This window comes from Phoenix dactylifera, unplaced genomic scaffold (assembly GCF_009389715.1).
Source record: "Phoenix dactylifera cultivar Barhee BC4 unplaced genomic scaffold, palm_55x_up_171113_PBpolish2nd_filt_p 000982F, whole genome shotgun sequence".
In the NCBI taxonomy this organism is placed as follows: domain Eukaryota; kingdom Viridiplantae; phylum Streptophyta; class Magnoliopsida; order Arecales; family Arecaceae; genus Phoenix; species Phoenix dactylifera.
Window position 1 is genome coordinate 29576 of NW_024068338.1, and position 129025 is coordinate 158600.

Sequence of the window (129025 nt, forward strand, 5' to 3'; positions counted from 1 at the left end):
AGAACAACCATTCCACTCCAAGCATTCAAGCTTTTAACTCTGCAACTTGTTCTTCAACGAAAAAGAGGGAAGATCTGTCTGCAATAACTGCATCCAACTACATCTTCTCAACATTAAAAGCTTCCTCCTCTGCATTCAAGTCGACCACTCTTGTCAAGAGGAGACCAGAAGTTCAGAAGCCATTCCTCATCTCCGATCTAAAAGCGTTTGAGGCTTCTTAACTTCATTTATTGTTCATATTATTTTTATCTGCTTTTTGAGAAGCTGTTTTCTGTTTTCTTTTACACACTGTATTTACTTGGTTCAATCGGGGGATTGAATCAAGGGGATTAAGGTTGGTTGGTGAGCCAAGTTAAAACCAACGTGTGTAAGGGTTTGATTGTGAGCCCGGGAAAACAATCGGGTTGGTTCTAGTCGGTGAGCCTGGGAAAACCGACCGAGTTCGTTGTGAGCTCGTAAAACAACAAGTTTGGTTGTGAGCTTGCAAAACAACCGGCTGTAATCCAAGGGGGTTATAGTGAAATTCCCAAGTGAGACTTGGGGAGTGGACGTAGGAGCAAGGGTTAGCTCCGAACCACTATAAAACTCTGTGTTTGTATTGATTGTCTTTCTCTTCTTCTCACATCACTCACAGCACTTAGCATTAATTAAATAACTTGCAATAGTTTTTAATTAATCATCCATAACGTTTTAATATCTAAATTAATTTTAAAACCCAATTCACCCCCCCTCTTGGGTTGTCTATCTGGGCAACAAGTGGTATCAGAGCCAAAAACTCTTCCACTCAAGAGTTAAAAGATCAAAATGACAACCCCATTTGGATCTTCTCACATTGAGGGTCAGTCCACCCAAAGACCCCCTTTCTTCAATGGATCCGACTACTCATACTGGAAGGCTAGGATGAGAATATTCATCCAAGCCCAAGACTATGAGATGTGGACCATTGTAGTAAATGGCCCATACATCCCATCCATATGTAGATGGTGTTAAGGTACCCAAACTAGAAAGGATTGGGATGAACATGACATGAGGAAGGCACAATTAAACTCTAAAGCTATGAATGTGTTTTATTGTGCCTTAGACCGTAATGAATTCAATAGGGTTTAACTTGCAATTCTGCAAAAGAAATTTGGGACAGACTTGAAGTGACCCATGAGGGCACGAATCAAGTCAAGGAATCCAAAATAAACATCTTGGTTCATAAATATGAACTATTTAAAATGGATTCAAATGAAACAATCACATGCATGTTCACTAGGTTTACTGATATTGTCAATGGCCTAAAAAGCCTTGGCAAGAACTATACTAACAGTGAGCTTGTCAGGAAAATCCTTCGGTGTCTACCAAGGTCGTGGGAAGCTAAAGTGACGGCAATCCAAGAAGCCAAGGACTTGAACAAGCTACCACTTGAGGAGCTTCTTGGATCCCTTATGACGCACGAGCTCACCATGAAACACACAACGAGGAAGAGTCTCCCATAAGAAAAAGGTAATAGCTTTAAAAATCTACTTCATCTAACAAAGACTTATCTTGCAGTAGCAGTAGTGAAGAAGAAGAAGATGAGAAGTGGTGGTGAGGCACTTCTTGTGCGCAAGTTCAAGAAATTCATCAACCAAGAAGTCCTATCATCAAAGGAGGGCCCCTCAAATTCTACGCCAAGGACAAGGTAAGGAAAGAGAAATGAGGGGATTGGGTGCTATGGGTGAAAAAGCCGGGACACATCAGAGCTGGTGTCCCTTACTAAAGAAGGGCAGCAGTACAAGAAGAAGAAGAAAGCCCTTGTCACCACCCTATCGGACTCCGACGCATCATCTTCATCATCGGATGAAGAACAAGAAGAGAAGGCCAATTCTGCTTCATGGCCAACGAAAACGAGGTAACTCCGATACGCATTTTGATTTTACATTTGATGAACTTTATGATGCGTTTAATGAATTAATGATTGAATATAAGAATATAAATGTTAAAACAGAACTAAAGTAACTAACCAACTTACATTCATAAGCATGATCATAATTAAGGATAAAGATAATCTTACCAAAGAAATCTAGAACTTAAGACAAGCAACCAACTCTTAATTAGAAGACTAACAACTTAACGAAAGATAATGAAAAACTAACTAAGGAACTTTCAGAACTTAAAAATCATAAACAAATCTTAAACAAGGATCTCACAAAAGAACTAAATGATTTAAAAGCAGAAAATCAAACATTAACTAAAGAACTTGGAAAATACAAACCTTTAGTTGAAAGGTTTACGTATCGTTCTGAAAGTTAAATATGATACTTAATAATCAACGAGCCGTATTTAATAAAGCAGGTTTAGGATATAAACCAAGAAATAAACAAAAACTTCTCAGTAACTTCTGTTAAAGCTGGGGAAACTAAAATTAAGAAAATAACTTGCTTTTGTGTGGTACAGTAGGTCATAAAGCAAATGTATGTAATTTTAGGAAAGTAAAACTAAAAGAAAAATTAAAAAAGGTATGGGTTCCAAAAGGAACCAACTGACTAACCATGAAGGACCCAAGAAAACTTGGGTACCTAAGATGACATGATTTGCTTGTATAGGAGTGTCTTGCAGCCAAAGTCACAAAAACTGCTGGTATTTGGATAGTGGCTGCTCAAGGCACATGACGGGTGATAAAGATCAATTTTTCACCCTTGAAGCTAAGAAGGGAGGTGCTGTGACGTTTGGAGACAACAACCAGGTCACATCATTGGTATTGGTAAGTTCAAATCACCCCTTCTACTTTTATAGATAAGTTAGATATGTTGATGGTCTTAAGCATAACTTGTTAAGCATTAGTCAATTATGTGATAAAGGATATGATGTTATGTTTAAACCATCACTATGCATTATAACAAATCCTAATGATAATAGTTTAGTTTTTAAAGGAATTAGACGTGGAAATGTATATGTTGTAGACCTAGAAGATCTTGCAAAATATAACCAATGTCTAGTTGTAAATGAAACTAAAGATAATATGCTAGTTGGTTATGGCACCGTAGTTAGGTCATGCAAGCATGACACAATAACTAAACTAGTTAAAAGAGACTCCGTGATAGGTTTGCCAAAATTAAAATTTGAAAAGAACAAAATATGTGAAGCATGTCAATTTGGCAAACAATCTAGGAACTCTTTTAAATCCATAAAATGTGTCTCTACTTCTAGGCCTCTAGAATTACTACACATGGACCTATTTGGTCCAACTAGAACAACAGCCTAGGTGGAAAATAAATATGGTCTAGTTATAGTAGATGATTACTCTAGTACACATGGGTCATGTTTCTAGCGCATAAGGATCAAGCATTTTCTATGTTTAAGAAGTTCCATAAGGAAGTAACAAATGCTAGAGAGTCTTCAGTCATAGCCATTAGAAGTGACCATGGTACCGAATTCGAAAATCAATTATTTGACGAATTTTGTAGTAAAAAGGGGATAACCCATAATTTTTCTGCACCTAGGACACCACAACAAAATGGAGTTGTGGAAAGGAAGAATGAACACTAGAGGAAATGGCTAGGACTATGTTATGTGAAAGTAACCTCCTAAGTACTTTTGGGGAGAAGCCATTAATACCTCTTGTCACATATTAAATAGAGTTTTATTAAGACCCATTATAAAGAAACACCTTATGAACTTGGAAAAAAAGAAAAACCAAAAGTTAATTACTTTCATGCCTTTGGATGTAGGTGTTTTGTACATAATAATGGGAAAGATAATCTAGGAAAATTTGATCCTAAATCTGATGAAGGAATATTCTTAGGTTATTCTACAACTAGTAAAGCCTATAGAGTCTTTAATAAAAGAACCCTAGTATAGAAGAATCTATACATGTTGTTTTTGATGACTCTAGTGACATCTCATCTAGTAGAAGGTTAATTTTGATGATGATGTTGAAATACTTGAAGAAAAGATAGATGAGATGGGATTACAAGATGATAATCAAAAATTGATTGAAGAAGCATCATCAAGCCAAGAGCCTATTGTGGATCATGGGCTAACAAAAGCTTGGAGGTATGCTCACGGGCATCCTAAGGAACTCATTCTAGATGATCCATCTCAACCGGTTAGGACTAGAGCTTCACTTAGAAATTTGAATAACCATCTAGCTTTTGTTTCACACTTTGAGCCCAAACATATAGAAGAAGCCGAAAATGATGTAAATTGGATAAATGCAATGCAAGAAGAACTAAACCAATTTACTAGAAACAAAGTGTGGGATCTAGTAGAGAGGCCTTCTGAATATCCAATTATAGGTACAAAATGGATATATAAAAATAAGCTAGATGAAAATGGAATTGTTATAAGGAATAAGGCTAGACTAGTGGCAAAGGGTTATAATCAAGAAGAAGGCATAGATTTTGATGAAACCTTTGCTCCCGTAGCTAGACTTGAGGCTATTAGACTATTATTAGCATATGCATGCTCTAAGGATTTCAAACTATTTCAAATGGATGTAAAAAGTGCATTTTTAAATGGGTATATTAATGAGGAAGTGTACGTAGAACAACCTCCTGGTTTTGAAAATCATTAATACCCTAATCATGTGTATAAACTGAACAAAGCACTTTATGGATTAAAACAAGCACCTAGTGCATGGTATGAGAGACTTAGTAAATTCCTATTAGAACATGAATTCTCTAGGGAAAATGTAGACACAACATTATTTCTGAAAAAGCAAAACAAAGATATGTTATTAGTACAGATTTATGTTGATGATATCATTTTCGGTGCTACTAACAATCGCCTCTGCGAAGAGTTTGCTGATTTGATGCAGAGTGAGTTTGAGATGAGCATGATGGGAGAGCTGAACTACTTCCTAGGGCTTCAAATCAAACAATCTGAAGGAGGAATCTTCATCAATCAAGCAAATATATCAAGGAGATGCTCAAGAAGTTTGATATGGAGGGAAACAAGTCAATCAGCACCCCCATGAGCTCATCATGCAAATTAGATCAAGATGAATCAGGTAAATCTGTAGATCAAAACTTTATAGAGGTATGATAGGATCTTTACTGTATCTTACTGCAAGTAGACCTGATATTATGTTTAGTGTGTGCATGTGTGCTAGATATCAGGCTAATCCTAAAGAATCACACCTAGCTGCAGTTAAGAGAATTTTTAAATACTTAATAGGAACTAAGAACATAGGGCTATGGTACTCTAAAGAATCTAGCCTAAACTTAATAGGATACACAGATTCAGACTTCGCTGGATGTAAGCTTGATAGAAAAAGTAGCAGCGGGTCTTGTCAATTTCTAGGAGAAAACCTTATCTCATGGTTTAGCAAGAAACAAAACTCGGTTGCATTATCCACTGCTGAAGCTGAATATGTGGCAGCCGGGAGTTGTTGTGCTCAAATCTTGTGGATTAAACAACAATTAGAAGATTATGGCATTAAACAAGATAAAATTCCCATTAATTGTGATAATACAAGTGCCATAAATCTAACTAAAAATCCAATTCAACATTCAAGAACTAAACACATTGAGATAAGACATCACTTCATAAGAGATCATGTATTGAATGGTGATGTGACACTCCAATTTGTTTGTACTGATAATCAATTAGCAGATATTTTTATAAAACCCCTAAGTGAAGAGAGGTTTAGTGTGCTTAGGAGGGGATTAGGAGTGATTGATCCATCCTAGTGGTGGTTTTCACTAGAATAATTGATTTTGATGATTACAATGTGGTTAAAATAGAGTTTCTTTTCAATGATCATCAAATCAGATCATAATTAGGTGATTTTCCCTCATTTGGCACGATTATAGCATGAGTTTTAGGTGCGTGCCAAAGTTAGAGACGACTCGAGTAAGTTTCAGAGCCGGCTCTTAAGGGGGAGTCGACTCGCGCATTTGCGGGAGTCGACTCGCAAAGATGGCAGCTGAGGGGGAGTCGACTCGCACATTGTCGGGAGTCGACTCGAAGTCTACAGGCGCATAAGGAGAGTCGACTCGCGCATATTCTGGAGTCGACTCGAGGTCGAGTCGACTCGCGACTCAGGGGAGTCGACTCGCAGTCGGGATCCGACTTTTTAACCCTAGGTTTGTCGTTTCGCAAACACTTTTCTTTCAAGCCGCCACTGTTCAAAAAGCCCTAGAGCCGACTCCTAGGTCGTCCCCGATCGTCTCCAACCTCTGTTCGGTCGATTTTTCACCGGTTCTTAGGGTTTTCGTCCGTTCCTAGGTCGTCTCCTGTCCGTCCCGAGTCTCCTCCGTCGACCTTTCTCCGTCCTTTAGGTGTTTCTTCCCGTTTAGGTCAAGATGCCTCGTAAGACCGTGGTTAGGAAGAGGTCCCGTCCCGAGGCCGGTCCCGAGCGGCGCTCCAAGGCGCGGCACGATCCCGCGAGGGAACCACCTCCGGCTCGTTCCCCGCCTAGGGCGGTTCCCGCAAGGCCGTTGGCCGGGAAGGCCGTCACCACCGGAGGTATGTCGACTTTGACTATCTCTCCCGGGAAGGGTTCACCATAGGTGATAGGCTTAGAGCCCAGGGCCTAGAGTACTTCCTCACTTTGGACCTTCCCACTTACCCTGGCCTTGTTCAAGAGTTTTATAGTACCGTCCATCGGGGAGATGGAGGTATCGAGGGCACAGTAGTAGGTGTCCCTGTGCGTGTCACGGAGGATCTCATTGCCCACATCCTCCACCTTCCATTAGTAGGGGTGGCTCCCGCACACCCTGAGGATAGAGTTGAGGCCCTTACGGTCGTCTTAGGGCATCCACCTCAGTCCCCCCTAGACGAGGTATCTGCTAGCTCACTTCCTATTGAAGTGAGAATCCTTTTGAGTATTCTGTCCAGGTCCATCTTCCCTAAGACAGGAAGATTTGATTTTGTAAATGAGAGGGACCTAGCTATTATGTCTTACATTCTTCAGGACACCCCGGTCAACTTCCCCAAACTCATCTATAGGTATATGTGTGAGCCCCTAGATAGACCTAGGCTCACCCTCCCATACGGCATGATTTTTACTCTTCTCTTTAGGGAGTACGAGATTCCCATTCCTGAGAGGGAACCCTCTCGTGCATTGCGATGGACAGATCGCTTGTGTACGGGGACCATGCACAGGATGGGGTTTCGGAAGAGAGAGGGGGTATGGGTTAGGAAGTCTACCCTCACCGCTCAGACCACCAGACCTTCACCCAGTCCTGAGCCCGATTCAGACTACCCAGACCTTCCAGACCATCCAGACCTTCCATCCACTCCTCCTGCTCCTACCACCTCCGCCGGACCTTCCTCCTCGGCACCACCCTCTATGGCGGTCCGGATTGATCCTGAGCAGCTCCGGGAGCTGCGACAGGAGATAGTCAGAGAGGTGAGGGATGAGCTGCTTCGGGAGCTCCGAGGTGCGGTGCCTGCTCCCACTCCTGCACCCGTATCTTTTCAGTTGGTCCCTTCCTTGACAGCCATGACTGACATGACGGCTCATGTACGGGAAGAGATCTACAATGTCCGGAGTTTGGTCCAGGCCCAGTTCCACAGCATGAGTGAGGTCACGAGCTCCACTCGACAGATGCGAGAGGAGATAGGTCGTGACATGCACACCACCACCGAGGGGGCCGAGCGCTTGTCGAATGTACTCATCGACAAGCTGGACGCACTTCAGACATCGGTGACTGGGCTTCAGGCGTCGGTGACAGAGCTCTCCACTACACATAGCAGAGCCACCACGTCTATCATCACACAGCTTGGCCATGTCACAGATGCAGTCACCCTCCTCATGGAGCAGAGCCGATTGAGAGGAGGAGCACCATCCTCGAGAGGAGGAGCCACATTCTCGAGAGGAGGAGCCACATCCTCCAGAGGAGGAGATGCATCCTCGAGAGGGGGAGCTTCATCCTCGAGGAGGACATAGATGTGTTTGAGTTTTATTTTGTATTGTTTTACTTTACTTATTGTATGCTCAAATCTACTTCAATTCATATCAATACAATGAGTAGACATCTTATCTTCAATTATGTGCCATTTGATGATTGGTTGTGCCATTGATTGTGGTTGATTACCTCCTTTTTGGTATGATGACAAAAAGGGGGAGAAATATGTATAAAATGTGTAAAAGGGGAGAAATATGAAAAAATATGTAAAAGAAATCAATGGAAATAAATAAAAAGATAAACTCTTAAAAACACACACAAATTTGTTCTAAGTGGATTCGGTACCTCGAGGCTCATTATCTCTCTTTTGGGGCTCCTAATGGAGTAATCTCCAGAATCTATTCAAGGGATATTCGGAGATTAGCTGAATCCTACTCAAGAACAAATTGACAGATTTTCCCTCTAAAAACAAAAAATTCAGTTCAAAAACTTCAAAGCATTAAAAGAAAATTCAGAGAATCAAAACATAGTTGAATGCATATGTTGAGGGGGAGAATCTAAATTTTAATCAAGCTAAATCATTAATGACATATAAGCCAAACAATTGATTGCATAATATGAAGGCTTATATAATTCCAAATGAAAGGGGGAGCTTTAACTCCGAAATTTGTTGTTTCACTCCTTTCAAACTTGGATAAATTAAATTATCAGACATTTGAATTCATTTATGGATTTTATTTCATTATTTATTGAGCAAGTCATTTTACAGATACTCAAAGTTTTGTCATCATCAAAAAGGGGGAGATTGTGGAGTGATTGATTAAAACCCCATTTGATTTTGATGAGCTCAAAGCATTTGAGTATATCTTGTGATTACTAATGAATTCAATTGAGTGTTTCAGTGAAAATCCTGTCCAAGTGTCTCTAGACTTGGTTCATAGTATTTTGGATAAGTTAAGAAGTCTGCATGAACCAAAGTCTGAGACTCGAGTCGACTCCCGAGTATCACGAGTCGACTCCAAGCGTATCAAGTTCACTGGCACGAGCTCGAGTCGACTCCAGACTAGTACGAGTCGACTCCGACTGAGAACAGAAAGAAGAACAGAAAGCCTCATCTCAGAACCTGTCAACGAGTCGACTCCTGAAGTGCGCGAGTCGACTCCAATGTTCAACGAGTCGACTCCAGGGTAGTAAGAGTCGTCTCCAAGAGGTACACCAAGAAAAGTCAGAGAGCAGTTTTTCGGGTCTGAGATTCGAGTCGACTCCAGTGGAATGCGAGTCGACTCCGATGGTTGGCAGGTCGACTCCAAAGAAAGCATGAGTCGACTCTCAGCGGAACACAAGGAAAAAGTCAGAGAGCATTTTTGGGACTCTGAGATTCGAGTCGACTCCCGCATTGCACGAGTCGACTCCGAGACTCCGCGACCATCGACAGACAGAAAACCATGTTACTGCCTCTGAGATTCGAGTCGACTCCCAGACAGCTCGAGTCGACTCCAAGACAAGCTTCACGTCAAAAGGCAGAAGACCAACTTTCGGAAACTAAGAGCCGAGTCGACTCCAAGGAAGTTCGAGTCGACTCCAAGACTGGATGAGCCAAAAGACAGAGGATCGGGAGTTCGGGCTCTGAGATTCGAGTCGACTCCAAGGACAGTCGAGTCGACTCGAGTGGACAAAATTCAAAAATTGGATCCACGGACTTCTGTGGATGAGCCGACTCCAAAATTGCCAGGTCAGCTCCAGAAGTTGGCGAGTCGACTCCGGGTCAAGACGAGTCGACTCCCAGTCGTGACGGCAACTTTAATTCAAATTTGGAACAGTTGCCGAGTCGACTCCGGAAAAGCTTGAGTCGACTCCCGCTACAGCCGAGTCGACTCCTGATCGCGCGAGTCGACTCCAACCCACCAACGGTCATATTGTCAGGCTGCGCAGAGTGTGCAGAACGGACAGAAAAAGCAGTGTAACGGCTAGTTTCCGTGGGGGTTGGCTTAAATAGCCACAGAAGACTGTAGCAAGGCAGAGAACAACCATTCCACTCCAAGCATTCAAGCTTTTAACTCTGCAACTTGTTCTTCAACGAAAAAGAGGGAAGATCTGCAATAACTGCATCCAACTACATCTTCTCAACATTAAAAGCTTCCTCCTCCTGCATTCAAGTCGACCACTCTTTCAAGAGGAGACCAGAAGTTCAAGAAGCCATTCCTCATCTCCGATCTAAAAGCATTTGAGGCTTCTTAACTTCATTTATTGTTCATATTGTTTTTATCTGCTTTTTGAGAAACTGTTTTCTGTTTTCTTTTACACACTGTATTTACTTGGTTCAATCGGGGGATTGAATCAAGGGGATTAAGGTTGGTTGGTGAGCCAAGTTAAAACCAACGTGTGTAAGGGTTTGATTGTGAGCCCGGGAAAACAATCGGGGTTGGTTCTAGTCGGTGAGCCTGGGAAAACCGACCGAGTTCGTTGTGAGCTCGTAAAACAACAAGTTTGGTTGTGAGCTTGCAAAACAACCGGCTGTAATCCAAGGGGGTTATAGTGAATTCCCAAGAGAGACTTGGGGAGTGGACGTAGGAGCAAGGGGTAGCTCCGAACCACTATAAAACTCTGTGTTTGCATTGGATTGTCTCTTCTCTTCTTTCTCTCACATCACTCACAGCACTTAGCATTAATTAAATAACTTGCAATAGTTTTTAATTAATCATCCATAACGTTTTAATTATCCAAATTAATTTAAAACCCAATTCACCCCCCCCCCTCTTGGGTTGTCTATTTGGGCAACAACTTTTACTTTGCTGAAGAACAAAAGTTGTTAATAAGCAATAGAGCTATTTTTCTAGAGAAAGAATTTCTTAGTGAAGGAACTAAAAGCTCTAATGTTGAGCTTAGGAAAGTTCCACATGCAGAAGACCCGACACCATCCCCTGAACCAATTGAGTCGGAGTTGATTAGATCAGATCCAGAACCCATCTTAGATGCACCATTAGGGCGATCAGGTAGAGTACCACGTCAGCCGGACAGATACTAAGGTTTCTTGGTCCGGGACGGGGATCCTATCGAACTTGATGTAAACGATGAGGATCCGATCACATATATGGATGCAATGCAGAGGTATGACTCTGATAAATGGCTTGGAGCCATGCAATCCGAAATGGAATCCATGAAGGTCAATGATGTATGGACATTAGTTGACCCACCCAAAGGGATTAAACCCATAGGGTGTAAGTGGATATTCAAAAGAAAACGGGGCGCAGACGGAAAGGTAGAGACCTATAAAGCCCGTCTGGTTGCCAAAGGATATCGTCAACGTTATGGTATTGACTATGACGAGATATTTTCTCCTGTGGCAATGCTCAAGTCCATTCGATTGTGCTTGCGATAGCAGCACATTTAGACTATGAAATCTGGCAAATGGATGTAAAGACCGCATTTCTAAATGGAGATTTAGAAGAGGAAGTGTATATAATACAACCTGAAGGTTTTACATCTGCAGATGAGTCTAAAGTGTGCAAGCTTCAAAAATCCATTTATGGATTAAAGCAAGCTTCACGGAGTTGGAATATACGTTTTGATAAGGTAATCAAAACATATGGCTTCATTAAGAATGAAGAGGAACCTTGCATTTATAAATGGGCAAATGGTTCAGTTATTATATTCCTTATTTTGTATGTGGATGACATTCTTTTAATCGGGAATGACATTCCTGCATTACAAGGAATAAAGGTTTGGCTATCATCTCAATTTGCCATGAAGGATTTGGGAGAAGCATCTTACGTCCTAGGGATAAAGATCTATAGAGATAGATCTAAAAGATTGCTTGGATTATCCCAATCCACATACATTGATACTATACTGAAGAGGTTCAGTATGATTAATTCCAAAAAAGGCTATCTTCCAATGGGCCATGGAGTTAACCTCTCTAAAAGGGATTGTCCGACAACCCCTCAAGAAAGAGAGAGTATGGATAGAATTCCATATGCTTCGGCAGTGGAATCTATAATGTATGCCATGACATGTACTAGACCAGACGTGGCATACTCACTAGGAGTAGTGAGCAGATACCAGTCTGATCCAGGTAGCAACCACTGGAAAGTTGTGAAAACCATTCTTAAGTATTTGAAAAATACTAAAGACCAGTGGTTTGTCTATGGTGATTCTGACTTAAAACTTGAAAGATATACAGATTCAAGTTTTCAGTCAGATCAAGATGATAGCAAGAGCGTGTCGGGATATATCTTTACTCTTAAGGGTGGAACCATCTGCTGGAAGAGTTCCAAGCAGCACACAGTGGCAGATTCTACAGAAAATTGATACAAAAGAAAATCTGGCTGACCCATTTACCAAAGTTCTCGGCATCAAAGAGTTCAACGAACACAAGTCGAAGATGGGTATTAGATACTGTGCCGATTGACTTTAGGCTAAGTAGGAGTTGTTGGAAATTGTATCCTAAAAGTCAATCGTCAGCATATTGTGAAAGTGAATCCTAGGTTCTTCGGTGTTTAGCATGCTGAATTTTTTTTTTTTTTTGAAAACCATGGCTGAACCTGATCGGGTTGCCTACGTACCCCTTCATAAGGGGGATCAAGCCATACGTAGTTCTTTTTAAGTTTTAAAACGCAGCGGAAAAACCGAATCAAACAATTTAATTCATGCATGCTTACAAGATCAAATCTAGAAATCAGCACCTTAAGAACACATAGGATTATGCCGGAATCGTTTAAACAATTATGCTAAAACTTTTATGCATGATTAACTATCAGATCTGAAACTTAAGAAGAGGAGGAGGAGGCGGGTGAGGAAGAAGGCTGCAATGGATGTGTTTTTGGTGCCCATGTTTGACCCCTTTTAATGGCCTCCGAATTTTCATTCAAAATTCGAAATTTATTTTCAGAAAACCTCTTTTAGTTGGAACATGCAAAGGAATAGGAACAACCCAAATCAGATCTCAGCCAAATCTGATTTAAATTCAAATTTTAAACACATGTGCAAGAGGGAAGGAATTTGAAATCCATGCGGCAAGGTAAAACACTTCATAATTTCGAAATCACCTCTTGAAATTTGAATTTAATCCATTCAAAAACTCAGACGCCACCTTGGCTGATGGTTTGAGTGATTAAAATCATTTAACACATTGCTTAATGTTTGAATTTAAATTCAAATAACAAACAATGTCGCCATGTGTCAAGCAATGGGTCCATGTGCCATGCAATAATTTTGGTTTATTTAAAATTCATAAAATCCAATTCCATGTCACCAATAATTGCCACATCATCTGAGCCTAATCCCCTTGGGTTGCACCTAATCAAATTTGGTCAAACCCGAATTAAAACAAAGCAATTTGGTTGAACCCAATCTAATCAGGTCAGACCCTGATTGAGCTCAAATTGAATCCAATTCAATTTTGGCTCATGCAAACTCAATCAAATTGAATTATTACTTTGTGTTGGACCTAATTCAATTAGGTCAATCCCCAATTAAGAACAAATTAATTTAAAATTAATTTGATCAGCTTAAGTCCTTTTTGGTTCTGACCTAATCCAATCAGGTCAAAACCCTGATTGAGCCCAAACTTGAATCCAATTCAATTTGGCTCATCCTTAGCACAATTACTCAATCAAATTGAGTTTATTAGTAATTTAATTACTAATTAATCCTTCAATAATTACTTTAATTATTTTATAAGATAATTTGCCAATCAAATTGACCAAATTACCCCTGAATGATTCTTAATCATTCATCAGCTTTCTTGATCAATCAGGAATCTTCTATGCGTGTGACCTCATAGGTTCGAACCTAAGCCGGTAGTATAGAAACAATTTTCTACACTAATCGATGTGACCATCTAGCAATGGTACCCGACGTCCGGATAGGTCGAATAATGCGAAGCAAATATTCTGGAACCCTGAACTATGGTACTGTATAATTCAATCCCTTTGACTCCTAATGCCAGGATGACTTAGAGCTCATTGTCAACCCTATAATTAGTACATCCATTATGTGATTAACTTTAGATATCCCGTGACTCCTCACTGGGATTACCCTGGCCAAGGTTTTACTAAATTAATCACAAGACATTATCTCCTGTTTTCAGGAGGGGTCAATTCCATCTTGACTCACAACTGACTACACAAGTACTTGACTGCACCCAGTGACCTTCCGTCACTGAATTAGAAATTCAGGTAGTCCGGTACCAAAATACAGTGAGTTGCTTGCTAGTCACAGGTTGCGGTCTCAGGTCAGAGGGCCAAACTTATACCCATATCCACTCGGAACATCTCTCGACAGTAGAGCGTTCCGGAATTGGTCACGTTTAGTGAAATGTACTTCTACACTTCACTTGTGTGGCATACCAGTGTCTCCATACTCCTTGGTTAAGAGGACAACCAACGTATATGTCACACAACGACCTAATCTCGATAATGTTGTCGTCCTAGTAACAACATATCATTTCGTCGCAAACAAGTTTAAGGACTCAAAGATAAATCCTCCTTTATCATAACATAAGTCCTAAGGACTTCATCATATAAGAGTTCATTTGAAGATGAAATGATGAATAATGCCAAATAACACTTTATTAATTTGTCAATTCATTTACAAAATTCAATCATCAATATGCTGACGATTGACATTTAGGATACAAATTCCAACAACTCCCACTTAGCCTAATGCCAATCGGCACAGTATCTAATACCCATCTTCGACTTGTGTTCGTCGAACTCTTTGATGCCGAGGACTTTGGTAAATGGGTCAGCCAGATTTTCTTTTGTGTCAATCTTCTGAAGATCAATATCACCTCGATCGATGATCTCTCGAACCAGGTGGTAGTGACGTAGAATATGCTTGGTCCGCTGATGTGCTTTGGGTTCTCTTGCTTGAGCTATGGCCCCAGTATTGTCACAAAATACAGGCACTGGACTATCAATGGAGGGTGTCACTCCAAGCTCGGTGATGAACTTCCGCAACCATACAGCTTCCTTGGCAGCATCAGATGCTGCGATATATTCTGCTTCACATGTAGAATCTGCCACTGTATGCTGCTTGGAACTCTTCCAGCAGATGGCCCCACCCTTAAGAGTGAAGATATATCCTGACACGCTCTTGCTATCATCTTGATTTGACTGAAAACTTGAATCAGTATATCCCTCAAGTTTTAAGTCAGAATCACCATAGACAAGCCACTGATCTTTAGTATTTCTCAAATACTTAAGGATGGTTTTTACAACCTTCCAATGGTTGCTACCTGGATCAGACTGGTATCTGCTCACTACTCCTAGTGAGTATGCCACGTCTGGTCTAGTACATGTCATGGCATACATTATAGATCCCACTGCCGAAGCATATGGAATTCTATCCATACTCTCTCTTTCTTGAGGGGTTGTCGGACAATCCCTTTTAGAGAGGTTAATTCCATGGCCCATCGGAAGATAGCCTTTCTTGGAATTAATCATACTGAACCTCTTCAGTATAGTATCAATGTATGTGGATTGGGATAATCCAAGCAATCTTCTAGATCTATCTCTATAGATCTTCATCCCTAGGATGTAAGATGCTTCTCCCAAATCCTTCATGGCAAATTGAGATGATAGCCAAACCTTTATTCCTTGTAATGCAGGAATGTCTTTCCCGATTAAAAGAATGTCATCCACATACAAAATAAGGAATATAATAACTGAACCATTTGCCCATTTATAAATGCAAGGTTCCTCTTCATTCTTAATGAAGCCATATGTTTTGATTACCTTATCAAAACGTATATTCCAACTCCGTGAAGCTTGCTTTAATCCATAAATGGATTTTTGAAGCTTGCACACTTTAGACTCATCTGCAGATGTAAAACCTTCAGGTTGTATTATATACACTTCCTCTTCTAAATCTCCATTTAGAAATGCGGTCTTTACATCCATTTGCCAGATTTCATAGTCTAAATGTGCTGCTATCGCAAGCACAATCCGAATGGACTTGAGCATTGCCACAGGAGAAAACGTCTCGTCATAGTCAATACCATAACGTTGACGATAACCCTTGGCAACCAAACGGGCTTTATAGGTCTCTACCTTTCCGTCTGCGCCCCGTTTCCTTTTGAATATCCACTTACATCCTATGGGTTTAATTCCTTCGGGTGGGTCAACTAATGTCCAAACATCATTGACCTTCATGGATTCCATTTCGGATTGCATGGCTCCAAGCCATTTATCAGAGTCATACCTCTGCATTGCATCCATATATGTGATCGAATCCTCATCGTTTTCATCAAGTTCGATAGGATCCCCATCCCGGACCAAGAAACCGTAGTATCTGTCCGGCTGACGTGGTACTCTACCCGATCGCCTTAATGGTGCATCTAATATGGGTTCTGGATCTGATCTAATCAAATCCGACTCAACTGGTTCAGTAGATGGTGTCGGATCTTCTACATGTTGAACTTCTCTAAGCTCAACATTAGAGCTATTTGTTCCTTCACCAAGGAATTCCTTTTCTAAGAAAATTGCTCTATTGCTTACGAACAACTTTTGTTCTTCAGCAAAGTAGAAGTAATATCCTTTAGTTTCTTTAGGGTAACCAACAAAGAAACATTTGTCAGACTTGGGTTCAAGTTTGTCTGTCTTCAAACGTTTGACGTACGCCGGACACCCCCAAATCCTAAGGTGAGAGAGCATCGGCTTACGTCCAGTCCACATCTCATGTGGTGTTTTATTTACAGACTTACTTGGAACCTTATTTAGAATATAGCAGGCTGACTCAAGAGCATATCCCCAAAAGGATATGGGCAGATTAGCAAACCCCATCATGGATCGAACCATGTCTAACAGAGTTCGATTTCTCCTTTCTGACACACCATTATATTGTGGTATACCAGGAGGAGTCCATTGGAAGAGAATCCCATTTTCTCCTAGATATGTCAAAAAATTCACTGGAGAGGTATTCACCTCCTCGATCTGATCGAAGAGTTTTAATACTCTTTTCAGTTTGTTTTTCTACTTCATTACGATATAATTTGAACATTTCAAATGATTCAGATTTATGTCTCATTAAATAGACATAACCATACCTAGAAAGGTCGTCTGTAAACGTAATGAAATATGAATACCCACCTCTAGCATCTGTGCTCATTGGCCCACATACATCAGAATGTACAAGGGTCAATAAATCACTGGCTCGTTCACCTTTTCCGGTAAAAGGTGATTTGGTCATTTTACCAAGAAGACATGATTCACAGGTTGTCAATGATTCACAATCATTAACATCAAGGATTCCCTCTTTACTTAACCTGTTCATCCTATTCTTGTTAATATGACCTAGCCTATGATGCCAAAGGTAGACATTCATGACATTATCTATTCTAGGGCGCTGATTGGATTTATACATTACATGAACAGGCTGTGACAAAATGTAAATGCCATTACTCAGAATTCCATTCATTACAACAACACCATTCCAAATGACATTGCAATAATCTTTTTTTATTGATATTTCATAACCATTTTTGGCCAAAAGGCCTACAGAAATGATATTCAATAGAAAACTTGGACAATAGTGACAATCACTAAGGACATTTACATGAGAGCTGAATTCAAGTTTAAGAATTCCTAAAGCTAGAACTGGAACTGGTCTTCCATCTCCAACATTCAGGAACCTTTCTCCTTCTTCAAACCTCTTACTGACTTGTAGCCCCTGCAACGAATTGCAAATATTAAAAGGACTACCGGTATCCAAAACCCAGGTCGAATTATCACAAATAGAAAAATTGCAAGGTGTTATCATATAAGTACCTTGATTGGCAACTGATTGCCCACTTTTCTTAGGCCGGTTCGGATCGAGGGATGCAATGTAAAGAGGACAGTTCCTCTTCCAATGTCCTTGCTTCTTGCAGAAGAAGCACTCCGCCTTGCTCTGATCAGCCTTTATATTCTTTTTCTGACTAGGCTGAGCATGGTGCACCTGTTTCTTTTGGATTTTATTTTTTTTTTCCCTTTCTTAAAGGAGCGACCCTTGGATGAACCTCCCACTAAATTCACCGTCTTCTTAAGAAGTTGGTGATCATTCTCAAATGTCTGTAGTAACCCCAACAATTGGTGATAATTCACTACAGGTTTCGTCATACGAAAATGAGTGAGAAAAGGACGGTATGATCCAGGCAATGAGTTTAGTATGGCATCCTTCCCCAATTGATCATGAAGGGAAAAGCCAAGAGAGCTTAGACGCTCGATCAACTCAATCATGTACAGTACATGATCAGTTACCGAGGTCCCATCTTTCATTTGGGCGCTGAAGATGGCACAACTAGTTTTGTGCCTCTCAACGTCGTCAGGAACCCCGAATGATTCATTCAACACTTGAATGATATCTTCCGGCTGCGTATTCTCAAAACGCCTACTAAACTCATCACTCATTGCTGCCAACATGATGCATCGAACAGTGATCCGGTCACTGAGCCACTTCTGATAAGTGTCTCTGGCCGATCTTGATGCATTAGCAGCGGGCTGCTCAGGTGCTTGATCCATTATCACATAAAGGATCCTCTCATGCTCTAGCACTATTTTTAGTTTTCTATGCCAATTATTGAAATTTGGACCAGTCAACTTGTCATTGTCCAACAATGAGCGAAGTGATAAATTAGTGGCCATTTCTGCATAAAAAGAAAATTTGGCTATTAGTATATGAATTGACTAAACACAGTAGACTTGGACTTTAGTCTAAAGATATTCCCACTATTTTATACAAATTGGTAGCCTCTACCTCTAATTCGAAAAATTACTCCTAATTCTTTAGTGGGCACTAGAACCCAATAGATCCCATATAGGCCCGAGTGTGGCTCGGCCAACCCATATGCACCTATTGGTAGGTTCTTAACCAATTGCTTCACCAAGCAACTTCTAGTGATGATTTTGTCCTAGGTTTTCCGGCAGGCGTGTGGCGCCTCCACCGAATACCCTAGTCAGGTCCAACCATTAAATGATAGGGTTAAGTCTAATCAACTAATAGACGACCAAGCTCGAGTGTGGCTCGGCTCACCTGACCGCCTATTGAAGGTACACTTAACTCATCATATATTGAATGACAATTCCAATGCTTGATAAGTACCAGGCGTGTGGCGCCTCCAATAATTATCAAAACATTGGACCCATTATCACCCAACTTAATTGGAGGCTATGACCTAGTTATCTCCATAACCATTTCATTTTAAGGACCTAATAATTTTAGAGGATTTCATAATTAGGATAGATGAGAAGATCCGGTTAGTCTAATTTCTCCCACTGACTTCACCCAATCAGATTAGACTCAAACCGGTTAAGGAGACACCTAAATCAGTCATACTGATTTTTCTTAAGGCATGGGCTAACTCGAATCATTAAGTGATCCAATCAAAATGTGATTGACCATGTCGGCCAGGTAAGTGAGATCGGTGGAAGGGATATGCCATTAACTCGACAAAGACGAATCAGTGCGAGTAGCTCCCAATTAAAAACCACCGGTCAAAACTGCCAAACTTACCTTAGACACCGACTGGTTAATCAATTTCGATTTGATTACTCAAATGACTCGGGCTACACCTCTGAGCCTAAATCAAGTTTCATCTTGGTCTAATCAAAGACATGGAATTGATCAATCTACAACTATTGTATTTAACCTAGAGTTTTCTTGACCTAATCTAGTTACTACTTAATTAGATTTGATCAATTAACTCTAATTAGACCATTTTGATTCTAACCTTAGGTCTAACCCAATCCTAAGAACTTGATTCAAGCTAACCCATATGCCCAAAGAATTATGCAATGTCAATTAATTGAGTTACAATTCTATTTCATAACACTTAATTCTCAATTAAGTTTAGACTTATGAAAGTTTTGATCATTGCATATTTCTTTTTAATTACACATTAATTACAATCTTTCAGTTCTTAAAACACATTTTCAGATCTGAGTTTTTGTAATTAATCACATGTAATCAGATTTAATTCATATTTAAGTCATTATGTTTTATGTTCATGCATCACATATACATAACAACATGAATTAATACAAACAACATACATCTTATGTATTTGTTTTTTCACTTTTATTTTCAGATCTGATTTGTTCATTAAAATCAGAGATCATATGAATCATAAACTTTATTTAGATCTAATCTAAACAATATTATGATTTCAGATTTATTCATGTTACTAATCCTAACACAAACATGCATCATATGCATCCAAAATTTCAGATCTACTTAATCATGCATAATCAGCAATTAAATCAATCATAAAAAGCACTTTAGATCTAATCTAAACATGTTAATGATTTCAGATTTAATTGTAAGAATTAAAACATAAAAGTTTAAACATAAACCTGGCTCTGATACCACTGAAAGTGAATCCTAGGTTCTTCGGTGTTTAGCATGCTGAATTTTTTTTTTTTTTTTGAAAACCATGGCTGAACCTGATCGGGTTGCCTACATACCCCTTCATAAGGGGGATCAAGCCATACGTAGTTCTTTTTAAGTTTTAAAACGCAGCGAAAAAACCGAATCAAACAATTTAATTCATGCATGCTTACAAGATCAAATCTAGAAATCAGCACCTTAAGAACACATAGGATTATGCCGAAATCGTTTAAACAATTATGCTAAAACTTTTATGCATGATTAACTATCAGATCTGAAACTTAAGAAGAGTAGGAGGAGGCGGGTGAGGAAGAAGGCTGCAATGGATGTGTTTTTGGTGCCCATGTTTGACCCCTTTTAATGGCCTCCGAATTTTCATTCAAAATTCGAAATTTATTTTTAGAAAACCTCTTTTAGTTGGCACATGCAAAGGAATAGGAACAACCCAAATCAGATCTCAACCAAATCTGATTTAAATTCAAATTTTAAACACATGTGCAAGAGGGAAGGAATTTGAAATCCATGCGGCAAGGTAAAACACTTCATAATTTCGAAATTACCTCTTGAAATTCGAATTTAATCCATTCAAAAACTCAGACACCACCTTGGCTGATGGTTTGAGTGATTAAAATCATTTAACACATTGCTTAATATTTGAATTTAAATTCAAATAACAAACAATGTCGCCATGTGTCAAGCAATGGGTCCATGTGCCATGCAATAATTTTGGTTTATTTAAAATTCATGAAATCCAATTCCATGTCACCAATAATTGCCACATCATCTGAGCCTAATTCCCTTGGGTTGCACCTAATCAAATTTGGTCAAACCCGAACTAAAACAAAGCAATTTGGTTGAACCCAATCTAATCAGGTCAGACCCTGATTGAGCTCAAATTGAATCCAATTCAATTTTGGCTCATGCAAACTCAATCAAATTGAATTATTACTTTGTGTTGGACCTAATTCAATTAGGTCAATCCCCAATTAAGAACAAATTAATTTAAAATTAATTTGATCAGCTTAAGTCCTTTTTGGTTCTGACCTAATCCAATCAGGTCAAAACCCTAATTGAGCCCAAACTTGAATCCAATTCAATTTGGCTCATCCTTAGCACAATTACTCAATCAAATTGAGTTTATTAGTAATTTAATTACTAATTAATCCTTCAATAATTACTTTAATTATTTTATAAGATAATTTGCCAATCAAATTGACCAAATTACCCCTGAATGATTCTTAATCATTCATCAGCTTTCTTGATCAATCAGGAATCTTCTATGCGTGTGACCTCATAGGTTCGAACCTAAGCCGGTAGTATAGAAACAATTTTCTACACTAATCGATGTGACCATCTAGCAATGGTACCCGACGTCCGGATAGGTCGAATATATGCGAAGCAAATATTCTGGAACCCTGAACTATGGTTACTGTATAATTCAATCCCTTTGACTCCTAATGCCAGGATGACTTAGAGCTCACTGTCAACCCTATAATTAGTACATCCATTATGTGATTAACTTTAGATATCCCGTGACTCCTCACTGGGATTACCCTGGCCAAGGTTTTGCTAAATTAATCACAAGACATTATCTCCTGTTTTCAGGAGGGGTCAATTCCATCTTGACTCACAACTGACTACGCAAGTACTTGACTGCACCCAGTGACCTTCCGTCACTGAATTAGAAATTCAGGTAGTCCGGTACCAAAGTACAGTGAGTTGCTTGCTAGTCACAGGTTGCGGTCTCAGGTCAGAGGGCCAAACTTATACCCATATCCACTCGGAACATCTCTCGACAGTAGAGCGTTCCGGAATTGGTCACGTTTAGTGAAATATACTTCTACACTTCACTTGTGTGGCATACCAGTGTCTCCATACTCCTTGGTTAAGAGGACAACCAACGTATATGTCACACAACGACCTAATCTCGATAATGTTGTCGTCCTAGTAACAACATATCATTTCGTCGCAAACAAGTTTAAGGACTCAAAGATAAATCCTCCTTTATCATAACATAAGTCCTAAGGACTTCATCATATAAGAGTTCATTTGAAGATGAAATGATGAATAATGCCAAATAACACTTTATTAATTTGTCAATTCATTTACAAAATTCAATCATCAATATGCTGACGATTGACATTTAGGATACAAATTCCAACATATTGATGATTGAATTTTGTAAATGAATTGACAAATTAATAAAGTGTTATTTGGCATTATTCATCATTGTACATCTTCAAATGAACTCTTATATGATGAAGTCCTTAGGACTTATTTTATGATAAAGAAGAATTTATCTTCAAGTCCTTAAAACTGTTCGCGATCAAATGATATGCTGTTACCAGGACGACAGCATTATCGAGATTAGGTCGTTGTATGATATATATACGTTGGTTGTTCTCTTAACCAACGAGTGTGGAGACATTGGTATGCCACACAGGTGAAGTGTAGGAGTACATTTCACTGAACGTGACCAATTCCGAAACGCTCTACTGTCAAGAGATGTTTCGAGTGGATATGGGTATAAGTTTGACCCTTTGACCTGAGATCGCAACTGTAACTAGCAAGCAACTCACTGTACTTTGGTACCGAACTACCTGAATTTCTAATTCAGTGACGGAAGGTCACTGGGTGTAGTCAAGTACTTGCGTAGTCAGTTGTGAGTCAAGATGGAATTGACCCCTCCTGAAAACAGGAGATAACGTCTTGTGATTAATTTAGCAAAATCTTGGCCAGGGTAATTTCAGTGAGGAGTCAGAGGATATCTAAAGTTAATCACATAATGGATGTACTAATTATAGGGTTGACAGTGAGCTCTAAGTCATCCTGGCATTAGGAGTCAAACAGATTAAATTATACAGTAACCATAGTGCAGGATTCTAGAATATTTGCTACGCATATATTCGGCCTATCCGGACGTCGGGTACCATTGCTAGATAGTCACATCGATTAGTATAGGAAGATGTTCCTATACTACCGGCTTAGGTTCGAACCTATGAGGTCACACGCATAGAAGTTTCTAGGTTGATCAAATGGCTGATTGATGATTAAGAATCATTCAGGGATAATTTGGTCAATTCGATTGATAAATTATCCTAAGCAAAAGTTGCATTAAAATAATTATTAAATTATTGAAGAATTAATTAGCAATTAGATTGATTGAGTAATTGGGCTTAGGTTGAGCCAAATTGAATAGGATTCAATTTGGGCTGCATCAGGGTTTGACCTAATTGGATTGGGTTCAACCCAAGTAGATTGAGCTTGACCCAATTGATGGGACTTGACTCAATTGGATTAGGCTTGATCCAAATCAATTAGAAGACCTTATTTGATGAGGATTATGAGTCCAAATAATCAGAATTGGATAAGGAGAAGAATCCCTAAATTTTAGGAACCCATCCTTATCTTCTTGGAGAAGAATGACATCTTGATTTATCCCCAATATTTTCCATGGGTATCCTCCTTATTTTTAGCCAAAAATTGGCATAAAAGAGAGGAGGCGTGGGGCTATATTTTCTATAAAAATGGCACCTTAAATCTTCCTAGAAAGATGTAGATGAATTTCCTAATTTGTAGGGATTGCATGGTGCATGAAATAGGGTGGTCTGCGGCTGAACTTTGGACGCATGAATTCCTATCTTTTAGGAATCCAAAATGCACAAAATTTGGATATGTTTATCTTCTCTTAGCTGCCAAACCACCAAAATTTTTTGGGGATTTTATCAGCTAAATTAGGTGTGAGGCGTGGGGGGGGGGTCTTTTGGCTATAAAAGATCCCCATGCCTTAGGTTCAAAATATACAATATTTAGAAGTTTCAAAAAATTCTGAAAAAATTCTCTGAAGGCCTCCATCCCTTCTTCTCCTTCTTCCTCAAGTCCATCCTCCATATCCTTGAAGAACAATCAAAGGTTGAGTGTTTAGAAGGAGAAAGCTTCAGCCATTGCAGCATTCCTTTGCGAGCTAGCACTCCCACGGAAGACGATCTACCTAGGGCTTCGCGTGTACTTCTTTTAGAGGCCATTCGTGTGCGTGGCTGCGAAGTCAAGAATCAGATCCACAAGTTTCTTTCATCATAAAAGATATTAATTCTATATTAATCTTTTATTTTGGAGTCAGGATCTAGGTCCGAATCTCCAAGGTTTTACCCTCCTTTGGAGCTTCTCACGGAGTTATCTCCAGAATCCATTCGATGGATATTCGGAGATTAATCAGAATAAAGTGTTCACCTTTCAGATCTGATAGTACATCATGCATAAAGTTTTAGCATATTTGTTTAAACGATTCCGACATAATCCTATGTGTTCTTACAATGCTGATTTCTAGATTTGATCTTGTAAGCATGCACGAATTAAATTGTTTGATTCAATTTTTCCGCTGCATTTTTGAAACTTAAAAAGAACTACGTATGGCTTGATCCCCCTTATGAAGGGGTACGTAGGCAACCCGATCAGGTTCAGCCATGGTTTTCAAAAAAAAAAAAAAATTCAGCATGCTTAACACCGAAGAACCTAGGATTCACTTTTAGCATATTCGCTGAGGGATTCCCTCTCCCCCTACTTGATGTCGAGCAGTGTATCCAAGCCGCAACGTCGTCTTCGGTTGGAGACGAAGTGTCCCATAAAGAGGCGGGCGAGCTGATCGAAGGAGTAGATGGATTTGGGCTCAAGCCCAAAGAACCAGAATTGAGCTGCTTTGTGAAGGGTCGTAGGGAATGCCTTGTAAAGAATGGTGTTGGTGGCTCTATGTAGCATCATAAGAGCCTTGATTCTCTCAAGATGATCCAAAGGGTCTCGAGGTGCCATTGTATGGCTCTACTTGTGGTATCTTAAACCCGAGGTGGGATCGACTCCTCCATGATCAGCCAGAAAAAAAGGAGGGCTCCGAGAAAAGTTGAGGTTGTTGCTCGCCCTCGGAGCCTGTGCTGTGAGGGCCTGAATTTGCCAGCCCATTTTTTTGATTCTTCTATTGAGTTTGGATTATCGCTAGGGCGGAGCCTCCATGAGGCGAACAGGCAAGGGGCTCTGAACAGAATTCCTGCCAGAATGAAGACTTGGAGTGTGTTGTTTCCCATTCCGGCCAAGGGCACTCCATTGAGTGTGTTGACTCTGACGCGACCGCTCGAGATCCCAGTCTTAAGAGCGGAAGCGGACCAAGTGCATGCAGTCGCCGATGGCTGAGCACGGGGGCTGGGTTAGTCAGATTCCGACCGAGCCGGCTCCATTTGCATTACCACTTGTTGCAAGCTCTGGACTGCGCGGTCAATACCTTGTTGGGAGTATAAGAGGTATGCCCAGATACCACTCGTTCTAAGATGAACAAATCAAGGAGAGCCCGTAATCCCCTGATGTTGTTGGAAGAATAGGAGGTATGCCCAGATACCAATCGTTCTAAGGTGAACAAATCAAGGAGATTCCGTAATCTCCATCAACTTCGACAACCTATTGGGGAGGACAATCTTAACGCGGAACGGCAGGATCTTACACCTTGCACAAGATGAAAGACAATACGAAACAAATCACTATGGAAGACAGTTAACACGACACACCAGAATTTACCGAGGTTCAGCAAAGCTTGCCTACTTCCTCAAGACCGCTCGATTATATTACAGTAGAACAATTACAATGAAGAACACAATCTCGAGTCAATCACAAACTGATTGCTCGAACAAAGGAGAAACAATCTTCTTCCCTTTTTACAAGAGAAAAAACTCTTTCCCTCAATCTCTCAAGTTCTTAGGGCTTTCTCTCTACCTCGTTGTAACCCTAGCCATCACAACCTTGTTGTATTCCCCAGAGTCTTTGGCCACGAAATTATATCCTTGAGATTTTCTAAGAAAATCGCACTCTTTTCGCCTGTTTCAGCAAATTTTCATAAATTCTGTTAGAGATGGAGTTGACTCCTGCACAGTGCGAGTCGACTCCATCACAACACGAGTCGGCTCGCTCTATGCGGGAGTCGACTCGCGCTTTACCGGAGTCGACTCGAGCTTTATCCAGATTTCGTATGTTTCTGTCTCGCCTGAGAGAGTCGACTCGCGCAATCTGGAGTCGACTCGCACTGTGTAGGAGTCAACTCGCGCTTTGCCGGAGTTGACTTGAGCTTTGTCCAAATTTCGGATGTTTCTGTCTCGCCTGAGAGAGTCGACTCACGCAATCTGGAGTCGACTCGCACTGTGTGGGAGTCGACTCGAGCTTTGTCCAGATTTCAAATATTTCTGTCTCGCCTAAGAGAGTCGACTCTGGCACAGCGCGAGTCGACTCCCGCACAGTGCGAGTCGACTCCTGTACTGCTGGGGTCGACTCCACTGCTGCTGAAAAATCTGTAGAAGCTTTCTACATCCCAGATTTCGATCCGGAATACATCCATGTGCAATCTGAAACACCTTGGGTCTCCACACACTCCAACAATCTCCCACTAGGAGACCTTAGGTGTGCCTTCTCATAGACTCTGGTTCCTTTGCTCCCACTGCGACTGAATCGGAATGGTACCTCCTCAATGTCTTCAAAAAAGACCAGCAGAAGCTGAATTCGCTTTCAGCTTCTCCACTGTGACAAACTTCGTCAACATATCCGCAGGATTCTTACTGGTGTGGATCTTCTCCAGCCTGACAAGCTTTTGTTCGAGCATCGACCTCACGAAGTGATATCGTATATCAATATGCTTCGTCCTCGCGTGAAAGACTGAATTCTTTGCTAGATGAATTACGCTTTGACTGTCGGAGTCCAACCTGCAATCCTTCTGTTCCTTTCCAATTTCTTTCATCAAGTTCTAAAGCCATATCAATTCCTTGCACGCCTTAGTGGCTGCCATGTATTTAGCTTCTGTCGTCGATAGTGCAACAACCGGCTATAACCTGGAGATCCAATTGACAGCCCCACCACCCAGGATGAACAAGTACCCTGTCGTGCTTCTCCTGCTGTCCAAGTCTCCTGCCATGTCTGAGTCTACAAATTTCTGTAGCTGAAACTCAGACTCTCCATAGCATAGTGTTATGCTTTCCGTGCCCTTCAGATACCTGAGTATCCACTTGACTGCTCTCCAATGCTCCAAACCTGGAAAGCTCATGAAGCGACTCACTACTCCCACTGCTCCAAATCTGGGCAGCTCATGAAGCGACTCACTACTCCCACTGCTTGAGCAATGTCTGGTTGTGTACACACCATTGCGTACATCAAGCTTCCTATTGCCGATGCATATGGAATTCTATACATATCTTCTGCTTCCTTCTGTGTCTTCGGACTTTCCCCCTTTGAAAGCTTGAAATGGGCACCTCGGTGTGCTAACTGGTTTAGCACCCTCCATGCTGAACCTTTTGAGTACTCGACGAATGTACTCTGCTTGAGATAGTCTGAGGATGTGCTTGGACCTATCTCTGGTGATCCGCATGCCAAGGATCTGCTTTGCTGCTCCTAGATCCTTCATTGCAAACTTTCTGGATAGCTCTATTTTCAATTTTGCAATCTCACGTATGCTAGAACCTGCAACTAGCATATCATCAACATATAACAGCAAGATAATATAAGATGACCCGAAGTCCTGAAAGTAGCAACAATGATCTTCACTGCATCTCTTGTAACCAATCTAAAGCATGAAGCTATCGAACTTGAGATACCACTGTCTGGGTGCTTGCTTCAATCCATACAAGCTCTTCTTGAGCTTACATACTAAGTCATCCTTAACGTATCCCTCAGGCTGTTGCATGTAGATCTCTTCCTCGAGATCACCGTGAAGAAAGGCTGTCTTCACATCAAGCTGCTCTAAGTGTAGATCTTCTGCAGCTACTATGCTCAGCGATGTTCGAATAGTGCTCATCTTCACTACAAGAGAAAATATTTCTGTGAAGTCGATACTGGCACTCTGCTAAAAACCTTTGACAACCAATTTGGCCTTGTATCTTTTCTTACCATCATGCTCTTCCTTTAGCCTGTAAACCCACTTGTTTGACAGTTCTTTCTTACCTTTGGGTAGATCCACCAGATCCCATGTCTGATTCTGCTCCAATGACTTCACCTCATCATCCATGGCAAACTTCCACTCCTTCTTGGCGTCAACCTGCAATGCTTCCTGATAGCATTTAGGTTTACCACTATCTGTGAGCAGCAAATAGCTAAAAGTCCTATCATATCGCTGAGGAGGCTTTTCTTGTGTGGTACGGATGGATCTTCTTAGCTGTGGAGGAGATGCCATAACTGTAGTTTTCGTCTCTTGCCCGGACTGAACTTTCTGATCGGAATTTGTAGACTCCTCTTCAGGATCTACAAAATTTGGCTCCTTAGGTTTTTCTTCTGAAACTGGGTTCTTCTACATCTCGTTCTCGTTGAAAATCACATTTTTTGCTTCTGATAATTTTTCTATTTTCTGGATCCCAAAGCTTGTATCCAAACTGATGACCACCATATCCAACGAAGATGCATCTTTTTGATTTGGCATCTAGTTTACCTCTTTCGGTGGAATCCACATGGACGTATGCGGTACAGCCAAAAATCCATAGGTGCGCCAAGTCAATCTTCTTCCCTGTCCATGCTTCTTCAGGAATCCCAAGTTGTAGCTTCTTAGATAGCCCTCTGTTGATCAAATAGGCAGCAGTACTAATCGTCTCTGCCCAGAATTACTGTGGCAATCCAGCATGTATCCTCATGCTCCTGGCACGCTCGTTGATTGTTCTGTTCATCCTTTCAACAACTACATTTTGCTGTGGTGTTCCTGAAATAGTTTTCTTCATAATTATTCTAGCCTCTCCACAATAATTTTCAAATTCTTTGCTGCAGTATTCACCACCATTGTCGGATCTCAGGCATTTCAACCTCTTCCCTGTCTCAAGTTCAACCGCTACTCGCCATCTCTTGAAGACACCAAACACCTCTGATTTGTGTCTCAAGAACAATACCCATAACTTTCTGGTAGCATCATCAATAAAGATCAGAAAATACTGAGCTCCACCAATTGAAGATACCTAAGCGGGTCCCCACACGTCAGTGTACACGAGATCAAGCTTTTCCAGCTTTCAAGGTTGACCATCTTTGCTGAAAGACACCTTTTTCTGCTTTCCAAGAATGAAGTCCTCGCAGACATCTAACTCGACCGCCTTAAGACCTTGCAGCTTGCCCATCTGATGCATAGCCATCATGCCTTGATGGCTCATGTGTCCAAGTTGGTGGTGCCACACCTTGGCATCCACAACTGCAGCTGCAACAGCAATGGAGTTTTGCATGTCGTTGGTGATATAGAGAGTCCCAACCCTTTTGCCACTAGCCACCATCAGCGAGCCTCTCGAGATCTTCCGCTAGTCATCCGTGAAAGTTGTTTTGTACCCATTGCTCGTTAACTATCCAACAGAATTCAGATTCCTTTGTAGCCGAGATACGTGCCTCACGTCCTTTAGCTCTAGTGAAGTACCACCATTGATCTTCACTTCCGCGCTTTCCTTTCCTTCGATATTGTAAGGCTCTCCATCCCCTCGGTAGACTGTGCCAAAGTCACCAATCTGATATTCTCTAAAAAATTTCCTTTGGGATGTAGTATGGAAAGACGCACCTGAGTCTATTACCCAAGACTCATCACCGGTAGATAAAGATAGGACTAGGGCATCAGAATCACTGCCTTCAGCGAGATTGGTCGAATCTCTGCTGATTCCTTCAGTGTGTTCGCCTTGCTTTCCTTTAGGAGCTTTGCAGTTCCTCCTAAAGTGCCCTTTCTTTCCGCAGTTCTAGCACGTTGCCTTCTTGTTCTGAGGTGGTCTAGATCTGCCTTTTCTCGACTTCGAGCCACTTCGATGTCGGCCGTCCTTCTTTTGCGATCTACCGCGCTCATATGTGTTCAATGCACTCCCTGAAGACTCTGCAGCACCTGTGGACTTTCTTCTTGCTTCTTCACTCAGAAGCACTCCGATTACGTCATCGAACTTTAGCTTACCCATCGGCGACGAGTTGCTCACTGCCATCACTAGGCCTTCCCAGCTATCCGGTAATCCAGACAGAATCAGCAACTCCCGAATCTCATCGTCAAAACTGATTTTTACTGATTCCAACTGAGCCGTGAGTCCGTTGAAGTCGTTGAGATACTCTGCCACGCTACCACCGTTCTTTATGCGCAGATTGAACATCCTCTTCATGAGAAAGACTTTGTTTGATGCTGATAGTTTCTCGTACATCTTCGATAATGTTGCCATCAAATCTATCATCAACTTTTCGTTCTTTATGTTGAAAGCAGCCTATGGAGAGAGAGTTAACCTGATTGTGCCAAGCGCTTTCCGATCGAGGACTTCCCAATCCACGTCGGACATCCTTTCTGATTTTTGTGCCTTTCCTCTGAGAGGTAAATAGAGATCCTTCTGGTAAAGGTAATATCTATTTGCATCTTCCAGAATCCGAAGTTCGTACCATTGAACTTCTCGATCTGCATCTTGCCTTCGCTCGCCATGTGTAATGAACCTTGCGCTAGCTCTGATACCGGTTGTTGGGAGAATAGGAGGTATGCCCAGATACCACTCGTTCTAAGATGAACAAATCAAGGAGAGCCCGTAATCCCCTGATGTTGTTGGGAGAATAGGAGGTATGCCCAGATACCACTTGTTACGGGGGAAATAAGCCGCCATGCCCCACGTGACCGGCACGCGCGCCCAGGAAGACTACGGCTGCCCTTTGATCCAGCGCTCCGACCCCGAGTCGGACGTCCTCGGCTCCGCAGCCCGACCCCGAGTCGGCTGCCCCTTGATCCAGCGCTCCGACCCCGAGTCGGAGATCTCTTGATAACGACAGGCTATTCCCCAGAGGCACGCCGCGGCCTCCTGCTCCACTACTCCCTGCAACGGCTGTATCCGATGCTGCTCCACGATCTCCTGCATCAGCCGTACAAAACGGAGCCCCACTATGCCCTGACGTGGCCGTACCCGGTGCTGCTCCACGACGCCCTGTAACGGCCATGTCAGTGGCCACACCATCGTGTCCCACGATAACGAACCCCCCTGAGAGACCCCCCAGCCAGGTATATATGCGGCTGGGGGGAGAAAGGGGGGGTGAGCAATATCTCCCAGAGCACTCTCTTACTTGCGATTATCACCTCTCCTCCTCCTCCAATCTCCTCTGACTTGACCGTCGGAGGGCCATCACCACCCTGGTGGTGGTGCAAGGCTTGTTTGCAGGTTTCTTGGCGGAAGGTGGAGCGCAACCAACACCAACCAAGACAACTCAGACGGAACCCCGTTCACACCGCAGTGCCAATCGTTCTCGGTTTGGACCACCAGCAACAGTTGGCGCTAGAGGAAGGGCCGAATCTTAGAACGATCGTAATGGCACGGCGAGGTGGTCGTGGAGCTTCCAATGCTTCCGGTCGCGGAGCCTCTCGCGCCTCCGGCCGAGAGGCTGCTGCGTCCCCAACGCACTCTCAGCAGCACTCCACCGCCCCTTCTCCCATTCAGACGGTCGAAGCTGCTCAGTTCGACCAGCTAGCCCAGCAGGTTCGCACCCTCGCGGAGGCAGTGCAGAATCTGCAGGGTGTGATCTCTCGGGTGCCGCAACGGGCTCAGGAGCCGCTGCCCCCCGAGCACTCGCCTCTTCCTCACAACCCGCGCTCCTTCCTCTCCCATGGAGAGGAGCGCCGGCGCGAGGAGGATTCTCGAGTGCGGTCCATTCTGCCAGGACCTTCTCATCGGAGCTGTGCGGGGTACGAGAGGCGGACCCGGGCGCGTTCTCAGACACCCCAGTCCTCGAGGGGCCCGCACTCCAGTCGGTCCCCCTCGCGCCGCTCCTTGTCCCCCACCCACCGGTCGCGCTCCCTGGACCGGCGGGTGGACGATCTCCACAGACAACTCCAGGTCCTGAAGGGCCACTCCAAAGATCCCTTCGCTGACTTGGAGATCTCCTCCCAGCCGGCGCTTGCCTCGAGGATCCTGCGGACCCCGAACCCGCCGGGGTTCAAAAGGCCGGCGATCGAACCCTACGACGGGGCGGCGGACCCGCGGGACCACGTGGAGAGTTTCAGGACTCTTATGCTCCTCCATGGAGCATCGGATCCGCTCCTCTGCAAGGCCTTCCCGGCGACCCTCCGTGGCCCGGCAAGGGCATGGTTCGCCGGCCTGGAGGCTAACTCCATCCAGTCCTTCGACCAGTTCACCCGCTTCTTCATCAGCCATTTCGCCGTCAGTAGCAGGCGGCGACTGGTCTCCGACTCCCTCTTTGATGTCCGGCAAAACGAGGGAGAAAGCCTGCGGGATTATCTCACCCGCTTCAACAAGGCTACACTGGAGGTCCGGAACCTGAGCCAGGAAGTGGCTCTCTCAGCCCTGAAGCGTGGCTTCCGGAAGGGCAGACTCACCTTCTTCCTGGACAAACGCCTGCCGCGGAGCTTCCCGGAGCTGTTATCTCGGGCAAACCAGTATGCAGACGCCGAGGAGGCAGCCTCCCACCGGAACAAGGAGGCCGCCGAGGCCCCTCTAAAGCCCGGGAAGAAAAGGCGAAAAGAGGCACCCCAGAGGAGGAGCCCGACGCCTCAACGCCGGCGCAGAAGCCCGTCACCAGCAAGGAACCACGGCGCCACACGCCCTCGTTCTCTGCACCGACGCTTCAACCGGTACACCCCACTCCTGGCCCCCCGGGCCCAGATCCTCATGGAGGTCAAGGGGCGGGAGGACCTCCCGGTCCCGAGGCAGATGAAGAAGATCCCTGGGAGGAGGCCTTCTCGGGCGTACTGTGAGTACCACCGAGACCACGGCCACGATACCGAAGACTGCTTCCAGCTTCGGGACGAGATCGAGGCTCTCATTCGCCGAGGGCGTCTCGGTCGATATGTAAACGACCGACGTCCCCCGGCAGACCCGCGTCCGGCCGACCCGGCCCCTCAGGAGCCTCGGGAGCAGAATCGACCCGTTGCGGGAGTGATCCACACCATCACTGGGGGCTGCTCTCGGCCCGTGAGGAACGCAGGGGGCTCGGCGGAAGCATCAGGAGTGGCCGTCGCGAAGAGGCAGCGGGTCGGAAATGTAATCGCTTTTTGTGATGAAGATGTAAAGGGGGTTCAGACTCCCCACGATGACGCCATGGTGATCTCTCTCACTATGGCGAACTATGATGTAAGGCGTGTTCTTGTGGATAGTGGAAGCTCAGCTGATATTTTGTATTACGAGGCCTTCCAAAAGATGAGCTTGTCCCGACAATTGTTGCACAAAACATCCACCCCCCTCATAGGATTCACTGGAGACGCTATCTCGGCCGAAGGTGTCATTGAGCTGCCTGTGACTGCGGGCGTTGCACCCGCAGAAGCCACGGTGCGACTCGGGTTCTTGGTCGTCCGTGTCCCCTCGGCCTACAACGCTATCCTCGGACGACCCGGACTGAACGCCCTTCGCGCGGTGGTTTCTACCTACCATTTGCTCATGCGGTTCCCCACGGCGGCCGGGATTGGAGAGGTCCGAGGTGACCAACCAACCGCACGGCAGTGTTTCCTAGCAACTCTCAAAGGGAAGAAGCCCATGGAGGCCCTAAGCGTCGAGTCCCTTGACGCCAGAGACGAAGTGGCCTTGCGGCACGGGGAGCCGGCCGAGGGCGTAATCGAAGTTCCCCTCGAAGAAGGCCGCCCGGACCGCACGGTCCGGGTCAGTGCCAACCTCGACTTGGAAGCTCGGCTCCGGTTAGTGGAATTCCTCCGAGCCAATGCTGATGTGTTTGCCTGGTCGGCGGCCGATGTACCTGGGATCGACCCGGAGGTCATTTCTCACGCCCTCAACGTCGACCCGACCCACCGACCAGTAAAGCAAAAGAAGAGACACTGTGCCCCGGATCGGATCCGGGTGGTCGACCAGGAGGTAGACAAACTCTTGGAGGCAGGTTTCATAAGGGAAGTGAGCTACCCCGAGTGGCTGGCAAACGTCGTACTTGTCCGGAAGGCGAGCGGGAAGTGGAGGATGTGCGTCGACTACACCGACCTGAACAAGGCGTGCCCCAAGGATAGCTTTCCGCTTCCGCGAATAGACCAACTGGTCGACGCGACTTCCGGATATCAGCTGCTGTCTTTCATGGACGCCTTCTCCGGCTACAACCAAATAATGATGGCTCCACAGGACGAGGAGAAAACGGCCTTCATAACAGACAGGGGGCTGTACTGTTACAAGGTAATGCCCTTCGGTCTGAAGAACGCTGGCGCTACTTACCAGCGCCTCGTCAATAAAATCTTCAAGGAGCAGATCGGCCGGAACATGGAGGTGTACGTGGACGATATGCTGGTAAAGAGCCGCCATGCGGATCAGCACATTGCGGATCTGGAGGAGACCTTCGCCACCTTGCGGAAGTTTCGTATGAAGCTAAACCCAGCGAAGTGCGCCTTTGGTGCTTCGGCCGGGAGGTTCCTCGGCTTCATTGTCAACCAGCGGGGGATCGAGGCCAACCCGAACAAAATCAAGGCCATCCAAGATATGTCCCCTCCGACCAAAGTGAAGAAGGTTCAGGAGCTCGCTGGGAGGGTCGCCGCGCTCGGACGATTTGTGGCAAAATCGGCCGAACGCTGCCAACCGTTCTTCAAGGTGTTGAAGCACCCGAAAGACTTCCTCTGGACGGCTGAATGTCAAGTGGCGTTCGACCAGCTCAAGGAGTACATGGCGTCTCCTCCCCTGCTGTCCAAGCCGCAAGAGGGGGAGATGCTCTACCTTTACCTGGCGGTCTCCCCAACCGCAGTCAGCGCAGTACTGGTTCGGAAAGAGGCAAAACTTCAGAAGCCCGTGTACTACACCAGCCGAGTCCTTCGGGATGCCGAGACGCGGTACACGAAGGCTGAAAAGATCGCCTTCGCGCTGCTGACTGCGACCAGGAGGCTTCGCCCCTATTTCCAGGCTCATTCTGTCACCCTTTTGACCGATCAACTACTGCGGCAGATCCTCAGCAATCCTGAGAATGCGGGACGGCTGGTGAAGTGGGCAGTAGAACTTGGTGAGTTCGACATCCGCTACCAGCCCCGGCCCGCCATCAAGGCCCAGGTGCTCGCGGACTTTCTCGCTGAGTGCACTGTGCAGGAGGCGGAACCTAGGCCGCCGGAAACACCCAGCCTCGATCTCCCGATCTGGACGCTCCACATTGACGGGTCGTCGAACCCTGAAGGTGGAGGGGCTGGGCTGGTCCTTACCAATCCCGATGGAGTGATAGCCGAGTATGCCTTGAGGTTCGGATTTCCAGTGACCAACAATGAGGCGGAGTACGAGGCCCTAGTCACGGGACTCAAACTCGCCAAGGAGCTCGGCATCCGGCGTCTGAAGGTCTTCACCGACTCCCAGCTGGTGGTCGGGCAGGTTCGAGGGGAGTTCGAGGCACGGAGCCCGACCATGCAGAGCTACGTCCGGAAGGTGCAAGCACTCATTCCCGACCTCGGCAGTATTGACATTCAGCAGGTCCCAAGGAGCGAAAATGCTAGGGCCGACAGGTTGTCCCGCTTGGTGGGCGCTGAGGCACACAACTTGTCAAGGGCGATATACCTGGAGACCCTAGATGCCCCGAGCATCGGCGAGGCTGAAGCGGTAATGGCAATTGATCCGGAACCATCTTGGATGGACCCGCTGGTAGCTTACCTCGCCGAAGGGATCCTCCCCGAAGATGAAGATCAAGCTCGGCGACTTGTTATGAAGTCCGCCCACTACGTACTCTACGAAGGGAGGCTGTATCGGACCTCGTTCACCGCCCCCTCTTAAGGTGCCTCCGCCCTTCGGAAGCGGCTTACGCCCTCAGCGAAGTCCACGAAGGCATCTGCGGATCGCACCTGGGGGCTAGGTCCCTGGCACATAAGATCATGAGGCAAGGCTACTATTGGCCGACCTTATTGGAAGACTCAAAGGATCACGTACGGAAATGCGACGCCTGCCAGCGCCACGCCAACATCCAGAGAGTCCCCTCTGTTCCCTTGGCGCCAATCACCGCCCCCTGGCCCTTTGCACAGTGGGGAATGGATATCCTCGGACCATTCCCCATCGCTTCGGCCCAGCGGAAATTTTTGATTGTCGCCATCGACTACTTCACCAAGTGGGTGGAGGCAGAGCCACTGGCCACCATCACGGAGGCGCAAGTCCGGAAGTTCGTAAAGAAGAACATCATTGTCCGATTTAGGGTACCTCGGGTCCTCATCTCGGATAACAGTCGACAGTTTGATAACAAGCATTTCCGAGACTTCTGCGAGGAGTTCGGGATCGAACATCGGTTCACGTCCGTGTCGCATCCCCAAACCAACGGCGAGGCCGAGGTCACAAATCGGACAATCCTCCAAGGTATCAAAGCGCGGATCGGACGGACGGGGCAAGCTTGGGTCGAGGAACTCGAGAATGTCCTTTGGGCGTATCGGACCACGCATCGGACTCCTACCGGGGAGACGCCTTTCAGCCTAACCTATGGCATGGAAGCCGTTGTCCCCGTAGAGCTCGGACTTCCCTCACCTCGGGTAGCCGCACACCGACCCGAGGCCAACTCGGAGCAACTCCGAGGGAACCTGGATCTCTTGGAAGAAGCAAGGAAAATGGCGCAGGTTCGGATGGCAATGTATCAGCGGAGGGAGGCCCGATATTACAACTCCAAAGTCCGACCGAAGCTTTTCAGAATTGGAGATCTGGTGCTGAGGCGAGCTAAGGCATCTCAACCTACGGAAGGTGGGAAGCTAGCGCCGAATTGGGAAGGCCCGTATAAAGTTCGTTGGGTAAACCGACCTGGCTCCTACCAGTTGGAAGCCCTAGATGGCCGAGAAATTCCAAGGGGCTGGAATTCCGCTAACCTGCGGATGTATTACCAGTAGAACAACAAGGCCAGAAAGACAATTTGAAAAGGTGCAACACTTTTCATTTCAATAATTTCTGGTTACAATGGCGTGCTCGTGTGATTACAAGGAATTCCCAGAGGGGAATTAGGGAGTAAAGAAAGCAAAGAAGAGGTGGAGAATCCGTGGAGCTGAGGACCGAGGATCCCAAACCCTCAACCCAAAGCAGCTGCAATCCCACCGGAAGTGGGTGCTTCTAACCGGAGGCGCCATCCAGCACCTCACCAAAAAGACGAGGAGCCGCCGCAGAAGAAGCTCCCGCTGCCCCCAGGGGAACGCCGCCTCCAAAGGATATTCCCATCCTCCCCAGTGGTAGGAAAGAGAAGGAATTCGAGGGGGAAGAGCATATGGAGGCGCGGTCCCGGACTGAGCGTCTGGTGCAGAGCTCAATCGGGAGGCTGAACTTCAAGGAGGGGAGATGTGATCCCGGATGAAACGCCTAGAGCGGAGTTCCGCCGGGAAGACCCTCCTTGTTGATCCCAGATGAAACGGCTAGTTGGCTGAAGTCGCAAGGGGAGCGCCTCCCCTTTCCTTCAACAGGAGTCTCTCAGTCATATGCCAAGGAGGAGGTCCGCGATCCATGGCAACCTGAACAGCTCCGGCTTGGCAAACTCCATCGTACCTGCACCTGTATTTATAGCCAAACTGCGGCCCCCTGGTCGTTCCGATGCGGGTGGCTCCAATAAATGCAGGCGCATTGAAACCGGAGCCATTCCGGCTCCCGAGGCGTATCTCCCCGCGATTTCCTAAGCGTCATTCTCCTTAAACCGCATTCTTTGTGCAGGACAATCCGGGTGTCATGTACCCCTAGGTCCACATATCTCCGCTCGCGCCCAGGCCGTATCCTCCTCGAAGAACCCGCGTATCGCGGCCGCTCAACTAACACTCCTCGCAAGCAGCAGCTGGCGATCCGATTTCTCAGGTAACGCATTAATTAGCGTTTAATGCCCTTCTCGTGTTCCCCCAGGCAACGCTTAGAGAAAAGGAGAAACATGATCGCGGCTGGCCACGGAGAAACCCCGTCGGGCAGCGAGCGACAAGCGCACGACCAGCGAGCGGAATTTCCCGAGGCTCGGCCCTCGGATGCCTGGCTAGCCCGATGATCATCCCGGGAGCAGACTAGCCGGAAGCCCCGACCGGTCGCCTCGGCTTGCGCCAGCCTTGGCCGACCAACGAGTGGAATGTCCCGAGGCTCGGCCCTCGGATGCCTGGCTAGCCCGATGATCATCCCGGGAGCAGACTAGCCTGAAGCCCCGACCGGTCGCCTCGGCTTGCGCCAGCCTTGGCCGACCAACGAGCGGAATTTCCTGAGGCTTGACGGCCCTCGGATGCCTGGCTAGCCCGATGATCATCCCGGGAGCAGACTAGCCGGAAGCCCCGACCGGTCGCCTCGGCTTGCGCCAGCCTTGGCCGACCAACGAGTGGAATGTCCCGAGGCTCGACCCTCGGATGCCAGGCTAACCCGATTGCGCCAGCCTTGGCCGACCAACGAGTGGAATGTCCCGAGGCTCGACCCTCGGATGCCAGGCTAACCCGACGATCATCCCGGGAGCAGACTAGCCTGAAGCCCCGACCGGTCGCCTCGGCTTGCGCCAGCCTTGGCCGACCAACGAGCGGAATGTCCCGAGGCTCGACCCTCGGATGCCAGGCTAACCCGACGATCATCCCGGGAGCAGACTAGCCTGAAGCCCCGACCGGTCGCCTCGGCTTGCGCCAGCTTTGGCCGACCAACGAGCGAAATGTCCCGAGGCTCGGCCCTCGGATGCCAGGCTAACCCGACGATCATCCCGGGAGCAGACTAGCCTGAAGCCCCGACCGGTCGCCTCGGCTCGCGCCAGCCTTGGCCGACCAACGAGTGGAATTTCCTGAGGCTTGACAACCCTCGGATGCCAGGCTAACCCGACGATCATCCCGGGAGCAGACTAGCCGGAAGCCCCGACCGGTCGCCTCGGCTTGCGCCAGCCTTGGCCGACCAACGAGTGGAAGGTCCCGAGGCTCGGCCCTCGGATGCCAGGCTAACCCGATGACCATCCCGGGAGCAGACTAGCCTGAAGCCCCGACCAGTTGCCTCGGCATGCGCCAGCCTTGGTCGACCAACGAGTGGAATTTCCTGAGGCCTAACCCTCGGATGCCCGGCTTAGCGCCGGAAGAATTTCCTGAGGCCTAACCCTCGGATGCCTGGCTTAGCGCCGGAAGAGTTTCCTGAGGCCTAACCCTCGGATGCCTGGCTTAGCGCCGGAAGAGTTTCCTGAGGCCTAACCCTCGGATGCCTGGCTTAGCGCCGGAAGAGTTTCCTGAGGCCTAACCCTCGGATGCCTGGCTTAGCGCCGGAAGAATTTCCTGAGGCCTAACCCTCGGATGCCTGGCTTAGCGCCGGAAGAATTTCCTGGGGCCTAACCCTCGGATGCCTGGCTTAGCGCCGGAAGAATTTCCTGAGGCCTAACCCTCGGATGCCTGGCTTAGCGCCGGAAGAGTTTCCTGAGGCCTAACCCTCGGATGCCTGGCTTAGCGCCGGAAGAATTTCCTGGGGCCTAACCCTCGGATGCCTGGCTTAGCGCCGGAAGAATTTCCTGGGGCCTAACCCTCGGATGCCTGGCTTAGCGCCGGAAGAATTTTCTGAGGCCTAACCCTCGGATGCCTGGCTTAGCGCCGGAAGAATTTTCCGGAGGCCGAACCCTCGGATGCCTGGCTTAGCGCCGGAAGAATTTTCTGAGGCCCAACCCTCGGATGCCTGGCTTAGCGCCGGAAGAGTTTCCTGAGGCCTAACCCTCGGATGCCTGGCCTAGCGCCGGAAGAATTTCGGGAGCCAGGAGTCAGCAAGACGCTACCGAGAGTTAAAAGAAAAAGAAGGACAAAGGCGAGATGAAGAAACATTCAACTTGCATTAATTTTCATTGTTTCAGGGCCGAGGCCCATACAATTTGGCAAAACGCCGGTATACAAAAAAAAAGAAGACAACGAAAGGTACAAGAGGTCAGCTTGGAGGAACTCCCGGGTCGGGAACGTCGGGCTCGTCCGCAGGAGGTAGGGAAGCAGCAGGAGAACCAACAGGCAATAGCGCCAGAGAGGAGTCGAGAAGGGAGATCTCGCTCAGGTCAACTTCGGGGTACTTAGCCGACATCCTTGCCAGGCCCTCCTCGAAGCCTAAGACAAAGGCTTCGGCCCCCGCGTCCGACGCGTCACGGACAAACTCGTCGGACTGACGATAGGTCTGTACTGCCTCCGACATATCATGAGCGAACTCGGCGGACTGGCGATAAGCCTCTACCGCCTGACGCCCGATTTCCGCACTCCTCTCGGCCAGCGCCGCCTCTGCCTGCTCCATAATCTGGGCTTTCGCCTCCAAGACCTTCGCCACAATCCGGCCTTCCGCCTCGGTGGAGACCCTCAGCAGCTCAGCCCGAGCCTCCTTGTGCTTCGCTTCGGCAGCAATGCGAGCAGCCTCAGCCTCCGTCAGGCGCGAATGAAGCTCCTGATCGCTCGCACGGGACTTCTCCAAGGCCGACTCCAATTCGCCCAGCTTAGCTTCAAGAGACCGGGTTCGGTTGCGGGCGTTGTCGGCTGACCGCTGGGCCTTCTCCCACCTCTCCCGGTAGTCGGCAGCCTTCCGGGACTGCTTCTCGGCCCGCTCATCCGCCTTCTTGACCTCGCCCTCGAGACCCGAGGCAACCTTGAGCTGCTCCTGAGCCTCCAACAGTTGCTTCTCGAGGGCAGCAAAGCCGAGTGCCCGCTCTTCGGCCTCCCGGAGCCTCGCCTCGAAGTCCCCGGTCGTCCTGCCTGCCACAGCCTGGCCTCCCTTTTCCACTGCTTTCAGCCGGTCCTCGGCCTTCGCCAGAAGCCCCGCCTGTTCCTTGTAGCACTCCTCCAGACGGATCAGGTACTGGGCGAGCTAAGAAATAGGAAAAATAAGGGAGTCAGGCGGAGAACAACAGAGCCAATAAATGGTGAAAAGCGGCCAGAAGAACACTCACCGACATGAGACAGACACAGCTGGCAGCCCCAACGTCAGAGACCTCCAACTCCCGGACCCGCCGACGGTCCTTCTCCAGCAGCACTGTTTCGATGAGATTTCGGGCGCCATCGGTAGTGAAGGCAGACCCCGATTTCTCCCCAGAGCCGGACGGTGGTTCTGCAGCCTTACCCCTATCCATCGCCTGGGGAAGAGTCCGGCCGATCGCGCTCGGGGCGGGGGTCACCCCAGGAATTGATAGGGTCCCGCTCGGTCGGGGCCTCGGCGCGTCCCTCCTCGAGTCATCAGGAGCCGACCGAGTCGAAGGCCGGGTCGGGGACCGATCACGTCCGACCCGTCCGTCTCGGGCAGGCTCGGATGATACCTCCGGAGTAGCGGCAATCTTACCACCGGAGGGCTGATACAGCGTCAGCTGCCGGTCCGTGCCCACGACGTCTCCCTGATCGGTGGGCCCGGACTCGTCGGTCGGCGTCGGAGGCACCTCCTTACGGGACTTCTTCGCCGGTGGGGCCCCGCTCGGAAGAGCTCGTTTCCTCCTCTGGGCTGCTTCCAGCAGGGACGCCCTACCAACAGCCTTTGTCTTCACCGACCGCATGACGTCGTCGATCTCTGCAAAAAGGACGGGATAGTCGGAGACGGAGAAACCAAAGGAAAGAACGGGACGAAAGAAGGGAAAAAGTCAAGAAAGAATCGGTGGCGGACTCACGGTCGGTGGGGACCGAGCTCAGACCGACATTCACCAAAGTATCCTCGGAAATAAGGCGGGCCACCGGGGGGAGCTGGCCCTCGGCAACCAACCCCTTCAAGGCGGCCAAGCCATCGGACTCCTCCCTTGACAGTCTCGATAGGCCGATCGGAGACTTCATCGGGGTCTCCCAGGTCGCCCTGATTTCCCAAGAGGGATCTGCATCAACAAAAAAAAAGCGCTCCTTCCATTTGTGAATGGAGGTAGGAGCCTCTTTGACAAGGCCGCATCCTCGCCGCGCTGCGAAGCACCACCACCCTTTGTCCTGGGGGTGGCCGCTCAGGCTGTAGAACTCCCAAAAAACATTCAGGGTGGCGGGGATCTCGTGCATACGGCAGAGAACCTGGAAGACCGTCAGGGCCCGCCACGAGTTCGGCACCAGTTGCGTCGGTGCCACTCTTAAACCCCGTAGCACCTGCATGACCAAGTCCGAAGGGGGAAAGCGGAACCCGGCCTGGAGAATGCCCTCATTGATGGCGATCTTCCCTGGAGGAGGATGGGACATCCTCTCCTCAGGCCCCGGGAGCGTGGCGTTGCAGGCCTCGGGAAGGTGGTACCGAGCCACGAGTCTGTCTAAGTCTCTGGCGACCAGCTCCGACTTAATTTGGTCTGCTCTCACTTCGCCCATTCCTAATGGCCAATAAACCTACGGTCAGGACGGGGACAGGAAGGGGGGAAAGACCGGAGCGACTGGAGTACACTAGTATAAGAGGGGAAAGTATGGAGAGCCCTAAGTAGAAGAATGGGGAAAACTCACCGGAAAAGAGGTAAGAACGGCTCCGAGAGCGCCAAAGGAGAAACAAGTGAACAGTCCGACGGCAGCAACAGCTGCGCAAAGGGGAAACCTGAAAATATCTGTAAAGAAGAAGACGGACGGGGAAAGGCCCCCGATTAAATAGGCGGAAAGGCAAGTGACGCCTCGATGACGCCAGAGGATGCCTGGCTGCCGAAGGGTCGCTCGCGCCCCAAAGGCGAATCGACACCATTAAGGAAGGATGTCCGCCGAAATCCTCAGACTGCCAGGTCAGCAATAACCGCCATACGCCATAAAAAGGGCGGGGAGCTCGAAGCGCGCGCGCCTCTCCGAGGAACGGCGGCAATCCCGAAACATCACTCCCTTCACCTGTTCCCCTTCTGGTTCCAGGCTCGGAAGTGGGGGGCTACTGTTACGGGGGAAATAAGCCGCCATGCCCCACGTGACCGGCACGCGCGCCCAGGAAGACTACGGCTGCCCTTTGATCCAGCGCTCCGACCCCGAGTCGGACGTCCTCGGCTCCGCAGCCCGACCCCGAGTCGGCTGCCCCTTGATCCAGCGCTCCGACCCCGAGTCGGAGATCTCTTGATAACGACAGGCTATTCCCCAGAGGCACGCCGCGGCCTCCTGCTCCACTACTCCCTGCAACGGCTGTATCCGATGCTGCTCCACGATCTCCTGCATCAGCCGTACAAAGCGGAGCCCCACTATGCCCTGACGTGGCCGTACCCGGTGCTGCTCCACGACGCCCTGTAACGGCCATGTCAGTGGCCACACCATCGTGCCCCACGATAACGAACCCCCCTGAGAGACCCCCCAGCCAGGTATATATGCGGCTGGGGGGAGAAAGGGGGGGTGAGCAATATCTCCCAGAGCACTCTCTTACTTGCGATTATCACCTCTCCTCCTCCTCCAATCTCCTCTGACTTGACCGTCGGAGGGCCATCACCACCCTGGTGGTGGTGCAAGGCTTGTTTGCAGGTTTCTTGGCGGAAGGTGGAGCGCAACCAACACCAACCAAGACAACTCAGACGGAACCCCGTTCACACCGCAGTGCCAATCGTTCTCGGTTTGGACCACCAGCAACACCACTCATTCTAAGATGAACAAATCAAGGAGAGCCCGTAATCCCCAGCAACTTCGACAACCTGTTGGGAAGGACAATCCTAATGCGGAACTGCAGAATCTTACACCTTGTACGAGACGAAAAACAATATGAAATAAATCACTATGGAAGATAGTTAACACGATACACCAGAAGTTATCGAGGTCGGCAAAGCTTGCCTACTTCCTCAAGATCGCTCGATTCTATTGCAGTAGAATAATTACAATGGAGAATACAATCCCGAGTCAATCACAAACTGATTGCTTGAACAAAGGAGAAACAATCTTCTTCCCTTTTTACAAGAGAAAAAACTCTTTCCCTCAATCTCTCAAGTTCTTAGGGCTTTCTCTCTATCTCGTTGTAACCCTAGCCATCACAACCTTGTTGTATTCCCCAGAGTCTTTGGCCATGAAATTATATCCTTAAGATTTTGCAAGAAAATCGCACTCTTTTTGCCCGTTTCAACAAATTTTCGTAAATTCCATCCGAGCTAGAGTCGACTCCCGCACAGTGCGAGTCGGCTCGCTCTTAGGCGAGACAGAAATATCCGAAATCTGGATAAAACTCGAGTTGACTCCCGCATAATGCGAGTCGACTCCAGATTGCGTGAGTCGACTCTCTCAGGCGAGACAGAAATATCCGAAATCTGGATAAAGCTCGAGTCGACTCCGGCAAAGCGCAAGTCGACTCCCGCACAGTGTGAGTCGACTCTTTCAAGCGAGACAGAAACATCCGAAATTTGGACAAAACGCGAGTCGACTCCGGCACAGCACCAGTCGACTCCCGCACAGTGCGAGTCGACTCCTGGACTGCTGGGGTCAATTCCACTGCTGCTGAAAAACCTGTAGAAGCGTTCTACATCCAAGATTTTAATCCGGAATATATCCATGTGCAATCTGAAACACCTTGGGTCTCCACACACTCCAACATACCTGCACCTATTGAGTAAGCAGGTCGAAATGCTCCTTGTCGACAAGCACGGCAGGTCGTTTCAGTGGAGTGAGTTTGGGGCTCTACAACGACTCTTGGGGGGTCGGGGTGCGGTGTTGCAAAGCATGCGATGCATCGTGGGCTCCTTGCGGCCTAATGCTAGTTGTCCCTCCCTCCGATTGAATTGATATAGCTAAAGGCTAGACTCTTTCTCTAGCACCAATCTATTGCCACCTTCAGACCGAGATGGGAGTGCAGCTCAGACGAACTTGAGATCAGCTAGACGCGAGCTAAATAGGCTGGTTAAGGCGTTGGACACTGGTCTCCTTCGCTGGTTGGCTTGCAAGAAGTCCACTTACTGGAGAATTTCCGGCGGAAGACCCTCGATTGCTTAAGTCAAAGTAACTAGGCATAGTGTACGTAGAAGGGAGAGATCTCAGCGGAGGATGATTTTTGTGAGTGATAGTGAGTGCTTATTACACATGTACCTGAAGTCTCTGGATTGTCTCCTTCATATAGGAGAGTCAGTTTTATCGTTACATGGGCCGACGTGAGGTGCAATGATACCATATAGAGACCGGTGGTAAGATCGTGATGTAGAGGTCAATCTGCATGGGCAGAGTGCGACGCAGGCTGATGTGGGACGTAGGGCTGCCACGACTGTGGAATGCCAGGACTGTCAGTTGTTAGAGCTATCATCCCTGGTCGACGCGTGCTGATGGTTCTCCTCGGCTGGCAACTCCTTGGTTGGAGTTAAAGTTGTTCATCTTGGTTCATGTCCGAGGTCAGGAGAGTCTGTCTGGCTTGAGGTCGTGGTGTCCCATAATTCCCCCATCCAAACTTGTCTAAGTTATGTGAAAAAATTGTGAATATTAATATTTTCATACGGATAGGTTAATAGGATTATAGAATTAGATTACTCATTTAGTCAAATGTTTAGTTTGATGATAAGATATTTTGAAGAGATCTATGCAATAGACGTCCTGCTGTGAATCTTGCCGCAATGACAATGTTTTGAGAATGCACTTCTTGGATAACTGAAATAGCATGCATTGTATGAAACTTACTGGATTTGCAAGAGTTTAACTATTGCCCATGGGCTCCAGCTAATATTATAGTAATGAAAAATGTATTCCTATCAGTGACTATGGAGATCGTCCTCATGAGTGGTATGCGAATCATAACCATCAATTATTTATTTTTCCAAATAGTTCAGTTGGTTTTATGAAATTCTCATTTACCAGTCTTTCTTTTTTATTATTTTTGAGAAATATAGTAAAGTTCCTAGCACTAGGGCTCAAAACCTATACCTCTCTCTATGCCAACAGCCTGAGCTGAGGATGCTTGGCTGAATTGTTAATCTTTCTTTTTGAAAGCTACCTCTTGTGTGATTGCAACATCTTACCGAATTTCTCTCTCTTGTTCTTAGACTTTTCAATATATGTTCTAGTACCTCTTGTAATTAGATACTCTTCTATTTTCATCTTAATATCCATATTATTTTAGTACATATGCCACAATTTTGTCTCCAGGAATCGCAAAACTCCTCAAATATATTGATTTCTCAACCCATTCTTCCTAAACGCCTAGTACTACCAAACCAATCTTGATATTTTTATTTTTATTAGATTTTTCTTCTTTTTTGGTAACCTTCTCTTTTCCAATATTTGAGCCATATAAATTGCAAATCTTGTTCTTATTTTATAAAATTTGTGCATAACATTTTAAAAGCATCCTTCCATTTCATTCATTTGGATCATATTTAATTGAATATGTCTTAATGTACACAAATCCTGAAAAATGAAACTAGTTGCTTAACAATTAACATCTCCTATCCACTATCTTTACCAAGGAACTCATTTTTACTTCTTTTTCTATATCTTTCTATTTCATGTAGGTCATTTTCATTTTGCTAATCTCTATATCATCGTCTTCTTTTGATAACTAGGAGGGGCAAATACTTAGCCAAAATTGTATAATTCAAATTGTCACTAGTATCAACACTCAGCGGCTTTACTAATCGACCTAGTTGGTATTTTAAGTCTATTTTTTAAAAAAATTCTTTAGATTCAATTAAATATTTAATCTTATACTTTTTATTAGTCCATATTATATAATCTAAAAGTCAATAGCATACAGCATGGTATATCCTCACCTATACTAAGAGGCTTTTGGAACCTTATAATTGAAGTTGCAATGAAGCTCAAGTCATGTTGTAACTTAAAATTACAGTAGTTGTCTTAAAGGAAGTTTTGTATGTAGAGGAGTGTTTGAGAAAAAATTAAAGAGGCATCCACTCTATTGAACATCTTGTTAGCTGACCTCAAGTCAAAGCACTCTACATACATAGAGATAGAGGTATTTTGGATGAAAATGTCAGTTTCTAAGTTGCTAGTGATGAGGATCTAGGCATAGACTTTAGCGCCCGTGGGGAGGAAGCGGGTAGTGGCACAGGCCTTAAGGGGGGCAGAGAAGTTAAAGGAGGGCCAGGGAGGGGCCAGCAACAGTGTGTGATAATATAGATCGGAGGTGGTGGTAAAGGAGGGGGAGGAGGCAAGGGAGAGGAGGAGGACGATGTCATGGATGAGAGTGATCCAGAAGAAGAAGTTGAGGCAAAAGAGCAGGTAGGGGCAAAAGACGGCATGGTGGTCGGCAAGGCAGTGGAGGCGGTAGGCAATGAAAAAGTTGCTGCAATGAAGATTGAGCTCGAGAAAGTGGTTGTGAGCCTGTCTAAGGAGTAGGAAGTCAATGGTGCATTGAGGGCAGCAATAAGGATGGACTCGAGAGTGAGGTAGGGGAGGAGAAGGGAAGGGAAGGAGGAGGAGGAAAGGCAAGGGAGAGCTTTGGTGGGTCTGGTGGGGCACGAACAAGGGGATTCTTCAGGAGGCAAGGTTAATTGGGATGGGGCACCAAAGAGGTGGGAGACAATGACATGGAGTGGGGTGCTAAGACTTTGGCCAAGATGAAATATAAAAAAAATATTTTTTTTAATTAAGATATCTATTTGAGTGGTTGTAACTAGTCCTATGACCATTTTGACCATGAGTTAACCTACCATAAGATAGTTCTGAATTTCATCTAACAAGCAATTCAACTTATGGTGCAACTTGATTAACATACATTCAAACAAAATGACTAGCTCCTACTTGGAACTTGAGCTGCATATAGCTCCACTTATAGGACTCCAAATAGTCCTCAATAATAAGTTTGACTATGACATTACCTCCAATAATAGAAAAATAAATTATGGCGCTGAATAGTCTTTAGTTTTTTTTCTAAGTATATAGTATTGATTCTGAGAGTATTGAGTGACAACTTTATCATCTATATCTATTTCATTATTTGTTAGCTAGTTAATGCCAAATTTTCTTAACCAATTATTGTATCTCTAGTAGAATAGAAGGCGCAAGCATGCCCATGATTACGGACTCCAGCTTCTTTACTCGATGGAGAGGCTGATGAAGATACTGACATAAAAGAGGAAAGTCAATACCTAATTTGCTATACGTTAACTAGTTATGGATTAGCTTTAGCATAATATCCTATAAATTACTAAGATTACAGTCAACCGAAAAAAAAAAAAATTACAATCTCTCTCTCTTGGGTAAATACATGCAAAGATCACCTGCTCATGATAGGGACATAAGAAAAGAGTCTCGATTCAACTTGGAACTCTTCCCTTCAGGTCTCCTTAAGCAGTTTGAGATGGTAAGCCTATACCATAGGTAACACTCTCCATCCGTTCGAGATATATTTCATAACATGATAGCAACGCTACGTTGACGAACAACACTTTTGGGAAAGAAACATCCGGAAGAAAACAAAGGGTGTTTATGATTGCTTAAGATAAAGGATGAACAATAGACATTGCAACTTAATTGAGTTCTCTACAAGAGTGCTAGCATCTTTTTTTCTGGGTTATTAACAGGAGTTTAGCTGATCAACAACCCCACCGATCAAGAAGCTTCAGTTAAACCCAAATGATGTCTATACCAGCATTTCTTCAATACTAAACAAAATATAAGCTGGGCTAGCTTCAGTTAGACAAATTTGAGGGCCGTCTTCTTAATGAAAGTGTTCAGGGATAACAACTTGCAGAGCTTAATATCATGTTGAAATTCTATCTAAAAATCTGAATGTTTAAATGAATGTATTTAAAAGTATAGGAGTAGCATAAAAGTTTTTTTTTTCATAGCGGCGGCTCATACATAACGGATGATGCAGTCCATAAAATTAAAAGAAAATAAGAGAATACAAAAATGATGGAATCAAAAATAGGTTGTTTGGAGTGAAACCATCGAAGCGGCGAGCTGTGAAAAAAAAATTGGTACAATGCGTGTGTCCTTGATGGACTATTAGTCAAGTCAATTCAGTTATTCAAGATTGCATTTTCTTTTACCACTCTGGCGTTCATTCAGTGGTATGAAAAGGGTTTGCCTTTCACTTTTTTTTTTTTTTTTTTTTTGCTAGTGAAAAGGGGTAGGGGGAGGAAGGGACAAGCCCACCCCCGCGTAGCAGCCCCCAACTAGGCCCCCGCCCCGCCAGGAGAATGTTCGATGCGGGCAGAAATGGCCGTGTGTTGGGCACCCCGACCGATTTTACTCATACCCTCCCCACCCGTGGGCCCGGCTCAGCTACTCCTCTGAGCTCTGGCTCGAGTCCCACGTGTGAGTACGTCACACCCGGCACCACCCCGGCTACTAGCGGTTCAAGAGCGGTCCTACACCACAAGTCCAAGCAGTGGCCAAAGTAGTAAGCTCCGGTCCACAATTTAATCGTCGCCGCAGCGATTCGAACTTGGAACCTTGTGGTTAGAATTGCTGCCCAGTACCACTAGGCTACCACCTTGGTGGCTTTTCACTTTTTCCTTAATGAGACTTTTTCACTCAACTCGCCTTCAGCCTTGCAAAGTAGTGGAAGAAAAAGATGGCCAGTCCCACAGGCGTTAATCACGAGAGGATCCTAAACAACTGAAAAAAAAGTCGAACATTTTTTTTTCCCAAAGGGTGAATCCACGGCATTCAAAATGGTTAAAAATTTGTACTGCTTCGCGAGGGTTGTCCTCCGTCCTCGGTCCGCAACGCGGTGCGGTAGAAAAGTTATTTTGATGATAAAAGAAAGAGATCCACTAACTAGGTTCCACTCGCTACCCGCGTGTCAGGTCCCGAAAGACGGCTCTGCGGGCCCCATGATAGGTCATTTGCCGGCCATGTTTTGGTTGAACACGTCATGCATGGGGGATTGCATGGAGATGCATGCATGGTGGGGATGGTCCGTGGGACTCGTGTCAGCGTGGAGATAACGCTGACCCACGAAGAAGTGAGCCTGGGGACGTGAGAATATATTCCAATGTGGGCTCATGATGCATCACTTCCGTCCATTCGTTAGTGATTTGGGAGATTAGCCTGCATGTCGTGTACGTAAGCTTGCATGCGCATGCAGGGACACGCTTCTGCGATTGTTTATGCGCTAACGAGCACGATGTTTGGCACGTGTTTCTCTGAAGTTCACACGCACGCACCCCCTTTTTTTTTCTACGCGTAGTGTCGCATCTTAGGATAGAGAATATCTTGTTTAAGAGGAATATATGTAATTAAGATAGGTTTGTATGAAATCTGTAACGAATCTAATGAAAATTCGCGTAAGGTTGTTTGCCTTTAAACTTGTTAATTTTAGGAAAATTGACGAATCATAAACTTGAGATGTGAATTTTATGAAGAAGATGCCTTTGCTTAATTTTCATAAAATATGTTATCAAATTTTTTGATAATTCTTGTAGATAATTAAACAACATGTTGTCCATTAAATATTTTTTTTAAAAAAATGGTGAAAGAGAGAGAGGGCATAAATATAATAATTTCTAACAAAAATACAACTAAATGCGTTAGTATTTACAAGATAAGACGGAAGTAACAGGCAGTTGATTTCATTGCACCTAAATTAAGTGTCCATTTGAACAAATCAGTCTGCATGTTAATTTCTATTCCTAAAAATATGCGAAGCATAAAACATATAAAAAGAATCCTTAATTGACCAAATATCATGTAATAATGGTGGAGCTTCATGAGTCATGGTCCATTGGACATCTTTTATTTAAAAATATCCAAACAAAAATGTAAAAAATTTTCTCCATGAAAGCCTTTTATTTTTGGGCACACATCTAGTAACTTATGCCAAGATTACTGTAAGGTTATTACTTGTGTTGATTAGGCACTAGACTTCTCAGACTCCACTCAAGGTTCAAATTTTCTTGATATTATTAGGGGATTAGGGATGTCTTTCCTCATTGAGATCAAGTAGATGTCATCGGTGGTGCAAACTTTGAAGATGCTATACAAGATTGGTTGGAAGGGCCCTAAAGTTGTGTTGATTCATGTGGGATCAATATTATAGCTAATTGGGTTCCATGATGCTTTTAACATAGGATTAAAAAGGGGAAAAGAAGAAAATATATAAGAGAAAAAAAAAAAAAAGGTATCAGCATTGGTAGACGCACTAGTATTTTATTGTTTGGCTTCCTCTTAACATTGTTTGGATATAGTTGTCTAGATTGTCAATCTGCTATAGAAGGAATATGCTGATAAACCCCCAAGTGCTCCTTCATCGATAGAGATTCATATTATTTCTATGCGTTGGGTCCTAACAATTCATTTGTTGAACCTTCGAAATGAGATTGATGCATTTGCTCAACGTTAACTTAAACGAGAAATGCCACTGATATGAAAGAAGCATGGTAATAAATGTATTAAGTATTTCTAAGAAGTTTGAATTACTTTGTGGGACTTGGAAAAGAGACTAAAATCTATCACGTTTTTGTTTCCTCTACTTTTGTCTAAATTTTTTAACTTTGTTTCAAGAACTTTCCGGTTGAAACCATAATAATTAAATTAACACACTTGTCGTAACAAATACTATGTCTATATATGAGGCTGCTTTCTATGAACTAAATAAAGAAAATAATAAACAGATAGTGCAAACTTTAACAAGAACCAAACGGATCCGATCAAACGAGATAATGATCTGGTCCAGGCCGAAAGGCGAGTCTAATCTTTACAAAAGCCTTAGGATGGATTCCTCAAGGATGGGGCACCTGAAGTGGCCGCGTGCAAAAGCTTCTATTTAACAAAAACGCGATGGCTTTTCATGACATTGATCTCCACCACGCCTCAAATTCCATGGCTACAGACACACAATCATAGGGAACAACATGTGTCCATAATGCATTAATATTCTCATAATGTCTGCCATTGATTTTTTAGTTGTCAATCAGTGATCATATTCCAAGTATGCCTTGGTTGGGATTTAGCTAGCCCTTTAAGGCTGAGGACACGGCTCCTACTCGGCTGAAGAAGGAAAGCTTGTGATGTACAAAAGAAGGCTTCTAAGATTCCAATAGCCAAAGCCTCATGGAAAGGTGACTATGATCACCCACTCAGGAAAAGGCAATGGGGAGACCTGGCATGGCCATTGGAAAAGAGAGAACATCTAGGAAGCAGCCTTGTGGGGGGGGGGGTGAGGCCCTCTGATTAATGAGGTGGGAGATTCTTTGGATATGTGGTTCAGCTTTGAACTATCCTTTGAATCACCCCGTCTGCTGCTTTGGAGACTATATTCGCATCATTCGTAATTTGCCGGCATGCATCATTCGTAATTTCCCGGTATCCATGCGAGCTTTTCCGAGTGGATATTTAGGGCTTATCAACTTCGGTCCATGTAGGGCTGTGACCACTGAGATTGAGTGTAACTTCCGACTATTATTCTTAGGATGGGATATGGATTGTATATCGCATATCTATATTTCTACTAGTTTTTATACAGTTAATACGAATGCGAATACCGAAATTAATAATATTGTAAAAATTCTATCCATGTTTATTCTAAATAGATACAAATATAAGTTGAATATTGACCATATGGATGTAATACAAATTATTAAAACTTATGGATAGGATGTTTTATTAACTCAGTAAGTATATAGGTTGAATAACTTATGGAAGAATGCATTGTATGGAAACAAAACCAAAGACATGTTCTCAATTATTTTTATTTAGGGTCGCGAGAGCTTTATTAGACTAAATAAGATTGCAAACAGAATTGAATATTGAGATATGGGTTTGATATTTTATAACTATATCTTTGTCAGCATTTCTTTGATAAATAGAAATATAGATACAAATGTTAGTCAGCAATTAAAGTTTGCATGCCTATTTAGATAAATTCTTATATAGAAATAGATGCAGCTGGACATTATATGATCCATTTTATATTCAATTTAGGTGGATGTGGTTTAAAAAGGGGAATATATAATACTAGAAGATCCGATAGTCATCACTTCAATCAATTAAAAACTATCCTATACTTGAGATGTAGATTATTTCTCTAACTAATCTAACTTGAAGGTAACTAATTAGAATATTTTTATATGATAATATAGTAAAATATGGAAAATTATTTGGGGTGCCTATTAATGCACACAAAAAGTTCTGCAGGCTTATCTCTGGTTAGCTTGAAATCTCAATATTTAGCTACCATACAAATTCATGCAAGTCCCACCAAGTGTCCCTCACCGCATGGTATGAGAAACTTCCATCTTTAGATGATTAGGGTGGTTTTCTACTGCGGTGTTTTGGTTGTTGATGGAGACTGAGATTGTGACATTGGACTTCAGTCATTATATCAACCACACAGTAATTTAAATGCCTAATTGTCACAACTTTTCTACTAAAAAAAGGGAAAAAATATAAACATAGGCCTATGTCCATGAAGACCCAATGTCAATCCAATTTAGATTTGGTTAGTAGTAAAATTTGATGGTTATAGACTATTTGATTGTCTATAGAGTGCCCATGACAATTTATTTCATTCAAAGATACATGAGATCCATAGTATTGCCAGTATCTTCAAAATTCAGAATTTAGAATTCAAAATTCAAAATTTAGTATTCAAATTTTGAAATTTCTAGAATCATGGATCCTTGATATATGGCTTGATATGAGGCTAAGATGATGATATTGCCAATACATAGAACAGAATGTACCTCCAATTCTACATTTGAGTACTCAATAATTCAACAAGCATTACAATACCTTGCTCCCTGGGACTAGAGCAGCATATACAGGTTGCATTGGCAAATCATAGAGTAGTCATTGGATCTCAGCTTCCAAGTCAATTCTTCAATCATTTCAACTTGAATTTTTGCAAAGTGCACTCAAATCAATACAAATTTTCTATGAGGGCAATGTTGATTCATAAATAACTACAGTTTACCTAGAATATTTCATTTATATATTGGGCTTAACAGGTCTAGGACTCGATAAATATTTTGCTAAAATTTTAATTTCATTCTCGGGTCAAAACATTCCAAGCCTGCTACTAGAGTACTAGATTGAAACTAAGAAAAATAAAGAATGAGACCTCCCTTTCACGATACATCTGTGCAACCTAGGTCCAGTATCTAATAAAAATATGATGAGGTAATGCCTATGTTTAATGACACTGATTTATGTTTTTTATCAATAGACTTTGGTGAGAGATTCACTCTTTGCATGCAGCATCAAATGTGAAACATTCTTTCGCGCGTGCATCAGCAATTCAGCACGGCTCTTTTTCTCTCCCTCTCTCCCCACCCCCCACCCCATATAACAATGAGAAGGCAAGGATGGCTTTGTCTCTAGCTTTATCCTTTTAGCCAGTAGAATTTTGGCTCAGCTCATGCAGTCTAAGACAAAGAGGGTTTTTATAAGCGAGAGGTTCCCAGGCAATTGCAAGAGTTCTACTGTGTTTAGCTTTGTTCAATGAGGCCAAAGCAAGGTTTGAGTACGTAGTGCTAATATGTCGAGATCACAGCTCCCTCCAAAACTTCTATTTTCCTCTCGTGAATTGTTTATTTGTCTGTTGATGTCCTAGAGTTGGTTTATTTGAGTAGAAAATAGCATTTGACAAATAACAGCACTAGTCATTAAAATGAAATAATAATGAATAATAGCATAAGTTCGACTACGTTAACCCATTATAACACGACTCAGTACGAATAAATAGAGATATCTGAATTAAATGGTTGCGTTTTCATATTGAAAAAGTTTGTAAAGAGCAATCATTTAATTGCATAAGATATTCACAGAATTCTACTCTTTTTGAAAATAAGGCTTTGGTAGTGACAATATTTCTCCAACGCGAAAATAATGCACATAAACAAATAGACAACGCAACCAACTTTGTGGCCAACTCCCTTTCAAAATTTGTTCACGGAACTAGTTGCTTCAGGTCATGGACTTACTCTCTTGCGTCTCTTTCACGGTTGTCGCTATGTCGTACTATATCTTCTGTTACCAGCAGCGAGTACTTCTATGTGATTGGTGTAATAAAAAACAAAAAAAAAAACTTTTTTTTTCCACAAGTACTTGAATCCGAAATGAATCACTTGGAGGTTTCATTACAGGAGCATTTTTTTTAATTTCATTTCGGGTTTCATGTAAGGTTTTCTTCTCTCAAATCTCATCCCTTCCTTAATCTTGAGTAGATGCAACTGAAAATAGCTTGCTTCTCTATTGCATGACCCATCTATTCCTATAAATCGAGCATTGCATATAGATATTTCAAATAGTTGGCAAGCTCGGAACATATCATTACATAAGCAGTACAGTGTAATTTGAGCACGGATGTTTAATGGTGCATGATTTGTACTGCAGAATGCTGCATGTATTTCGAATGATCACCATAAAAAAAAAAAAAATAACTGTCAAACAAAATATTGTATACTGTATTATATTTGATGGTCGTCTATTTTTTAATGACGGCCATTGCACTGGTGCAAATAGCGGGCAACGCAGATAATTTTGGGTGTAATTAACTATGCATGAGAATAGAGCAATCAACAACTGCAGACATGCATCAACCAATTGTTTGGACTGTTGCCGAAATATTTCAGGAACACGCTACAAGTCAAACCGACGTCAGTCGCTGGGCAGTCACAGTGCACATAAAAATCCAGAAAGCTACGGCTTCTTCCTGAAGCCTAGCCAGCCCATTCCCATGCTCCCCATCCATAACCATGCACCACAAACTCCTCATCCCATGATCCATGATCCCATCGCCCCCACCCACGCTTATAACTCCCCTTCAAACGGTAGCAAGCAAAAGATCACCTCTTCCATCTCCTTCCCCTCGCCCCCCACTCACCACCAAACCACCAGAAGAAATATAGAACAAAGACTAGGAGTAGGAGAAGTGAAAGAAGAGAGAAAGAGAGGGAGTGGTCTTTTTGCTCCTCTCTTTCTCCTTGGTCATGAAGCCCTCCAAAGTCCTCACAGACTCAACCCAAAACCAAACGACTCTCCAATGCTCTCTCCCTCACAAACCTCTCGACTCCTCCCCAAACTCCAACTCCCACTTCCCCACTAACCTTTCCTACGAGCCTACTTCTGTTCTTGATCCCCACCTCACCTCCAGCCCTGCCGCCGCCGCCGCCGCCGCCGGCCCCGACCTCGCTCACCTTCCCTGGGACTCCAACAACCACCAGCACCACCACCTCCTCCCTCCGTCTCCCCAGCCGGCAACCTTCGAGGAGTGGGACCCCGTCGCCAGCTGGCTCCTCTCCGAAAAAGACGACCTCTCTCCCTTCCCGAAAGCTCCCCACCACCCCCAATTCCACTTCTCCGAGGACGACAACCCGTCGAATGCTTCGTTGTTCGACGGCCCCTTCGACCTCCCCGACCCTTTCGATCCTCTCCCTCGTTTCTCCGACACGGCCGTCGCCGTCGTTTCCCCGCCGCCGGCCTTCGACCGGACCCACCTTGAATTGCTCTCCCGAGCCGCCCTCTCCATCGAATCGGGCGATTTCCCGACGGCCGACACGATATTGGCGCGGCTCAATCAGTACCTCCCCGTCTCCGCCTTTTCCCCCCTCCACAGAGCCGCCTTTCACTTCAAGGAGGCACTTTTGGCCCTCCTTCCCCTCGCGGACCGCCCCGCCGCCGAGCCCCCACTCTCCGCCGTCGAGATCGTCCGCCGGATCAGCGCCCACAAGGCCTTCTCTGATCTCTCCCTTTTCCCCCAGTTCGCCAGCTTCACCGCCAACCAGATCCTCCTCGACGCCCTCGATGCCGCCGCTGGCGGCGGAGGACATAGCTCCGTCCACCTTATCGACTTCGAGATCGGGCTCGGGGGGCAGTGGTCATCCTTCGCCCAGGAGGTCGCCTCCCGGAGCCGCGCCGCCCGCGCACCCCCGCCGGGGCTCCGGATCACCGCCGTCGTCCCGGAGGAGACCGGCGAGACCGCCCTCGCTGCCGAGAACCTCCGCGACTTCGCCCGCGGCCTCGGCCTCCGCCTCACCGTTGACTTCGTCCTCGTCGGCGGCCTCGGCACCCTCGCCCTCAGCGGCATCCGCTTCGCCCCCGGCGAGCCCGTCGCCGTGGTGCTCACCCCGGCCATCTTCCGCGTCCTCGGTGCCGCCCCCGAGTCCTCCGCCGCCCTCCTCCGCTTCGTCCGCCGTGCGTCCCCGCGGGTCGTCGTCTTCGTCGACACCGAGTGGATCTGCTTCGACGACGGGGCGGGGTATCCGCCGTCGCTGCAGCGGACCGTGGTGGCGGGGATCGAGCACTACGCGGCGGTGTTGGAGTCGATGGAGGCGGCGGCGGCGGTGTCGGGGGCGGCCGGACCGGTGGAGGACGTGGTTCGGCGGGTCGAGCGGACCGTGGTCCGTCCCAGGATTTTCTCGGCGGTAGGATCGTGGAGGTCGGGCTGGGGCGGGGCGTGGAGAGAGGCGTTCGCGGGGGCGGGGATGGCGCCGGTTGTGTTCAGCGAGTTCGCCCAGTCGCAGGCCGAGTGGCTGGTCCGGAGGGCCCCAGTGGACGGCTACCGCGTGGCGAGAAGAGAGGCTTCCATGGTGCTGAGCTGGCGGGGGAGGGGGCTGGCCTCCACGTCAGCCTGGAGGTGCTGACGGGCTGGCCTCGCTGTGCGGTTAATTTGTCGTTAGTGTTTCGGGTGTTGGCTTCTGCTGCTTTCGTTTTCTACTTGTCGTCTTCTTTTTTATTCTCTCCTTTTTTCTTTTTTCGTCCAACAGCCGTGCAGGGGACCAACCTAATGGGTCTCTCTTATTTAATGGGAAAGTAGCTTGTCCTGTCTTGTTTTAAATATTAAATTAATTAAGGATGACTTAGTTACTAAGTATTTAGGTTGGGGAGCTAGCTTTTTGTGGTACGATATATTAGCTACAAGATGGAGGGATGGATAATGGCTTATGTCATGCTCCAAGTAACAACATGCTCAACATGATCAAGTTGACCTAAATGTTATCTTAGGTTCAACTAAATTAAACCCAACCTAAACACATCATGTAGATCTACAGTTTGGATGTTTAGTGTAAACCCAATTACTTTCTCTCTTCATGGTAATGGATACTAATAAAGCTATAAAGACATTTCCATTATGTGAGATGCTCCTCTTTATTTCTAACATTGTCTACAAGACTTTTCCATGGATGGTGGAGTATCTAGCTAATCTAGTGAAAATAAAGCATCTAAATCACTTTTAAGAGGAACATGTTTCTGCTCGAACTGTTCGCTAAATTCAAGCATCACATGCATTTGCATATGCATCGCACCTATCGCTTAATATGGATAGCAACTCTAGTTGCACATGATCTTGTCCTTGGCAGGGTATGAACCACTGAGTGATGAATGATCCCATAATTCTACATGCATTTTTGAGACTATTTATGTTGCACCTATGGTGACAAATTTTGTTACCTTCTCAAATCTAAAGTTCCGTGGATATTGTATTAGAGACTTGAGCTGGAAACTGTTCAAGGAGGTGAGCTTGGAACCCTAATCTAAGAGCCCACTAACCAAGGAAAAACAGCATAGTGTTTTAGAAGTAGCACTCGGAAGTTAATAATGCTGTCGAGATATCTCTCTCAGCAGAGCAATAATTTATGCCATGCCAATTACTCCTGCCAAAGCGCTAGAGGCCGGACACTGTCATGGGAGACCCTAGTGGATGACCTGAATGCATGTAATTCCCTTTGTCTCTTTGGACATGCTTTTATTTGATCATTATTAACTCCACGAATGTTTGCAAGGGATCACTGCAACCATACCAGGCCTGATGGATTTTATCTAATCAAGTCACCTCAGCGGACAAAATGACATCAAAAGAGTTCGGAATTGAGATCAGCTGCTGGTTCCCACCTTTTATAATTAATTGCTCGCCTGCTCCATGGAAACCACCAATTATTCAAGACACGACTAAAAGAAGAGGAGAAAAAACTCATCTTGTTGTTACTTCACGGCAGCAAGATGATGGTTGCCCAGATAGACGGGAAATATATGCCTCCAAACGGACCCAGCTTTAGACTCTCACATATAACTACATGTGGAAGTGGTTTTTTTTCTTTTTCCCTTTTTTTTTGATAAAAGGAGAAGCTGAATTGCAAGATATAGAATTACAAGATCCAAAATACTACAGAACCAGATATTTATAGCTGCACACCCTTTAAACACAGAAGTATAAAGCTGCAGAACCCTAAAATATTGTGACTGCTACGAGGGGAGAAATTAAACAGAAGATAATTTGACTGGCAGAGACCCAACAGCAAGTATTATACCTTTTGCTGGAATTTGGATCCGGAGGTGACCGCGGACCGAGAAAGGAGAGCTCCGGCTGGTGCTGCGGCGGCGGACGACTTTCTCCAGAGGACCTGCAAGAAGTCAGTGGCCGGGGATCCCAGCGCCAGCCCTCCGATGCTTAAGTCAGAGGGAGTTTTTGTGGAGAAAAGTAATGGAGAGATGTCACGTAAGAATGTCTAAAGGAAGGAGAAGAAGAAAAAGCCCCCTGCCTCGAGATCTTCCCCTCTTTCTATAGGAGGGGGCATAGGGGTTCCCTGAGACTGGATATGACCGTGCGAATTAAGGAGTTGCCATAGCGATTGGACGTGATCGTATGAATTAATGAGTTACCGTAGACGGCCCGAGATTTTTAGGCTGGTTGGCGATCCATTGAGATCGTGTGCATTTAAATATTGACAGTCGTTGAGGCGGAGATCGTGGGATTTGATCCCGGATGAGGAGGAGGTGGACTTGATTTTCGATAGAGTGGGGAGGTCTGCTTCTCCCTTTGACTGGGTCTTTCTTGGCCTTGAGATCGATCGGGCTTAACTTGGCCGAGATCGAGGTTGTGAGCTCTGTGGTCGGGCGCTCTGTGGTCATGCTTGTCATCAAGTTTCGACGATTTGACCATGTGCTCTGAATGATCCATTTTTCCCCCAACAATACCATCAAAGGCTGGACCAAGTTGAGTGGAGAATTTTGGCACACCAGAAGACAAGAGGGGATGATTAGCTATCAAAGGAGAGCCCGGTTACATGCGAAGGGTTTCTCAGTATCATGGGGTAACATATTAGCAGCACCAAAGTGTAGATGAGGTGCCATCAACTTATTGCTCCAACAGCCTTCATTAGGTGGTACACTTTCCATCAGCTATAAGATAAGAGAAGAGGAAGATGTAGATAGTGATACTTATGGAGAGGAAATTCTACGGGAATTTCCGTAATGTCATTGGTGCATGGCTAAAATGTGTGCAAGGTAGGAACACCACTTGATCCATTTTTTGTATGGTAGCTTCCCTCTCTAAAGCACCATACGGCACTAGAGAGTAATATAAACAACAAGCACGAAGTTATTTTTTTCTAGCTAGCAGGTAAATGCTACAGTGCACTTGCAATTCCCCTCCCACCTTAATGTGTGGACCATCTCAGTGAGCTGGGATACATCCAAGGTGGGCAGAATGGGAGCACTATAGGAAAAAGAAGTAATGCCGATAGATACATGCCGATGCTAGGTAGAAGCGTCAGTAATTTTCGCTCTGCACCAAAATTTGCCGATATTTCTAAGTAGCATTGGCAAGAATGAAACTAAGACGACGCTAAGTAGCATCGGTGAAAAAAAATTGTAAGACGACACTTTTAAGCGTCATCGGAGGCCAAAGAGGAAAAAGAGCAGGCGATGCTTAAAAGTGCTGTTGGAATTCTACTCACTAAACTCTCACTTAACGCTAACTTTTTTCTCTTAAACTCCTTAAACGCTACCTAAGATGACCTTATAAGCATCGTCGGACGCATAACCACTCCCCCCATGGGACATTTGGGTCAGACGACGCTTAAAAGCATCGTCAGACGCCTAACCACCCCCCCCCTAAGGGACACTTGGAACCACTCCCTCCGAGGGACACTTGGGTCAGACGATGCTTAAAAGTATCATTGGTCCACCTCCCCCCCCCCCCCCCCCCACCACCACCACCACCAACTCCCCCTGTAAAATGCCAAGACGATGTAAACCCTAGCCGCGGTCAGAGAGAGAGAGAGAGAGAAGAAGGCGGAGTTCGGGATTTGCTGGTGAGCCAGGCGGTGGTGAGCGCCGCCACCCGTTACCTCTTCTTTCGCCGAGGGCTCACCGTCGGTGGGCCTAGGGCCTATATCTTTGCTTCCTTCGCACTCTCCTAGTAAGTTCGGTCACTTCTATTTATTGCTAAGTGATCCATCCTTGGCTAAGAGCCAGTTCAAGAAGTCGTATGTAGTAATCATGGTGGTCGCCAACACTGACATTGAAGCCCACCTTGGTCCCTCGTTGCCACTCCTCCTACCACCGCCGCGCTCACCCCCTGTACCGCCACCACCATTCCATAGTCTGGCCTCAACCCCCATGCCCGCGTCCATCGCCTCCTTGTCTACGACCGTCCTCCGCCATCATGGAGAGGCAACGAAGGCCACTGGCGTATTAGCTAATCCCGCCCTAGACGAGTCGCTGCAAGATGGAGTAAATTGAAGGCAGACTGAAGAAGGTGGAGGTTGGAGTTCAGGTTGGGTTGGAGTTAGGAGATTACTCTTTGTAATTTGTAAATATGCTTCCTGTATTATTCCTATTATAAAAAATAATTTGATAGAACGAAAACAAACATCATTGTTCTTCTTGTGTTATTCCTTTTCTAATTTTATTCTGTTTTTTTTATTTTTTGGGTTATCTATCTTGTGCTATTAGAAGAAGAAGAAAAATCAGAAAGAACCAGTAATGGAGAATACCTGTTAATCTTCCACTCCAGCTGGATCCAAATTTTTTTTTTGCCCCAAAAAAATTAATTAGACTTTTTAAAAAATAAAAAAATATCTCTAAGGACGTTTTAAAACGACGTTAGAATAAGTATTGCCGATGCTTAAAAGCATCGACAAAATTCCTATTATTGCCAAACTTTTTAAAAGCGTCGGCAAAAAAATTTCTACTTTCACTTAGTCGACGCTTTTGTGATACTTTAAAAAGCATCGGCACCAAGATTACCAACGCTTAGAAGCATCAGTATAGACTTTAGAAAGCGTCGAAAAAGATAAGTTTTTTTTTGTAGTAAAGCTTGTTTGGTCTATGTTCAAGACTCTATAGCATGGTCGGCGGAACCGTCCTATTTGGGGCATCCCAAGGCATACCAACAGCGAACTGGAATGGTTTTAGTAACAAAACTGAGACTGGTGACCGAGGACGAGAAGGAGAAGACAAAAGAGAAAGAGAGAGAGGGAAAGGGAGAAAGAGAGAGAGGAAGGAAGAGAGGTCAGCCAGAGGTAGCCAGCGAAGGCCGAGGAGCCTTCTCGTAGAGGAGGTAGCTCTGGCTGGAGGCCAGGGAGCCTCCGCATGGAGGACCAGCCAGAGCGGCCTCCACATGGAGGAGGCGGCTCCTCTGCGCGGAGGCTCCACGACCTCCGTCTCCTCCGCGCGGCGGCTCTCCGGCTTCCGTCTCCTCTACGCAGCGGCTTCTTAACGCTCTGCCAGCTCTTCGTCGGCATCCTCGGCCTTCCCCTCTCTCTCTCTTTTTCTCTCTCTCGTTCTTCCTCTTCCTCTCCTCTTTAGGGGTGTAAATGGGTCGAGTCGGATCCTGAGTGACTCCGATCTGACTTGATTTTTTTGTTCAGATCCTAATTTTAAATTCAGACCCGACCCGATTGAAGATCGGGTTGGGTCGGGTTCAAGTTAGGTTCGGGCCCGAGTCTGGTCCGCATCAGATGTTATCTTTTTTTTTTTTTTTTTTTTCTGCACTTTTGGGAAAGAACTTGGGCAAATCTGGTTTGGTCATATCATAATTATGAGGTGCTGGGTGAGCCATGGCTTGAAAAGACTTGCAATTGACCTCCAGCCAGAACAGATGACCCATGACTTACTAAGTCGGTCTACAAACCAAATTTCATATCACACTATTTTTTTGTCTATATGACTGATTGGACGGAACTTGGTGTCTCCCTGCTTCCCTCTCAGGAGGACAAAAAAATCCCAGACCTCCTTCCAAAATCCAATTCCATTGCAGAAAACCGGCACAGGACCCATATGTAATTCAGTTGTTCCCTCACTTTCTCCCTTCAAAAGTTAAAAGAAACAAAAACCAAAAAACAGAAGGAAAAAAAAAAGTCAGCTAGCGAGACACCAGAGGTATCAACAGCGTAATAGATCGAGAGAGAATCCTGACGGGCTGAGGTTCCTTTGGATTCTGTGAACCTATGCTTGTTGCTATCCTTCCACACTTGAACCCTACTCCCCTTGGGGCTTTTCCTCCTCATTGGCTGGCATTTCCCATCCCTTAGAGAATAATAAGGCCATGGGAGCAAGCTAACAAGCTCCTAAGAAACCCTTATCTCCTTCCTGTCTGCCTTGAAAACCCGCCATAAATTCACTTAAAAACGACCAATAGTACCAGCACCCACACACAAAAAAAGAAGAGACTCTCTTGCTTGTTATCACAAAGCAAACTCATTTCTCTGAGTTTTTGCTGGATTTTAGGTGGCTTTGTGCAGCCTTTATCCGGATTTTGTTTCTCTTTTTCTGTTTCCATTACCACCAACTCAGTGCTGTTAAAGCCACTTAGCATCATTTCTAGTCCTCAGACAAGCCACCTTCTTTCCAACTCAAACCAGCAGTCCTCTCTCTCTCTCTCTCTCTCTCTCTCTCTCTCTCTCTCTGGGCCCAAGAGATTCTGAAGCAGAGCACGGCTGTGTGGAGCTCCTGTCTTCTTCTTCTTCTTCTGGCACAAGAACATATCTGAGATGGCTCCCATTCATTAAAGATAGTATGGGTCTGCTTCTCTGGCTTTCTTGCTGCTATACCTATCCCGAGTTAAACCAAAAGCTTGAGAGCTCGGCGTTTGGGTTTCCTTCGGTTTTGCTCATTCTCTTCGGGTCGGGTCCAGATTCAGTAACCCAGACCTGACCCAAATAATAGTTCGAGTCCAACTTTAAGACCTGATCCAGATCTGCGGGTCCTAAAATTCAGGTCGGGTCGAGTCTACACGGATCGGGTCGGATCGGATCACGGGTCGATCCGACCCATTTACAGCTTTACTCCTCTACTGTGTAGGTACAAGGCTGATATGGCATGATGCGAGGCCATATCGACTTGTGTCGTCGGGCAACCGATCCTAAACTCGGTACCGACATAGCAGACGTTGCTCTATAGCCCTTCTTATGGCCATTCAGTGAGGGTGTAAGTTTTTTTTTTTCTTTTTGTTTCTTCTAAAGCAGGGGGAGCATAGATATTCATCCACTTATATAAATTTCAAAGCAACCATGGATGATCTAGATATTCATCTGCATGCATAGATCTTAAAGTAACCGAGGATGATCTAGATATTCATTCGTCTTTATAGATCTCAAAGCAGCTGTAGGCGATCCAGATATTTATCCGCTTGCATAGATCTTAAAGCAACCGCAAGTGATCTAAATGTTCATCTTCCTGCACAAATCTTAAAGCGAAGCTGCATATGTCTCAAAGAAATCTAGATCTTCATTTTCATGCACAATCTCCAAGCAACCGCATGGATGATCCAAATATTCATCCGACTATATAGATCTCAAAGTGATCAATAGATGATTAATTTATTCATTCACCTATACATATCTTAAAGCAATCCAAATATTCATCTCTTATGAATTATTCAAATATTCATCCATCTGCACAAATCTCAAAGCGATTATATAGATGATCTGGATTATTTATCCACTGCCCAAATCTTAAAAAGATGTTAGAATAGCCTAAAAGAGGGAGAGGGTATTTTTATCAATTGAAATGGCAGAGTAGCGCCATCTGCTGGTTGGAGAGTCAAGAAGATTAGTTTGGAATAGTTTACAAATTTGAGGTATCCGTTTGAAATTTTTTAAAATCGAGGGATGTTTTTGAAATTGGCCAAGGACCGAGTTTTCCCTGAGCTTTCGACAGCCTTCCAGGGAAAGGAAAACTCTCGCATTCTGATTTCTTCCCCCATAGAAGAAGTCTTTTTTTAAAAACAGAATCCAAAAAAAAGCTTCTATCGTCCGTCTTCTCTCCTCTCCTCTCATCTCCTCCTCCGGTTTGGGATCGGAGGCCTGAGACTATGAGACTGCGGCGGGTGGGCCCCCTGACGCGTGGCGATGGCCCGCCCTCTCGCGGATCTCGGATCGCCATGGCGATCTTCATCGGCATCATCCTTGGATGCGTCTTCGCTTTCCTCTTCCCGGACGGCCTCTTCCGCTCTTCTTCCCCATCTCCTTCTCGCACCCAGGACGCCGCCAAATGGAGTCAGGTACTCTCGATTCGACTTCATTTCCTTCTTTTCTTGGATTTTATGACTTCTTCTCATCGAAAGATTGAAGCTTGAAGAGAAAAAATGCATGAAATTGTAGAAGTCGCCCCAATTTCAGAAAATATGGTGATTTGATTGTATAATTCTTCATATGCCAACTATGTGTTTTTTCTTCTTTTTCCAATTTATAAGAAGAGTTTTGGGTGTCTTATACCAGATTTTGTTAAATTTTAGCTCAGTTTTTTTGGGTGGTTCTCCATTTATGTCGGTGTTTGGAACCTAAAGCGTTGATTTTGAAGTACTCTAATTGGCCAAGGAAAAAAAAAAAACAATTTTTTCGGCCATTTCCAGGAGGAAAAGAAAAGACATATTATGTTTTCGTAAGTTAGCGAGAATCGTTTTTTTTTTTTTTCTAACAGCTACACCATGATCAATTCTTCCGACTATTTGTTAGCGTTTGGTCTGTCCTTGTATATTGAAAGTTTGGCAATTTTTATGGAATTTTCTAATTATAATTAAACTTGTTGAGGAAAACATTGAACTTATATTCACTGTTTAATAGCCCGCCAAAGATCATAACAGCTACACATGGTTTCATTCAAACATTTGTTAACTACAAACTGTTGTGTTAAGTTATGATATAATATCTGAAGAAGTAATTTAGTGATGGACTTGTAGAAGGTTGTCCGTAACAGATATGTTGATGGCATGGCTAAAAGCATGTATGGAAAGTGATAGTAGAAGTGAAAACTACTTGTGGCTTGAGAGTCTCTATTCTATTGCTGTGCCTTTAGGTCTATTGTAGATTGGGTGCAATAGGGGTGCTATAGTTAGTTCTTGGTGGGTGAATAGAGTTAGTCATTTGATAAGTGAATGTTACACTAGTTTTTTTCATGATTGAGTAATTGATTGACAAATAGGTATTCATATTAGTGGGAGCGTTGTGGAAAGCCTTCAGTAGATTGTGATCAATGTTACTTGAACTTATGAAGTTCTTCAAATTGAGAAGTGCAGGCACTATGGAACAACTGAGTACAGCATGATGCTGCTTGGCGCATCCTGAGAGTGAGCCTTGGTGTGACAATAAGCTTACTCCATCGTGACCTTGAGGTTATAGGTTAGAAACATGGAAATAGCCTCTCAATATGCAGAAGTAAAGTTACATACATTCATTCCTTCCCAAACTCTGTAGTCGCAGGAATGTCGTGCACTGGCTATCTTTTTTTTTATTGCTTGGCACGTCGTCTAATAATTATTGATCTTAGTAATAAATGTCTAATAATCAAAATTCCAATTATTGATAATCCCCAAGAGGAATCTTGTGAGAAGATCTAATTGTTGAATGGAAACTATCATGCAATCCATTTTATTTTTATGTGAAGGTTTCAAAAAACTATTCTTATCTGATTGTGAATTGGATCAGTTGGGTTGATAAAAGAGAGTCGGAGAAGCAACAATGTGATAGATTAATGACAAGATATTATCAAGTAGGTCTTTATTAACAGCTCTTGAACATCCAATAATTGATGGGATCGAAGCATCAAAAATAGGTAGATATTATTATATTCTTTATGGGGATTAAGGCTTTTGAATTTAAAATTGATTGCTTATATTTTCTGAATCTTGTTACCACCACAACTAATAAGTTTAATGAGTAAAGATCTGAGGGTCAATTTCATCTCTATAAATGTGATTTTGTAGTGATAGATTAGTGGCAAGATATTACCAGGTTGGTCTTTACTAACGTGTCCCGAACATCCAATAGTTGGACTCAAAGATAACATTCATTAGCCAGAATTTTGGATGGGATCCAAGCATCAAGAACATATAGATATTATTAGATTCTTTGTAGGGATTTAGGCTTTGAATTTAAGATCGATTCCTTTACATGTTTTGAATCCAGTTACCGCCACCACTAGTAAGTGTCATGACTAGAGATCTGTGTGTCCATTTCATCTATATAATATGTGGTTTTGTAGTGATAGATTAATGGCAAGATATTACCAAGTTGGTCTCTATTAACAGGTCTTGAACATCCAATAGTTGGACTTAAAGATAAGATTAATTAGCTAGCATTATGGATGGGATCCAAGAACCAAAAATAATTTCATATGTATGGTATATGATTTTGAAGTGTGTGATTGACAAACATCTTTTGGAAGTATTTGAAGCACTAGATAGGTTCTTGTAACACACACACACATGCACGCATGCATATACGCATACATACATACACACATACACATACATGTATACATATATATAGAGAGAGAAAGAGAGAGAGACCCGGCTGCACTTGAGTGGATCTCTACTCATATTTGATCAAGTTTAGATTGGACGATGAGGGCCATTGGATATGATCTGCCTCTAGATTTCTTATATACCAAAAATTATGTGATTTAGAGACCACTAGCCTATGCATCTAAGTGATCAAAAAATTAGATGATCTAAATAAAATTAAAATATTTATGTTTGATCACTTGATGCATAGGCTATGAGTCTCCAAATCATATGATTTTTCATGTTTAAGCAAACTAGAGGTAGTAGTTCATATCTAATGACTTGAATCATTGATATGGAATGCCCATTGTTCATTGTAGACCTAATTGGATCTGAGGGGAGATTCACTTAGATGTAGCCAAGTCTAGCTTATACACATACATATATGTATGTTTGTATGTGCGTGTACACACAAGTGCACGCGCGCACTCATACACACACACACACATATATACCTACGCATATCATACAGAAACAGATATAATAGTGCAAGCATATAAGCTTTCAGTCGCAGAGATATTGAAATGAAAGTACAAAGATCAAAGGAACAAGAAGTTGAGAGAAATAGTAGGAATATAAAAATCAGAAAGGTATTTTCCCTTTCTCTTCTATAGTATATGATTTTATAGTGTATGAGTGTGAGATATATTCTCGAAATGTTGTATTTTTCTAAATAGATTCATGCAAACCAAGTTATCTTGGCTTAGGATGTTGCTTGTGATGGTATTAGAGACTTGAGTTGTCCTTTCCTTTTCTGTTATGAATTTAGTTTAATGGTTTGAATTTGCTTGATTTAATCAAATTTTTGTTCAAGTGTTTCGTGATACAGGTCATTTGCCTCGAGAAAACTCTTTTCCTTTCTCTACCACCATGCATCATTTCATGCTCAATAATCCAACACTACAGTCATTGTGCTGGATTTTATATTATCTTCTCTCATTTTCAGTATCAGATACAAAATTTTGATCTATATACTTAATGTAGATCAATCATCAGGAGTCAATCTAGATCAACGGATTAGCACATTTTGTGGTTCCTTGTAAAGGGAACTCATGGCCTTGATGGAAAGGTTATTAATAAACAAGCTGCACTTCTTTAGATAGAAATCTGATTAATAAGGCATCCAGAATTACAATAAAGATGCATATAGTAAAAGGCTTTGGCTGACAAGCACAATGCCATGGGTTTGAGTCCTTGGCAGTCACTCTGTGCAAAAGAAATACCAAAGGTCAGGTCTGTCCCCAGTCCGCCCTTCTAGAATGCTGGAGTGCCGGGACCATAATAGGGTAATTGCCCTTTATGTATGACATGGTTTGTAATATTAGCATTGTGAATTAAATCATATAGGAAGAAAAGGATAGCTAATTTGATCATCAAATCTAAAAGGCGATTACCCAGTTATGATCTCGGCAATCCGGACTGGCCAAGGGCTCGAATCCATGACTCGAATCTGTGCCATTCTCTTGTCATCACAAACCTTCTAGCACTGCATCAAGCAATGGACCCTTAAATTGATCTTCAAAGCTGACATCATATAGATTTCGCTGTGCTAGGTTCCTAGAGATCTTGTAGGTGAAAATAGACTCAGCCACCTTGAAGAGAAGATCACACTGAAGATATGTGCAGCAACGGAATTAAACATCCAACCATCTAGAAAATAGTTATTGATGAATTGAGCCACACTTTCGCATCCATTTGATATAAATACAGGCCGCTAGTTTTCATCTTGGTGGCATAATTGTCTTATGACTTTAGTTCTCTTAACTGTACAGCATTCTGTTCTTTGATATATTTGTCCTAAATAATCATTTTTCTTTGCTTTCATGTCAGAATGATAGCTTTCTTCTTCTTCTTTTTTTTTGCTCATTATAGGTTAATTCAGCCCCATGTGAATCACTTGAGAGGACAAATATTTTGAAGTCAGAGTTGGCATCACTATCAGAAAAAAATGCAGAATTAAAGAAGCAGGTTAGGGAGCTAACTATGAAGCTTCAATTGGCTGAGCAAGGAAAAGATCAGGCTCAGAAGCAGTTTCTAGCTTTAGGAGTCCAGCATAAAGCAGGTCCCTTTGGAACTGTCAGGAGTTTGAGAACAAATCCAACCATCATTCCTGATGAATCTGTGAACCCAAGATTGGCAAAGATGCTAGAAAAGGTGTCTGTTCAGAAAGAGCTTATAGTTGCTCTAGCAAATTCTAACGTGAGGGAGATGGTGGAGTTATGGTTTGAGAATATCAAAAGAGTGGGTATACCTAATTATCTAGTTGTAGCGTTGGATGATGGGATGGAAAATTTCTGCAAATCAAAGGGAGTTCCTGTTTACCGAAGAAAACCTGATGAAGGCGTAGATTCTATTGGAAGGACAGGTGGGAACCATGCAGTGTCTGGATTGAAGTTCCGCATTTTGAGAGAATTTTTGCAGCTTGGTTACAGTATTCTTCTCTCAGATGTTGATATTATCTACTTACAGAACCCATTTAATCATCTCTACAGAGATTCTGATGTGGAATCCATGAGTGACGGTCACAGTAACATGACAGCTTATGGTTATGATGATGTCTTTGACGAGCCTAAAATGGGTTGGGCAAGATATGCTCATACAATGCGGATATGGGTTTACAATTCTGGTTTTTTCTATATTAGACCCACAATTCCCTCAGTTGAGCTTTTGGATCGTGTAGCAAGCAGGCTATCTCGTGAAAAAGCATGGGACCAACAGGTCTTTAATGAAGAGCTTTTTTTCCCCTCACACCCAGGATATGATGGGCTTCATGCATCTAGGAGAACCATGGATATGTATCTTTTTATGAACAGCAAAGTTCTTTTCAAGACTGTGAGAAAAGATGCTAATCTACGCAAGCTAAAGCCTGTGATTGTTCATCTGAATTACCATCCAGATAAATTCCGTAGAATGAAAGCTGTTGTGGAGTTTTATGTCAATGGAAATCAAAATGCACTGGATCCTTTCCCTGATGGTTCAGAGTAGTATATGGGCTCTTGCTCTGGGTTTTCACGTTTGCAATGGAAGCACAGGGTTTGACTGTATCTTGTAGACATTACTTCCCGTAGATCTATCTACAAAGCATGTTGATTGTAGTTTTCAGAAGTTGCTACCCTTGAACTTTTTATTGAGTGCTGTTACCAGAAATGCTTTTTTGTAATTTGATCACAACCCTTTCTTTACGCTCTACACTGCACTTTTTTCCCCTCTCTGGCGAATTTGATTTTACTGCCAGGCAAGGAATCTATTTGAAAGATTCGCATATTACTAGCGTTTTTATGTTTATTTATTTGTTCATGTTGGTGGGTGGCATTCCCATCAAAGTGTGGCACTACCTTTTCCTTGTTTTTCTCATCTATGTCTTGTGTGGAAATGGTTCATTGATTTGTTGAAGATATTTAGCATGATCAGTAGTTTGGTACGTTGTTTTTGGGGTAAAGATTCAGTACTTGTTGAAGCTCTATGTTTTCAGGATTTGTATGGTATCATGCAGAGTTATATAAATGCGGGCATGATTTAGTTCCACTGCAAAAGTGGAAGGAAAGTGAAATTTCCACCTTGGCTCCATCTGCAATACAATCCTCTGACAAGTTTGCAGTGCATGTAACACATGTTGGGGAACATCCATCTGAATCCTACAAATGCAGAGCAAATGGGTAAGCTAGATGAGTATATAAGTTCACTTTGTTAATACCATGTTGATGTCATTGTTATTATTTTGGTATTATTTGAGGTACAATTTGAGGTTCTTATGTGTCTGCTTAAAATATTCTGGAGAATAAACAACTTGATTGAGCTTTAAATATCCAAAAAGAACTTGGCTTAGCTTTGCAAACAGTGGGTAATGCTCAGGTGGCGGCTTAGTAGTTCATTGACTCATGTTAGTCTTAATGTGCTTGTGTGTTTAGGCATGCCCTATTGAGGAAAGATAAATGCTACGTTATGGATCTTGAGAGGCACAATTGTTGGAGTTATTCAAAGTGAAGCCCCTCTCATATCATGATGTTAGCCTGTCAACCTGATGTTTAACTTGTAGAAGGTGTCTGCTTAGGGCAAGGATCACTATGTTGTTAAAGCGCTATTCTGCGACTTTGTTATTGTGTTGACTTTCAGTAGAAGCTGTGGAAGACAGCTCTTGTTGATCTCCTTTATAATCTAGTGCTCTAATTATGATAAAGATGGAATGTTTTAGTATCATATGGAAACTCTCATCAGTTGTCTTCACCTTAAGGTGACAAATGTTAATATGATCTTGCTTGCTGGAAGGTAGTTAGCATTGTCCATTTTTTGAACTATATCCATTTGGCAAGTACTTGCACATAAGATCATTTAGTTCTACGCAAGTCGAGTTAGTAAGGTAACAAATCTTAAAATGCATGCAGGATTTAAACGTAAGTTACTGTCATTAAGCCCTTTACTTACTGAACCAGATGACATCTGCAGGTGCAAGGTATCATCATCATTCGTTAGTGTGAGACATTTTCAATGTGCATAAAAAATAATTACAGATGATTGTGATTCTCCATCCTCATAGCAATATTTTTATATTATTTATATCATATTTTTATATTATTTATGTAACTTGATAAATGTGGTTTGAAGGTATCAATCGGTTGTCATGGTGGAGATATCCAACTGCCAATTGATGTGGTTGGTGAGATGACTAGAATTTGGCATCAATGATTGAAATAAGTCCCATCTTTATCACAATTCATAATCTCAATTTCAATGAAATTCAGTGAACCTTGTCCTTCTTTTTCAAAAAAATAAATTAATAAATACACTCTTAACTTTTATGAGGTGTACTTTTTTTATTTCTCTTCCTTATATGAAGCTAAGGATTTTATTAAGGACTCGTTTGGTAAAAAAAAATATGATCAATAAAAAAACAAGAAAAATACTTCTTATTTGGTTAGAGTTTTTAAATAAGAGAGATGAAAAAGTAGCATTCTCATAAAAATAAGATTTTCATGTTTCACGGAAAAGAAAAATTCAAGAAAGATATGAAAAAGCTACTTTCTCATCATTTGGAAATTGGATTTTTTTTTTCAAAAGTATTCTTAAGCCATCAAAATCTATGGATAAGATTTTTTTCTTTATTAAAGGTATAATAGGTAGTTCACACAATTTTTCTATGAAAGTAGATGCTCAATCAAACATAAGCCACTCAAGGATGTGCAATTTTCCATAATCGACCAAACATGTTAAAACCATTTTTTCAAGCTCATATTTTTAGAAATTAATCTCCCAGAAAAAATATTCTAGTGAGAAAAAAAATTTTCTACGAACCAAACGAGTACTAAGTGGTGGTATATTTATTACATACGAGCATGAGAAAGGAGAAGTGGGACACCAACCTCCTTTCCCATTCGTCCAGGCTAATTAAAAATAATTTCTGTAATTGGTTTGGATTTTGGAGATTTATTAGATATTTGGGTTCGCTGCCAGGATTTCAAATAACAATATAGATCTTGCAAACAGGTTATATGTGACCTTGATAGTATGATTAGATACTCCTATCCTTTTTTAAATACTGTCCACTAAATGTGTTCCTTCAATTGTTGGCATGTATCCACTAAGATTTAGAAAACTAATTGGCAATTCATAACCTCTAAACTTGGGGATGCATTATTGATCAAAGCCATCTCATTCAAAATTGGTGGAATATAGGAGAGGTAATTTGATGATAGTGGTACTCAAGTATTATCTAAACCTTATCCATAGATCCCACCTCAAAAGATTTAAAGTCTAGTTACAAACATCTAGAAAAGATAGTTTGGATCCAAAAACTTCTTCTTAATATGGAGATAGAGACAAATATAATGAGGGTAGTTTTAGCGATGAGAAAGGTAAAATGTGGGACAATCTCCAGTTCCCAATCCCATTTAGATAGATTTTGCCATCATGAATTGAGCTTTATCCCAATGTCACACCCTTCAGTCCAAGAAGCGGAGTCTCTGTATTTGAATCTTGGGTGGTACATCTTCTATGATGTCTAAACTTGAATGATAAAATTTAGGGGGATCTTCCTCTCATAGTCTAAAAGTAAAAAAGAACAGAAAAAAAAAAGTGCAATCAGTTTTGATTTTTAGAGATTTCCTAACTATTAAGATTCTTTAAGAAGCCATTGATATTTAAATAAAATTTGGAGATACAAGTTCTATTTTCTGGAATGTTGAGATTAGCCAGAAACAGGAGCGTGGCTATAAAATCCTCTCCCTGTTAATATATTGATAGAGAGAGATGCGGAGCTTTATTTTACCATCATTAGCAACTTCAGTTATTGAATGTAACAAGTCAGGTCATACTACCATGGAGTGGCCTACAATTAGCTCTAACATAAGATTAGAGAAGAAAATGCAAGCAGGTTGACCTGATCTCAGTTGTTACTTTTTTAGCTTATATTATAGGCTCAACATATAACACTATTATTAGCTTGGCCTCAAAACTCATAGGAGGAACATCCTTTCACCGGTTGATAGGAGAGTTGGTTGCATGCTGCTTCCATATTTCGAACCCATAATACTCAAATCATAATGGAACAACTTTATTATTGGAGCAATGCCTGACTGTAAATGGTGCTTAATATATAACATGAAATGAATGCAACTTTTTGCAATTATCAGTCACCGCACAGAAGTCGTTATGCTTATTTCTTATAATTGATAACAGATTCCCAAAACACATACAAACAAGAACTACTGATTAAAGATGGGTCAAAAACCTGTGGAGAGGTACATGTATTCAAGCATATCACAGAGTTAAAGGCCCTGAAAACAATGACAGAAGGAAAAGAGTTCTTCCTCATCTAACTCTAGGCTTAACCATTGAAGTTGAGCCGACTGAATCCCACCAACCTATGATGAAGATGATTGCTGCTTTCAGCATCAATTGAATGCATGGTTGGTGAATCACCACTAAAAATGCCTTCAAAGGGAAGATTTTTACTCAGCTCCTGTTTGAAGCAAAAAAAAGAAATTCAATCAACACCATGTTAAATTTATATTACGCATGATTGCCTAAACATAGATAATAGGGCTCAATGCTCTGGAACCGAAGCTCATGTCAAAGGCTCAGTTGAATTTAATTTGTTTAACACACCAGGGGCAGCCGAATGCAAACATGTTGCAGAAGATACTTATTAATGCCCCAAACAAAATATTTTTAACCAACCAGGACTTGGCCCAAGTGGTTGATATCCCCCCTCTGTCAGACAAGGTTACATGCTCGAACCATATTGAGATGCTTCAAGATATTCACGAATCTATTCGGTTGGGTGGAGTTATTTAAGGGCCTTCTGCCCAGTGTAGGGCCTTTGTATTTAAAATCAGGCTTTATTCATTGAAAAAATAAATAAAAGATAAAATTAGGGACGGCAAGATGATGTCGAGAAGAAAGATGGAGTAGAGTTACTAACTGCAATTGATGCATTTTCTGAATCCAGCTTCTTGCAGTCTTTGTCAAGTAGTTCAAGCTCATGTCTATGTGCACTGTTCTCGCGGTTCAGCACATCCACCCTCCTTGCCAAATCCTGGCATTCTTGCTGGTGAAACATACTCAAATACATACAATCAAGTTTCAAATTTTACCATAGGTCCCATAGAAAGAACTGCTAAGCTAGATACAAAACTAAACATATGAATCAAAGGGAACCAAGCACCATCATTAACGTTGATTCAACAGTTAATGCAAACACATTTACTTATGGCACCAAGAAAATGAAAATAAAGCCTGGTGGTTTGGTGGTTGCATCCTTCCTCAACATGGGAGAAGGTTCTGGGTTTGAGTCCCGGTGGTGGTGGTCACACGCACGCACACACAGAGAGCAATAGAGAGAGAGAGAGAGAGAACATGAAAATAACAGCCATGATAGGAGGTTCTGGGTTTGAGTCTTGGTGGTGGGGTCACACACAGATACACGTGAGCACACACACGCACAGAGAGAGACACAGAGCATGAAAATAACAGAGCAGTGTCCCTGTAAATGGACTCAAGACATGGAGTCAGGAAAAACAGTGAATATGATAATACAAGAGAACCAACTATAATATTAGTTAATCAGAAAGAAACGAAAACATCTCACAAGTACAACTTTAGTGCAACTTATTGGAGAAGATACCTCAAGAAAAAAATAAGCAGCATCAAGTAGCAATTAAAACGAATGTCACGTGATAACATTGAAATACCACTTCAGCTTTATGCCAAAATGAGGAGTTATGGCTTCTGCAGCCAGGGGAGGGAGGGAGGGAGAACAGGCAGGTGATAACTAATGCTTGGCCACCCATAGAACCAGGTCCTACCTATGATCAACTATAACTGTATTCCTCCCATGAAATAACTTCTCCTGATAGATTACATTCATGACTTCCAAGTGTCAATTACTCATTTTACCCTCATCCTTTTGAGAAAGATTGATCTAGCAATTCCATAATTGCAATCAATGTTTGCTACAGGCAGTCTGCTGGGAACCTAGGCAACTGCCTGGGCAGTTGACATGTCTCCCGAATCCTAGATGACCCTTGCCTAGCCTTCATACACTCAAAGACATTAAAAATATACATATCCCATGCATATGGAAATATATGTATCCATATGCAGTTGCATATGTATGAATGAACACACATCATAGATGTACGTACATAAATACATAATACGTGTATGTATATGTCTGTACAAGTATGTATTTGTGCATGAAATATGTGTTTATATAGCATAATAAATTTATAAATTTAAGGTATTCTCTTGTGGTTTCTTTTTATACGTGACATGTGGATGCTAAGAAGGGAGTTCGATAGATCAAATTGGACCCCCAGAGTAAATAAGATTGTATTAAACAGTAATAAAGTGTTAAACAAGTGGGTTTTTCATTCAAATCCTTAATCCCAAGATCCAGCTACCATTGAAGAAGATTGGCAAACTCGATCACTTGAGCCGAGGAATCAATGACATATGTTACTACTAATATCTTTTTTTTTATATAGTTTAGTAAAGATTTCACAAAATGCAATGTACCATTAAACTGTTGTATATTATGTACATCGACTGCATGTGAAAATATGATAACACTAAGAGGATGAACTATGATCATTTAATGACTTTGTACTAAGTCTGTTGCCTAGGTACCTGGACAACCACCAATCCGATAACTGATAAGCTACAATACCATCAAAAGTGGTTGCTATTGCTATTCCTCAACTATGACTACAAGGAACAATCAGGGGGCGAAAATGTGAAATTAGAGTACAAGTAGCAAATGATGAGTCGCGGGACCAATTTTGTTTTCCAGTCAAAAAGTAATGCAGCTAGTTATGTGTGGGTCAAACATACTTTAGTCATAATCCCCACTGACCATCCCACCATCATAGAACTCGAGGACAAGAAAATGTTAAGAGAGTCTTGACAGCTTAAAATGTTATGGCCGCAATCTTCCCAAATTTGGTCATCAATGTCATTTAAACAAAATAACTTCTTATGTCTAAAGTTAAGCGCCACAACATTTGGATAGAATTTCTAAGGAAGAACTCAACCAACAATACTTTGTCAAGAAATAAAACAACTCAACAAAGTCTATAAAGCCGAATAAAAACAGATGGAATATGGCATAGACCTAGTCCTATTTTGGGTTGAGTTGCACATTATTCAAGCTGGTCTCTTTATCCTTTTGATAATCACATTATTCATGTTGTTGGACTTGCTCATCCTAATACTAAATAAATCCCCAATATTTCCAACCTTCTACACTTCTGGCCCAATGATACCCCTATCCTTAAAACATCCCTATTCATAGAAGGGTCATGAAAACAACTGCCCGGAAGGCATTCAATCCACCTCCCACTTATCACTTATCCAACTATCAATTTAAATCCCACTAGAAATGCTCAGCACAACTAAGCAAAATTTAGTAGGATCAAAATTTCAAGTTTTTCTTACTTTACCCTTGACAAATCTTTCTCCGCATCTCACTTCTCACCCAAGTAATTCCATCCCAAACACCACCAAAGCCTACAGGCTCCACCTCCAAGAATAACACCCTCACTCAAACTCTTTCTTGCTGACACCACCACATCAACATTATGGGACGGGAATTGATTCATGAGCAGTAATATAGAAATAAATTCAATTAATGATCCAATTTAGGATTAAAACAGTCATGGTTTAGCATGCTAGCACCTACTGGCCTAGTAGAAAGCCGGGTGGATTTAGTGTGGTAATGCCATGTGCAGAGAGATACAAATGTAGAGAGAGAAAGAGGGGGAGAGAGAGAGAGAGAAAATTGTGGAGTGTTAATCTTTATTGGGAAAGAGATAGGCTTAGGTTGCTATGCATCAAGAGTAGGGACGCGTAGAGTAGGAGAAAATAAAATTTTGATCCTGTGAAATTTGTTTAGTTATGCTACGCACTTTTAGTAGGATTTTAACCGAATTTGGATAAAATGATAGGAGGGTGGTGGATTAAACAACATCCCTGCAGCAATTGTTAGCATGACCTCTTCTTAAAATGCCAAACATCTTATAACATCAATGCACACGTTCCTATCCTTAAAATACCCCTATTTCTTTGAACTTTAAACTGACTGCTCTAAGTCCAGCACTATACTTCCTTATGCAAGATCTCAACTTCACAAAGTCTTATCCCTTATTATTTCTACACTAATCATTATGGACTCCATAAAGTCTAGCTCTATCCTTCATTATTCAAGTTCCCAATTTCACAAGGTCTTATCCCTTTCTTAATTTTTATTGTCTTAACTTTTTGTATAATATTACTAGATACTATTCTATATCTATATCGAGATATCATAACAATAATGTTTTAAAGTAATTTTAGTTGCTTTTTTTATAGAGCTCCATGGAAGAACAATTTTTTTGTTGGACAAGTGAATATTTTTAGAAGTCCTTTGCTACATCAAAAAATGGAAGTTAGAGCCCTAGGTTCATTTAAGGTAAGTTGGGAATCTCTACAAAAATAGAGATCTATGCATTTCTTTCTTCTGCATGAATGTCAAATACATAGATTAATTAATCATCAAACAAGGTTCTTAAAAATATAAAACAGAGAGCCAAGTATACTAAAGAATAAGTACTCCTCATATAACTAGGATTTAGAGTCGTAAACTCCAATGACATGACAATTACTGGCTTCCAATTCTTCGAAGAGCCGCATGGATTTCTGCTAAGTGTTCGATGCCTCCCTTCTTCAGTTACAAGCGCCTTAACCATTGCTCTCATATGAGCTCCTTCCTTCAATTTTTTGTGCCCCTTCCTTATCTTTGCTTTACATCACAGAGCTTTTGAAACTGGGGAAGATTTGATAAGTTTTTCAACAGTTTCTTTTTTAGATTACAATGAATGATTGTTAGTCACCAAAATAAAAATTCCTTTTATTTCTTTATTTCATATATTTTCTCTATTTTGGTATTGCTCGTTCATGAACCACTAGTTTTCTTAATTACACATGCATAAGAATGTCCAATATAACTAATGATATTTAAGTTGCTCATTTCGCTCTATTATGGCAAATGCACCATAATTTGGTAAATCTTCTAGTTAAGAAATGAGGTCGAGAAAAGGATGAATAAATGATTAGATCATTGTTCTGATACAACTATCATGGTCTGAATAAGCTCCTTTTAATATCCTAACCACATGCAAAAGAAGACTAAAATGGATGAAAAGAAAGTTTGGATTCTAATGTTCAAATAGTGTTTAACTTGAAAATTTCTATACACCATCCAAGGTATTAAACATCTTGTTTTTGCATTAGATGACACAAGCTTCAACTCCATGCAACCATCAAATCTATAGCATCCCTATTCTTTGGCAGCAAATTACAAATAAGACCTCTTGTTTACCAAGGAACCACATTGGTTCTCCAAAAGATATTCAAAAACGGAACAAGTATAAGAACTCGACCATCAAATGGTTAATAAATACAATTTGATTTATGTTCAACTTCATTAGCTTAGATGAAGCTCCTAAGCTATTCCAGTGGGATACTCAAAAATCAGCAAGTCCAAGCTAAATTAAAATATTATTGACAAGCATTTGTAAAACTTAATTTAAGAGCTATCTACTAGGGAATTTCCTTAAACAATGGCATAATTTCTTCCTGAAAATTAAAAGAATAATATAGTAAACTGAAAATAAAATTTAAACCTAAATGATATATTTTATAAAACAAGTCCTCAAATCATGGTTTTCAATACCAAACCAAACCGGTTTGTACCAAGCATCCTAGCTTGTATTAGTAGAGAATTGGTACAAAGTATGCCCCCATACCAAGTGTCAATACCAAGAACTGGACCATATTGACAATGTACTAGTTGAATATTGGTACAGGTACGACCGTACGAAACCTCGTACCAAAAACCTTGCTTTAGATTGCCAAGTCATCTTAAAACTAAGGACTCACATTTGTTTAGACAAAAGGGAGAGAAAGCAAACCAAGGGTTTCCCCTAGTCCAGGCATTTCTATGGTCAACAGCCTCTAACCACCATCTCTCTCTCTCTACATGGCCACACACTCTAAAACCTTCTCCCTCCAACATACCTCTGCCAAAAGCAAAGTTAGTGTTTTTTGTCAAAGAGAGAACATGGGTGTGGGATAGAGGATGTTGGACTCGAGAAATACCTAGATAACTAGTTTATGTATATAACATATCATTGCCAATTTACAAAAAAAAAAAAACACAACTATCCCTCAATTTCTAATGCATTAATTTTCTTACATACATCCGTACACCAATGCATGATTGTATGTGCATTTGCAAGACTTAAACCTAGTGATGTTTCCTTCATTTATGCCTACATAATTATAAGACTTGAACTGCAACAACTTATACCCGGTAGTGATGTTTGCTTCATTTTTGCCAATTTGATTGTATCTCCCCTACTTTGTCCTCTTTATGCTAGTCAGGGGATGGTTGTGGATGACTTTATTTGTTTGGAACTACACTTTGAGTTCCATATAATGTTTCCTTAATAGCCTATGTTTGCGCTATCTTGTCTATCAGAAGCTAGCCCCTTCTGTATTTTGCTCTCATTGTTTTCTGATAAAAATATAAAACTTAATTTGGTTATAAGATTCATAAAGTGGAAATGGAAAGAAAAGCAAACTAAAGGTAATCAAAATATATTAATATGTCCAATGTACCATCCACATGACTACAATATCAAAATGTAGAATGCAGAAATCAAAGCAAAACTATACAGGTAAAAGCTATCCGTTCAAATAGGAAGAATTAAAGATTAATAAAGAACTAGTAGAGAGCATGTATTGGTCAAGTAGAGTCGAGGTAATAATCATTAAAATCCACCATCAAAGATGAGGCAAGTGAATAAAAGAATATTCACTGGACAACTCAAACTATTATATCATACACTGAACTTGAGATTGTTGAGCTCAACGCAATAAGATTTTCTCTAGATTCCTTGTAAGAGATAGGATGCAGTGAAAAGAGATGCAATATATGGGGTTGATGGAAGGACCTGAGTAGAGGTTTCAGAAAACCCAATCTCTCTTCCTTTTCCTTTTTTTCAGCTTTTGCCATTAACATTATGCTAAACGAGCGGATGGGCTGCCGTGATTAGTTTCCTAGTAGAATGGAGTCTTTGGTGTTTAAGCTAGCATAGCAATCTACAGTCTTGTTTTATAAATATATATCTTTTAATTTTAATTTTAAATTAAAGTTTGAAATATCTTCTTTAAAAAAAATCCCTATCATTTACAAACCCAATTATGACTAATGGCTTGCAAGTGACTTTGAGGAACTTTTATCATAATGGCTTTACACTCTATGAAATATTAGTTTTAGACTTATAAGCAGGATTAACCTAGCCAATTATTTCAGAAAGAAAAAAAAAAAATCTACATCACCATAAACCAACCTGAGTGGGATAAGCTGGCTGTACTATTTTGAGGTTGGGCTGAGGAGTTTACTCTTACCTTTTAATAGATTCTAACTTAACCAAGGCTCCCTAGTTGTAGAAGACTGGAAATCTAGAATGACATGATGGAGCATTTAATGCTAAAAAGACTTTAGTCAAGAAAATCTAGAATACGATTACATACTGCATCAGTTACAAGAATTTTTCATGTAGATTCTTTTCTTCTCTCAGATTGATTTCAACAAACCACGCTAGGAATAGAAGCCACAAATGAAGATAAATAAATGGTTTTATATAGACAATTTTTTCAATGAAAATGGTTGAAGAAATGATGGAATAAATTAAGTTGGAGAAAAAAAAAATCAAAATAAGAGGACTGTGAGAACTCTAATCACAAGTGAAAAGGCTTCTTTAAGAACACTCTTGATTTGTAAAGGTTCTTGCACTCAATTATAGAATGGATGTAAAATACTGATTGTTCAGTTCATAATTGTTTTGATATATATCAACTACAAGAGAAACCAATCATCAGTCCTTTTTTCTAACTTCTATAAACTCAACGGTGAGAGAAAGTTACATTGGAAGGACTAATGACCAAGACATGCATTCAAACACAAAAAGAGTGCCTTTTAAATAATACCAAATACTTTACTATGCTATATATTATTCCTTATGGCCTTAGTTTATAATTTATTTTGTCTATCATCTTCAAAGTGCTCACATTCATTACGTTCCAACTTGGATTCTGGCCTACCGAAAGACTACTTTTTGAATACTACCAAATACTTTTATTATATTACATATTATTCTTTATGACCTCAGCTTGTAATATTATTTTGTCTAACATCTCAGTTGGATTAATTATATGCCAACTTGGATTCTCTCTTGTGTTCTCCAGTAATTTTCTGTTATTATGTGCCATTACAAAATATCTTTTACTGCATGCATCTGCTTCACTAGGATTTCAGTTTTTTATTCCCAATATCCAGAGTTCTCTTCAAATTTCCTTTGCCACTTTCTTGTTCTTACAAAGTGATAAACCTCTGCTTCTAATGCGCTTTGTTTGCAAGAGTTGTTCAAGCTTCCCATGGAAATCACATCCTCAATCTCCAGTTGAGCATTATATTCTAGTTTGTAATTAGGATTAGACTTTGTTACTTTACGCTTCAAGATGAAATGCTTTTATCTAGCATTATTAGTCAAGAACATTTTAGGGAGAAACTTCTACACACACTTCTTTCATTTCTTTTTCTAAAGCATGCAAATGTTTTTTTTTCTATATATTGGTATTTAAATTTGTAAATATTTGAAGTGAGTTGCTGCCTTTTTGACAAACCTCAACATCCAAGCTGTCTTTTCTAGTCATCTGTCCAAATAAGATTCTTGAATTCTTTCAAGAACCCCACTATGGCCATGGGTCACAAGTTGGTTTTGCTGAAATTTCATCCTCATGATTGATTATGCTCACTCAATATTTCTATTCAAGTTTGAATGGCCGAACTAAAATAAGAAAGCCAAGATACAAATATATTGACACAATGATAAAAGGCCAAATACAAAAAATGGGCAATAATCTATAGTTAGGGAATGACTAGCTCCTAAAAGATAATGTACTTGCAGCAAGTATGTCTTAGCATTATCAAAAACTTTGCTTTCCAACACAAGTATCTCTTGGGTATAATTGCTGGCCTTTCCTATTTAAAGCTAGCGCTTTGTCATAACTCCAAAGTGGTCCTAAAATAGCAAGAATGATGGTTGGATTTCCTTGTTTCAATAAAAAGCAAGTCATGCATAAAATAAAGTGAAACAAGTACTTGTGATGATAATATAAGGAAAAATAATCCACATCAGAAATAAGAGAGTTTTGGAGAAGTCTACTCACGTATAAAAGGGGCTCAATCTAGGCCTATTGGCCTACAATTTTGCAAAATCACTTTATACACACTTATGTTGCATTTCTCCTAATCAAAATTATTCTATTACTCTCTTTATATAATCATTTGATTATGTAAAATGCTTCCAGAAATCATTTTATTAGATGGATCAGATACATCATCTTCATCGACGGCTTCCATCATCAATAGCAGTAACAAAGCCAATGTTTGAAAGTCAAGTCATTTCATTAGTACATCAATGCATTTTAATTTGGCTTGCTTAGCACAATTTGGTCAACCCAACTTAATGGGCAATTATAAAGTATACTTTTTAGATGAGAATTAAAATTTCTAAAAAGCAGCTTATGAGACATCGGGATTAGTTGAAATCATGAAGAGTACTTTAAACATTATCTCAGCACAAGCTTGAAAGAAAGAAACTCTCGAATCAACTACTGCCAAATGACTGGCAATTCACTCCAATTATTCTACAACCAAAAACCCAAATATTGAAAATAGAAAATTTAAAGGAAAATAGCATTTGTCTTTATTGCAATTATTCAGAGTAAAAACCTGAATATCAAAAATAGTAAATTTAAAGAAATAATTTAAGGCAAAAAAGCATTTGTCTCAATTGGCAGAGTATCCTTCAAAAATGTTCTCAATGAATACTGTCAAGAAAGAGGGAGAAAAGTGGGCTTGTTGCATGCAAACTACAAAGCAAACAAAATATGATCCTGACCAGGAACCAAAAATTATGCAAATGAAGACTGAGAACATTAGGTTCATTGGAAGCTAAAAGAACACTAAGAAACTGAACAAAAGCAGTAGTTTATCACTTCATGAAGGCGAGCAAACATGAGAAGAAAACTTAGGAAGATAATGTAGCTCTATTGAAGCAATTTATCTAAAAGAAGAATTATGTTCTACCAACAAGAAGAAGAAGGAGAAGAATTGGTTGTGGTGTATAACAGCCAAAAGTTTAAACTAAAGTTGTTTAAATGTCTTTCAGCATTTCAAAAGTACAGGTGTTTTTTTTCACATGCTAGCGTTTATTGGGCATGATGCACTAGAATTTGCAATATAACCTTTTATCTGATGAGGATTAAAAATTAGACCCAGAACAATCAGGGCATTTCTTGGGTTTCCACATTGTATATATATAATGTCATAGTTCCATAAACTAAGTTAAACAAAACAAACATGCATGTACTTTATGCAAGGAAGAAAAAAAGAAAGACAAGAGGCAAGAAAGCCTCTTTGATTGGCATTTGGCTAGAAGCATGATGGAAGAGTTAATCTCTCCATCATCATTCCCTAGAAATGTCGTGCTTTCAAAAAGATGACACAAAACATTAAATTCAATAGTCATAGAACATGTTAGGCACTCCAGTAGGTGCTGCACTCATGTCCTCAATTTATCCAATTCCACATAACATTATTCATGTTCTTGAATTGGTGCTTCCTCTGCTTTGGTCCACATCTACAATGGTTGGCCATCACCCAAGCTCTGATAGTGTTGCCCAAGGTGACAATCCAAGAGGGGGGGGGTGAATTGGTTTCTTTTAAACTTTTGGTGCTTTTAAAAACTTTCTTAGTTAAGTGCGGTAGATGCTTTCTTAGGCTATTTGAGTGAGTTATGCTAATGCAATATAGAAGATAAAGCAAGAGAAAATAGAGGCACAAGCACAATGCAAACACCACAATATATAGTGGTTCGGTGCTCTTCTTAGCACCTACGTCCACTCCCCAAGCGTACCCTTGGGATTTCACTATAATCACGCGGATTACAGTTGGATTGTTTTCCGGGCTCACAATCCAAAAACCTAGTTGGTTTTACGGGCTCACCAACGAACCTATACACTTGGTTTTGCGGGCTCACCAAGAACCTTGTTGGTTTTGCGGGCTCACCAACGAACCTATACAACTTTGGTTTTACGGGTTCACCAAAAACCTTTGTTGGTTTTACGGGCTTACCAACGAACCTTTACAAAGAGTTTAAGCAAATGAAAATAAAAGATTTAACTCCTAAATGAGCATATAAGACAATATGAACAATGAAGAAGAGTTAGAAAGAAATTATCGCTTTGAAGTCGCTTGGCTCTTCTTTGTCAAGGAAGCTTCACTCTTCAATGGGGGAAGGAGCTCTTGATGCCTCTTTGAATCTGCTCAATCCCTTTCTTTGATTTTTGAATGAAGCTCTTGATGAAGAAGATTAGGGCTCTTTGGTTTTCTTGTGTATTCTTTGATTTCCCACTCAAAAGTTGTTTCTCTCTGATGAATAGTGCCCTTTAAATAGCCTCCCACCTTCTTTGGTCAAGCCCCATCCGTCAGATTTGAAAAACTAGCCGTTACAAGCCTTGGAAAAGACAAAAAGTACATCTGCAGAACTAGCCGTTACTGTTCAGCCCGTGGTTGGGTCGGCTCAACCTGTCCTTGGGTCGACCCAACTTGGCCTTGGGTCAACTCAAACATTCCTTGGGTCGACCCTCTCAGAGAACACAGAAACATGAATTTCAAACTTCCTTCACTTGGGTCGACCCAACCATTCTTTGGGTCGACTCAAACTTCACTTGGGTCGACTCAACTTCTTCTTGGGTCGACCCTCTCAGTAATCCCAGAAGACCATTTTCTGTCTGTCTTTCTGTCTTCCATTTGGGTCGACCCTCTCAGGGTTTGGGTCGACTCAAAGTTTACTTGGGTCGACTCAACTTCTTCTTGGGTCGACCCTCTCAGTAATTCCAGAGAACCAATTTCTGTCTGTCTTTCTGTCTTGCCTTTGGGTCGACCCTCTCAGGGTTTGGGTCGACTCAAGTTTGGGTCGACTCAACCACTGTGTGGGTCGACCCTCTCAGTGAATCCAGAGAACATTTTTCCTTTGTGTTTTGAGGTTCTTTGGAGGTTGGGTCGACTCATGCTTACCTTGGGTCGACCCAACTCACTGTTCATTTGTGCTGTTTTTGCAGGAGTGTGCCAGATGATTCCTTGAAGTGCCGGGGTCGACCCAATCAACCTATGGGTCGACTCAATTCACACTTTGCTGCAATCTCAAGGTTAGATCCATCCAAATGAACAAGACCATATATATACTTTCAATTAAGCATATGTACTGAGAGTAATGAACTTATAAATGAAGTATCAATTTAACTTATAGCATGCTTTAAATAATTGCTTGTTAATCATCAAAATAACACCATCATCCTCAATCTCCCCCTTTTTGATGATTACAAAATAAAGAGTATAAGCCTATTGATACTTGTCTTTAAAATCAGTTTATAAAAGGGATTGGATTTCAGAATTTCAGCTTTTCATATATATAAGTGAAACCTCCCCCTATATCATTAAAAATTTGCCAATTTGACTTTTTGAATGGCTCCCCCTTTCATTTATAATTCATTAGCAATGAAACTTCAAAAATTTGAGATAATAAATGAGTTTCAGCTTATGTATCGGGGTGCGAGAGGTGTGTGCCAAATTCTGAATTTATATGTGCCAAATTCTGAATCTTGATAGAAATTTTTGATTTTGTGATTTTCATTGTTGCAAATTGCTCCCCCTTAGATATGTAATCTTTCTTATATGATTTTCAATTTGTTTGCCCATTTATTTCTCTTTTATTTTCATAAACTTCTTTACTCACAAAATTAATACTCTTTCCTTCTCTTCTCCTTTATATACACTCTTTCCTTCTCTTCTCCCTTATATACACTCTTTCCTAAATTAATACTCTTTCTCTTCTCTTCTCTCTTATATACACTCTTTCCTAAATTAATACTCTTTCCTTCTCTTCTCCCCCTTTTTGTTATCATCAAAAACATATATGGGAAAAGATGCAATAAAGAACAAGCTTTAGACTTCATTGATCAAAATAGGAACATTTTTCATACATTAATTCCCAAAATAAGTACAATGTTCCTCAATCAAGATTTAAAGATATGAAGGAAAAACAAGATACATATATATAAGAAAAGGCAAGATACATATGAGAACTAGATTTCTAGCCTAGGCTCTAAACATAGATGCTAAAATCAGCCTAGGGGGAATCTAATGGCTGGGATCTAGTCCTCATCCGCCTAGCATACGTGGCGAGGGGAGGTCGAGTCTGGTGTGACTGGGTCTGGCGTGGAGCACGTCGAGCTGGATGACTCTGTGCCGATATCTCTGACTCAGCAGCCTGTGGCACAGATGGTCCATGTGTCTCTCTCTCTCCGGAGTGCTCCAATCTGCTGCCTCAGATCACTGATATCAGCAGACATGACATCCAAGCGGGCGTCCAATCGGCTCGTGAGCCCGTCAGTAATAGTCCTCGCCTGAGCTGTCATGAGCTCTGTCATCCTGCTCCAGAAGTCATCCGTATCTGTCGGAGGAGCAGATGACGATGGTCCAGCCTCTGAGGGTGCAGTGGGAAGATCCATAGGCTCCTCATCCTCACCCTCTGGTGCCTCTCCCTCTGGTGCCTCACCCTGAATGCCTGCACCAGTATGTATCCACTGCCCGTTCACTTTCTCATAACCCATGCGTATGAGTGACCGTGCAGTGTACGTGTCTGTGGGTTGCAGATTCTTGAATGCTTCCTCCTCGAGAGGTAACCCATGCTGACGGAAGATTAATGTAAGTATCATACCATAAGGTAATGATACCCTGTTGCTGCTTATTACCTTTCTCATTTGCCTCAATATCATGGCCGGAAGATTTAGGGGAATCCCCCTAATCATGCACTCCATAACTGCAAGATCTCGTTCTGAGATGAGATCGAATCTCCCGGTCTTCGGAAATAAAATCCTATTTACCATATTAAGCAACAACCTCATTTCGGCGGAAAGAGAGCTAGCTATTACCTTTTGAGAGAAATCGAAGTTCTCATTTTCCATGATCAGCTGAAGAGCTCTCATTTTGTTATCTGATCTTTCCGGAATAGCTCCCGTGCAAGGTAGGTGTAGAAGCTCACTCAAGCTCTCCTCGGATACACGGATCCGAATCCCTCTAACATCTGAAACAAGCCCTCCCATACCAGTCTTGAGGAAGGCGTAGAACTCTTGGACTAACCCGGGGTAAATCACCACATCAAGGGAGCAAAGATACTCCCATCCTTGTCTTTGGATCCATTCCCAAATTCGAAATCCTTCTTGGTTGAAAAACTCCGAATGGATCCTTCTTCCGGTAGTAACCGGCCTCCCCGCAAATCTTGCAAGAAGCACTGAGGGGGAAGGAGGAGGAGGGACCTCCGCACGTGCCTCACGTCGTGGAGACACGGGAGAAGGCTCGGTAGGGCGCCTTTCCTCTTGTTGGACTCGGCTCACTCTTCCGGATCTCTTGGCTACGGCTCGTTTGGGACCCATTTCTCCAAGATCTTAAAGAAATCTACTGTTTGGAGGAGTCTAGTGGAGATTGGAGAGTGGGGACCAAGCTTTTCGGAAGGAGACAAAGGGCAAACAGTGCCCTAGATAAGCTCTCGGGCCCCCTTTTAACAGTGGGGTCCCGACGTTGGGTCGACTCAAGAATTTTCTTGGGTCGACTCAACGTTGGGTCGACCCTTGTTCTGGGTTGGGTCGACCCAAGTGCAGAACTTGGTTTTCTCTCCCTTTTTGCTTCTAAAAAATTTTCCTCGCTTTTAATCCTTGTAAGCTCCTTATGGGACATTGATACATGAGTAAGAAATTTATAGACAACAGATTTGACTCATGTTTCATGGGATTTTTGAAGTTAGAAGAATGTATCGTGAGACTACTAACTTCCTTTCATATTCATTCAATAAAAGGATCACATATACCTAATTCTCTTCTGAGCGTACAGAATCTATCTTCACTCAGTGGTTTTGTAAATATATCGGCCAATTATTTTTCTGTGCATATATGCTCAATGCGTACATTTCCATTTTGCACATGATCCCTAATGAAATGGTACCTTATTTCTATGTGTTTGGCCTTAGAGTGCTGAACTGGATTTTTAGTGAGATTGATAGCACTCGTATTGTCACACTTAATAGGAATATTTTCTAGTTTAACTCCATAGTCCTCTAGTTGTTGCTTGAGCCATAATACTTGAGCACAACAACTACCAACAGCTATGTATTCAGCTTCGGCTGTGGATAGTGCTACTGAATTCTGCTTTTTACTAAACCATGATACTAAATTGTTTCCTAAGAATTGGCATGTGCCACTTGTGCTCTTTCTATCTAATTTGCATCCGGCAAAATCTGCATCTGAGTATGCAAGCAAATCTAGACATGAGTCTCTCGAGTACCATAACCCAATGGTGGTGGTTCCTCTTAAATATCTAAGGATCCTCTTAACTGCACTTAAATGTGACTCCTTAGGATCCGATTGATATCTAGCACATATCCCTACACTAAATACAATGTCGGGTCTACTAGCCGTAAGATAGAGCAAGGATCCAATTAGTCCTCTATAGAGCTTAATATCTATACTTTTCCCTTTTTCATCCTTGTCTAGCTTATTAGTGGGATTCATTGGAGTGCCAATTCCCTTATGATTTTCATTCCCAAACTTCTTTAGTATTTCCTTTGTATACTTAGTTTGATGAATGAAAATGCCTTCCTTGGTTTGTTTGATTTGTAATCCTAGAAAGAAACTTAGTTCTCCCATCAAACTCATCTCAAATTCTCCATGCATTAGATCAGCAAATTCTTTGCATAGAGTATCATTAGTGGCACCAAAGATTATGTCATCTACATATATTTGTACCACTAATAGATTTTTGTCCTTTCTTTTGATAAATAAAGTTTTATCTACATTTCCTCTACAAAAATCATTTTCAAGCAGAAATTTACTTAGTCTATCATACCAAGCCCTAGGTGCTTGCTTTAAACCATATAATGCCTTATGTAATTTAAACACATGATTTGGCAATTCATGATTTTCAAATCCTGGAGGTTGTTCTACATATACTTCCTCCTCAATAATACCATTTAAAAATGCACTCTTCACATCCATTTGATATAATTTAAAATCCATAAAACATGCAAATGCTAGAAGTAATCTTATAGCTTCTAATCTAGCTACTGGAGCAAATGTCTCATCATAATCTATTCCTTCTTCCTGATTGTATCCTTTAGCTACAAGTCTAGCCTTATTTCTTATAACTACTCCATTTTCATCTAATTTATTTCTAAATACCCATTTTGTTCCAATTATTGACTTATGCTTTGGTCTTTCAGTTAATGTCCATACATTACTTCTTTTAAATTGATTTAATTCCTCTTGCATGGCATTTATCCAGTTAGTATCTTTTTCAGCTTCTTCATAAGTTTTAGGTTCTAATTGTGAGACAAAGCAAGATAATTATTTAAATTTCTAAGAGAAGATCGAGTTCTTACCCCTTGAGATGGATCACCAATAATTAAGTCTTTGGGATGTCCATGTGCATACCTCCATTCTTTTGGCACATCTTGGGGTTGTGGTGGCACGCAATCTTCTCCCTTATCTTGATTTGGCACATCATTAATTTTTAACTTCTCAAAGTCGATAATTCCTGTATCATCATCAACAAAGTTTTCTTTCCTAGCAGACTCACTATCAGACTCATCAAATATGATATTGACCGACTCTTCCACTACTAGGGTTCTTTTATTGAATACTCTGTATGCCTTGCTAGATATGGAGTATCCTAAGAAGATACCTTCATCTGACTTGGCATCAAATTTACTTAAGTCCTCCTTGCCATTATTTAAAATAAAACATCTACACCCAAACACTTTAAAATATTTTGCAGTTGGTTTCTTATTCTTCCAAAGTTCATAAGGAGTTTTCTTAGTTATAGGTCGTATTAAAACTCGATTTAAAATATGGCAAGAGGTGTTTATAGCTTCAGCCCAAAAGTACTTTGGAAGATTTGACTCGCACAACATTGTGCGTGCCATTTCTGCCAATGTCCTATTTTTCCTTTCAACAACCCCATTTTGTTGAGGCGTTCTAGGTGCTGAAAATTGATGTGATATTCCATTTACAGTGCAAAATTCCTCGAAGTGTTGATTTTCAAATTCCGTGCCATGATCACTTCGAATTGCTATCAATGTAAGTTTCTTTTCATTTATTATTTTATTATATAGTTTCAAGAATTCAGAAAATGCTTCATTCTTATGTGCCAAAAATGAAACCCATGTATACCTTGAAAAGTCATCAACAATAACTAGTCCATATTTCTTTCCTCCTAGACTTGTAGTTCTAGTAGGTCCAAATAAATCCATATGTATGAGTTCAAATGGTCTAGTTGTTGATACTACATTTTTAGATTTGAAGGATGATCTAGTTTGTTTTCCTAGAGAACATGGTCCACATATTTTATCTTTTTCAAAAATTAATTTTGGCACATCCTTTATTAGTTCCTTCTTAACTAGTTTTGATATTAATTCCATACTAGCATGTCCTAGTCTTCTATGCCAAAGCCAACTAGTTTCATTCTTCTTTTCTTCATTAGTTATTAAGCATAAACCATTTTTCTTACCTAATTCATGAAGATCTACTAAATAAATGTTTCTTTGCCTTTGTCCTATAAGTACAATGCTATTATCCTTAGGATTTGTGATAATGCATACAGATGCTTCAAATGTAACTTTAAATCCTTTATCACAAAATTGACTTATACTAAGAAGATTATGTTTCAAACCTTTAACCAATAAAACATTTTCTATAAAAATAGATGGAGCAATGAAAATTTTACCCTTTCCAATGATATGACCTTTACCATTGTCTCCATAGGTAACTACTCCACCTTTCTTTGGTTCCAAAGTGACAAACTGATCTTCGTCACCGGTCATGTGTCTTGAACAGCCACTATCAAGATACCATCGTTTTTCCATTTTATCAGCTGTAAGACACACCTGCAATCAAGATCAAGATGAAACTTTAGGTACCCAAACTAAGTTGGGTCCTTTAGGGTTAGTACTCCATGTTCCTTTTGGAACCCAAACTTTCTTGAATTTAATCTTTTGATTATTACTTGATTTGTTTTGACTAGATTTTCTAAAATTACATTCATATGCTCTATGTCCTATCTTATTGCAACAATAACAAGTAATATTTTCATTTTTTGCTTTTACAAAAATATTCTTTAAGAATTTTTGTTTTGTATTTGGTCTATAGCCTAAACCTGCCCTATTATATACAGCTCTTTGACTATCAAGTATCATATTTAACTTGGTAGAACTAAGAGTAAATCTATTTACCAAGGATTTATACTTTTCAGCATCTTCTTTTAACTTAGTATTTTCAGCAATTAGATTCTTGTTTTCATTTTCAAGTTTCCTACTTAATGTTTCATAGTTATTAGACAGTTTCATTTTATCTTTAATGAGAGATTGATTTTCTTCTTTTAGAGCTTTATTTTTATTAATTACTTTCTTATGTTCTTCCATAAGTTCTAAAAATGCATCATGTAACTCATCAACAGTAAAATCACAGTCAAGTTCAGAATCTACCTCATCGTCATTGGCCATATGACATATTTGGGCCATGTCTTGATGATCTTCGTCCTCTGAACTTGAATCCTCACTCTCACTCCAATCGGCCATAAAATTCTTCTTTTTCAGTTTTCTTGCCATCCACTTCAAATCTGGGCAATCTATCTTATAATGCCCGGGTTTGTTACACTCATAGCAAATAGGGGTTTCTTTCTCCTTTTCTTTGTCCTTACCCTTTTCTTTGTCCTTACCCTTCTCTTTGCTTGAGTTACCTTTAGAGAAGGGCTTCTTTTTATGGAATCTATTTTTACCTCTCATAAATTTTCTGAATTTTCTCCCAAGTGCTGCCATCCCTTCCTCATCAATATCTTCATCGTCATCTGAGTCTTCTGATTCAGATTGTTGTCTAGGGGTGGTAGTCTTTAGGGCAAGGGGCTTTCTTCTCTTGACCTCATCTTCTGAGTTTTGCCTCATTGTCAACTCATGGGTCATGAGTGACCCTAGAAGCTCCTCTAGCTGCAGTGCGTTGAGGTCCTTTGCTTCTTGTATGGCGGTTACCTTGGCCTCCCAATTCCTTGGTAGAGACCTGAGAATTTTACGCACCAAATCAGAGTTAGAGTAAGATTTTCCTAAACTTTTGAGTCCATTTATAATATCAGTAAAGCGAGTGAACATATCAGTTATGGATTCGGTAGAATCCATTTTAAACAATTCATATTTATGTACTAATATATTTATCTTTGACTCCTTGACTTGATTGGTCCCTTCATGTGTGACCTCAAGTCTATCCCAAATTTCTTTGGCAGTGGAGCAAGTGGATATTCTATTGAATTCATTTACATCTAAAGAGCAATAAAGTATGTTTATAGCTTTTGCATTCAATTGTGCTAGTCTTCTATCATTTTCGTTCCAATCCATTTCTGGTTTGGGTATGATAGTGCCTTCTATATTGAGTGTGGGTGTGTGAGGTCCTCTAGTGATTACTTGCCATACCTCATAATCTGAAGCTTGAATGAATATCCTCATCCTAGCTTTCCAATATGCATAATTTGTGCCATTGAATAGAGGTGGTCTATTTGTGGATTGCCCCTCACTCATTGCACCTCCCACTTGGGTTGTCATGATCTTTAACTCTTGATGGTTAGATCAATGAGCACTATTAGAGCACCTCGCTCTGATACCACTTGTTGCCCAAGGTGACAATCCAAGAGGGGGGGGTGAATTGGTTTCTTTTAAACTTTTGGTGCTTTTAAAAACTTTCTTAGTTAAGTGCGGTAGATGCTTTCTTAGGCTATTTGAGTGAGTTATGCTAATGCAATATAGAAGATAAAGCAAGAGAAAATAGAGGCACAAGCACAATGCAAACACCACAATATATAGTGGTTCGGTGCTCTCCTTAGCACCTACGTCCACTCCCCAAGCGTACCCTTGGGATTTCACTATAATCACGCGGATTACAGTTGGATTGTTTTCCGGGCTCACAATCCAAAAACCTAGTTGGTTTTACGGGCTCACCAACGAACCTATACACTTGGTTTTGCGGGCTCACCAAGAACCTTGTTGGTTTTGCGGGCTCACCAACGAACCTATACAACTTTGGTTTTACGGGTTCACCAAAAACCTTTGTTGGTTTTACGGGCTTACCAACGAACCTTTACAAAGAGTTTAAGCAAATGAAAATAAAAGATTTAACTCCTAAATGAGCATATAAGACAATATGAACAATGAAGAAGAGTTAGAAAGAAATTATCGCTTTGAAGTCGCTTGGCTCTTCTTTGTCAAGGAAGCTTCACTCTTCAATGGGGGAAGGAGCTCTTGATGCCTCTTTGAATCTGCTCAATCCCTTTCTTTGATTTTTGAATGAAGCTCTTGATGAAGAAGATTAGGGCTCTTTGGTTTTCTTGTGTATTCTTTGATTTCCCACTCAAAAGTTGTTTCTCTCTGATGAATAGTGCCCTTTAAATAGCCTCCCACCTTCTTTGGTCAAGCCCCATCCGTCAGATTTGAAAAACTAGCCGTTACAAGCCTTGGAAAAGACAAAAAGTACATCTGCAGAACTAGCCGTTACTGTTCAGCCCGTGGTTGGGTCGGCTCAACCTGTCCTTGGGTCGACCCAACTTGGCCTTGGGTCGACTCAAACATTCCTTGGGTCGACCCTCTCAGAGAACACAGAAACATGAATTTCAAACTTCCTTCACTTGGGTCGACCCAACCATTCTTTGGGTCGACTCAAACTTCACTTGGGTCGACTCAACTTCTTCTTGGGTCGACCCTCTCAGTAATCCCAGAAGACCATTTTCTGTCTGTCTTTCTGTCTTCCATTTGGGTCGACCCTCTCAGGGTTTGGGTCGACTCAAAGTTTACTTGGGTCGACTCAACTTCTTCTTGGGTCGACCCTCTCAGTAATTCCAGAGAACCAATTTCTGTCTGTCTTTCTGTCTTGCCTTTGGGTCGACCCTCTCAGGGTTTGGGTCGACTCAAGCTTGGGTCGACTCAACCACTGTGTGGGTCGACCCTCTCAGTGAATCCAGAGAACATTTTTCCTTTGTGTTTTGAGGTTCTTTGGAGGTTGGGTCGACTCATGCTTACCTTGGGTCGACCCAACTCACTGTTCATTTGTGCTGTTTTTGCAGGAGTGTGCCAGATGATTCCTTGAAGTGCCGGGGTCGACCCAATCAACCTATGGGTCGACTCAATTCACACTTTGCTGCAATCTCAAGGTTAGATCCATCCAAATGAACAAGACCATATATATACTTTCAATTAAGCATATGTACTGAGAGTAATGAACTTATAAATGAAGTATCAATTTAACTTATAGCATGCTTTAAATAATTGCTTGTTAATCATCAAAATAACACCATCATCCTCAGATAGCAAAGTTGATGATATTGGAAAAAAGAGTGAGAACAAGTGAAGATCACTGCAAATAGGATGCTCACACCCTTCTGGAACAAACGATAAAGGATTGGAGTTATTTACCAAAAGCAGCTGTGGTACGGGGGTGCAAGTATGGCGAAGGGGCTCCTATGATTTTTTTTTTTTGCAAAAAAAAAAAAGAAATGCTTAGGAAGCAGGTGCAAGTATGAGTTTCCAAGATGATTAGAAAGCGGATATGCCACCTTAATAGAAGATTCCTTCTAGTAAGGATTGGAGCAAGATTGATGTTTGATGAGCTCCATTTAAAGTGACTGTATGAAAACTTTCACACAACATTGGAATCCCTTCTCATGGATGGCTCATCCTTTGTGCATGCATAGGTTGGAACATCTCTCCATTCTCTACGTGCAACTTAAAAAGTAAACTCAAGGACATGTAAAAGGGCTTCAAGAATGGGCTCCTTTGTCAGCTCATAGGAATAGGCTTTATTGTGAGTCTAGTTTGATATGCCTATTAAGTAGGGAAAAGGGCTTATGGGCCAATTTTCAGTCCTGATACGTAGCTCATTAGCTACCTTGGGTGTCAAACTCCCTTTATAGGTGAGAATTCATTCTCCAATTCATGCTTCTCTATAACGAGAGAGATCTGCTCCATCATAAGTGGCCAAGACATCACAATAGGAAGCATAGTTTTGTTGATTCTCTATAATAAGCTTAGGAACTTTGAAAAGCCGATCCAGCCTCTATTTGAGCTTGTTCTTTGCCGAGGTGAATATACACTAAATCACCTTCCTTATGATATCAAAAATCTATAGGGATGTGTCTCTTCACCTCACATCTCACAGATTACTGTCATCCAAATAACAAGAAACCATAAACAACTTCCTTTTTCTGAATACCAAAAATATACTAAATAAAGATGGGACAAGAAAGAAGCACAAGAAAGTAAACTATGGATGATCCTGTAAATAACCTCTAGGTATGAAATTCTATCAACATCTTCTAATGGTCATTAATTGGATGACCATTACGCTCGATTAATGCTTACACAAAAAATGACAAACTTTATGTCCTGCTTCAATATTAGTTTGTTTCTAAGGTCATTTCCTTGAAATTGGAAGTACACTTCAGTCTCTTCTCATGACTTTCACTCAACTCTTTTGTCTCCCCATCAAAATTTATAAAATCCAATCTCTCGGAAGTGAGCAATACTAAGATAAACTGAATATCAGTTTATGTTGGTTGAGATAGGAAGATATTAAAGTAGAACCCAAGAGATGCTCAAGTAATCTCCTTTGCAATCTTATACCCAAGTTATTCTGAGAAAATATGGAAAAGAGCCCCTTGTATCCATCAAGGTGTCACCTCCCACAACCAAGGACTCTATGATCTACTCATGCTATTTGAAGATCTGTCCTCAATCTAAACCATTTAATATTTAGGACAGCAATTACCATATTTATATAATGTTTCCATTCTTTAATTCTCAGCTTCATCATTGTATTACTTGTGATCTGCATAACCAACAAAATTTGAATCATAATTCATCATACATATGTATGATATATCTAATATTATAAACTAGGTAAAGCCACTATATTTCTATCCTTGCTGCAAGAGCATTCTCTGCATCCACTGCATATTTCTAGACTTCCACAATAACTAAACTCTTAGTATGTTCCCCACTCAACATATTGTTTGAGATCGTCTTAAAATCCCATTATCCTTCAAACACCATCATCCTTACCAGAAACCAATAATCAGTAGTCTCTCACATATTTCTTTGCTCTTTTTCAAATATCTTGCTCAACAACTTTGTTTTCACTATTATCAAATGATACATACATCACCAAAAAGGTCAAAACAACTTTGATAATATAAAAACACCAACTTTAATAATATAGAAACACTCAAATAACCTGTTTCTTTGAAATTTGGTTAGAAAAGCACAAATAAGATGTTCCAAAAACAGATACAAAGGAGTATACCTGCTTCTGAAGTCTTTACCTCCTTGTTGACTCCCTATTCGACTGCTTCGTTCTTTGCCTCTTAAGTTCACTCTCTTCCTGTCAAGATAAGAAACAAGTAACTCATAAAACTGAAAGTTAAAAAGAGGTGGCATATTGGGCACTATCCTTTAAACTCGGAACGACAAGAATATTTTGCTAGAGTTTTGAGTTCAAATGATTTGACAGACTTCTAACCATGGAATGCCGTACCGGCCGGTACGGGCCGGTACGTACCGGTCCGGTCCTAGACCGGTACCGGAACGGATAAAAAACCGGTATTTTTCGGTTTTTTATCCGAACCGGCCGGTACGGGCCCGTACCGGCCGGTTCGGGCCCGTACCGGCCGGTTCGGGCCCGTACCGGCCGGTTCGGAGCCCGTACCGGCCGGTTCGGAGCCCGTACCGGCCGGTACGGACCGGACCGGACCGGTACCGGTACGGCGGACCTTGCTTCTAACCCTTCTTATCATCATCCAGCTCTGTTCAGGCACAAGCCCTTTCTGTCCAGCCATCATATACGAAGATGCTACGGCTTGAATAGTGGTAGGCCATGGTAATACTGCCCTCCCTTTATCTGAAACTGGGACTTTTGTAGCAGGCCTCCTACCACTTTGAGATGATTCAGCAGTAGCATTGTTGTATCGAGTAGAACCAGTATGCTGGATACTTCCTCCTAAGCAAGCCCAAATAAAACTTTATCTGATCTAGAATAACATAATCAAGTAAGGCATGCTATCTAATCATTGATCTCATGCTTTAATAAAAAAAAGGCATTGATCTAATGGTGGAAATTAAAGCTAATAGTCCATAGGATTTATAGGTTACATGGCTTGGTATCGACTAACATGAGCTTCATCAATTGGATATGGATGATTTATGTCTCAAATTGAGACAATTCCGAGTCCCAAAACTCCACCACATTCTCAAAACACTAAGCAATTAGTTTAGATCCAACTAATATGAGCCTAAAATTCCAGGTAGAGATTATAGCATTCAGAACCAATCCAAAACCCCACTTAATCATGATTCAGTGGGCTGAGGCTAGGTCCAAAACTTACAGTCAAAAACTATTTAGGGCACCTGACCCATTACACTTATAATTTGCCACTATCCAGGTTATTATTGATGGTGATAAGAAAGAGATTGTTGCTCCCTCTTCTCAATGGGTGAGGAATAGTGATCTAAATTGAGAATTGATATTGTTATTTTATGAGCAACAACATTTACAACGCTTTGGAACAAAAAGTACATAAGTTTTGTTGGTTTCCTACCTATGCATCAAGTGGACATGATGTCAAGAAGGCCAATTTTAAAAATAAAACATATGGTATGACATATATATTGCAACACCCATCACCAATGACAACCTAAACATCTGACATAAACACAAGAACTAAATGTCAATTAGTTCAGATACAAGATCTCTTAAATTTTTCAGAATTTTTTAGGCATTTTGATACTAAAGACAATGATCAAGAATGATGATCTTTAATTAAATAGACTGTCATTCATTTTGTATATATATTTTTTGGTTCTTGTCCTATGAATAGCATCCTAACTTTTTATGATAAGGTCGATATAGTATAGATAAAATTTGATTTGTAATAAATTAAAGATATTAGATAATACTAGCTAGCAAGTGGCTGGTTATTAGAGAATCTCCATGGTACAAAAAATGAAATTCAAAAAGAATATATACCATCTCGAACTATCTTGTTAATATTTTTCTTACGAATAGCAAAATACTTCTGAATTTGAAAAAGAAATTATAGTATGAGAAAATATATTGCCACAACATAGATATTTCGGGGCCTTGACGAATGGCCTCCCTTCCGAGTCAGATTTTTTCCGGAATTTTTTCTTAATGAGAAATCATCTTGACTCAACCTTTTTACTTATACACCAATAAATTCTTAGCCAGAAAGAATAACAAAAAAAAAAGAAAAATAACATGAATCCAGAGTGAATTGGATGCGGCATGTACATAGTTCTAAGCACTTCAATAGCACTACATGTATCATCAAGTAATAATACATCAGTCCTTAACTCCTACTGCAACACATGGCCATTAAGTACCTACAGGTCAGTGCTTGACGAACCCTGGCTTTCCATGTCACCGCTGCTCAATGTTCATTTCATGCCATCAGCACATTTAAATACCGAAACCAAAACAAGGAGGATTTCCAACTAATCCAAAAGAACTCTGATGGGGGAAAAAGTGGACCACCCCACAAAATACAATTAAAGCACCTGAATCCGACGGCAGGCATAATCCCAATAAGGATGGCCTCGGCAAGTACAACATCAACAAGCACGGCCTCAACAAACATGACCTCGGCAGGCACGATATCAACAAGTACGACCTCGGCTGGCACGGCCTCGGCAGGCATGGCCTCGGCAGGAACGACCTCAGCACGCATGATCTCGGCTGAGCAAAGCCCTATCGACCTCGAGCCGACCCCGACTCCATCAATAGTCAAGCCGGTCCGCCTAAGGAAAAGACCGTCAAATCCTCCATATCCGGGATCAAATCCCGCAATCTCCGCCTCAACGGCTATCAATATTTGAATTCACGCAATCTCAACTGATCGCCAGCTAGCCTGAAATCTCGGACCGTTTAAGATAACTCATTTAAACCAAGATTTGCGCAATCATGCTCGATTGCGTGTAACCGCTACACCCCCTCCTATAAAAAGAGGGAAGCTCTAGAGGGAGGATCTTCTCCCCTAGCCAAAAAATATCTCTCCATTATCTCCATTATCCCCAAAGTCCCTCTCTGACTTAAGCATCGGAGGGCCTTCGCCGAAACCCCCGGCCAAAGCTTCTTGCAGGTCCGCCGGAGACATTCGTCCGCCACCGTGCCGGTAGCAGAAGCACCTCCTCCTCGGCTTGCGGTCACCCCCGGGTCTATTTTTCAGCAACAGTTGGCGCTAGAGGAAAAGTCCGCGTCGTGATCATGAGACTAAGGAGCAGAGGAGCTTCTAATGCCTCCCGGCATCGTGCACCAAGCCCTGGGCGCTCAGTCTAGAATCCACCGCCAAGGCGTCCGGCAGATCAAGTTTCGCAAATCCAACCTGAACAGTTCAATGTGCTGGTGTAGTAAGTCCAAGCACTAGCCACTGCAGTTCAAAGTCTGCAACAAGTGGGGGCCCCACTTGTGCCGCCTCCACGAGTCCACATCCGATCGGCACTCCCTTCAGATGGGCCTGTCTTCCTAGGTCGTGATCCCCATGGTTCCTTAAGGATCAATAATGGGAAAAGGCGCCGTCACCAGGGTTCTCCCCGGGCGTCCCCCCAGGGGGAGCCACCAAAGAGTTGCCAGGATAGGAGGCCACAGCCTTCTGAAGCTGGATCGACCCTGGGTCATTCAGTACCAGGACGGACCACCACGGCGACTTTCCAAGGCGGAGAACTCGACAAGAAGGTCGAAGAGCTCAAGCGGCAAATCGAGGTACTCCGACATCAAAGAGTAAGGCGTGAGAAAGACCCTGATTTTACCACCAAGTCGCCTTTCTCCTGCCTCATCGAGGACGAGCCAATCCCACCGAGATTCAAGATGCCCCAGATAGAACCATACAATAGGACAACCAATCCACTGGATCATCTGAAGAGTTATAGAGCCTTCATGGCACTGCAAGGATCCTTGAAGGCCCTACTATGCAAGGCCTTCTCCGCAACCTTCTAAGGAACTGCCCGGCTTTGGTTCTCCGGGCTAAAGCCAAGCACCGTGTCCTCTTTTGAGCAGCTCGGCAGGCAGTTTGCGGCCAATTTTGCCGCCAGCCGGCGCCAGCGGCGAACATCGGATTCTCTTCTCAACATCAAGCAAAAGGAAGGAGAATCCTTGAAAGACTACATCGACTGCTTCACCGCCACTACTTGGGAGGTCCGCGAGCTCGATCAATCAATCGCCATGTCGGCATTAAAGACGGGAGCTCGGTCTTACAAGTTTCTCTTCTCCATTGAGAAGAATTTTTCTGCCGACTTCACGGAAATGCTGGCCCGAGCTCGAATGTATGTAAAAGCTGAAGAGACCATGGCGGCGAGACGCTGTCGAACGACCCTCGAAGGGGCAGAAGAGGCGTCGCGAAGAGCGCGGCCGCCCAAGGAGCCGATCACCTCACCGCGAGAAGAACTTGCCTCGATTGAGGAGCCCGCCTCGCCTGAGGCCGCGGTCCCGACCGAGATCACCGCCTCAGCAGAGAATACCACCAGGGAGGTACGGAAACTATACTCCTCTCACTACTACTCGGTCCCAGATTTCATCTGGAAGTCAATAATTTGCAGGTTTGGGCTCCCCCCTGTCCTTATATCCGACAACGGCCGACAATTCGACAATGCCCACTTTAGAAAATTTTGCTCCGAGCTCGGCATCGACCATCATTTCACCTCGGTCGCTCATCCCCAGACTAATGGAGAAACGGATGTGACAAATCGAACAATCCTTCAAGGGCTTAAAGCCAGACAATGGGTCAAAGACCTCTACCACATTCTCTGGGCCTACAGAACCATATTCTGAAACCCTACCGGCGAAACTCCATTCAACCTAGCCTATGGAACGGAAGCAGTCATCTCTTTGGAGATAGGGCTTCCATCACCAAGGGTGGAGAGCTACGATGCAGCTTCAAATTCACCGCGACTCAGAAACAATCTAGACCTCTTCGAAGAAATAAGGAAAGTCGCTCGAATCCACATGGCGAGATATCAACAGAAAGCGGCACAATATTACAATTCTAGGGTGAAAGTCAAGCTCTTCAAAGCAGGTGATCTCGTCCTGAGGAAAGCCGAAGCCTCTCGACCTACAGAGCAAAGGAAGCTTGCCCCAAATTGAGAAAGACCATATCGAGTTGCTCGGGTCCAACGGCCCGGAGCATACAAGTTGGAATCCCTCGATGGAACACTCATTCCCTGAAGTTGGCACTTCGAGAACCTCTGGATGTATTATCAATGAAGCCCTTTTAAGGGTCTCCAATGTTTGAAAATCTAACCAATAAGGCATTTTTCAAAGATTTCTCCTAACTATTCGAAATTTCTTCTAATGATGATCTGCTTGTGAACCCCAGGAGGTCCTCAAAATGTCTCGGGCACTACCTAATGACGTCCCGACCAAGCTCGGGATGCCCTGCTGCGTCGACCGCGAGCCAAGTCCCCCTCGACCTCGGGTACAATCTAATGACGTTCCGACCAAGCTCGGGACGCCCCGCTGCGTTGACCGCGAGCCAAGTCTCCCTCGACCTCGGGTACTACCTAATGACGTTCCGACCAAGCTCGGAACGTCCCGCTGCGTCGACCGCGAGCCAAGTCTTCCTCGACCTCGGGTACTACCTAATGATGCTCCGACTAAGCTCGGGACGCCCTGCTACATCGACCGCGAGCCAAGTCTCCCTCGACCTCGGGTCTACCTAATGATGCCCCGACCAAGCTCGAGATGCCCCGCTGCGTCGACCGCGAGTCAAGTCTCCCTCGATCTCGGATACAACCTAATGACGTCCCGACCAAGCTCGGGACGTCCCGCTGCATCGACTGCGAACTAAGTCTCCCTCGCCCTCGGGTACTACCTAATGACGCCCCGACTAAGCTTGGGACGCCCCACTGCGTTGACTGCGAGCTAAGTCTCCCTCGACCTCAGGTACTACTGAATGAAGATCCGACTACAGTTCGGGATGCCTAAGGCAGATACTATGGGTCGAAGGGCACTCAAGTTCCAACAGCCGAATAGTAGCCCGGCCTCGACCCGCACTACAACTAGATCCGAGCCTGAAGACTTAGTGAAATTCTTCAAAAAAAAAACACCGGAATCACATTCGAAAACGAACGACGCGCGAAGTCCTGCCCAAACAATCGAAGACAAAGGATTCGTCGAAAACACAAGAGACAAGTTCAAAAATACAAGAGAATTGAAGAAAATATGTTATTTATTGATGAAGAGCCCTGAGGCCTAATAATAAGGACACTGACTCTGAAGTCGGCCCGCTTAGCCGAACAATAGATCTAGCGGCCGACCTCACTTACAAACAACAACAAAAGAAAAAAGAGAGAAAGCAGCAAAACTTAAGACCGCCCCTGAAGTGGAGGCCCTGGCGCCTGTCACGCCCCGAGCCCGGAGCGCGGCAGACGCTGCACGCCCGCACGGCGGGGCGCACAGGCGTGCAAGGCAGCAGATCATATCGGAGCAAGTACAGATGTTCAAAACTTATTTAAGGATTAATCACAGATGCTTAAAATTGACATAAATAATTAAAGTCATTCAAAAGCAGTCTTACAAAATTCCAAAATAACATTTGCTAACATAATTCAAATGTCCAAACTAATCTAACTAAAATGCCAATAACTGAAGAAAACATCGGAAAATCTAACGCACTTCCCAATCCCGTGCGATCAATCCTCTGGATCTGAAAAACAGAGAAAATAAAATAATGAGCTACACTAGCCCAGTAAGCAACAAAATACCCCAAAGTGGGGTCAGAGCATATCAGATCAAAATATAGGATAATGTCTGGAATAAATCATAAATAACATCGTTTTACTGTTTTCAAAACTTATTATCATTTTTCCAAAAACTCTGATACCAGAATCTCAACATAATAGGCTACGGCCACGTAACCCAGTGGCATGGGTTGCACAAGATGCCAAACACCACTATTATTAAGCACCGGTGGTACGGTGTCCAAATACCACTATTCTAATCACCGGTGGTACGATGTCGAAACCGGTTCCTCATATATTACAAGTCGACAGGTCCAACGTATAATCTCCATTGGCGGGGCCAGAACAGAACAGAATAGGTCATAGCCATGCTGAGAATGCATATATACAAAAATAGATTTCATAAATTGTCTAATCATATTTTACGGATTTCAGAGCATTTAACATAATTTTCAATAAAATTCAACAAGCCTGACCCAATTTACAGAATACAAAATATATATCAAAATTTAATCAATTTATGAAATAATTTAAAATTACACTTGAAGTATTAAGTTACTTACCTCTTCTCGCTTAACTCCTACTTCAGGCAGGCGGATCATGTTCACCTGTTTAAATTTAACTAATTCCTTTGTTAATTTCGGAGCAAAGCAGAACTAAAAATAATACTATTGGACCCCCAACAGGGCCCCCAAGGTTGGCCTCTAATTGGTTTATTTATACCATAAAAATTCATTTCAGGGGCCAATACCTAATTATATAGTACTATTTCGTATAAAGCTTGAGTAAAGGGACCAAACAAATATAGTTGGGGACCTTTATGTAATAAATCTTTCCTATAGGGATCAAATACAAATTACAGAAGACCCTTTTGTTAAATAATATACTGCCAAGGGCTTAACTGCAAAATTCCATTTATTGGCCAAACGGGTTCGGATTTCAGGTATCGGGTTTCGAGTTTCGAGTTTTGGGTCGGGTTTCGAATTTTCGGGTTTCGGATTTCGGATTTCGGATTTCGAGTTTTTTTTAACCGGGCCCAAGTCGGGCCCACGGTGAACCGGGCCCAAGTCGGGCCCACGGTGAACAGGGCCCAAGTCGGGCCCACGGTGAACAGGGCCCATGCTTGGCCCTGTTCGGCCCGTAGGGGCCTTCTTCCTCCCCAAACCCCCACGGATAGGGAAGGAAGAGGAGGAAGAAGGGAAATGGGGGGGAGGAAGGGGGGCCGGCATGATGGCCAGCCTGGGTGGCCGAAGGCCATCCCTCGATCGACGGCAAAGTGTCGTGGTGGCTCGGCCATGAGAAGGAAATGAGGGCATGCTTAGTTCGGTATAGAATAAAGAAAAATAGAGGGACAAGGACGAGAACTCACTGGCGAGTGGAGGAGAGGCAGATCCCGGCCACTGCTGTCCGATCTGGCGGTCAGGCGGCGGTGGCGCTCGGAACCGAGGGGATGGATCTTGGAACAGGGGATGCGGAAGAAACCAAAGAAAAACTCCAAAGAAAGAAGAAGGCCCGGGTGGAGGAGCTTGATTGCGGTCACCGGAGGAGGAGAAGATGGAAGAAGGTGGGGAAGAAGGAGAAGCAGGGAATAGAGGGGGGAGGAGAGAAGATGCTCGGTGGAGGATCCAAGGGAGGAGAAAAGGGGGGTTTTATAACCCCATTTCAACGGCTCTCCGCCGCGAAAATCGCGGCAGTGGGACGAAATCAACGGCCGCTCATGCGGCCGTAGGGTGCCCATGGAACGACCGCGGGGCTGCCGCATAACGCCCGCGGCTCCCCGCCCTCGCTACGCCCGAAGAAGCCGGAGGGGATCGTGTCTACGATCCCCTGCTCTGGCCCCTTCCGAAAGGGCCCCAGCCGACTTCAGCCCCGTATCTCACAGCGCCGACCTCGTCGTCTGCTAGAGGAGCCTCGAGAGCCGCTTCAGGGGCATACTCTGGTGCCACCTCAGGTAAAACCTCGTCGGCAGCCTCTGGAGCCATCTCGGCTTCGACCTCAAGAGCCGCCTCGATCTCGGCCCTGACAACTATAGGGGCGGGGCTATCAAGAGTGTTTTCATAATCAACAGCCTCGTCGGCGTCGCCTACAGCGGCCCCAAAAAGACGAGACCGAAGATTGCTAAAGTCAAGCTTGGGGCAAAGCCTTCGCACCTAGGCCCGGAAGTCCTCGGAGTTGCGGATAAGCCCATCAACCGCCTCTTCCTCGAGCTCCTCTCGGTACTTGGCCAACTCGCGGGAAATTTGCACCGCGTTCCGAGCTTCCTCCACTGCCTTCTTCTCTCGAGCCTCAAGCTGCTCGATCTTTAGACGAAGGATCCCCACCTCGTATTTTGCCCAGCGAGCTCAGACTGGGCGTCAGCCAGGCGCGCCTCGGCAGCACGGAGAGTCGACTTGGTGAGGGCGTGTGAGGCTTCCTCCTCAAGGCGCTCGGCCTGGAGTTTGAGCTCGGATTCGAGGGCCTCCGCCCTTGTGCTAGATTCCTTCCACCTGGCCTCATCCTCGGTGAGCTTCTTCTCTGCAACCTCCTGCCCTCTCTGGCTCCTCCAGAACTGGCTCTGGTAGTCAGCCATCGCGCAGACTAACACGTCAATTTCATGGAGGTGCTGAAACGAGGAGTAGTAAAAGTTAGCTGAGATTAGAAACTTGGAAGGATATGAAAGTGAAAACATGAGAAAAGCTTACTCGGATGGCAGAGCAGTAGGCCTGACCAACAAATTTGCTGACCCCACCGGCTTTGAGCTCGGCTCGATCAGCTGGAAGCAGCGCGCAGCGGATGACCTCGCGGGCAACTTCGGTGTTATGGAGTGCTAAGTCGTCCTCACAGATCGACCACTCGGGGCAGTAGGGCCTCCTCTCAGGGCGATCTTCAACCCTTGAAGAGCTCGGAAGGTCGGATCTCGAAGAGCTCGGCAAAGGAGCGTGGGAAGAGCTCGGGACCCCGAGGCCGCTACCCGACTCGGGTCCCGAGCACCGTAGACGAATGATTTTGCGGACTGTAAAAGGGTCTGCGGACAGGAAAGCGCAGGCCGATGGTTCCTCTACGGCCTCAGAGGGGGTTGCGCGCTTGGCAGGAGTTACGCGCTCGGCAGAAGGAGCCTCTTCCAATCTAGGCTCCCCTACTTTCTTCCGGTTGCTCTTCCGAATGAGCTGGGGGGCCTCAGCCTCAAGATCTTCAACCTCCACCGGAGCAGAGGTCGAGGCCAGCCTAAGCCTCCCCTTAGGCATGGGGCGAGCTCCGCCTGCCTCGGCTGCCCTCTTATGGTACCTGGCGAGAAGGGCCTCGTTGCTGGACACCATCCTTGTGATCTCTGAAAAATAAAAAAATTTCAAGTCTCAGACTAGCTCCAAAAGGAGAAAAAAGTATAGAAAAGCAGAAGAAAAACAAAGGACGACAAAATGAAGGGAGGAGCAGTACAACCGCCGTTACCCTCAGGGCGTGCCGACGTTCACTAAGGTCACCTCGCTCAGAAGGTCGTTCAGAAGGATGTCCCCCTCCAAAGTGCGAAGAGCATCAAGGATTTCCTGCTCATTCGCGATGAGTTCGGGGGTCTTGTTATTGGCCTTGAGTCGTGACAGGTCCCATGATGGATCAAACCCCCACGAATGCTCGGAGGAAAGAAAGAAAAATTTTTCCTTCCACCCACGAATGAAGGAAGGAGCATCTCGGAAGAATGGCCGACCTCCCCGAAGGGCAAAGTACAACCATTCTCCATCCGCGGGGTTCGATTTCAGCATGAAATACCCACGGAAGATATTTACCGAGGTCGGTATTCTATTAGCCAGGCAGAGGGACAGGAAGTCGATAATCGTCCTCCATGAGTTTGGAGCGAGCTGCGCCAGGACAAGACAATACATCATCAGCAGCTCGTTCACAAACTCGTGCAGGGGGCATCTCAGACTGGCCCGAAGTGTCTCCCAGTACACTCCAATCTGACCTAGGGGGTCTCATGACCCGATCCTCCGGCCCCGCGAGCTCGAAAGTGAACCCGTGCAGAAAGGAGAACTGGGTCCAAATCATGCCCAGTTCTTCCTCAGTCAGGTTCGATCCGACTCCATCCGGGCCATGGCCCACCTCTAGCTCGACCTCCTTCCTACCGGAAGGAGCCCTAGCAGAAGATGAAGCGTCGCCCGACATTTGTCCCACTCACGAATTCAACAAAAAAAAAGAGGAAGGAGGATGAAAAAGAAAAAGCAAGCCTCCGAGCAGGCGTGAGTGGGAGACCTACCATGGTCCTTGCCGAAAGCACCGACAGCTAGAAATGGGAAGCCAAGAAGAACCTCCAGAAAATACTCAAAGGCACCTTCGGGGAAGATTGGACTACAGTCGGAGGAAAGTAAATGGAGAAAAAAGAAGGTAAAGGCTATGGCGGTCAAATAAAGATCCTTAAGGCTAAACTGGGATTTATATAGACCATCCTAATAGATCGGATCGATAAGAGCAAGTCGCGCCTTCCATCCAAATCATGCCATGTGCCAGCCTCGGAGATCGGCCCAGCGTATCAACCTGGATCGCCGCTTTAATGGCGGAATGGGAGCAGCCGTCTCTTCGAATACTGGAGTCCCATTATGAAGTCGTAGCATAAATCACCTCAAAAAACAAAAAGCCACCTCGCACCTTCATTAAAAATATTCAAAAGCGCCTTTTCCCCTCCTTTCAAAGCGACAAAATGATTGGAAGCCGCCTAACCTCATCAGCATGGTAGAATTAGCTACTTCCTTCGCCCGAGCTAGAAAATGGCTCGAACCGGAAGTCGGGGGTAGTGATAGGGAAAAAATTGGACCACCCCACAAGATACAATTAAAGCACCTGAATCCAACGGCAGGCGTAATACCAATAAGGATGGCCTCGGCAAGCACGACATCAACAAGCACGACCTCAACAAACATGACCTCGGCAGGCATGACCTCGGCAGGAACGACATCAACAAGCACGACCTCAACAAACACGACCCTGGCAGGAACGACCTCGACAGGAACAACCTCGGCACGTATGATCTCGGCTGAGCAAAGCCCTATCGACCTCGAGCCGACCCCGACTCCATCAATAGTCAAGCCGGTCTGCCTAAGGTAAGGACCGTCAAATCCTCCATATCCGGGATCAAATTCCGCAATCTCCGCCTCAACGGCTGTCAATATTTGAATTCACGCAATCTCAACCGATCACCAACTAGCGCGAAATCTCGGATCGTTTAAGGTAACTCATTTAAACCAAGATTTGCGCAATCACGTCCGATTGCGTGTAACCGCTACCACCCCTCCTATAAAAAAGGGGGCAAAGCTCTAGAGGAGAATCTTCTCCCGTGGCCAAAAAATATCTCTCCATTATCTCCATTATCTTCAAAGCCCCTCTCTGACTTAAGCATCGGAGGGCCTTCGCCGGAACCCCCGGCTAAAGACGTTTTGTAGGTCAGCCGTCTGCTACCGTGCCAGTAGCAGAAGCACCTTCTCCTCGGCTCGTGGTCACCCCCGGGTCTATGTTCCAGCAACAAACTCTACTAAGGCAATCAAAAAAAAAAAAAAAAAGATTCGTATGTCAAAGAGATCAATAGGAAAACAACGCAACCCCATTGAAGCATCATCCTCATTAGGAGAACCTGAAGTTGCCTTTCTCCCATCTCCCCCATTCCAGGATTCTTCTTTAGACTTCTCCGCCAGCCTCCTCCATGCTTCCGCTGCTATGTAGACCTATCCCTAACCACGCTATGAATCAAGGTATGTCTTTCAAGAAACAGAGAAAAGGAGGAAGAACGGAACAATTACTGTGGCTATGGCGGGATGAACACATATTCCGCCATGAGGACCCATTGGACAAGCAATCGGGGTTCCATACGGCGGCATCGGATACTAATAAGGAAACAAGCATCGGAAACCAGGAAAAAAATGGAGAGAGAGTTCTCATCTTTGCGAGTAAGAGGAGAGGGAAAGGTGGTTGGTCACCGACCTGGCTTCCCCAGGGGTAAGGGGAGGAGACGGCGGACGGAGGGCGCAATGCCAGCAGTGCGGCGGAGAAGGTGGCCGCTCCACCGCCGCCGCCAGTGGTGCCGCGGATGTTGGAGGGCTTGGGGTGCTGTTCTTCGATTCCCATGCGGTGAGCTTAGCGGCGCGGCGTCAGGGTTCTGTGAAAGGGGTACGGATCGACGGCTGACAGGGCTCGGGTTTTGAGATCGATGGCAGAGGCCGCGGGGTCTCGCGCCTCGCCCGGCTCTCCGCCTCCCTGTCCCGCGGAGTAGCTACGTGCCCACCTTTAGCGTAGCACCTCTATGGACTACCTCCAAGTTCGGCGACGAAACTTTGTCGGTTTGTGATCGTATATTGCACTACGGTCATAGCGTATCATATTTTTTGCATTGGAGATATTGCCATTTCATGTATAGCAGGGCCATCGTAAAATAAACAATTGACGATGATGACGGAACACATGGATCTGAATGCATGATCATTACAGACAGTCATCATGGCGGAACCCGACCTTGCCACGTTCGTTCTCTGTGCGTAGGAGGATCGGAACCCTTCGGCTGTAGGCTCGATCCACATCCAATGGGCAGGACCGGCACGACTAAGATTCCGACCTCAAGAAGCACCACGTAGAAAAAACTTCAAAGATAAAATAAAAAAAAAAACTATTCTTCTTAATGAGTACGTCTTAAGCCTCCAAATTCCGTCGTAGGCTCGAGTAACAGCCGCATAGCCATTTACAGGCTATCCGGTGCAGGCTTTCCTCCAGATAAAATATGGCTCCACCGTCCACTCAGAAAAGATAGGGGGCATTTTAGGCTGATGAACCCAAAAAAGATGGAATGCATCAAGATTTTCCTCGCTACCAAACCCTCGAGATACGTGCTGGATTTGGTCCTCCTTTGACTCCTTTCCGTTTGTTTGGGAGGATGATGCATGTCACACCTTTCGGACATCCACCGTCCATTTTGAGTTGGATGTGAAGAAGAGATATGCAGCCAGGGGTTAGATCGAGTGTTTTTGTTCTAACACGTATGAAATCTATTTGAAATATATATTGTATTTATTCATATATGATATAATGATGCATCATAAAGTAAGAAATATAAAATAAAAAATATAGCTAAAATCATCTGTAAATTATTTTAATAATACTTTTTGAAAATACCAATGGCATCCAACAAATCCAAATTTACAGTGTAGGTTATATTTTCAAACCAAGTATAAAAGTTACCAACCATAGGTATTTGTTACAACTGTTCGTCCTTTCCTGTCTACCTAAAAATATGCTAGACAGATCGTTGTTAGAACCGATGAACAAAAGTTGAATTTAAATTCTACTCTTACCTGTTCTACTCGAAGAATAGTGGTCGTAAGAGGTCGATCCACAGGAAAGCGATTGGAGTTGCTTAAAAATTAAAACGTTCACTCGGATTCAAAATCGATTTTTGAATGATAGAAGAAAAACATTATTTTGAGGATGTTGATGGATTCTCTAGTCTACCGGAGAATGATTTTTAATTGAATTAACTAGAAGACATGTACTTAGATTCAAAAAGCATTTATATATTTAATGAAAAAGAAAGCTCTGGCATAAAATTAAAATGGATGAAACTAAGAGGATTGAAGCAAACATAAATTTCATAAAAGAAGATTTAATATATTGCATAAAAGAAATTAAAATTTCAGCATAAATAAAATCTTAAAAGTAAAACACTCCACCAAAATAAAATTCTCTAAAGTTAAAACTTAAAACATTGTTCTCAATTAAAACTCAGACTAAAAACAACACATTGCTCTTAATTAAATTAAAACTAATCATGAAAAGAAAAAGAAAAAGAAAAAAAACAAAACAAAACAAAGCACTGTGCTCTGTTTGAAAACAGAGCATGAACACTCCTCTCCCGACCCGCTCGTCTTCTCCTTCCTCTGTTCTTTGGAACCGACCACCCAAACCGGCAGTCTCTTCCCCTCTCGCTCGTCTTCTCCTCCCTCCTCTGTTCTTTGGAACCGACCCCAACCCAGCACACCTCCTCCCTCTTCCTCCTTCTCCTCTTATAGTCGCGGATGCACTTGAAATGGAATCATAGGTCATCCGGGATGCTGGGAAGGACAAGGAAATGGTGGGCGTGCTCCGGACGGCTTCCCTCTTTGGCCACGGACGCGAGATCGTCGGACGCCTGATGCGGAAGGGAGGCGGGGAGTTCCTTCTTCGGGCGCTGCTGGGATCATGGAGAAGGGGCTGGATGCATTGATGGCGTGATCCGTGGGATGCTAGAGCGGCTGTGAGGCGCGATGCAGGGGCTCTTGAATCCGGAAGATGGGGATGCGGTGCGGGATCGCTTGATCACGGAAGAGGGGCTGGGATCGCTGGTGATTGCGGAGGATTTGGAGACGAGCGAGCTGGGAGCTGAAGTGGAAGGTGGCGACGTGGATTTCTTTCTTTGGATCGATGGAAGGATGGGAGCTGGGGATGCGGTGACGGCTGGCAGCGATCGTGCTGATGGCGTGGAGGATTTGGAAGGGATGCCATGGGACCGCTGCTGGGATTTTCCTTGCTGGGAGGGAGTTGAATGCGGAGGAGGAGGGGCTAATCCGAGGGTGCACGGAAGGAAGGCACGGATGGCTGGGATCTGCCTTGCTTTGAGGGGGGATTTGATGCAGCTTGCTTATCTGGGAGGCTTGGAAGAGGGGCTGAAGCCGGAGGGAGCTGATCTGGATCATTGGATGCGGACACGGAGATGCTCGCGATGTTGTGTTGTATCGCGGGATGAAGTCAGGCAGGCCCTAGAAGATGCTGGCTTGACTTGAGCTCGGGCTGTCGGGCATGGGGCTCAATCCTAATGTTAATTGGTTTCTTGGATTACTGCACTCAAACACAAATACCACGTTAATTAGTTAATTTTATTGTTAATGATTAGCTAAAATACTAATTAAAATGGTCTAACGATTGTACTTTTGTGCTCTCATCACACCCCCCAACCAGCTTATTGCTAGTCTTTAGCAATTTAGTGCGACAATGATAAAATAAGAGTGCAAAAGTTTTATTTATTATATATATATAAATATACATGAACTAAGATAAATACTCACTTTCGTAGAGCATTACGATTGCACTTAGCACGTGCAACAAGCCGTTAAACCCCTAGGTTACCCTAGTGGACGAGTGTTGTCTCGTGAGGGTTTGCAATGAAGTTACCCACAAACTTCAATCCCAAAATAAAATTTGGTTTATGAAATGAAAGTCTAATTTCAAGTAAATAACTGATAAGTGTTGCCCAAGGTGACAACCCAAGAGGGGGGGTGAATTGGGTCTTTTAAAAACTTTTTAACTACTTCTAATCTTTTAGAGTTAATTAGGCTAAGTTGTATGGATGCTTAGTGGAATTTAAACTTAGCAAGAGTATGATTCTAATCTAATCAACTATTAAGCAGCGGACTCAATAAAAGATTAGTCTAAGTTTGCCCAAGTATGCAATTCAATTGAATGAGATTTGATTAAGTAAATTGAATATGCTTGCAACTAAAGGATGCACGGAGAAGAGTTAAGCACGCATAGTATCTAAGTAAGTAAGTGAGTGAGGAAGTCAGACAACAAAGAGCATCACAAACACAACAAAAGTATAGTTGATGACCCAAAGATTGATTCATAGATTGATTTTGATGATCACAAAATCTTGAAGTATAGATACTAATGTTTATGTTGCAAGGAGAAAGATATTTATTTTGCAAGGAACATAGCAAGTTGGAAGAACACAAGAAGGCCTCCAAAGCTCTCAAGTTGGAAGAAAGCTACAATTTATTGGCCCAAGTTCAAAGTTCAAAGGATTCAAATTGGAGGAGTAAAATCAAAAGAAAAATTCAAAAGAACAGTCTTCGAGTCGACTCCAGTGGAACGCGAGTCGACTCCGATGGTTGGTAGGTCGACTCCAAAGAAAGCAAGAGTCGACTCTCAGCGGAACACAAAGAAAAAGTCAGAGAGCATTTTTGGGACTCTGAGATTCGAGTCGACTCCCGCATTGCACGAGTCGACTCCGAGACTCCGCGACCATCAACAGACAGAAAACCAAGTTACTGCCTCTGAGATTCGAGTCGACTCCCAGACAGCTCGAGTCGACTCCAAGGCAGCGCTACACCAAGATGGCAGAAGGCTGTGTTTTGCAAACTGAGAGCCGAGTCGACTCCAAGGAAGTTCGAGTCGACTCCAAGACTGGATGAGCCATAAGACAGAGGATCGGGAGTTCGGGCTCTGAGATTCGAGTCGACTCCCAGGACAGTCGAGTCGACTCGAGAGGACAAAATTCAAAATTGGATCCACGGACTTCAGTGGATGAGCCGACTCCGAAATTGCCAAGTCAGCTCCAGAAGTTGGCGAGTCGACTCCAGGTTAAGACGAGTCGACTCCCAGTCGAGGCAAGCACATTAATTCAAATCTGGAACAGTGGCCGAGTCGTCTCCGGTAAAACACGAGCCGACTCCTGCAACAGGCGAGCCGACTCCTGATCGCGCGAGTCGACTCCGATCCCAACGGTAACATTGTCAGAAAATGCAGACTGTGTCCAACGGCTCTTTTTCTTGTCTCTAACGGCTATATTCTTGTTTCCACGCCATCTGAAGCTATAAAAACAAGAAGAGAGCTAGGGAAAAACTTATGGAAGTGGGAGAGATCATTTAGGAAAGAGATTCCAAAGAGATTACAAGGGAAATCTCCCATAAGCACAAAAGGGCCATTCAAAGTGAAATAGAGAGAAGAAGAGCATCCAAGAGAATCCCAAAGCTTCCTCTCCATCCGTGTGCTGCCTCAGTGATCCTCTACCTCGTGCCAAATCAGAAGAGGGTCAAGTAAAGAAGAAGCCGAGCTCCTCCATCTTCAAAACTCGGTTGAGGGCTTCTCTTTACTCTATTTGTTTATATTGTCATATTTGCTTGTTTAAGAAGCTTTGTTTTGTTTTATACTGTGTTTTAATATCTTGTAACTTGATTCAGTCAAGGGATTGAATCAAGGGGTTAAGGTTTGTTGGTAAGCCAAAGGGAAAACCAACGGTGTTAGGTTTGTTGGTGAGCCGAGGGTAAAACCAACGTGTAAGGGTTTGATTGTGAGCCCGGGAAAACAATCGGGGTTGGTTCTAGTCGGTGAGCCTGGGAAAACCGACCGAGTTCGTTGTGCGCTCGTAAAACAACAAGTTGGGTTGTGAGCTTGTAAAACAACCGGCTGTAATCGGTAGGATTATAGTGAAATTTCCAAGAGGTCTTGGGGAGTGGATGTAGGTGCTGGAGTGCACCGAACCACTATATGTCCTGTGTGTTTGTAATGCCTCTAGTTATTGTCTAACTAACACACTTACTTACTTAGATAAATTGCTTGCTTAATTCTTATCCGCACATCCTTTAGTTGCAAGCAAATTTAATCAAGTCAAAGTCTATACATCAAACCCTTGCTAAGTTTAACTTTCACTGTGCATCTAGACAACTTAGCATAGTTAATCAAAAAGTTTTAGAAGTAGCATAAAAGTTTTAAAAGACCCAATTCACCCCCCCCTCTTGGGTTGTATCTACTGGGCAACAAGTGGTATCAGAGCAGGTGCTCAAATATTATTTGTAGTCTTAACCGACTAGAGCCAAAGATCATGACAACTCAAATAGATAGTTTTCTAGGAGAAGGACAATCAATTGATACACCTCCACTGTTTAATGGTATAAACTACCCACATTGAAAAATACGCATGAGCATTTTCATTCAATCACAAGACTACTATCTATGGAAAATCATAATAAATGACCTTCACACACTCTCTCATATTAATGAGAAGGACTTAGCACAATTAAATGCTAATGCTATGAACATATTATATTGTGCTATTCAAGAAACAAAGTTTAATGAAATTTCTGCATGCTTATCTGCTAAGGAGATCTGGGATACTTTAGAAAATATTTATGATAAATCTCAGATTAGCTCTCATATGCTTCAATTATATACTAACAATGAGACTGCAGAAAAGGATGATGAATCTCCCTCAGTCAAGTCGACTCCAAGTAGCTCAGAGTCGACTCCCAAGTTAGTCGAGTCGACTCCAATAAGGTCCGAGTCGACTCCGAGGCAAATCAGCTTCCTAAAGACAAAGAAAAAGAGGAAGCAAGAAGAAAGGAAGAAAGAGATAAAAAGGAAGAAAGCCTTGACCAAGAAAGAGTCAAGCAAGAAATTAAAAGTTAGGAGCAACAATGATGATATTAGCTCCAAGGAACTACAAGAGGTAACTAACTCGTGCTTTATGGCACAAGAAGACAAGGTAAAATCTGAATCTACTCTTACCTCAAATGATTTTCAAGAAGAATTCTCTTATGATGAATTATTAAATGCTTTTCATGATTTGTATGGTGAATGTAGAAAATTAGCTGTGAAGAATAAAAATCTTAAGAAACTAAATCTGAAAATTTCAAAAGAAAGAAATTCTAATGATGAAATACAAGATAAACTAAATTCTGAAAATGAAATTTTAAGGTTAAATTCAGAACAATTAATTCAGAAAAATCAGAATTTAATTAAAGAAAATCAAAACTTAAGTAAAGAAATTAACCAATTGAAGTCTTTTATTAACAAATTTACTGTAAGTTCAGAAAGATTAAAAATGATGTTTGAAAGCCAACATGCAGATTTTAATAAATCAAAATTTGGCTTAACTCCTTCACTTAGCAATGAATCCCTAAAGAAAAAGGTTATCAATTCACCAAGCAAACCATTAAATAAGATAACTTATTTCAAACATGAAAAGAATGGGAATAACAACTTTACCTATCGTTCTAGTATAATTAAATCAAATGGTAAAGTTATTACTATTAAACAGATATGGGTTCCAAAAGGAACCATATGTCCTAACTCTCAAGGACTCAAGCAAGCTTGGGTACCCAAAATGAGAAAATGAGGATGTACACATAGGTGTACCAAGGTACCTATGGAACATAAAGAAACTTAAAAAGTTATTAATAAAAAATAATAATGAAATCAGTAATTCTTGCATCTCATCATTATTTGTGCTTTAGTATTTGATATGATTTGCTAGTAGTGATCAATTTTGTGATATAGAAAATACTTTTGGAAATATAATCAAATCTCTTCATTTTTTAGTATACTTTACTCACTATTGGATAAGTTGCTAAATGATTAATCAATTTATTAAGAATAACTCTATGAATTCTCTATATGCTTGATTGAGAGTTATTATCCATGGCATTATTGTTTATTGATCATAGATAATGTGTACTTGGTATGCTTTTGAATATATGCACTATGAATACCAAGAAACCATCCTTGGCATATAAAATCAACTCATGCTAGTATGTACTTAATCTCAAAAGACCTTGCCATAGGCTTACTTAGATTATCTACTTAAAGGTCAAGTTTTTGCTATGCATGCTAACTAAGGAAACAAACAAAAATCATTTCTAAATCTAAAGATGTTGTTTCCAACTCCAAGTTTTTCAAAAGCTTACATTGGATTTATTCTTGAAAAATAAAACTGAAGTATTTTTCTGTATTTACTAAATCTTGTAAAAGTGGTTCAAATGATAAAGGTTTCCAAACTGTGAAGATCATGGCACAGTATTGAAAACCAAAATCCTGATAAAGGTTATACAGAAAATAATATTAAATCCAATGATTTCAGCACCAAGGACACCATAAGCAAAATAGGATTAATAGAATTCTTGAAGAAATGAAAAAGACAATTATGTATGATAGTCATCTACTTAAATAATTTTTAAAAAGACTATCATCACTGCTTGTCATACATATGATTTCTATTTTTGATGAAAATTTTGATCTTCTGAAAAATGGAAAATGAACCATTGCATATCTTTCATATTTTTCAGTCGTACATGTTATTATGAAAATAATGCCAAATCTGATAAAGATACTTCTATTCTTGGATATCATTCATCAAGCAATGCATATAGAACATTCATGAAAAATTCTAGTTGTAGAAGTATCAATTCATTTTATTCTTTATGAGACCAATGATTTATTATCAAAATACTAAAATCAAATTATATGGTTAATCTTTTACATATGCACTTAATGAAGAAAAATTGATGACTACTAAAAGACTAAATCAAGAAAAGAGGAAATAGATCTTGATAAAGATTCTTGCATGATTAGAAGTAAAGATCATCATTATCATGTGCTTGCTTCATGAGCTTTATATTCTGTCAAATGAATGTGTAGAAGTCACTCCTATGTGGTTACTTCATTAAAAAGGAGATCTATGAAAAATAACCACCATATTCAAAAATACACATTACATATATGATAAAGCAATATGTGATTTAGAACAAGCATCAAAAGCATGATATATAAAAGCTTAAGCAACCTTTTTGATAGAAAGCAATAGTGATAAATCTATGCATCAAAAAGATGAATTTGTGATATCTTATTTGCTCAAAGTATGCATTGATGACATCATTTTTGGTTCTACTAATGAAGAGTTATATTGCAAAGTGAGTTTGAAATATGATGAATGAATTAACATCTTCTCTCAAACTCCAAATTAAGACAAACAGGAAAGGGGATCTTCATTGACCAACGTTAGTCCACAAGAAAACTCTTATAGAAGATTGGCATGAAGAAGGTATATCTATGACCCCATCTTGTAGAATTTGAAAAGGATGAGCAAAGTAGATCTATTGTGTTAAAGCTGTATTGAAGCATGATAGAATAATTATTTTACAGCTAGTAGACCAAATTGTATGCTCATTATGTGACCTTGTGCAAGACTTCAATCTAACTTTAATTAATCATATTTTATTGATAACAAATAAATCATAATCTGAATTTTGATAGAAACAAATGTTTAAGATAAATTGATTAAAACATAGTTAACATATCTTATTGATAATTATCTTAAGCAAATAGAATCTAAACTAAATTGACTTAAACTATCTTGGTTAATGAATCTATCTCTTTAGTTCAAATGTTATGTGCTTGCTTATATTTAGGCAATCTCTTGAGTAAAGTGACTCAACATGCAACTATTGTCATATCTTATATTGAGTCTAGTTTAAAAATATATATATATATATATGTTGGATGAATGCTTTGTATCTTAAAGAAACTAATGACCTTCCTTCAAGAAAGAAAAATGAGAAATTTCAACTTGAAGGATATCTTCATGTAAGATGCACTAAACATTCACATGCAAACAAGAGAGAGGATCTTCTTCAGCCAAAAGTTCACACATAAGAAATCTAGTTTGGCTTGAAGAACATATAATGAATAGGTAATTTAGATACCTTTCTCACAAATTAGTTGAGCAAAGTCAGTAACTTAAATCTTATTATGGCATGATTAAATTCTTTAATTATTAATTTTTGATATCATGTCTATATGTGTATTGACTGACTTATATTTTTAGAAATTATTTCATGGTTTGCCCAAACTAAAATATATCTTTGCCTATGTCATAACCATGAAATACACAAGTTTATGTTTAAAATTTTGATTTAAAATAACTTGTGAGAAATTATGAATCCTTGAGTACAATGAAAATATTGTTTGCATGATATACATCTAGATGATACATAAGATTATTTCTTTATTCTACTCTTTCATGTAAATTACTTGAGAATAACAAAAAGAGAGAGAGATAAAGAAAAGAAAAATGGATATTATTCAAGAGATGTAAAATCTAAGCAAAGGCAAATACTTCAATCTTAAGGAAAAGCAAAAACAAGCATAATATATTCGGCACATTTGTGATACTTGTGTGAGCATTCTTTTGGAAGAGATAAAATTCGTAATTAATTACACTTAAATAGAGAGGGTTTTGAAGTAAACATTTTAACCTTTCTATATTGCTCATCATAGGGATGGTGCCAATGGGGAGGCTAGTGGTAGTACCCGGCACTATTTGACCCAACTATTCGGTGTAGAACATATTAGGGACGGCACAAGAGGAAGGCTAGTGGTAGTACCTCGTGCCCCTTCCCAACTCCACCGGATAGGGAGCAAATAGAGTATAGAGCATAAGAAAGTTATAAATGAAAAACAAAGTAAATAAAAGAATAATCAAGTCAAATTTTTAATCACTTGAAAACACACTTTAAGGATGGAATCAGTGCAAGATAATGTTTAAATAAGGGGAGTTTATTTGAAAAGAATTGATTTTGATCCTTGACATGCTTGTTCTTATTATTTTAATGTATGACTTAACACTTAATATAGTGTGCATATGGTATGATGTTTTGAATTATGGGTTCTCAATATTTTGTAATGCTCCATGCTTAGATAATTTAATTGAATGTTTGAAATACTGCATAAATTTTTGGGTATTATTGAAAAGAAATTTCAGATTTGTCGTTCACAATCATCTTTAAAATCTGAAAGTTAAATAAATTTGTAAAAAAGGAGAAGAGAAAGATATCTCTATTTAGGCAGAATGAATTAATCTTGATCTATCTTTCTACTTGCCTAACTTTGATACATAATATCCTAATACTTGTTAAAATATCCTCCATTTTGTATCAAAACTCAAAATTAAATACAAAGATTCTGAAAGTGCTCTAATATTATTGAAATATACATTTTCAATCTTAATGATTTAAGATGAGCCATAATGTGGAAGATACATATCTCAAATTATGATTTTGAAAGTCTCAATTGAAAATCCTATGTAATTCAGAATTTGATTTTGTATACAAGCTTAGACTCAATATGATTTCTAAATAAAATCTTAATGTAAGAAAAATAGAATTAATTCTGATGCCTTTGGTTGATTGCTCCGATACGCATCCGAAACATATCATTTCTTATCTTCAAAGTATACTAATATTGGTCCAAATGATGTGTCTTTCGAAGATCTTGATTGCAAACAAAAATTTCTAAATATATGATCTTATTTTGATATTAAAAAGATTTATTGTGCTTCATGTATCCATTGCAGAAAAACTATAATTAAGAAATTGAGTTCTATAAATAGATATACTTCAATGATCATCTATATGTTCTTCTCTCCTACATTATTAAAGACTTCCATCAATAGAGTGAATGATCTTAAAACTAGAAATATTTCAGTTCACTCAAATGACTCTAAAAGAAAGAAAATGTAAATGCTTTTGAAAGAAATTGAGCTTCAAATGAATCATTTTCTGAGTAATATTTCTATACATTTTTCTCTAAGATTAAGAGAAAGCATAACTTGTTCGTAAAGGATTAGAAAGAGTAATTACTACAAATTTTGGAATAATACTAGATTACTCTACATTCTCGATATTACAGAATTTCAGTGTTATTCACGTTTATCACTAAAATCTGAAATTCAACAATTTAAAATGATTAAAGAAGAATGCATCTTTTGAGGGGGAGCTTTAGATATTCAGTATCCTATCCCAAAGACACTTTATTTTGATGCATACTTTGAATTTTATAGATTGATTTTGATGAACCTCCTTATATTGCAAGACATGCTTTAATTTCCTTGAGATAAGTTCTATAAAGGTTGGTCTTATCTCAAACCTTGAGTCTTATGAAAATAAGCTGAAATATATTTTTGAGATTGACAATCTTATTGAACATTATCTTAGGTTTCTAAACTCTTAAATGGAATGATCAATTGAGGGGGAGAAAGAAAATTTCAGGAGGAAAGGTCTTATGGAACTTAATCGCATAAATCTATAACTAAAGGAGAGAGAAAGAACACTAAATGAAAAATGATTCTAATGCTCTCCAATATGTATCATCTGAAATTTAAATCTGAAAAACTTTATGATACACCTTGAGGCTGGTTATTTGGTTAATATATCTTATGCATAAATCATGAACCAAATTGCAATTCAAATAGTTGATCTTAAGAGCGTCTAATTTAATGAAAAAGGGGGAGAATGATATGTTGATTTTGCCTGAGTATCTTTTAGAAAATCTATTTTGAAACTCACTAATGAATCCTAATTGGCTTGCTCTTTAGAACTTCAATTTTGTGCCAATTCATATCTCTATATATATATATATCAAATTGTGCTTATTTTCTAAAAGAATAAAAGAAAGTTTGTAAAAGAGCTCTAAGATGTATCAAAAACTGCATATTTTGGTACTTGTGCCCCAATGCTCTTATTATCATAAAAGAACTTTGAAGTCATTAAAAATTAATGATCCAACATGATGATATGTCTTTCAAGTATATAAGTTTTGATCTTTTACTCTGAAAATTAATTAAATTGCTCTCATGTTGATAAAATACTTAATAGATTGGGCAAAAGATCTTAAATGAACAAGCTTTCATACTTATTATTGAAGAGAGTTAGATTTCCATTCGTGTTTTTCTTGAATATCATTTGTGGTACTTCTTGAATTAACTTAAGAAAGATTCCACCTACATTTAATTAGAAAACTATCTGTGGTATCAAATTAGAAATCTTCTTGAAATCACATTCGATGTGTTTTTGCTCTGAAATTATCTTAATTGGCTCTGATCTATACTCATTAATCTGATTCTAATATTATTGCCTTGAGTTATATAATTCATATATGATTCATATATGATTAATCTTATTTGAGTATTCTGATCTTTGTGCTTAATGTTTCACTACCTTTTTGATGTTGTCAAAAAGGGAGAGAAATATCTAAGTATATGCTCATAATGCTTTATATTTTGAATTGAATACAAATCAGCTTAAATTGAAATATGTTGATTGTGTTAAGATGATTAAATCTAAAGCATTATCATGAAGTATGTTTTTACATATATATGTTTTCCACTTCATGCAACTTAGCTATGTATTACTTCTAGAAATCAATATCTTTTATATTGCATATACTCCAAGTTTTGTCATCATCAAAAGGGGGAGATTGATGACCCAAAGATTGATTCATAGATTGATTTTGATGATCACAAAACCTTGAAGTATAGATACTAATGTTTATGTTGCAAGGAGAAAGATATTTATTTTGCAAGGAACATAGCAAATTGGAAGAACACAAGAAGGCCTCCAAAGCTCTCAAGTTGGAAGAAAGCTACAATTTATTGGCACAAGTTCAAAGTTCAAAAGGATTCAAATTGGAGGAGTAAAATCAAAAGAAAAATTCAAAAGAACAGTCTTCGAGTCGACTCCAGTGGGAACGCGAGTCGACTCCGATGGTTGGTAGGTCGACTCCAAAGAAAGCAAGAGTCGACTCTCAGCGGAACACAAAGAAAAAGTCAGAGAGCATTTTTGGGACTCTGAGATTCGAGTCGACTCCCGCATTGCACGAGTCGACTCCGAGACTCCGCGACCATCCAACAGACAGAAAACCAAGTTACTGCCTCTGAGATTCGAGTCGACTCCCAGACAGCTCGAGTCGACTCCAAGGCAGCGCTACACCAAGATGGCAGAAGGCTGTGTTTTGCAAACTGAGAGCCGAGTCGACTCCAAGGAAGTTCGAGTCGACTCCAAGACTGGATGAGCCATAAGACAGAGGATCGGGAGTTCGGGCTCTGAGATTCGAGTCGAGTCGACTCGAGAGGACAAAAATTCAAAATTGGATCCACGGACTTCAGTGGATGAGCCGACTCCGAAATTGCCAAGTCAGCTCCAGAAGTTGGCGAGTCGACTCCAGGTTAAGACGAGTCGACTCCCAGTCGAGGCAAGCACATTAATTCAAATCTGGAACAGTGGCCGAGTCGTCTCCGGTAAAACACGAGCCGACTCCTGCAACAGGCGAGCCGACTCCTGATCGCGCGAGTCGACTCCGATCCCAACGGTAACATTGTCAGAAAATGCAGACTGTGTCCAACGGCTCTTTTTCTTGTCTCTAACGGCTATATTCTTGTTTCCACGCCATCTGAAGCTATAAAAACAAGAAGAGAGCTAGGGGAAAACTTATGGAAGTGGGAGAGATCATTTAGGAAAGAGATTCCAAAGAGATTACAAGGGAAATCTCCCATAAGCACAAAAGGGCCATTCAAAGTGAAATAGAGAGAAGAAGAGCATCCAAGAGAATCCCAAAGCTTCCTCTCCATCCGTGTGCTGCCTCAGTGATCCTCTACATCGTGCCAAATCAGAAGAGGGTCAAGTAAAGAAGAAGCCGAGCTCCTCCATCTTCAAAACTCGGTTGAGGGCTTCTCTTTACTCTATTTGTTTATATTGTCATATTTGCTTGTTTAAGAAGCTTTGTTTTGTTTTATACTGTGTTTTAATATCTTGTAACTTGATTCAGTCAAGGGATTGAATCAAGGGGTTAAGGTTTGTTGGTAAGCCAAAGGGAAAACCAACGGTGTTAGGTTTGTTGGTGAGCCGAGGGTAAAACCAACGTGTAAGGGTTTGATTGTGAGCCCGGAAAAACAATCGGGGTTGGTTCTAGTCGGTGAGCCTGGGAAAACCGACCGAGTTCGTTGTGCGCTCGTAAAACAACAAGTTGGGTTGTGAGCTTGTAAAACAACCGGCTGTAATCGGTAGGATTATAGTGAAATTCCCAAGAGGTCTTGGGGAGTGGATGTAGGTGCTGGAGTGCACCGAACCACTATATGTCCTGTGTGTTTGTAATGCCTCTAGTTATTGTCTAACTAACACACTTACTTACTTAGATAAATTGCTTGCTTAATTCTTATCCGCACATCCCTTAGTTGCAAGCAAATTTAATCAAGTCAAAGTCTATACATCAAACCCTTGCTAAGTTTAACTTTCACTGTGCATCTAGACAACTTAGCATAGTTAATCAAAAAGTTTTAGAAGTAGCATAAAAGTTTTAAAAGACCCAATTCACCCCCCCTCTTGGGTTGTATCTACTGGGCAACAATAGTGGTTCGGTGCATCCAGCACCTACATCCACTTTCCAAGACCTTCTTGGGAATTTCACTATAATCCCTCAGATTACAGCCGGTTGTTTTACAAGCTCACAACCCAACTTGTTGTTTTGCGAGATCACAACGAACTCGGTCGGTTTTCACGGCTCACCGACTAGAACCAACCGATTATTTTTACGGGCTCACAATCCAACCCAGTTGGTTTTCCCAAAGGCTCACCAACCCACAACCTTACAACGATTGTTTTCCGGGTTCACAATCAACCCAGTTGGTTTTTCCAAAGGCTCACCAACCACAACCTTACAACGTTGGTTTTCCCTTTGGCTCACCAACAAATCTTAACCCCTTGATTCAATCCCTTGATTGAATCAAGTTACAAGATATTAGAACAAGAGTTTAAATCAAATACAAGCTTCTCATATAAGCAAATATAGCAAATATAAATAAGTAAAGTAAAGAGAAGAAGCCTTCAAACTAGTTTGTAGATGGAGGAACTCGGCTTCTTCTTCCCTTAACCCTCTTCTGATTTTGCACGAAGTAGAGGATCACCGAGGCAGCACACGGATGGAGAGGAAGCTTTGGGATTCACTTGGATGCTCTTCTTCTCTCTATTTTACTTGAATGGCCCTTTTGTGCTTATGGAAGATTTCCCTTGTAATCTCTTTCCTAAATGTTCTCTCCCACTTCCATACCTTCTTCCCTAGCTCTTCTCTTGATTTATAGCTTTAGAGAGAGTGGAAACAAAAATCTAGCCGTTAGAGACAAAAATAGAGCCGTTGGAATCGAGAAAAAACTAGCCGTTATGCCTCCCAGCGTGCTCGAGTCGACTCGACTGAAGTAGGAGTCGACTCGACTGAAGTAGGAGTCGACTCGACTGAAGTAGGAGTCGATCTGTGAATAGTAGTCTGCCGACACTGTAGCTGGGAGTCGGCTCCACACTGTAGCGCTGAAGTTGGAGTCGGCTCGAGATCACTGTAGCGCTGAAAATCAACTTTCTATCTTTTTGTTTGTTCTCAGTCGGAGTCAACTCGTAAGTGCCGGAGTCGACTCGAGTACTGTTTTTTGAAACTCTAGAGTGCCAGAGTCGACTCTAAACTTTCCGGAGTCGACTCGAGGACTATTTTTTTGAATCTTTCTTTGAATTTGCTCCTCCAACTTAAATCCTTTGAACTTGAAACTTGGTCCATTAAATTGTAGCTTTCTTCTACTTTTCTTGAGAGCTTTTGAGGCCTTCTTGTATTTTTCCAACTTGCTATGTTCCTTGCAAAATAAATTATCTTTTCTTCTTGGCAACACAAACATTAGTAATTATACTTCAAGGTTTTGTGATCATCAAAATCAATCTTTAACTCATCTTTGGGGTCATCAGTCTCCCCCTGTTTGATGATGACAAAACTTGTAGTATGTGCAATATAAAATATATTGTGTTCTAGGACTAATGCATAGCTAAGTTGATGAAGTAGAAACATATATATTTAAAAACATACTTCATATAATGCTTTAGATTTATCAGCGTAACCACAATCAACATATTTCAATTAAGCTATTTGTATTCAATTCAAAACATAAGCATTATGAGCATATACTTAGATATTTCTCCCCTTTTTGACAACATTAAAAAAGGTTGCAAATAATGAAACTTAAGCACAAAGATAAGAATACTCAAATATTCTTTTTCTTTTTGTACTCTGATTGTATGTCAATTATTGCAAGAATATGATATATAACTCAAGGTAATAGTTAGAAAAAAGATTAATGAGCATAGATCAGAGCCAATTATAATGAGAACACATCGAATGTGGTTCCAAAGATAGTTTTCAATCAGTGTAGGTGAAAACTTTCTCAAGTTAATTCAAGAAGTCCAAGAATGATATTCAAAGAAAGCACGAATGAAAATCTAATCATTCTTATAATAAGTATGAAAAGCTTGTTCATTTTAAGATCTTTTGCCCAATATATTAAGTATTTAACACATGAGAACAATTGAAATAATTTTCTTTTTGGAGTATAATAGGCATATATTAAGTATGATTTCAAAGTTCTTTTATTCCTTTAAAAATAAGTACATTTGATACATATAATAATGAATTGGCACAAAATTGAAGTTCTTAAAAGAGCAAGCCAATAAGAACTCATTAGTGAATTCCAAAATAGATTTTCTAAGAGATACTCAATGAAATTCAACATTATTCTCCCCCTTTTTTCATTAAGCTGGAGGCTCTTAGATCAACTGTTTGAATTGCAATTTGGTCCATGATTTATGCATAAGATATTTAACCAAATAACAAGCCTCAAGGTGTATCATAAAGATTTGTATATTTAAATTTCAGATGATACTTATTGGGAGAGTATTAGGATCACTTCTCATTCCGTGTTTTTCTTCTCTCGTTTAGTTATGGATTTATGCGATTAAGTTCCATATGATCTCTCCCTCTAAAATTTTTTTCTCCCCTTAATTATTCATTCCATTTAAGAGTTTAAAATTTGAAGATAGTGTCCAATAAAATGTCAAACTCGAAATATATGTTCAATATATTCTTTTCCATAAAGCTCAAATTTGAGATAAAACAACCTTTATACAACTCATCTCAAGGTACAAGCTTATTATGTATTCATGAAGTCATGCAACACAATGAGGTTCATCAAATCAATCCATAAAGCATTCAAAATATTCATCAAATGGACGTGACATTTTTGGATAAGATACAGAATGCATTTAGATTGAATATCTAAAGCTCCCCTCAAAAATGCATTCTTCTTTAATTATTCTATAATATTAAGAATGTAGAGTGATCTAGAATTATTCAAAATTATAGCAATCACTCTTTTTAATCTTTCAAGAACAAGTTATGCTTCCTCTTAATCTTGAGAAAATGTACTGAAATATTAATCAGAAAATGATTCATTTGAAGCTCAATTCTTTCAAAAGCATTTACATTTTCTTTCTTTTAAGAATCATTTGAGTGAGCTGAAATGTTTCTAGACTTAGATCATTCACTCTCTTTAATATATATATATATATTATATATAATATATATATTGATGGAAGTCTTTAATAATGTAGGAGAGAAAAACATATAGATGATCATTAAGTATATATTATTATAGAACTCAATTTCTTAATCATAGTTTTTCAGCAATATATACATGAAGCACATAAATCTTTTTAATATCAAATAAATATATATTTAAAAATATTGTTTACAATTAAGATCATTGAAAGACACATCATTTAGACCAATATTAGTACACTTTAAGGATAAGCAAAGATATGTTTCGGATGCGTATCGAACAATCCAACCCAAGGCATCAAAATTAATTCTGTTTTTCTTATATTAAAATTTCATTTAGAAATCATATTGAGTTATTCTCCTGAATGACGTGATCATTGAAGCATATAACTAAGTTACAAAGATGTAACGATATAAGCATTTTAAGTTAAGTTAAGTTTAAATAATAAATCAGACAAATCAGATTCTGAATATATACAAAAATTCCAAAGGCAATCTAAAATAATTTTTAGATATGTATCTTCTTCATTGATAGCTCATCTTAAATCATACGATTGAAAACACATATTTCAAACATATAAGAGCATATTCAGAATATTTGTATTTATGTTGAGTTTTGGTATAAATTAGACATTATATACCAAGGTTAGGCTAGTTGAAGGATAAAACAAACTCAATTCATTTTGCCTATAATAGAGATATACTTCTCTCTCCTTTTTACAGATTTATTCAACTATCAGATTTTAACGATGAATGTGAATGACAAATCTGAATTTTTTTTCATAAATACCAAACAAAAATTTTATGTAGTATTTCAAATATCAATCAAATTGTCCAAGCATGGAGCATCACAAAAATATTGAGAACCCATAATACAAGACATCATGCCACATGCAAAATATATTATGTGTTAAGTCATGCATTAAAATATTAAGAGCAAGCATGTCAATGATCAAAATCAATTCTTTTCAAATAAACTCCCCCTATTTAAATATAATCTTGCACTATTTATCCTTAAAGGTATTTTCAAGTGATTAAAATTTGACTTTGATTCTTCTTATATACTTTTATTTACTTTGTCTTTCATTTTTACTTTCTTATGCTATTATACTCTATTGCTCCCTATCCAGTTGCAGTTGGAAGGGGCACGAGTTACTACCACTAGCCTCCCTCTTGTGCCGTCCTTATACCCTACATCGATAGTTGGGTCAAATAGTGCCGGGTACTACACTAGCCTCCCATTGGCACCATCCCATGATGAGCAATATAAAATGTTAAAATGTTTACTTTCAAACTCATCCCTGTTTAAGTGTAATTAATTACGGATTTTTATCCCTTCCAAAAGAATGCTCACCAAGTTTCACAAAATGTGCGCCATATTATACTTATTTTGCTTTTCCCTTAAGATTGAAGTATTTGCCTTTCTTAGATTTTACTTCTTTGATAATATCCATTTTCTTTTCTTTATCTCTCTCTCTTT

At 42.1% G+C, this 129025-nt stretch overlaps 3 protein-coding genes across 5 annotated transcripts; 2 read left to right on the forward strand and 1 right to left on the reverse strand.

The window, feature by feature from the left end:
- The first annotated feature begins 55751 nt into the window (after window positions 1–55751).
- LOC103697926 (scarecrow-like protein 15) lies at window positions 55752–57404 on the forward strand. The gene has a single exon (XM_008779865.3). It carries the CDS (start codon window positions 55752–55754, stop codon window positions 57402–57404), a length of 1653 nt encoding a protein of 550 aa, XP_008778087.3.
- A 7304-nt stretch (window positions 57405–64708) lies between these two features.
- Window positions 64709–70606, forward strand: LOC103695483 (arabinosyltransferase RRA3-like). Its single transcript, XM_008776823.4, has 2 exons — window positions 64709–65047; window positions 69200–70606. Exons 1-2 carry the CDS (start codon window positions 64859–64861, stop codon window positions 70310–70312), a joined length of 1302 nt encoding a protein of 433 aa, XP_008775045.2. The 5' UTR covers window positions 64709–64858; the 3' UTR covers window positions 70313–70606.
- Window positions 70607–73952: 3346 nt separating this feature from the next.
- Window positions 73953–110090, reverse strand: LOC103695481. 3 transcript variants are annotated; one of them, XR_005509393.1, is made up of 5 exons: window positions 109756–110090; window positions 97851–98065; window positions 97373–97450; window positions 74745–74870; window positions 73953–74282 (listed from the first exon to the last, which is right to left on the reverse strand). XR_005509393.1 is itself a non-coding variant. In XM_008776822.4 (3 exons), the coding sequence occupies exons 1-3, from the start codon at window positions 109897–109899 to the stop codon at window positions 74148–74150; spliced, it is 405 nt and encodes a 134-aa protein (XP_008775044.2). In that variant the 5' UTR covers window positions 109900–110071; the 3' UTR covers window positions 73953–74147. The 3 variants fall into 3 exon arrangements, 1 of the variants encoding a protein (XP_008775044.2); XR_005509394.1 differs by lacking the exon at window positions 97851–98065 and having other exon boundaries at window positions 109756–110077; XM_008776822.4 differs by lacking the exons at window positions 97373–97450; window positions 97851–98065 and having other exon boundaries at window positions 109756–110071.
- Window positions 110091–129025: the final 18935 nt, after the last annotated feature.

Bases quoted from the DNA above. Each gene is read 5' to 3' on its own strand.
- LOC103697926 (XM_008779865.3), top strand. From the start codon at position 55,752: ATGAAGCCCTCCAAAGTCCTCACAGACTCAACCCAAAACCAAACGACT.
- LOC103695481 (XM_008776822.4), bottom strand. From the start codon at position 109,899: ATGGGAATCGAAGAACAGCACCCCAAGCCCTCCAACATCCGCGGCACC. The intron at 74,871-109,755 runs GTCGGTGACCAA...ATGTTTCACCAG, and splicing joins CTTACCCCTGGGGAAGCCAG to CAAGAATGCCAGGATTTGGC. The intron at 74,283-74,744 runs GTTAGTAACTCT...TGCTTCAAACAG, and splicing joins CAGAAAATGCATCAATTGCA to GAGCTGAGTAAAAATCTTCC.
- LOC103695483 (XM_008776823.4), top strand. From the start codon at position 64,859: ATGAGACTGCGGCGGGTGGGCCCCCTGACGCGTGGCGATGGCCCGCCC. The intron at 65,048-69,199 runs GTACTCTCGATT...TGCTCATTATAG, and splicing joins ACGCCGCCAAATGGAGTCAG to GTTAATTCAGCCCCATGTGA.